Raw genomic sequence first — 136793 nt, 5'->3', positions numbered from 1 at the left:
ATATCAATTTTTTGCCTCTCCCACTAGGTTTCTTCATTAGAAATAAAACTGTGATGCCCAGAGATTCATGAAGCTCTTACAAGTGACACTTAAGGAAGAACGTGGCAAGTTCACCTAGTCTGCCGCACTCAAAACACCTCTGTCCCTCTTGTATTTGCGCAGTGACCTCAGCTACAATTGGCCAGGAACAGCTGCAGCTGAAGGCAGCAGTTAGGATGACGCACTGGGACACAGAACATTTGGCTACAGAATTAGCACTTTGGTCTGTAACAGAACTGACCAACTGACAGATCATCTTCCACATTCCCATGAATCAGACATGCCAGGAAGCCTCCAGAATGCAGACCCAGCCAGGCAACCAGCAATGCTCTCTGCCTTGCCATTGCACCGAGCTAGATACACGTAACATGCCTAACTGCCATGGCCACTTGCCCACGCACACCCTTCCTCCCAGTGACCTAGGCCTCATGCTGCAGCCCAGGGAGGAGATCCCAGCAAGAAGGGCAAAGAGTTTCATGTGCCCGCATGCCCAGTTAACTAGGGATGTCAGCCAGGCAGCTCAGCATGACTCAAGCTGCACAGAGACAGGGGCTGTTAGTCACTCTCCTGCCCACCACAGTGCTACAAACAGCCAGTGTACAGGATACGGGAAAAGAAAGGAAATGCTCTACCACACAGAAATACTCCTTTGCTGCTAGGAGTCAAAGCAAAACAAATCAGAGAGCGAGAGCATACCTCCCAGGGTGACCTCAACTAACCTCACAGGCTGTCTCGAAGACACCTTCCGCCCCCCAGAAAATTCCTACAGGCCAAGCCCTGCTCATCCCAGTGCAGATGGGAGGAAGCCCTGTCTCTTCCTGGCCCACGTTGTGACTTGCAGACTAGGTCAGAGCCTTTAAACTCCTTGCAGAATTTGCAGAGCACAGTGTTTCCCCTCCTGGGCCTCCAGCCAGCAGAGCTGCCCTTTTCAGTGTTATCTGGCTGACACTGGTCAGTTAAGTCCCTGGCAGATGGCTCAGCGGCAAGGCTGTGACGGGAGCACAATGCACAGGGCGCAGCAGCCGCTCTCGGCGCGGTGAGCACATCGGGCGGGAGCCGAACGCGCGTACCTCACTTCTGCTGATCAGGCTTTTGCAAGCTGAGCTGACCAGCCAGTTAGGTAGCTTTAAAACTGTCTGATTCAGGCTGTGGGCAGCAGTTTGCACCTCTGTTCACTTTCCATCAGAGGCCTAAGCACATTCAGGAGAAGCTCTAAAGCTTTATCGGCCATCCTTCCAGCACAGAGCAAAGAGGCAGCAAGACAGACAGGATAAAGAACAAGTGGAGAGAAAAGTGGTACATTCAGAAGAGGGAAAGAGTGAGCACCCAGAGAAGGACTGCGGAATAGATTAATAGCCCCAGACAGCAAATATTCGAAAATGACAGCCTGAAAAGAAACAAACAAGAACCCACGTGCACAGGCGCTGCAGAGCCTGCTCCTCTGCACGTAGAGCGCAGGGGGACTCGTGCAGAGTGGGACCCAGACATGCTGCCAGCAGTGCTCCAGTGGGGATACAGCCAACAGCTGGAAGCTTTAGTCCTTGCATGGCTTCGACCAGAACTAGCCACCGTTCCTCCTTATGCAGGCAGCTTTTTATACTTGGAGTGGTGAGCGGCTCCAAATGGGAGCAAAGCAGCACACATTTCCCTGGAGCTGTACTGAGCTGGGCCGTGGGATGACCCACCTTCCTGCACGGCAAACCGAGCTGACCACATTCCTCATACAGGGTAGAAGCAGGCTTGTGCGCAGCTGATGAAATCTCCCAGCCTCCCCAGCTCTGCTTGCTGAGATCCCAGCCCAGGGGATTATCTGAAACATCATCCACAACCACACACTACACAGCTCAGCACAGTGCTCGAATGACCAGCACAGCCCAGTCCTGTACAAGCACAGCCTCATGCCCCTCCAGAAGGGAACTCCACATCACCACCACCTTCCTCAAAGCTGCCACACAACAGCCAGGCCAGCCTGCGCTTCTGCATGTCAGCAGAATGGGGGCTTGCAGCAAAGCCTCTTAGAACGGACAGGAATCACCTGCTTGGAGATGGAAGGCAGCATTATTGCTTTACATAAAGTCAGTGGAGAGAAGTAAGTGGCATCCTTCTTTATGTCTTTAGTAGCACATCCTCGTAAATTCTTCGGAGGAAAAGGGTCACCACACTCTGGAGAACACCCCGTTCTTCTCAAAGGAGAGAACAGAGGCAAACTGCAACAGCAACAGCCTGGAAGCCAGACCTCACAGAAAAATGAGCCAGGCAGCACAAGATAAGACTTACAAACACCTTCAGGTGCAGCTACACAGGAGGTGACAGAGTGCCAGGCTACATAACAAGCAGGAGGCAGAACTGCAAGTTTAGGTTAAGAACAGACCCTCAGATTATTAGACAGTTGTAACTTGAAGGTTTCTCCAGGCTGAGCTAAAGCCAAAGCAACACCAAAAGCAGCCTGCAGCTCCAAGGCTCCAGGCACCTCAGCAGTGGGAGGCAACACACAGAAGCAGGAAACTGAGGCTTTGAACAGGGATGTGAGGGGGAGAGTTGGAATGATCCCAATGCACCAGAATCACAGGATCCTACTGGTTCAAAGCAGTACAAAAGGGATTAAATGAGATGTCCCAACCAGGGAACAGGAGATCCTAAATGTAACTGTTCTGCCTGCTCCTCCAGTAACCTCCAAGTGATGAGTGAGGATTTTGAAAGGTTCAACAGCAGCAGCTTTGCTGATTAGTTTGTAACTCAGGCTGTGAATTAAAACCTAATGTTCTGTCTCTTACAGAGATATGGAAACCCTGGTATCCAAAACAGAGAGGCAAATGGTACAGGCAGGAAGAGAAGTTTCCAATACGTACTAGCCAGCGTATGTTAACAAAACATAGAATAACCCCTGCAATAATAAGCAAACCTGATCTCTTCATCTGTGTCACGCCCTTCTAATGAAGGAGCAGAGCAGGTCTGTCTAACCACTCACAAGAGCATCCTACAGATGAAATTGAATAATATTTTGAAGATTCATTATAAAATTATAACACAAATGGAATTTTGTTTGGTAATGGACACTCCAAGTACACAGCTGGAAAATGGTGCATGGGTTCTACAGCCCTCAGCCTTGCTGAGGCCGAAGTACAAGGAACGTTGCCAAGGAGGTCAACCCGGCATGGCAAGCAATCCTAGAAGTTAAGATAACAAAACCAATGTGATTTTTGCTGATTCAGATTATTTAGCGACATCAATATTATATTGCATTGTTTGCAGTGGAGCTTAGATAACAAAAAGCTCATTTTAAATAAAGTGGAAAGAAATTTCTAATTGCCTGACAGTAGCTTGCTTCAAGAACCTTCTGCAGACCCAAGCAGACAGCTCTGCTGTGGTTAATGCTCAGCTCATATCAAAGCAGCCTTTTCTAACCCCAAATGCAGGAGCCACAGTTGTTCATCAAAGCGGAGACAGAAGCACATGGCAGCTGCTCCTCACGCCAATACCAGGATACCCAAAATGCTCAATCCCAACCCGACCTGCAGCTAAAAGGAAAGAAATGACATCACAAGAAACACTGATGTCTCTGTTCCTGGACGAGCATCTGCAGTGATAAAGGCCATTCGGGCAAAACAGACTTACAGACCAGATCTTACTTTTCCAGCTTACTTCAAAAGTTGTATTTGTTCAATTTTTCGGGTCTTTTCAGAAAAATTTCAATGCGCTGTCCCTAACAGGAAGGCTATATTTCCCACAGAGCTGTAACTCAGTGCTAGGAAAGTGTTCAAATACGTCAGCTTGAGAAAATATCTCTGTGCTCAAAAAGGCACTTTACTGCAGTAATTTTCTGCAAGGAAAATGCCATAATATGGTTTTATGCAGCGGTCCCTGCTGAACTGACTTATCAGCAAATAAAGGCTACAGTGTTTTGATAAGAATCCATGTACTGCTGGTTTGCAGAACAAGAGCAAAAGGAGCAACGCTGTGGATGGCTAATAGAGTTTGATCCCAAAATATTCACAAATGGACATTTTCTTAGCAGAGCATTGCATGCCGAGTTCTGCAAAGGTTAGGCACATTTAGAGAGTTTGCAGCTCATCTCCTAGAGGCTGCTACAGAGGAGAGAAGGCGAGCATGTGCAGCTGCTGACGTCAATAGGGTAAATAATACCATGTACTGAAATCACCTGGGTATGCATTACCCTTTCAGCAGAGCCTGCTGCGTGCTCTGGGCTGCAAAGCACTTTGGGAAGCCCAGGTGTCTGCTTGCATGGAAAATACCACATTGGACCCAATAAATACTATCCAGACTGGAAAAAAAGAAAAAAAAAAAGGCTTGAAAGAGCTGAGCAACTCAAGGCCTTTTACCTCCTCCTTTGAAAGCATGGCATGCAGCCCCACTACTCAGTTCATGTACCAAAAGCCAGGCACCAGGATATGCGGATGCCAAACTGCGAAACCTCTGAGAAAAGAGCAAAAGCAGCCTTTGCTCACAGCAGTCAAGAGGCCACTTTCCTGATTCCAGGACAGGATGTTCTATTTGTGATGAACAGATTGCATTTTAATCGCTTGGAAAGGCTTCTTTACTGCTGGCCCGGGGAAGCGAGGCAGAGCTGATGCAGCCACAGCGGCCCTGGAGCTCCTTTCTAGGGCTCTGCAGGACCTGAGGTCCTCTCCTCCAAGAGGCCAGAACACTGGGTCTGGTCTGAGTGAGGGACGCACAGGGCACTGGGTAGCAGTGCAGGTCACCCAACGAGGTCAAGGTCTCAAATCGCCGCACTTGGCTAAGGGTGCGCACAGGCACAGAAAACAGTTACTTACAGGAAAATAACTCTTTAAATGCCCATGGAAGCACAATCCTCCCCTTTCTCCACTCAGTAAAGCTAAGCCAGAGCTTGCGAGGGAACTCATAGCATCTCCCAAATGCCAGGCCAGCACCCTAGCCACTAGGCCACACTGTTTCTCCAGCAAGCAGGGTCTGCTGCCTTCAGAGCAAGCAGAAGGGGATCTGCAGCCACCAGTCCTGCCAGTCAGAGCACGCACACACACTCCCACCCCGTGTTGCCTGCACACTCTAAGCTTTGAGTCCCTCCATTGTCTGGTGCAGTGGGGTGGAGGGGAAAAGGAGCAACAGAATCACCAGAGAACCTGGCTTTAACCTCTGTCCTGGAAACATATTCTGTGAGCAAAAGCAGGAGGACATTGTTATGAATGCAGCAAATTAGTGCTTGGGTCCTGTCAGCGCTGCTCACGTCACTGCTGCTGCAATAAAGGCAGTTAGAGAGACATATGAATTATTCAGACTAATCAGAGCGCTGACAGCATGATCCAGGGGCACAGCCAGGGCAGTGGCTGCAGCCTCCTGCTTGAGGTACCTTGTCATGACTGCTGGCCAGCTGCTCCTCTTTCTCCACTAGCCTTTCCTTGGGGCGGTTGCCATACCAACACATCTGTCTGGGCCATGGCTACCTACTTGTTAAAAGTTTAAGGTAATTTAGCACTAACGGCCAGGGAAGGTTCTGAAGTGCTTTAACCCTTTTCAAGCACTGGGCAAGCTCTTCCTCAGGAAGGTGGCTTCAGCAGCTGCAAGACAGGCAGAATGTGTAGAGCTGCTGACGGGAATAGAAATGGCTGCCAAAACACCGCTCCCCAGGGACTCCTCTGGGAGACAGCCCCAGGGACACAGGGGCTGTGAAGGGAAGAAGAGAAAGCAAAACAAAACAAAAACAACAACAACAAAACCCCTTGCCATTTCCCCAGTAAGCCCCACAAGGGCAAGCAAGAAAAACGCAGCCAAGGTGTCAATAGGCCACAAGCTTATTTTTCCCCTTCATACCTCAGATTGCCACACACTCACTCTGATGCCAAGTTCCAGTTAAATAAGCAAGACCCTGACCTCCTCCCAGAACCACATGGCTTTAACCTTTGCCTTTCTGGTTTAACCCAGGTCCTTAACCTCTAACTCCAAAGACATCCCTGTGGTCCCAAGCACTTCACCTTGTTTTATTAATGTTTATTTAAAGTACTCACATATTTGAGGAGAGGCCAAAGCTCTGATTCAGCACTGCTTTTTTTTTTTTTTTTTTTTTTGTCAGATCTCCAGGACAATTTAGCCCAAACATGCATGAATGACAACTAACTAATGCATTTAATACTCCTTAAAGGGAGAAGAACATGGAAAGCAAGATCTTTGAGTGCCATTAACTTAGTTTCAGAAGAAGCACAAAGAAGCAGAAGTACAAAGATAACAGGACTTTGGGAAGGCTTTCTAAAAACACATGCTTTCCAAGAGCCTAGAAGGGCAGCTTGCCGCTTGAGCAAGCGCTTCCCAAGCTCTGAGAAGCCCTGATAGCTCCCTTCTGACCTGCCTGGATGTCATGATTTGAATAACATAAACATGTAGACAAACGTCACAACAGTAAAAACCTGTGTCCATAAGCTGCTCGTGCATATATTACCCCCGAGTCTGAATTGGAGGTTGAAACTTAGAGAAAAAAAAAAGTACAATGCAAGAAATAACCATGCACTTCTGCATTATTTTGAACGTGTTGCCTAGAGCCCTGCAATGACATATCCACATTTTTGTCCTCCCTTGGGGTATTCATCCCAGAATACCAGCCTTTAAAAGGGCTGATTTTTGTATCAACAGTTTCTTAGAAACCACAATGACTTTTTTATTTTTTTTTAAACTCCAAAAGAATTAATTGTGATTTGCCTAAAAATAAGTCTGGAGAAAACTCAGGCGAGGAAAGCAACGTCAGCTCCTGGCAACATTATTACAGTGCTCTTTTTGCCGTGTGGCCTCTATTGTTTCTAGCTGCAGTGCTGGGGGATGGGGACAACCTACTTTACTAGCCAAGGGACCTCCTGTAGTCCCCGCACAGCTTGCAGGCTTTCAGTTGTAAAGGAACACAGGGAACCAGCTACACATTTAACCCTGCAAGGTGATATTTGATTGATATTTACTGGCTACTTTTCAATGGCAACCCTCCTCTCGGAAATCAAAGCATGTGCATAAACAAGGCCATCCTATTTTCCCTGAACACAAAACAGTGGCCACTGCTATTTGACTGCAGGTTTCCAGGAACCACATGCTGGGGAAGACTGGAAGCTGCTCAGGGCAGGGACTCTGCAGTCTGCACAGTGCTTGACAAAGGCACTCTTATAAACAGGATGCAGGAGCATGGCAGCAGAGCTCCAGGCTGCGGTTGCAGGGTTGGCGTTAGGCAGTCACTATTCTTTTCCTAGCACAGCCTCACCTCAACCAGCATATACAGAAAATAAACAAGGGTCCCTGAAAAAAATAAAAAAAAAAAAAGTGGGATGTTGTTCCAACAGGTGCTGGTGCTAAGCAAAGGCCTTCCCATAACCAGTAGGTACGCCAGCAGCTGGATCATGCTGGGTTTTGATCAACAGCAGCACAGATTTTAAATACATTTTAAAAACAACAGTTTCTCAGGAGTGATACGCACAGCACTTGAGGGGTTAATGGGCTACCACACCAATTCAGGCCTGTATCTAAACAGAAAGAAAAATGGCCAAAACATTTCTTAAGAGGACAGGCAGCTGACGCCAGTAGCATCTGATCTCCTGCTGCCAACAGGCAGTTCAAGCACCCAGGGGGTTTGGAGCCAGATCAGCTGCTGCATTTTGTTTTCAGCAGTGCCCTTCTCCCTGTTTCTGAAGTAGATCTCAGTCACAAGGCAGGCAAGGCTACCATTTGCCGGGAGCAATGCGTTGTGTCAGAGGGGATTTTTGGCACAGTACTACCAAGTCTCCAATGTCAAAGGGTAGAAAGTCACAGTAAAGTGTTTTATTAAGACAGAAAGAAACACACCCTAAAACTCAGCACCAACTGTGAGTGTTTTTAAAATGTAAGTGGGAACAATCTGACAGTCTTTAACCAGTAATTCTAAGGCCTAAGTCACAAACAATAAGTCAACTTCCAGGCAACAAGGGTATTTCCAAGGTCACACAAAATTATACAAGTGAGACTGGGGTTTAACTTGGCAAAGGGTCACATACTCCCCCACTGTTCCATGGCACTTTAATCTGGTTTTGATTTCTCAGGGTTTCTCTGGAGAAAGCGCACCGATCCTCCCAGTTTACTCAAGAAGTGAGGTGGATGTCAGGCGAAGGCAGGGAGAAGCCCGTGCTCTTTCATACTGGCTTTGAATCAAGGATCAAGTTCTGCGGGCCTGCAGCTGAGGACTTGAAGGATGAGCTTGGCATTTCCCAACAGAAAGCAATTGCTGCTAGCTGAGGGGTAAACTGCTTTCTGGGAGTTTCTGGAAAGCTTTGGTACCCAGCTGAATGGCTAAACTTCAGAACTCTCCTGTGACTCCAACTTTGCATCTGAGTACAGGCAAGACCTTGAGCTTGCTGTTCCTCTATTTCCTCTCTACAGTTGCCTAAGAGTCCTGCCTGCTGGGAGTTGCAAGAATCAATACAGTCAAGCCTATGGTATCATTCCTTACACATCAGACAGAAGGACAAAGCACCGTTTGAAATGAGGAATGGCATCCCAAAAGGACAAATCCTCTAAGCCAGGTTTTCCAGACCTTGATCTATTCCAGTAGCTCTAGAAGGCCAGTTTCCTGCCTACTCTGCCCCCAGGCAGAGGGGAGATTAAATTTCTCAATCAGGAAAAATTTAATGAAAACGGTTGTTTATAAGAAATGTCAAGTCCCACCAGATAGTTGCTTTAACAGCAAATCCCTCGCCAAGCACTTGCTCTCCGAATAACATCAGTGCTCAGTAGAAGAGACAACTATATATATACAAGTCCCTGCACTTACAGGCAGCCTCGGTAACAAATATCTCGTGTTCTCCTTTAACCCTAGATGGCTTGCATCTGTTGTACATTCCAGGTAACAAATCAGCTAGTGACTATTAACAATGTTAATGTAAATCAAGTGATCCCAGCAGCATAAATGCACCCTGTTAGATTTCAGAATAAGAGCCCAAGCCGTCAGCAGTTGGGCAAAATGACTAGCTTCATTTCAGCCTTCAAGGACCTCACACTTGGTCTTCACGGAAGTGCGGATTTTGGAACTACAATACTTGCCATTTAGTCCTATTCGCAGAAAGGAAGGAATCTACACAAGAAATACGAAAAGCTCTTGTCTTTACTGTTGCTCAGTAAACTAATTACTAAAGAGATCAGCCTTTACTTAGCACCGGGAGATGGTTTGCTCTGCCTTCTTCCCTGGTAACGGCCTAACTGAAGCGTTGGTGTTCGATAATGGCTATTCTTACAGTAAAACAACAAAACTCCAACAACAACACCACAGCCTTGATCTCTGATGAGCTCAGAAGCTGGTCCCAACCATGTTAGGAAACATCTTCCTTGTAGGATTAAGCAATTCTCTGTTCCTGGAGACACAGGAAATTACATACATATTCCACAACCATTTTTGGGTCTGAGAAAACAGATCACAGCACATAGGAGTGTCTAATTCCAAAAAGATTTTGAGGATGCCAACTTTTGCAGTAAATCAGCAGTACAAAAATGTGGGGAAAAAAACATGGTTTTGTATGGGGACGCAGCAGCCTGAAGAACATACAAAGCACCATTCCAGAGCAGCAGGGAAAGTCTCCTGAAGTCCAGCTTCCTTGATCATGACAAACACCGCACGTCTTCTCCCAGTTGTAGGTAACCATTGATGATCTTGCTACCATTCCTTTGGAAGGCTGGATGTTGCACTTAAGGGAAGGTAGCATGACCCATGCAAGAGAACTCAGGCTGGGATTCAAGAAGCACATGCTTGATTTCTCAACTTTGCCACCAGACTTGCTGGAGACTATGGACGCATTCCCGTTCCATGCCTCATTCTTCTTCTCACAGATACCGTAACAACCTGTCTTCACACAGCTTCCCTGACCTGTTCTCCCCACTGCATTAGGCAATGACTTTTTTTTTTTATCAGTAAAGGTGACTTACCTTAATCAGTAAGAGGTTTTTACCAATAAGTACATACCAAGTCAACCCAGAATCACCTGAAAAATTCCACCGACACTTTGTAAATTATCATCAGTCAAGAGGAATGTAAGCCTCCAAAAGTCTGCTTAAAGAGAAATGTGCCACAGCTCTTCTTGAGTTACTGCCTTACATGGTACAGCTGTAAGAGCTGAAGAATTCATTTGCCTCCAGGCCAACTCATCTGCCCCATATTGCATGTGAAGCTGAAGGGAAACACGTTTGGGGGGCTGATTTTCTAGTTTGTGAAATGTTTCTTACTGCTGTGGTATACTGGCTCTCTGGAATAAAGCAGTCAAAGCAAGAGAAGTTGTGCAAGAGGAGAGCTGCGTTCTCCACAGCTGCACGAACAACGGCCCTTCCATTTTGCCCAACAGCTGCCGCAAATGTTCCTCATCCAGTTCTTAGAAGTCAGTCTGCCTTAACACTCTGACAGGTTTAGGAAACTTAACATTCGCAAAACTATGTTACACATGTCCTTGGGGATGGATGAGTTTTAATTCCCCCTCCCTGCCCCATAGGACATAAATAGCACCAAAAAGAGTTCCATGATTTCTGCACTGTTTCCAGAACTTCCTTCAAGCCTCGGCAACGGTTTATTCTTCCCACACTCTAGACAGAATGGCTGGAATTTTTGACTCCGTAAGTGTGTGTGTGTGTGCGTGCAAGAATTTATGAAACTATGATTTTGTATAAACTTCTCAAAAGAGATGAAAGCACCACAGAGAAAAAGCATAGTGGCAAAAAAAAAAAAAAAAGCCACTATACATCCAAAGGAAGCAGAAATTCCTAAGAGAGGTGATGGTATGGATTTACACTTGCAAGCGGTATCATGGGAGGAAAATCATACCTTGGGCTCTAGACCTGTAAGAGTTTATTGCCTTTAATCAGGAGCCAGGGACTTGTATCTAGTCATCAACATAAATCTGCTGCAGGCCAGAGACAGGCGTTTGGAGAACTGCCCAGAGCAGACACTTCCTCTCTCGCTAAACCTCTTTCCTGTCTTGTCTACCTGGACTTTTAAACCAAGATTAGCCAGTGCAAATCACCTTACAAACCAAGGTGGAGCTCTCCTACACACACAAACTTAACATCTTTTCCACAACGTAACTACCCCAGTGGTTACAAATCTCGAGAGAGAAAAGCACTTGGAAGCAGGCTCACTCAGTGAGGAGCTGCAAAGGACAAGGAAGAGAGGGGGAATCTTTTTGACTTCAGCTCTGAGGGCATAAAGATAGATTTCACTTGGCTAAGTTGCAGAATGCAATTAAGGGCCCTGCTGCCTTTCCATATTAGCCGAGGAGAAAAGTTTCTCATCAGAGCCAAATACTTTGACATATTAACTAACGTACAATGCAGCTCTTCAAACTTCTTGTTGGTCAACCAGAATGGCAACAACCAGTGTACTGAAAGAGGGGGCAGCGAAGTGTTTCTCTCAAAAAACAATGTTTGGAAGTTATAGGGAACTAATGATAATAATGAATCATGAATAATCAAAATAATAGGGAAATTAAGTGGAACCATAATTGAAAGTAGATAAAGAGGACCACTAGATCAAGGGCTTGCAGCTAATGCTTGATACAAGCTATATCCTACTGGTACACCCACCAAAAAATGCTTCAAGACAGAACTTTAGACAAGCTGTGATCCTGTCTATCAGGACTCCCAAACATGAAAGAGCACCTTTCATACATCTACACAGCAAATAACGCAAACAGGGAGGCTCATCACCTGAGCCTAACCTGGCATGGTTACAGTACACATCCAGAGGACTTGATGACGCAAAAAAAAGTAACCAGAACTGACCCCTTCCAGGGCATGCACTGAGCTGGTTATTCCAGAACCATACAACGCTCTCAGCAAACTCTATTAGCTCTGGTACAATGCTTAGCTGACTAGGTGCATGTTTTCTATAAGGGAGCTCACTTACATCCCAACTGCCAGGGACACGGTATTAAATTAAAAATCTGACTGTATCAGTCTGCAGACACGTCAAGAAGAAATTTTTCTCAAGACCACCCACGGTTATCTGAAAGTTGGAAGACCCTACCTCCCCTGCCCCTTCCCTTTCTCTAGGGAAGCCTAAAATACAAGCAGCTTTAGTAACTGTCACTTGACGACATTTGTGCCTGGTGTTTTGAAGAGGAATACTATGAATCTGCAAACTGTGAATCTCTAACACAATTGCAGGTTGAGATTTATCACCCTATGCAAGTTGTGCATGCTTTCAGTGACACAGCCAGCCAGCCTGACACAGGCTGACTCCTCAGTCCTAGCAGAGTGATGGTGTCGCACTTTTTACTGTGTTTAGTCTTTGCTTCATGGTGTTGCCCTGGAGGTGTAGAGGAATGCTAGGACTCCAGTGTCCTGGGGCTGCAGTGACACAGAACAAGAATACAGACAGGAAATTGCAGGGGGGGGGATATGCATGAAACCAAACTCTGTCTGCCTCTGTCCTGATAACACCGAGGACACAATTCAGGCTTCGCTGAAGTTAACAGGAGTTTTCTCAAGGATTTTAGCAAAACCAAGCTTTCATCCTGGGACTGAACAAATGATCGTGCAGCTTTCTTTTGCCAAATTCCATCCTCTCTTGGAGCAGATGGGCTGAAACACACTCCATACACAGAACGGAAAATGAAAACATGACCTGGCAATCATTGGAAGGCTCCCACAACCTTGTCTTCTACGAACGCCCACATGTCATTGCTACACAAACAAGAGCTGCCAATGCGGGAGACTTTGGGGCAATATTCCAGCAAGAGAGGAGAAACAAATAGCAAAATAAGAAAGCAACAGCATTTTAACAGCTTGCCTGGAAGAGCAAATATTGACTGGTTAACTGGGAAAAGCCAGCTCATCCTCCTTGTTGCTGGGGGTGGTTCTGGCACAGAGGATGTGCCCTCACAGTTTAGCAAGCACGCTGGGCTTACTGAACAGTAAAAGAACTTTCGTAGCAAAGAATATGGTCGGAAGGTGGTACTGGAGAGCTAGTCTGCATGAGGGGTCTGTTCACAAACACAGGCTCCGAAGAGCCTGCCTGCAGGCGCTAGGGAATAAGTTAAAAACATACAAGGAACTGGCAAGACGCTAAGGGCAAACTGGGCTCCGCACATCTCGCTGCTCTGAGTCAGATGGCCTTGGAGTTAGACTTGATGGCCAGAAATACAAAGTTCTCTTGCATATCAGGAAACTAAACTTTGCTCCTCATAGGGAGATGCTGGACACTGGACTACCCTCCTCTGTCAAGGAGTGCTCTCACGAGGTTGACTCTTGAAAGTTTGCCTCCACTGCATTCAGCTTCTTAAGGTACCAACTTTCCTTAGCAGTCTTCACTGTGCAAGCACCATCAGCATTTCAAACAGCTGACAGAGAACTGGTCAAAACTCTTTCGGGCATGGAGACCAGGCACAAAAGCACATCAGCAGATTTCATCAGCTAACTGCTAAGTCCAATGTCCTCAGAAATGCATTTGTGAGCTCACCAGCAAACCATGCTAAAATGCACAGTCCTCATGCACAGTCAGTCCTTGCCTAGTGTAAACAGAGCTCTTCACATTGTGACTATCAGAGAGTAGCAGTAAACAGAAGGCTGTTTGGGACTGTAACACAGATCTAGTGTCCTCCAGGTCTCAGACATCACAGCCATTCTCACATGAAAGCTCAGACACACACAAACTGCTACTCCTGTAAATCATTAGGCAGCAGGCATGTTAGACTGTGACATTTAAGAAGCAGTCCCATTAACCCCAAGTCTGTTGGCTAATGCTTGCAATCTCTTTTTTTTCCCCCCATTTTTTAATGAGAAAACCCTGCCTTCCTGAATAGCATGAAATATGCTCTGTGGCTAAAATTCCAGGTCATGATGTCAACAAACAAACAAACAAACAAAAATTCTGCTATGAGCAGTTCTGCCTTGTCCTCATACTTTTGCATACAATGCAGAAATCAGATCACCCATTTCTTCCCCAGCCTAAGGTACTACTGCTCCCTCTCACCTATGTGGCCAGAAAGAGGGATGGGAATTGAACCTCCTCATTCACAGCGAGTCCCATCTCTGGGCTGTTGCTAGGAAAGACAAGCACTGCCATGAATTCTGTACCAGCACCCTCATGAGGACAACTATTTATTTTGGGCTGCCAGAAACCTAACACATTTGTCAACAAATTATGGAAGTCAAATGACAGGGAGCCTCATTGAAGGAAGCAACTAACCATTATTTTTTCATCCAGACATTGATTGTCTGTCAATAAATGTCAATCCATTAAAGAAAATGAGATCCAGAAATAATCCATATTATGTTTTCTAGCTTGCTTTAAGAATGGAGGAACCTGCTTTGCTAGAAGGTCCTCGTTCTGGTTCCTTATTTGTCAAGTGCAGTAGCAAAGGGACCAGCAGCAATCCCTGGGCAAGAGAGAGGAAATCTTCCCATGTAGTAGGATGGCATCAAGAATTTCCCCGCTCTCTCTCTCTTCAGCAACTCTGTCTCCTGTCATGCCTGATTTCACTATCAATAGTGCGTAGGTTTGAAAGGCTGCAGCAATCTGGAGAATGCATCACAGACTCCTCAGGCTCTGCAGGGGGCTGTACCCCAGCAGGCAGCTGTCCAAGTTGAAAAAAGGAATTCAGCACATGCGCATATGCTCAAAACTTCTCCCCGGCTCCAGGATTCCTGGCAGGGCGCTAGGTTCACTTCCAGACCAGCACTCAGGATTCGAAGGTGAGAAGCTTGCAGCCACCATGCATGCAACACACAGGCTGCTTCCAGACTGCCCAGCCCAGCAGACAGCACGGTGTTTACTCTCCCTGACAAAGAAACCCCTACAGAAAACCCAATCCCTCCCCACGCGATCCGCAAGACACTCGGGCACTTTCGGCACAGCAGGCCGCTCTCACAAGTCTGTCCTTCACCCGCTTCCCATGGAGCACGATGCCCTCTCCTGGGCGGCTGAGGAAGTAGCCGAAGAAGGGTTTCCCAGTCAGAGTTGGATGAAACTCAGCAGAATTCCCACCAGGAAACCAGACCATTGCGGGCTGAAGGGAGGAAAGAAGGTCAGATTCCAAGGCTCTAAGCATCTCTTCGAAGAGACTACTCATCATCCTCTGCCTAGGATGCCCTTGATGCAGAGGAGAGAAGGCTGTGTGTACTCTGACCACTCCTCTGTGCAGTTGTTTGCGCGGAAAGCGGGTATGTAGAAAAGGCATGTGCACGGGCGGCCATCTGGAGACGCACAGCATCGTCTCCTTCCACTCACCTCCTTAGTGCACTAGGGATGTGGACACTGGTTCCAGCTGTCTGTGAAGCAGCTGCAGGGTGTGCAGAGCAAGGCAACGTCGGGAGCGCAGAGTTTGCAGTGCAGGGCCTACTGCCTGATCTGGTAGGCAGATCTGTTTTGCCAGGCCTAGCTGGAAGAAACAGGGATAACGCAGGGCTGCGAGGCAGCTACCTAGGGAGAGAATAAGAAATGCTGTTGAAATTTTAGCTTTCACCTCAGGCCAGCCCCACAACACTCCCAGCAATATCCACTGTAAGGGAGCTGGCCCTCTTTTAAATTATTTAAAAAATACCTCCTCCATCCCTCTCCGGACCTCCAGCCATATCCAAACTATTCTGTGCTGTCAGAGTTCACACAGAGAACACAGGGCACAGTCTGAGCAGCTTTCAGGTTTTTATGCACAGCAGAGCACCTACCTAACAAGTGTAGATAATAAGAGAGCTTAGGTTGAGACAGGAAACTATACCCAAATTCCTGGAGCAAATCCCGAGTGCATAAAATACAACATCAGCTTCAAGAAGAGATAAAGCATCCTATAGCAGAAAGCATTTGTTCCACACAACTGAAAGAGGCAGAGAGTGCAGCAGCACAGGCAGGCAGGAGGGATCTGTGCTGAGTATAGATTTGGCAGGAGGAAAAGACCACAGCTTCATTCGTACAGGAGTGCTGCCAGCCTTGAATGAGACAGCAGTCCTCTTAGGCAAGGGCTACTTGCATGGTACAAGACCACTTCTGCAGTCCAGAGGCCCACTGCAAAACCTGGAGAAATCGGCATTTCCACACACTTTGGGCAAACCTTCGCTCTGTCCCTCACCAAAGGCAGAGGAAGAGAGTGCCATCATCTCTGTTTGACAGGGCATTAGGACTTTCTCACAGTCATGCATGCTGGGGCTGAGTAGTGATCTTACAGCTAGCACTTGCACATTAGGCACTGCAGCTGAGCACTGCACTGATGACAGCAAGCGCTCAGTCCAGTAGCTTTTTGCTTGTGTTTTTCCACCGCCCTCCAAAATAGATGTCATTTGTCACACTCCTGATATTGGAATGGAAGCCACATTAGCCCAGCCGGAACCTGGGAAGCTGGAAGAGTGAGGAGGATGGCCTGGGTGGGAATGAAGCAACAACGGCAGATACAAGCAGATTCTGGAGATGTAAAGATCCCTTTTTCTTGCCAGACTCCCTAGTGAAGAGCCAGCAAACCTGTCTCTAAGGCAGCAGTTTCCAAAGGCTAATAATAGGGTTTGGACTTGTTTATAGTGTGGTTCAGACAGCAATGCATAAAGCTGCTGGAAATCTCCTGCCTGTCCCCAAAGCATATTCCCAGGAAGCCACTAGTTAGAGGAGGGCCTGTGTCCAGCTGCAGAGAGTTCACGCCAGCCAGGCACCAGCAGCGGTGCTGTCAAAGCCACCAGAGATGCTGGATCAAAGCAAAGCACGCAAAACAAGCCCAAAAGCCTCCTCCCAAGGAAAGGCAACAACCCACTCCCTGTTCTGGAAAGGCAAGGTAGAAAGGTGAAGAGCCTGTTAACGGCATCTCTTGCTTTGACCCTTTGGCTTCTCGTATCTGCAGCAGCACTGAGCTGAGTGTAGGGTATTACTGTGCAAGGCAGGCAGGGGCTGCACCTGCCTCCAAGACTTCACAGCTGTGCCAAGACCATCACAGATGTAGAAAGCTATCTGCACCAAAAATCAAAGTGAAAAGACAAGTTTCGAGATTGCCACTAATATGCCTTGACCACTGGGCTGGGTTCAGACCAGACCTGCTTCGAAGGGTAACTGCTTATGATTTCACCACGAAATCCACATTCAGTGACCCTGTTGTTATTTCTTGCTGACTCAGATAGAACATGTTGAAACTGAAGCTTCCCTGGCCAAGTAGGAGGGGAAGATTAAAAACAGGAAGGCCAAAACAGCCTCCTCTTTGTATGGGGGGGAAAACAGGGCAGGGTTCTGCAGTACAGGGCAGCACCTGGACAGCATGTTCCGAAGCTCAAAAACTGCAGTTATCAGATCTCCACCCTGCTCCTTGCCTAAGACGGAGAACTTTTCCTTCATCCAGAGAGACCCGAGCCTGGCAGGCAATTCTTGCAGTCTGTCCCACTCCCTTCCCACAGGCCCCAAAACACATACTCCTAGGACTGCACAGTCTATCAAGTCTGTTTATTTACCAGTAAGCATCTCATTATTGATTGCTATTTGCTTAAATGCCAGTATTGTGCAGAGTGCAACAGCCCTGACCTGTGAATTATGAACAGATGAGGGGAGTCTTAGCCTTTCCCATCAGAAATATCACCTAGAGCTCAATCTTTATGCCAAAAACAGCATTAGAAGCAACTTCTCATATTGGATGGCTTTAGCTGGGATTGATAGACTGTCTCTGCCCTACCTTCTGTCTTTCAGAGAACATCACCCTAGACGAGGTTTCTGTTCTAGCAGGGCCTAAAGGAGAAAAGACCCAAGCGATTTTGGAGGACTTGACTCGGTGTAACTCATCTCAGGTCGCCCATGGAACCTGTAACTAAAAGTTGCTTCTTGTCTAGTGTCTGGCATAGAAGCAACCTTCACAGCAACAGGTCAAGTCCTCCAAAGTCGCTTGGGTCTTTTCTCCTTTAGGCCCTGCTAGAACAGAAACCTCGTCTAGGGTGATGTTCTCTGAAAGACAGAGGTAGGGCACTCACCATCTCTAAAACAAGAACCACCACCTTTCCTCTCATTGCCTCATCTCTTTAGCCTCCAGATTCTCCAGGTGGCAACATTGACTCCACCTGACTCTCCTTCAGTCAGAAAGTCTGCAGTGCAAAAGTGGGCCAGTTCCTGTAACTGCACCTGCATTCACCTCCTGGAAGCAAACTTTTGATCACTTCTTTGGGAACAAGTTACTGTCAAGTTAGCAGTCTCCTACCATTCACCTCAATACACGAATCAAAATAGAGGGGAAGGTAGAGTAGCCACAGTCATAGTCCTTTAAAAACAGTATTTATTGTAATGTCTTTTCACAGTAAACATAAGGTTCAAGGCTAGGACAACACAGAACAGTCAAACAGCACCAGAGCGCGCTACAATTGCTTCTTTAACCCATTTATTCAGTTTATACTCATGGATGAACAAGGGGAGGGTCAGCACGGAGCACAAAAGTTTCGATTGTGATTCACCACTGTAGAGGCCTGTCCACACACACAAACTTTCAGAGCAGGGAGAGCCAGCTGCAGGGAAACAGGGCAAGACCAGGAACACGGACACCACAGAGCTCATCTGCAATGTGACTCTGACCTTCCTGGCCAACTCATGCAAGACACCAGTTGCTTGGCCAAAACCCTTTAAGTGTCGTGTTCGGCTGTCACGAGGGGTGATATTTACACATAGCAAAATCCATCTCTCTGCAGAGCATCAAGGCTTACATACCACAGATGGTCCTTTCAAAGTCTGAATTCAGAAGTCTCAGCTTTAAACTCAACTCTTCCATAGTGGGGTCAAAGGTAAGAAGACTACATTCCCAAGGACATAATCACCCAGAAAACAGAGGTGAACTGTTCGTTCTGACTTCGTTTTGCACTGTGTAAATATGCTATGAGCAGCGGACAAGTCCATTAAAAAGCCTCCTCCTCCTTAGTGAAATGCAAAGAAGAATCAGAGCACCTGGCCTCCATTAAGCACGGCTTGTCTCCAGCCATTTGCCAGTTCTGAGGTTCCACACGTTGCTTTTTGGCAGGTGGCAGGCATGTCCCCTACTCTACTGCAGACCACAACTGAGATACTGTCAACATTACTAGAGCAACATGATCAGGAAAATGAGGTTGTTGCAATGTGCAGAGTGCTGAGAGAAGCTGGGATGGAAACTGAGCCAACCCTGCATGCAGGGTGCCTTCTACCTACGCTAGCAAGTTCCGCAGGCAAGAAAGCATAAATAACAGGAAGAACAACACATTGGGTTAGTATTTATGGTTCACCCAAGGCTGAAAGTAGACCTTAAGGAGACTTCTATCAGCAAATCACAAAATCCACAAACAGGCTGATAACAGTATTTGCTCGTTTCAAGTACGTCACTCATTAGCACCTACTGACCTGTCTAGTAGAATCAACAGCAGAAATAAATTTCAGAAGTAGCAAGAGATCTGAGGTCAACTTCATGATACACTCATTCTTGCAAATCACTCTATGCACTGTGACAACTCTCCTTCCAAGAGGAGACAATGGAGTCAAAATGTGGGAACGCTGTAAGCAGTGGCTGTTCCTGGAGTCACCATCTGGGCTCAGGGGCTGAAGAGAACTCAAAATTATTTCAAAGCTGGAGGAAGCTATCTATCTCTCTGGTCTCCAAGTTCCATCTGGAAAATTGTTTTGAAGCTAATATCAAGGAAAACTTCTTCAGGACACTCCTAGATGGATATCTGGTTGATTTAGCAGAGAAAAAAAAAAGAAAAAGAAAAAATACTTTTAAGTCAGCAGCACAGCTCATCACTGGCATCCTTGCCTTTTTCTTACTTAGGGCTTACTTACTAAGTTTGTCTTACTTACGAACAGCAGGCACTGACCATAGAGTCCCGTTTGTTCCCCTTCTTTGGAATATTCCTAATGCTCCTCCTCTCTGTTCAGACCCCAAGGGGACTTAGCCCCTGCCTGCATTTCTAAGGCATCTCCTCTGAGTCAAGCCATGCCTTGCTCCTCGTCCACCTCCTCCTCCTCTGACCCAGTAGTGTCATGTTAATTCACAGACCTGTGGGTACAGCTTGCCCTTCCTATCTGGCTCAGCTGTCAACCTGCACACGGGCCAAGAGACTTGCCTATCCTAGGATTCTGCACCTGGACCAGCATACGTATCCCCAGGGGCACATTCTTGGCTGTTTGCATACAAACCTACCTGCTTTCTGATCCAACTGCTTGGCACTGTCACTGCACATGCAGACCAACATATTCACAGGTGTAAGGTGGGCACAGAGCCTGTGCAGCTTTTTTCAAAGAAGGGAACTTCCTCTCAGCTTCACCTCATGCCATGCCATTCCTGCATAGTTTTCAAAGAGGTAGATGGAAAAAAAGCCCTCTTCAGCTGGCTTGCAATACAACGTGCTTTAAAAATGGTGATATAATGAAACAGAGCAGTGCTTTGGAGCATATTAGACCAACGGAACACATACACTCTGTACCTTGTAGGTTTGGGAAACAAATGTTAAATACTCTTCCTATGGTTCTCTCCTTTTTGCATTATTTTTGGAAATTCTAGATACCGTAGACTAGAATTCAAAGGCTGTTATCAGCATCTATAAGGATTGCTTTTCCTTGAAAGTGTTTCGCAGGCAGAGCAACATGGCACAGACTGCCTCATTCCTAGAGATGCAGTTATTTCACAGTTCACTGTCTCACAGTTTTGGTCTTTTTCTGCCCTCTCCTTCTTTTCTTTCTTACATGCTGTTAGCTGAAAAAGTTCCTTAGGAGAAAGTGAGCGCTACTTACATAGATGAGGACTATAGAGAGACTTTACAGAAAGAGAGGTGGAGTCGGATTTTTCTGGAGCCAGACTGCAGCTTGGAGTAGAATCTCACACTGCCATTCCTTGTTATTTTTCACTTTCCTCTTCTCTAGTGTAATAGATAATAACAACGGGAGCAGCAGGGATAATACGGTTGTAGGTGGCTGCTGGATTTTCAAACTGTTTCTTACCAGTATTTTCTGAGTAGGCAGAGCAGAGACCTGACATCAAGAACTGAAAGCTTTTTACAGCTGGAAACTTGCAGAGTGAAATCACTTCATGGGAAATCTTTATTAGGGAATCTTACAAGCACAATCTTTCAAAGAGAACGGGAGAAGCCTTAGGCAGCTGTCCAGCAGTGTCAGTGGATGCTTGCGATTGTGTTCAGCAGGTACATTGCTAGCCTCCCATTTTTTTCCTGATTTGCTTCAACCTCCGGGATTTCAGAATAGTGTAGTTTGCATACCATGTGTGCTGCTCTGACAGGAGAGGGATGTAGAACGCACGCAGTAGCTTTGAGGACCTGAAACCAAAAAGGAAAAACTGATCATCCTTGAAGCAGTCCTTAGCCAACGTATTCAAAATAACAGAAATGAGGTTTTGAAAAAGGCCTGGTTGGTGGACAAGGGCACAGACATATCAAGCCAGTCCATCTTCTCCGAAGATGGTTTTTGCCAGTTTTACTAGCTTAAAAGCGTGAGCCTGCTCAGGTTTTCCAACACCATGTACTCCAGTAGGATTAAGGGGGAGAGAAAGAGGGAAGCCTGAAAGCAGCTTAGCTCCTAAGTATCACAGTCCAACAGCAAACAGTATAGACTATGGGCCTGACAGAGGACTTAATACCATGCAGGCACACACAGCTCCCTTTCCTCAGGACACACTGTGAAGCCGGAACAAGACTGCAGTTTGCTCCTGACATCTCCTGTTTTCTGTTCAATCTGTCTGGCCTCCTCCTTCACGGTGCCTGAAGTAGAGAAACTTTGGCAGGTTCCAAGACTTGAGGATTTTCCTCTTCTGCTAGGGGTACGGAATTAAAGAGGGATACACTGTTCTAAGACCTACAAGGCAAGCCCACAGCCTCCTGGTACTGTGAGCTGGTGCTTTACAGCATTTTGCTACAACTATGCCAGCAGAGTAGTCAAGCATGGAAGGCTTAATAGCTGTATCAAATTAGTATCCTTTGGCTGCTAATTGCTGAAGCTGTGGTGGCTGGGAATATTTTAAATACTTGCATTCTTCTACTCAGCAACATAATAGTAAAATCCAAGTTTAAATGTTAAGTGGAAAAGCAAGATAATTTCCTCCATCATCAACACTGAACCCTGCTAGAAGCTTAGAAATTTTGAGTGAATTCTGAGATCTGTGCTGGGGCAACAGTCTTGCCTTCTCAGCACTGAACCTTATCTCCTTGAGTTCATCTCATTTGTACAGTAGCTGGCTTGACAAACACGCTACTTAACTTCACCAGCACAGAGGCTGGAAAAGCAGCAGCACTCAAATCTGTGGTTTGGAGCTTGCCAAGTGGTCAGTAGCACATACTGGTACAGTGGTATACAGATCCAGCGTGTACCTGCCGGTCACTCTAAGTCATGCAGCTATCCTGGTAATACAGCCAAGGACTTCAAGCCTCTTTCAAGAAGAAAGATGAATTGTGTTTTGTTTGCTTTCTGCAAGGCAGTAGTGGATATTTTTCAAAGATATAGTTGAAAAAAAAAAAAAACCCACAATGTCCGGAACTGCCGCTGCAGACCACATCTCCCAGGAGGCTCCCAGGGTTCTCAGACAACCTCACTGTAGCACGACTGAGAGCAGCAAACTCCTGACCTCCTGCAGCTCCAAGAAAAGGTTGACGATTCCTACGGCACTACTCGGTGCTAGGGTCCTGTTACATGGGATTCCATACAAGCACAGAGCAAGACTTGCTTCACTTGAAGAGTTAGCACTCCAGAAAAACTGATGGGGAGGGAGTGTTATTCCCATACCAGAGAGAAGACGAAGCGGCAAGTACTGCCTACCCTTAGAGAGGTCAAAGGAACGTGAACTCCCACAGTTCCCACGTCCCACTCCTAACTGATGTTCCATACTCAGCATCCTGCAAGGCTGCTTTTTTGCCAAGCACTTTAGCATGTAAAATCGCTGATTGCTTTGCTTCTAAGAACAAAAGGCTCAGAAATAATGTTTAGGCCCTTTACAAATTACAAAGCTCCCACCAAAGTTCTTCAATAAAAGAGCCACAGGAAAGGCTAGTTCTTTGTGAATTCCTGGGGTATGGAAATTGGGAACATGTTTAAATCAAAATTTATTACCAGGGAATAACTAGGTGAAATATAGTAATTTTGGTGTGTTCTGAACAAGACACGATTTTTGCAATTGTCATTCCTTGTACCTGGAAATTAGAGGCCAAGTTCTCTCCAGTCTCTAGAAGAAAAAGCATCCCCTTGGGACAGGGTGCTTGCATTTCCTCCTCCGTCTCTTGCGGCCAATGAACATCATGTAATTGCTGGGCTTTTTCTGGTATGTCCTCGTCTGAGCCCGAGAGCCTACCGTTGCCTGAGCCCACAGTAATGATAGCTGACACAACTTTACAAGCATGTGTACGCACACACACCCCACATGCATACACTGACATCTCACAGTTCTCAAGCTTGCTGCTCTCTGTGAATGGTTCGGTATCATTTCATTTCCCTTGGTGGGAGGTGGGGGGGAAGATGTTCATGCTGCTTGTGATGCTGTTTAAAACAAGTAAAATGGAAAATAAGAGAGAGAATGCCAGCTTAATGTGAGACTGTAAAGAAGGGACAAAAATTAGCACAATACCCTGGAGTTTTGGGTTTGAGCAGATAAGAACAACCTGAGCGAAAAGTTAGTACATTGCTGACTTGCCTTGTGTAATTTAGCTCACAGACAGGGAGGAAGGCAGCACCTACGGCTGATGGCTGAGGTCCTGAGTATAGAGTCTGCCACACTGAAAATGCTTTCAGCTACCTGAGGCTTACAGGTGACTGCAGTGAGACAACTGGTTCACATCCTCCCTTGACCTAAATGCACCTACATAACGACAGCCCCCACCAAGTCAGCCCTGTATCAAGTGATGGCACCCCAGTAATAGTGGGTCTGACTGCTAGAGCAACAGAACTAAGCGCCTGGGGTTCCCATCAGCACTGGTGCCTCTCCTGTCTGCAGGAACACTACAAGCCTGTTCTCACTTCCTCTTCCTTGCGCCCTTTGCGAGGAGCACTCCCAATACCTTTCGCGTGCTGGGATCCCAACAGGTATCGAATGCTGCGCCCAGCGTTGCTGACAGCCTGCTGCTGGGGGCTGCGTGGCACATGTTCAGAATCTGCAGAGTTCTGCTCTGCATTATAGAACAGAAGGATATTGCATGATCTGACAGTAGCCAAAAAAAACCAGCTCAAGTCTCCCAGATCAGCTTACTCAGTATCACCACCCCGAGTTTGCAGGCAGCCTGAAACAGCAACTTTGAGCAATGGAAGCTCTCCACATGCTCTTAATCTCACTGGCAACTCAGCCCTTCTTAACAGCAGTCAGAATGTCAGTGCTCGCTGTTACATAGCTTTTATCATCAGTGGAATAGGAGGAGAAAAGTACTGTTGGCAGAAAGGAGATCACGAAGGAGGCAGGAATGACTGACAGAAAAAAAAAAAAGAAAAAAGAAAGAAAGAACTGAGGGCGGAAAATGATGTGAGATGCAGAGCAGAAAGATAAGCTGCTGTTCCCATCAGTGGATGTCATGTATGCTGCAAAGACACAAGGCTCATGACAAGTAATAACACAGTGTATCGGTGTATAAAGGACACAGTTCATCTACATTCCTGTTCTCTGGGCAGCATTTCCCCCTGGAACAAGGAGTATGCACTCCAGAAACAGAGATATAAATCTCCCTTAGCCAGGGGCGACCCCAAAAAAGAAGTTCAGCCTGCTTTTCAAGGTAACCTGATACTATTGCGTACACTATCAGGTCCGCAAGAAATCCTTGGTTTCTACAGGGTGTTAGCTAGCCAGGTCTCTGGTGCCATAGCAAAGCAGCTCCTTGTTGACGAGACTTACCAATTCCCTGGCCTAGCGACATCAGTTTAAAAAAGTGCAATAGTAAATAGAAGATGCATATTAAAAACAGCAACCCTGACATTTTCAGGAAAAGACACCTTTTTAGACCTGAGCTGTGAATACCTAAAAATGGCATGATAACCAAGGGCACCAGCATATGCGGTCAAGTGTTTCTTGAGCAGAAGCTTTCTCACCACAAAGGGACACGGCCTGGACATTAGCAAAACATTTTTCTCTCTCCTGCTAGTTACTACACAGCGACAAAGTCCTGGAGGCTTTACTTCCAACGACAGAATCCTAGCTGCTGGTGCCCTACAGCCTGTGGAAGCCATGAGAGAGCATTAAATTCAGACAGGAAATCGTTATCTCCTGCCACCTGGTTCCATCAGGCTCAGCAACCTCAGACAGCAGATGGCACATGGAAGGGGTTGGGATGACAGCAGACAGTGAATATATATAATGTTCTATTTGCATTTGTGTCTAAATTTGTACTCTGGAGACTGTGAGTGTGTGTGGCCTTAGGCTGCAGAGTTCCTATGGAGTACCTTGGTAGTAAGATCAAGGCCACAGGGGTTCCAAACTGGGAAGCCAAGGGTCCAGTGTGATGATGTTGCAGCACCGTGACAGCAAGGCTCCCTCAACAGCAGCCTCTGGAACACAGCTGGGCAACAGGCACATTCTGTCCAGTCCTTGCTGTGTCCCAGAGGTAGGAGGTCTCCCACATTCCCAAAGGAATTCTTGTCCTAATACTTTTCCTTTTTTTGGTCTGCACCTAGGGCAGTTCCCAGTCAGCACTGAGCTGCACAGCACCATGCTAGGTTCAGCAGACCTGCAACCAAAGCCCTGTTCTGTGTTAGGCATATTTCTATAAATTATCTATTGAACTTCAGGAGAAAACAACTGAATAGCCCTGTTCTATTAACTCCAATGGATGCTCTTCTGGAGGAAGAACAAGAAGTGGCAAGTGAAGGAATTGAAGTCCCCACTCCCAACCTCAAAGATGTACTTGGAATAGAAACAGATAGATACATGCAGGGTGATGGTGCCGAAAAAATGTTACTGCCAATTGTATCTTGTAGCCTGAACTTCTCACCCAATTTGGCAGAATTCAGAAAGACAGAAGAGGAGGAGGAAGAGAAAGGAAAGGTAGAAGAGGGGGCAGGATGAAGCTGGAGCTTTGCCACATGAGAAGGACCCAGTACCTTCTGGCTACTGGCACACACGGGAAGCCTGCAATGAAAGCTCTCTGAGAACCCATTAACATTTGCACTTCCTCTAAGTGTTAAATTTTATACCACCTGGGCACCTAACAAGTGACTTAACTACTTATAAAACAAAATCAAGAAAACTATTTCATGTAGCATGGAGGAAAGCACCACTAAAGGGAACGAGACAGAGTCTCTTATCAAACCAGGGTGGTGATATTCTAGCACAAGGTGACTGAATCATTAATCTTGCATTAAGAATACTTTTTTATGATGGAAAACCCAGGGGTGAGAGCACAAGCATTTGGAGCAAGCAGACGGTTCAGCCTAAAGAGCTGGAAAATATGTGCTCCTCAGCAGGGAGCTGTAATATATTTCCCCTTTTCTGTGCCAGATTTGGAGCGCTCAGCCAATATAGAATTAAATGGACCTGGACAAAGCAGCTTCCTGAGGAGCATAATTAGCTGGTGGCTTGGAGTGCTCTCTAATTCAATTAGCAGCACCATTTATCAGAGCCAGCTGAGATTTACATTTGCACTTGCTGACGTCAATGTGAGACTCGCAGTGAGTCCCAGAAGCCTCTAGTTCAGCAGGAGTGAATTGAACTGCTAGGGTCATTTATTTTCAAAGAACAAGAGCTGGAGGTTTTTTTTTTTTTTTTTTTCGTTCTTCCTGACCCTCCTCCCCACCTCCGCTTTTTTTTCCCCTCTAATGCTCTTTTCTCTACAGTGCTTGAGCTGTAGATCTGATTGAAAAAAAAAAAAAAAGGAGCAGGGGGAGAGAGAAAGCCACTCGTTCACAGTGCTTTTGCACTTACTTCATAGGCAGCAGAGGGCACTTCCAAATTATTGTGTGGAAGCAGGTGCGGGATTTCAGGGATGCGTCATTCTGCTGAGCTGGGAGGGGAGGCAGCACATGCTCAGAAATGCAAACAGCCTGGACTGTTATATAGGAAGATCCTGACACATCTTCCTTCACTCTACTCAGAGACCTGTATGTCTAACTCTGTGAAGAACTCTGCCCACGCATTCACTAGCTCTGAGAAGCTTTGACCTTACCAGTTTCTAGCACCTAACATGCTGCTACATCTATAACCGTGGGTTACTGCTTCTCTCTCCTAGCTCACACTTTGATCATCCCTCTGCCTCAGTGATATCCCCAGTTGAGCACATGTCCTTTTTGTCCTTCACCAGCACCAGGCACTTCAGCCACCCTACCTGCAAACGGCTGATCTGAACTGGAGATACTCACAGCAGGCATGTAAATCAGACACGCTGCTATGGCAACCTGGCCTCTTCCACTGTGGTGAAAGCACCGCATCTCCCTTCTGCTCCAGCTGTGACGCGTTGATAAGAAACAGCATGGAGAATTTCCATGCAGCACAAGAACAGGAGAGAAGGAAGGAGGCTGCCAAGGCACGCCAGTGAGGCCAAGGACCTGACTGCCTGACCTCCTCTCAACACATGCTCTGCAAACCCTCTTCTATTGCAGTCTCCCACAAACGCAACAGCATCCTTTATTAAAGAGGACACTGCAGCCAGGAGAGTCCCCTTCCTCCCTGCACCACTCAGATAACCTGTTTCTTTGTTCTAAGCACTCAGTGGTTGCTTAGCTATGGAAGACTTTGCCTTCCTCCCCAGTGTTCTGCTCTTTCAGCTGTCATTCCAGTTCCAGTGGTAGCAGCTACATACTCTCTTTCTTCATAAAGCCAGACACAAAAACACTAGACTCAGATATCTACACCCCCATACTAAGTGTGTTACCTGGAGTTTGGATCCAGGCCTTCAGAGATGCTTAGCCAACAGGAAATACAGCTCAGGGATCTAGCTGGAGTTTAGGCCATCTAAATGCAACATGCAGTATCACACATCAGATCCAGATGACTGGACAGGATTTCAATGCCAAGCTTGGGAAAAAGTTACTGTCCCCAAGTCAAAAGAAGTACCTTGACAGCATTTTCCCTAGAAGTGCAGAGCTGCCCACAATGCAAAAGCATCTCTGCCTCTGTGGTTCAGGAAGCAGAATTCCTGAGCAGCCAGCCCAATGTTTGCGCTTGCCAAGACACAGAGGCTTGGCAATAAACAGAGGAGTTCCTGAATCCCATCCATCTCCCCAAAAGAGAGGGGGAGAGGCAAATGAATTTCACAGAGCAACTCACAAAGGAAATAACATTCAAGCATCTAAAGCGAGGGGAGTGTGACAAGGACTCAGCCAAGTACTGAGCTCTGTCTTTGGCTCCAGCTTTAAATCCTTACATTGTTACCATGCAGCCCTGCAGAGTGGAGTGGGGTCAGAATTAAGGAGGAACACCTTGCAGGAAACATCTCCAGGCAAGTGAGAAAGGAACAAAGGAAACCCCGCGTCAGGGCAGAGGATTCCAAACTCTTTGTGCCCCTCCTGTGGCAAGGCCCACGCTCTCAGGCCAGGCGTAGCGCTCTGGCAGCAAAAGGAGCAGAAACACACTATCTTCCTGCTCCCTCACGCGCACTGCCTCGGATCCCGCAGGGCACGCCTTCTAATGGCATGTGAAAGGGCTTCAGAGGAAAGAAGTAGAGAGATGCATCTCTCAGGAGCTTTAACCCAAAGCTCAGAGGCTGAAAAAAGCACACTGCATTAATCCAAAAGCCCCATTAGACAGATGAACCCTTCTCTACCAAACGCCAGTTAAAGACGGGGTGGGGGAGGAGGGGGGGAAAGAAAACAAACAGAAATTGGCATGGAAAGTAGCTATGGAGAATCGGGGATGTTCTGTACAGCCTTTGCAGGGTAATTTGCTCTGCTTTCATTAGACAGGTTGATGTGACAGCCTGCTAACCCTGGAAGCACTCCTAATAAGTAATACCCCCTGATAGGAGCCAAGGTACCCTAAAAACTCACGTGCATCTGATCCAGAGCCTCTGACTTCAAAGGACATTAGATCAGGGCCAGCCGATCAAAGTTTGTCTTTTCAGTAGAGCACAACAAGACACACCAGCTTAGAAAATACCTGAACATGTATTTGAAGCAGAAATGCCCCTGAAAGTTTCCATTTTCTTTGCTCTGTACAAGAAGTCCTTTGCAAAACTGTTGCCCAGATGTTCCTATTGCCTCATTAATTAAACTCACTGGCCATTTCCTTCTCACTTCCTGAAGCCTTGCCTCTAACATAACAGCAGGTCCCTAGGCAAACACAGTTCATAAAAAATCTTGCCAAGGAAACTTGTGTCAGCAATCTGGCCATAATGAAAGCAGCCTCTGGGAAAAGCACGTTTTCATTCCTTCTCACTCTCTAACTACTTTCAGCAATCTGTCTTTGGGTGCAACTCAGACCTACTGCTAGGTCTCACACAAAACACAGGCCTTGGCTTGTGTGTTACTGTTTTATAGAGACTTTTCTCGACAGCCTCAATGTGCTGGCATGACAGCTACATGACCAAAGCTTTCAAGAAATAAATAACCATCTCTCTACAGCCTGAGAAATTGCTGTCCTTGCAAGGACATGTTAACATTCCAGTTAACTCCCAGTTTGATGATCCTGACTCCATTGTGTGTTAGCCTGGAGGGAGACAGTTTCACTCTAATATACGCTTCTCATAAAAGTTCTTGTTCAAATGCATAAGCAAGTTGTTTAGTGAGGAACAGAATTAACGAAGCCTAGACTGACAGTGATCTCTTACATGGGTTCTCTGATGCCTAATAAAGGAAGGACCTTGCTATCTTTTCACTCTTTGAAACTGTCTTCCCTACTGATCTGCCAGTTTTCATAAAACTTTTAAGAGTTCACTCTCCTTGAGGCTGACTTACATCTGTCTATTAAAATGACTGAAACAAGACAGGAGATTCAAGTCTGCTGAGAGGACATGACAACAAACTCTTTTTTTTTTTTTTTTGAAAACAAAACAAAAAACCATTATTTTAGTAAGAAGTGCACAGAGGGGATTCCTTTTAAATATAATCCTGTCTCTGCACTCTTCTCAGCTAGCTCATGCTTTAAAGCAACCTACATAACAAATATTGGAGGTACAAGTAAGACCAAGGTTGTACTGTGGCCAGTATTTACTGGAAACACCTTTTCAAGCTGGCTCATGCTGCCAGTATACAACCACTTTTGTAAGCGGACTGCCAAGGGCAATTAAGTTCACTGACCTGCCAGCCCTTCTCCCTCCCTTCCAAGTACGTAAAATATACCTGGAAGCATCTAGGAATGGCTTGTAGGCAATGGTGACCCACTCTTCTTTGTTGGAGGAATACCTTGGCTCCCTTGGGGCTTCAGCTGCTGTATCCAAGTCCACCAGATAATGGCATTTAGAAATGTCAATCTGCAAAAAGGAAGAGATTCTTTGAGTTTATTTCCTATAGGTTTACAGGTATATATGTTAACAGACACCACCTGTTTTTATGCATCCACAAAAAGGAGTTTACATTTCTAGCAGCAAGTGCTTTGTTTACAAAACTTGGTAAAACATTTTGAATATTTTCAAGTGAAAGTTTTATGGGGAATGTAAATAATCACCGCTGTTCGGATCAATGGAGAGGAGTCCTGGGGTCCCTTTCTGAGCAACCACCACTCTACTGTCAGCTTTTTATTGAGGAACTGTCAGGTCACAAAGGGGAATTGGAGTGGACAGAATCAATTCTTCTGGAGTCTTTCCTTGTGGATGCCTAACTAGCTCTTTAAGACTTCTAACGGTGCTGGCTCCACAGCTCCCCAAGCAAAAGACTTCACTATCATTAGTGTTAGAAAGCTCTTCCGATGCCTAAACTGACACAGATGTCCTGTACTCTGCTTGGTTTGTGCATGAATAGCAGGGCTGCAGCACTGCTGACTCCTCACTGTCTTGCCTTCAGCAGATGAACATCACATTGCACTCCTCAGACCATATGGATTTGGTATCAGCACAGTCATGCCTTTATCAGCTGCCTCTGACGCAAGTAACGGCCGCTCTGCCCTGACAGCAGTGTTTGGCAGCTCTCTGCCAAAATATGAAAATGTATTCGAGGAAGTAACATCACAGAAATCAATTTTATGTGCGACCTCCCAGATAAACCAACTGCAGGCAGTGTCCCCAAGAGACTTGCATTACGCAACCTTCTCCTTCCTGCTGACGAGAGCGCTCTTGGATGCAAGCAGACCATACTATTCATTTACATGCTGCTGGCAAATAGCCCCCTCCCCACTCCTCGCAGGTTCTCATACAGATGTGCACGCAAGCTGCTGCAGACAAAAAGCTTTGCGAGGACATATGTGAACTGTCAGATACAAAGAAGTCTTGAGCTGCTATCAGGATAAATTTCCTTTTAATAACAATCATAAGTTATGAGATAAGGTCCATACAAGGTAGTTCCATGAAAGGATACATTGTGCAGAAACCTTTGCATACAGAAAAAGAGCTCTAGAGGAGAAGACAAGTTAAGAATAAAGACCGTCCTCCAGCTGAAAAACTAGTCACCTGTAAGTGACATAAAAACATAAGTCTCTCGCTGGTGCCTGGATGGATGTTGGCACAGCAACACAGAGCATGGCAAGAGCTTGTCTGGTCTACCACAAATAAAGATAAAATATGGTGATTGCTACAGTTCAAAACAGAAATGAAGGGAATGGAAAAAGAAGTGAAAATAAAGTGGTTAAAAAAAAAAAAAACCCTGAAGTCAGGAATTTTAACACTGTATCTGCTTTTAGGTCTAATCTACTGTTCCTGCTTGGACTTCTCTTCACCCTGTATTCTCCTCGTCAGTAGTTTTGAAGAGAAATACATCTTCCTGGTAGGACAAGTACAAGTGCTGTTCAATACCATTAAGGAAGAAAGAATCGCAAAACAAAAAAGTTAAATTTCTCTTTTTGCCAGCACCCCATAGCAACAAAAAGAGTGAAATTTACTCCTCAGTTTTCAATGTAATGTGCTGTAATAGATACTTACACCGGAAACTGAGATCAGTCTCACTTCAGCCATTAACAGGTTTTGAGCTGTCCCTGGCTGAGATAATCCTTCCACAACATTTGCTTTCTCCTCTTTAAATGACCAACAGACTCATGCTATTTAGATTTATTTGCAATTATGGTCCTTTTTTTGTTCTCTCTCCCTCTCTTTTTTTTTCCCCTAAACCTGGGTGTGCTTTCACTCTTTGAGCTCACTAAATTCTAGAGAAGCTCCTGTTTTCATGGCATCATCATCAGCTCTGAACAAAACGCTTGTTTTAAAATCCCCTTTAAAATTTACATAAAGTAGTTAGTTTCTATTTGTACGAAAGAAACCTGTCTCAGGCCTTCTTTCTTGCATCAGAAATAACAAAATTGTATGGTGACATTAAGAAACAACCATGAAACAAAAGTATATGCTTGGTTCCATAGTCACAGACTGCGCACCAGCCAGATGTCTGTGCTAAAAATATGCCGCATTTAAAAGATTTTGTAAATTAAATGCATTGCAGCAGACGGCTTCTCTCAGGTGGGTACACGCCTACCTTCCATTTCTAATAGCTACAGAATGATGCTCGAAATGAGAGAGCTTCAATCCAGGCAGTTCATCCCTGCCTTTACTCAAGATCCCACCTCTGTTACCATATCACAAACTATGCATTTCTTAGAGTAGATCACAGCTGCTCTGTGCACCATGTAAAAGACCATGAGCCACATAAATGAGCACATGTCCACTCTCCGCAGTCAAGCTACACCGATGCATGCAAACCAGAAACCTGGTCTTATACATATGAGTGCTTCCTAAATACTGTTGAACGTACCAAAGTTATCCCCCAAGGTGTTAAGAGAGGACAAAAAAAGGATTGCACATTTCTTGGCAGTTCTTCTTATTCACCCCCCTAAAATAGAAAAGGAAGGATGACGAAATATCTGATATTTAGTGCCCCACTAAAATTTTAACTGCCAAGTAATTTCACAAGTAGCTAGCTGACAATACTTCAAAAAAAAATTCGTATGTGAATGCTATTTTTGGTTAGGTAACACAAGACAACCAAGAATAGTAACAAATGAATAAAACTGGTATACACTATCTTAACATCTTTCCATTGAAATCACTAATGTAATTGCTTCAATAAAGCTCCAAATTAAGCTCCTTCTCTTCTCTAGCAAATATGAAGAATAACTTTATATTTAAAGAAAAAGGACACAGGAAAATTTCAATCCCTGCTCAGTGACGAACACTTTCTGTGGGGGATTTCAAACTACGTATATGCATCACTTCCCTGTGTGCACAGTAATATGTTATGCTAAACCCAAAACTGCACAACTAGGAATTATTACTTCTTTTTTTGCCTGTTTTTCTTTTTCTAACCTCTTTAAATGAAAAACAGGGAGATGAAATGCAAACAAAAACCATGTTTGTATAAATGGGGAAATTTTTAAGTGCTGCAAAAAATCATTTTTGTTCTGTAGCTGTAAAGTCCCCAGACAAAAGATGGGGAGATCTGATCCATGATTCTAGGCACTATAGTAATATGAATGACAGAGTAAGGAAGGAAAACAGCAATGTAATTCTTACATAGCGAGATGGCTCTTCCCTGTTCTGGTTGTTCATGTCAGTAGGAATGATCCGCGTTGCCATTGGTCCCTTGGCAAATTGTTTCGGTAACTGGCCCCTGAATTCTGACAGGATGAACTGGAGCTGCCAACTATAGAGAAGGGTGTTAGAAAGCATAAGAGGAAACTGCAGAAGCTGGTAGAATTTTGCATGGAGTAAATTAAAAAAGTATAACACAGGGCACTTCCTTCTCGACAGTGGACAGCCTTGCTGGAAGAATGGTCACACGACAAATTTCAACATAATCTATTGACATCAGACCTCTGAATCTTGTGTTTCGGAAAGGCTGGTTTTCAGAGACACAATGTCCAGAAGGTTTCTCACATAAATACTTATGACAAGTGCCCAGCTTACAGATCTCACCAAATCAAACCTTACTTATCTGGCAAGAGAAAGCTGCTTGGAAATCTGTACCACTCCTTTCCCACACAGACGTTAACTGGTCTCCCCTCTGGCACAGTGTGAATAGTTGGGTCAGTGGCAATTCTGTGAAATTCTGGATATAAGTCCAGAGGCCCATGGTAGCCTATGGAAGAGATAATGTTGCAAACAAGGCTAAAACAGACAACATTTGTTTGACTTATCTCAAAAGACTAGAAACAAACGTTCATACCTATTTTCTAGTTGACAGCTTATTGAATAAGTTAAATGGCCACTAAAAAGTGGCCGGACTCCAAACCTTGCCATTCCTGCATTTTGGAGGTGCTGTTAGCAAGCACCTTTATTGACGTTCTCCAATCCTGACTGTCAACAAATATTCACCAGTAAAAAAATTCTGCTGCATGACTTTGCAGATATGGGAAGGCTCACTGCACGGCCCCAGTTCAAGAAAGCACATAAGTACCATGCTTAATCCATTTCCACAGAGGTCACATGCACCAAATTACAAATTTTACATGGGAAAAATGCTTTTCAAGTAGGACCTTATGTTTACACATTTAAGTATCTGCATAGACAGTAATCTGGATACAGATTTTGAATAAGTATAGCCTTCCAGGCTGAAATTGGAGGGCATCGGTGCTTTAGCTGATATAATTATACTAATATGCATCATACATCTAATCAATATTTAAATTGACCAATACAACTTATTCCTTCCAATGGAAGGTACAATGATATCTAAGCTCCTAAAACTGTCTTAGCTTCAGACCAATACCCCAAGAAGCATAAGACCATACCAACCTCTGAATAAGGCAACCGAGCGTGACAATGACAAGAGGCCAAAAAGAAAGACAGTCCCCAGAGCCAGCCAGTTGGAGGAGACTGTGTAGTGTTCTAAGCGGTAACGCTGGAATATGAAGTGGTAACACTTCTGATGAGAGGAAAAAGAAAAAAAAAGAAGAATTTGCCCAAACTCTGATACGGTTGAAAAACTAACACGAGAAACTGCATCAGATGCTTGGCTTGGTCCCTCTCTCCCGCTCTGCCTTTGTGTAGGAGGGATTACCACTTCCCGGCTTGTCAGCATACAACAAAATGCATTTACTACACACACCCCTGCCCTTTATAGCTGGCCCGACAGTCCAAGAATGCCCAGCACTATGGCAAGTTATTAATCCTTGTGACATGTCTTGGATGTTAATTTGTACTGGCATTGTAACGTCACAACTGCAATCAAAAACTCCCACTTGCAAGTGGGACAAGAAATCAAAGTCACCACGGAACAACAAGTGGCAAGGAAATACTCTCAGCCATTTATAATGTGACACAATCCCAGACAAGTTCCTAATGTGATCACATTATAAAGTCATGACATTTGATCTTTTTTGCTGGACTATTCAGAAGTTTGCACGAAAGTCCAAGATTATCGGATTACTTCATTCTGCATGCCACTCAGGTAGGGGAATTCCAAATACTTCTGCATCACTGCACAGAGCGAGCTAAGAGTTTTCCAGGCACTTTCCATTAACCTATACAGAAGGACTACATTTTTTCTCATAAAAGCAGCAATGTGCACACTCTTCAGCACTTTACATGATGTGCATTTTGCTTCCAGAGACTTAACATCTGCCCGTGAAAAACGGTATGAAAATGAAAGTGCACTAGCTAGCAGATTAGATATAGATGATGGCAAGTTACCCACAGGACAGGGAGCTACGTAAATGCTGCAGCCTGTGTAACAGACACAGACATTCTGCAGACATTCCCAAGCTTTGGAATTCAATATTACCAAAGCCAGCTAGCACTTTTTCTCCCTAAAGGTGTGAGCTCCTTAAAAATCAACACATCCTACCGGAGCTTACCTGAAGAGCAGAGAGCGCCACAGCACCACAAAGGCAGATGAGAGGATAGATGGGAAAGAGAAACCTCTCCTCTTTGTGGGGCTGACTGAAGAAAATCACGATCCAAATGTACATGGGAGCTAGTGTCAGCCAGTAAGGACGGCCCAGATTCTGAACTGAAAGAAAAAAAATACACTCAGCAAAGTAGTAATCGAAGAGTAAGAGATTTATCCTATTTTCCCCTCTTGCATCCACCTTTCACTTCAAGTCATTGTTTAGTCACTAATGTTTCCGCAACCTTCATAGCTTCATTACAAAAATGACAGCACGTGAGAGGTCTCTCAGGTACCTTCTGCCCAGTGCAGGAAATAACTGATTCAAAAATAACAACAATTACCCTGAATTTTAGTCATGCTGAGGGGAGCTGCACAGTGTCTGACAATTTTCATTCCCGTCTCTGCCCTCCTCCCTACTGCCAACAGCAGGGTTAAACAATTTAGCCAAAGGCATTTCACAGACAATAAGAACAAAGCACCCAGCAGAATGGCTCCTGCTGTTAAGCACAAAAACACTAAGTGAACAGCAAGAAGTCTTGCATTGACAGGATCTCCTACAGGGCTTTTACTGTTTTCTGACAGTATGTCAGTCATACGCAATAAACAGATATAAGCAAACACCCATTAGCATATATTTTCAGCAAGGTTTACGATGTTATTGCTTCATGTATCCAGTAAATATCAGAGAACAGATCCCTAACTGGACTGATGAACCTGGAGGCTGCTGCTGCCATTTAACATATGGCATGAATCTTCCTCAGGAAAAATGGCACAGAAGGACTGTAACTGAATGCTCGGTTCTCACAGCTATCTTTCACTCACCATGAAATTTCTGGAGCAGGCACTCCATGAGACAAGTCAATGGCAGGACAAGTAGAGCCAAAATAAATGCCACATTGAAATTCAAAAAGCCGTTGATGAAATAGAAGGACCAGTGTTCAGTACCTAAAGCACAGGAAACAAATCATGGGAACAAAGCATAGAAAACCGTCTAACAGTGACAATGGAACTAGCCAACAGGCTTACAAAGTACCCATATGTCTTACAATTATGTCTACCCTAGAGACTTTCTTTTCTCCCTTTTCATGAGGGATTTATTTCCTTTTTCACTGAGTCATAGTCAGTGTTAAATCCGCTGCTTATGATTCACAAGTTACTAGCACCAGTCTTGGCCAACAGAAAGCTGTGACACAAAACTCATCTTGGCCTTACGGAAGCCTATGCAGCAACAATGATAAAGTCAGGAAATTTTATCCATCAATCATTCTAGCTAACATCATTCTTGTTACAGAGGGATAATCTAAAAGCACACCACGCTAAGACATTATTATTACCCTACAGCACATCAGTGGTGTTATACTCCATGCTGTCACAACTAGAAAATGTACTAGAACCAAACAACAGAAAGTGCTGCCATTCACACTTCAACTAAGACACTGCTACTAAAGTGCATCCAGATGCTAGTTTTGATACTTTCCCATAATAGACACTATTTAAAAATTCCCTGCTCCATTTTTTCCTGCTGTGTGGCTTTAAACAGTAGCAATTCAACTCCACTGCCTGGCACACACAGACAGGTGTTGGTTGCAAGCTGGAAGGATGCAAATTGACAGAAATTCTAGTCCAACTGTCATTCATCTGGACTCTCATCTCAAGATGCTTAAAACCCTAAACAATGAGCAATGCCAGTTCCTCTCTGCACATTTGCCACTTTCTCTGTGTGATTAGCTCAATCAGTTGATAAATGACACGCGGGGGCTTTAATCACTGCACTGTTGTGACAGGTGTCACATGCCACGGCAATTTCCTGCAATCAGAGCCACTTAAAAAGGGTCCATGTTGAAATTAATCAGACAACTGAAAAGCAGCAGGGAAAACCCAACACCTCTGCAGCTCCTACAACTAAATACAGTTACGAGTGGAAGTAGTAATGCCAGAAACGTGCAACTGGAATGGCCGAGGCGCCGCCCAAGCAACATAAGTTCTTTTAGGATCTTTACCTATTAGCACTGAAAACGAGAAGCAGTTACAGGGTTCTGAACTGTATAGCTGTTTGCCTACTCTCAGTACAAAAACTAAAAAAATCACTTGCTTGCAGATGAACCCAGGAACAGACAAAAGTCTTCTTAAACTGACATAAATTGGCGATTAGTAATATAAATTGATTATTTATAGGGCTTAACAAGCCATGATGCTGCAGCTCAACCACAGCAATGGTGAGAGCAACTTGGCACAAAACAGAGATGTTGTAAAACAGGCTTAAACTGTCCAATATTTGCCACAGGTTAAAAGCCTGCAAACATACCAAAGCTGCAGCTCAGTTTTTAAGTAGTAATTAAACCACAATAATCTGATCATGAGTCACTGCTCATTCTAAACAATTTTGATGCAGTCCTAGTATAATCAACAGCCGGTTTTCTGCATTTGATTTATTTTCATTCTACTTAGTGACCAGGATTCAACAGAGCAAGGTGTCATATAAAGAGTTCCAATTCCAGTACTTTCAGTTATGGCCAGGCATGAGCTGAAGAAAGTTTCCTGAAATGCCACAGCATTGCAAATCATAGGCAAACCTCTCATCACAGGAAGCAGGGCACAAGCTGTGTCACCAATTGCGTGTTCTTAGCATGTACGCACACAAAAACACCACAAAGCCACAGAATCAGGCTCAGGAATGTCTTCTTAGAAGCTACTTTCTCTTGACTATAGAAAGCTAATAACCACAAGGGGAAATATTCTTTGCACAGATGGTGTTTATCCAGAAGGAGTATACTGCTAAAGGAAAAAAGAAGAAATCCAGCCTTGCCTTTAGGACTCCAACCTGAGGCAAAGAAAAGATAGTGTGGTGATTACAGTGAAGATACAGGTCGATGACTGCAATCTTCACCAGCTTCAGCTCCCATCACACGAAAGTTGGGAAATCCCTGTTCCAAAGCCAGAAGGGCTCTCTAAACACACAGTGTTGTCCTGACCACACTGCATAAAAGAGCAGTTTTGGTTAGGCTCTTTTATTAGCCCAAGGATGTTATACAAATGTCACTATGAATAAAACACTTCAGAATACATTCGTCCCTGGAGCATGCTGGAAACACTTCATGCACTAGTGTATAAAAAAGGTCATGGAAGAGCCCATGCCAAACCCCATGAGACAAAAAGCCTGGAGTCTCCATTACAGTGATTCACAGCAAGAGGCTTTGGTGCCTTCCTGCAGAGACGAAGAACCACAGCATGGCAGCCATCACTGTTGTGCCACAGCACAGTGAACAAGCCACCACTCAGCACCCCCCAAAACAGGCTTCAAGGGAGCTTCCAAATACAGCCTGCAGGACACTGCTGCAGAAAGCCTCCACCAATCACTGGCGAACCCCTCCCAGAAAACCTTGCTAGAGTTGAAACAGACTACAGAGATGGTGGAGACCCTGTTCCCTAGGACACCCTGAAGTCTCCTCCAGCAAAAAGTCCCTCTCAAACTCCGCTAGAAACATAATAAACTCTTCCTCTGACTCTAGCACTACAGGTATGAGCAACTTAGTGAAGCGGCAGCCCCCAAACAAAGGCTATGGCTTCACCAGAAGGATTCAGACCTAAGATCTGGGTCACCTAGTATCCTGAAAGGCTACCACCAGGAAATCGCATGATAGGCAGATGGTTTGCTTGCAGATTAGATATTATCCTGGTCTCCAACACTAGGAGATTATCCTAAACCCTAGAGCATGAGGTTTAATATCCATTCTGAATTTGACATTATTATTGACGATGACAACTCTGACTGCCCTTGATATCCATAAATATTTCTAACCCCTTTTTAAATTTTGTTGAGGCTATCGGCTTACTTATTTCTCATGGCACTTATTCCTACATGTAACTATATGTCTGAAATGATGTTGTATACATCAATCTGGAATTTTTGCTAACATAAAAACCATATGGAATGAAACGTTAATCCCGTACTTGCTACTGACTCACTTTGCAAGCTTAGGAAAGGCATTTCTTTCACTCTGTGTTCAGCTCTGGAAAGTAGAGATAACTTTTATATTGCCTAAGCCCAAAAAAGGGGAAAAGTTCATAAGCTTTATGAAGGGCTTATAGAGGAAGGAGCCTAAATATTATCTTTGCTTTTTCTGGACTCTGATGCTTGTCATTGTCAGAAGGTCATTTGATTTTTTTTTTCTCTTCCATTCTGTTGTCCAAAAGAAACAAGGAGATCCAGTGTAGCCTATGTGACTCAAATTTGATTTGCATCCATTAAGATCGCCAGAGAAGCATGTGGAATGAGTTAACCTTTCTTCCTTCTGTAGAGCCTGAAGGATACTTTTACAGTAACATTGGATGCTACTTGCCAGCAGAGCCCAGGCCACATACTGTCAAATAATCAAGACCATTCCCAAAGCACAGTGTGGAACTAGGGAGTCTGCAGAGACCTATGTGACCTGAAATAATGATGGGTCCTGCACTGCTGCACGTTTCCTCAAAGCTCTGCATCCTCACTGAGGGGTACAAGAAAAGCCAAGAACAGGATTAAAGCCAACACATACACACATGCACATACACATGCAGATCATGTCTCTCTTTCCTTGGCTTAATTAAATTGGCAATTGATCCAAGTGTGTAACCAGCATTTTTCAAATATATGATGAATGACTCAATTCTTTATTATAAATAACCACTCTGAAAGAAACACCCAGAAAGCAAAATGTAAAAGTGACTGCACACTGTGGCAAACCCAAACTGTATTAAACAACTTCATTTGTGCCTGTTGCATTCATGTTGCTACCAGACAGTTCTCTGTTGTGATGCAGGGTTGTTGAGACATCTCATGATGATTTACAGAACTTTGAAACTAAAACCAGCTTAACTTAAGGCACTTGAAACCCAGTGGGAAATGTGATAATGTTCCACAGATTCCCAACTCGAGAGAGACACCCCGTGGCAAAAAGTGAAAACTGACACTTTCTGGAGGTGGCAAGCTGTTCATCCTTTTGCCTATGTCCAAAATAAGACCAGCAAGCAATACCTGCTAGGTCTGTCCCTTGACAATAGCAAGAAAATCAACATTTTCCTTCCTGTGGCGTTATCTTAAACTCACCATACAGATCAGGTCCATGAGAGGTGAAGACATTGTATAAGACAATGTTGAGAGGCGCAACTACCAGCTTCCCATAGTAATAGCTGTCCACAATTACCAAGGGCACCTGCAAGAAAGTTTCTATAATGTATGCAGCGTCACAAGCTCTCAGCTGTATAGCCCAAAAACTTTATGTGATTTTGTTTACGAAACTACTCTTCCACTCATTGCAAGCCAAATCCGTTCTTTCTTTGACATATTACAGGGACTTACCAGAAACATGATCAATGACACCACACACCAATTTAGGAAGCTTTTCCACCTCTGCTTCATGATTAGCAAGTCAAAGGCAATAGGAAGGCTGAAAGAGAGAGCAGGCATTAAATGGAGCCTTTACCTTGCCCCACCACGAGATTTTCTATCTCTTTGAAGCAAGGGAGGCAGTAACTTGGCGAGAATCATCACTTCACTGGGGTCTACTAGTCCCAGTTTCACTCATTTGGCTCAGGTCTGTTCCACATATTAGGGTCAGGAAATCCTCCCAAACCTAAGCAGCCCAAAGGTGAAGAAATAAGGCTGTGGTTCCTCCAACCCTGTGCAACTACATTCCCCTCAGCCAGGCAACAAATATTTGAGAAAGTACAAAACTTCTTAGCATCCCTCTCTTACCCAAGGGCTGCACTGAAGGGCCAGGCCACAAGGGCTCCTGCAGCCACCGCCAACACAGCTACAGAGGTCTTATCCATATACCAGCCAGTCATAGCAATCATGGTGGTGTACATGCAGAAACTGCTTGGGAGGAAAGCTGCAACACAAAGAAAGAAAGGGGTTAACACACCTTCTCTACAGTTAGAGAATGCACAAGTCCAAGGTGAGGCTAAACATCTCTTACGGTTTCCATGGAGCCTGGGATGCTTCACTGGAAGCTCTTAAAACTCCTAAGCTCTGGAAAATCATAGCTAAGTTTACAAGAGTTTCAGCAGTTTACTTAGCAGAAAGGCACAGCTAGATAAAAGAGACAGGACACAAAGGCAAATTACTATCCAAAAAAAACATGGCTTTCCCTCCTCAGATTAAGCACTGTTTAAAGAAGGCAGGTCAATAATCTTGGCTCCACTGCATCCAGACTGGAAGCTGCAGTAAAAATAAATATGCCTGCAAGAGGAAAGATAAAAGAAAGGGATGCAGGAAACCATCTCAGTCAAGAGCTATTCTGTCTCCACACCTGCTGCAAGAAATACCTGCAATGCAGTACAGCAAACTATCTAGTACAAGGCACTGGCTGCTAGAGAGATTGTGCTGTGGATTTTCTTCTCTCTGGACCTGCACTTGGTTCCTCTGGACAAAATCATTATTAGTTAGGCTCACTGATTAAGAGACTTACCTGCAGATGAGCAGAACATTCCAGTGCTGAGGACTAAGAATGCCAACATCAGCCGACTCACATGTAGTCCAAATTTCTTGCACACAGCCCTAAGGAAGCAAGGGAGAATTAGAGACCACTGAAAAGTCTTCAATACAGAAAAGCACAATACTCAACGCATGCAGAGCCACAAGCAATTCCTGGAGCATCCCCAAAGCTTTAATCTGGATGGCTCCCATTTCTCAGCCCCAAAGGCAATCTGCAAACCAGCAAGGTCACCACTGGCCTGGGATTTCAGATAGTCATAGCTCAAGATATATCAGCTTCATTCAAGGTAAGGGCTCGAAAGGCACAAATAAAAGGACGTGCAGCATAAATAAATACCTAGCTTAAATAAAACAATTGCCTGTTCAGATTACTGCATTTAGTGGATGTAGACACTACTGGCAAATACACCACAGAGGGAAACCATAAATGCCTCCCACCAAAAATCACCACGATAAACATACACAGCACCAGTCTCCTTCCAGCAGAGCTCAGTTTACAAGACACCCACCCTACTTGCTGATATCAGTGAGAAGTGGGGTAGCCAAGCAAAACACTGCAGTGGAGAAGTGGGTGGTGAATCTCAGACTACAATTTTGTCCTAGCAGTGAAACTCCAAAAAATATTTCATTAAGTTGCCTTAATAGACATATATCTTTAAGCTTGATTGTGAAACAACCCAGTCTAGGAGACATATTCACATATGGGCGTAAGAATATGTTTTCTGTGGCAGGAATTGAATGTGTTATTCACAATGCTTGAAAAGACTCACAGCAGTCACCTTCCTATACTCACTTATAGAAATAGAGTTCACAAACGCAGCTCAGGAAGGCCAGGAAGCATCGGAGGAAATAGAAGATAAGAACCTAGGAGAGGCACCCAAGTCAGAACAAGGTTCACAATAAAGCTGATGTACCTGGTGGTATCAAACAGGTCCCAAGAACAAAAGGTCTGAACCAGATGGAGCAAATTTAACAGCAGTGACTGAGCCTATTCTTGTAGACCCAGACTGCAGACCAAGGGATGGCAAAAGCTCCCAACAGCTCAAGGGCTAGCCCTCTAATCCTGATGCCCTTTACAGCAAATAAAGTGAACACAGTGCACTGAACCGACTGGTGCTATCTCCCAATTCTGGAAGACTGTAAAGAAAAATATTTGCAAAAACAAATTCACTCCAGATATCCAAATAACATGTAACACCACAGATGCCTCTGGATACAGGTGAAGAAAAACTTTCACAGCATGACAAAAGCTCACCAGGTAGAATGCATTTTCAGTAGTTTTGTTATCACTTATTATCACTGACAACAGAGAAAGCAACTGTTTAACCGACACTAAAAGCATGTTAGTTTCTCACAAGAGAAGCCTTAATATGTCTCATTTACCTTATTAGTTTGTAGAACTCTAGCATGGAACAAGGCTGGTAACGCATGAAGCCACAAGTAACCATAGGAGCGGATGGCATAGGCTGGAGAGTATTCCCATGTCTGGAATCCCTTCCCATAAATGAGGTAGTGTGTCTACAGAGGTGATCAAAAACAAACAAACAAACCAAAGTGGATCAAATGAAGTCTGCAGCTTTGCACTTCCCAATATTGAATCCTCGAATATTTTTCTTTGAAAAACACAGATTGGAAACAGGTTTTAGAAAAAGCTACCTTTGTATGGACTGATTACAAACTCTCAGATTGCTCCAAGGAGAAACTGCCACTTACCGGTTCCCAGTAGTTAAATGTCTCATCGCAATCTGAGATGTTGCTTAAGAGAGCAGCACAGAACCTGGCTGAGATGAGACACTTGAAGGCTGTAGATCCTTCAGGGGCCCAGACTTGTCCTGTTTTGTTTCCAGATGGTCTAGCACAAAAGACATATATAAACATACATTAGGAAGTCTCAGTAACAGGACTAAGAGTAGTGAGGTGTCCCTCAACAAAGAATTAACCAGAAAGAGCCTTTATAGCTCTCCAAGTAACCAAGGAACAGCCTTTTTTTTTTTTTTTTTTTAAACTCTGAAAACACTGCCTTGGCCAACACTTGTGAATCATTCTCTTCCTTTCAGACCTTGCTGCTCTAAGCATGTTTGCACCTCCTTAATTCCCACCATGATGGAAAGCTCATTTAGAGCATTCGGTGGGTACAGATGGCACTTCTATTTACTGCTCTCTCTGTGGGCCCCACAGCTCCCTCCCCGTATCATCCCACAATGCCACAGAGCAGCAAAGTTCCTGCACCCAGCCCACCCCTAAAAGCCAACCTCACATGACCTCATCCAGCACAGACATGACATCCCTCCAGCACAGAGGCAGAGGGGCAGGCACTGCCTGCTGTGGTGCCATGAGGAGCAAAAGCTGCTTTGGACACGCCGAGGAAACCCACTTCCACCGAGTGTGCCAAGCTCCAGGATGCCCACTGCGGTACCTCACCACGCAAATCCGAGAAATCACCCGAGAAAAAACCGTCCGAAATAACACTCGTTCTCTGGACCGCCCCCGCCCCAGGAGACGGTTGCTGACCCCCGAAAGCAGTTATGCCCGCGGACGGCAGTGCCAGACCCCCGGGAGACCGTTACTCGCCCCTCGCGGCGGTTGCTGACCCCGCGCAACCGTTGCTGACCCCTGGGAGGCGGTTACCCCTCCTGCCGCGTGACGCCTGCGCACAGCCCGGGGAGCCGGCACGCGCCCCTCCCTTTCTGCCCGCCGCCGCTGCCGGCGCCCCCGCCGCCCGCCACCTACTCCCCCCGGGCCTCGTCGCCGCTCGCAGCCTCCGCCCGCGGCCGAGCCGCTTCACCGCCGCCCGCCCGCGGCCGCTGCCGGGCCCCCTTGGCCGCCATGCTGAGTCCGGGCAGCCGGGCGCCCGCGCCCTCCCCCGAGACAAGCCGAAGCCGGCGGCCGCCATGCCAGGTGTGGGCACGGGCGCTGCCGGCTGCGCGGGGCCGTCAGGGCGCCCCCCGCCGGCCGCAGCCCCGCGCCGCGGGGAAGGCGCTCGTCCGAAGGCAGCCCTCTAAGGGCACGCAGCGACAGCACCGTGGTAATTACTATTAGAGTGATCAGTAACCTTTCACAAGCCGCTAATTAAAAGACTGACAAGGATCCAGTGTAGCTCTTTATACACGTACCTCACAGAAACGAGTAGATTCCCTAATAAAATCTATGACTAGATTTACATCATCATGGCTATTCATTTCTATTGTAGCTATTACTATTTCTCTTGTAGCTATTAGACAGCATCTCAGAGAACAGCTTTTTAAATGCTACTATCTCCTGGAATCTAATCATAGAATTATCATTAATATTTACTGTCTATATTAGCCATTAATAAAACTATCACTATCCTATAACCTACCAGTGAATGGGGATGGAGCTGTATGGGGTCTATCCCACACTGGCCCTCCTTCTCCCGGAGAGAGCTGCACTGAGCAGACCTGGCAAACAGCGGGCACTGATATGACCTAGTACCTGCTGCAAGACTTGTTTAGTGCTCAAAGTCCCCTGTTTCTTGACAGTGAGGGTGACAGAGCATGGGAACAGGTTGCCAAGAGAGGTTGCGCAATCTCCTTCCCTGCAGATCTTCAAATCCCGCTTGGACACAATCCTGTGTAACATGCTCTAGCTGACCGTTCGGACTAGATGATCTCTAGAGGTCCCTTCTAACCTTAACGATTCAATGATTCTACGACAACCGCTTCGCACAACTTAAAAAGCTCAGGTTTGGTAGACTCGATACAGCAGCCATCACCGAAAGGCACGGGTGAACATAAGCAGCACTAGGAACAGTGATTTGGCATGAGTAAGTGAATGAATTCCAGTTATTCCTATTATAGAAACCTTGTAAAAGTTGCTACTTAAAAAAGAATAGATTGCATTACTGACACAGAAAATAAGTAAACACAGGGTCTTTGTTACTTCTAACAGGAATGTCCACATTTAAAATGCATGCAGATGCATGAAATCGGTCCACAGCACCTTTACAAAAGGCCTGGCAACAACACACAGTGTTAGGTCCAACAAATGCAGTCCACATTTTCAGACCAGCAATACTTGCGGGTGCTGCTGAAGAGGCTGCAGGCAGCCTGCAATACTTTACCGAAGAGTTACATGTAAGTATCGCTGTATCTCCTTCCGAAACAGTAGCTGCATCTCTGCTGCATCCTGGCAGCTCAGTGCCTTGTCGCAGGACTGATAGGTCAGTCTGTAGCAGAGGCTCTTCCGTGCAGTCTCTGAATGCTGGAAGCTGTCAATTAACTGGATGGATACGACTGTTTCACGTGACACCTGCCTGGCAATGGTGTGGAAAGCAACTTCATCAAACTGTTCACTCTCAGGAACCCAAAAGCTGACATCATGCACATAAGAAGGCGGATAGAGAGAAAAACTCTTAAAAAGCCTTAACTCTCCCCCGAGAAACTGACTGAGGAAGCGCTCATCCGATGTCCAGAGCATCCGCCAGTCAGCTATTCCACAGATCAGCATAGCTAAGAGGTCCAGATTCAATGACGCAAACACAACCACCAAACCACCGCTCTTTGCTCCACCACAAGCCATGCCCACAGTTCCCACACACCAACCCTTTTCACAGGAGCCTAAAGCATCCATTTCCACACAAACGGTGTGTTGAATTTTAGTAATCTGACTTTCAGAAGCAGCAAAGCCATTTAGTTCTGTTCTTTCAAAGTTTGTTGCTTCCTGCAGAGTAATGGTCAATTTACACCCAGAAGCAGTCTGGTGAAGCAAATATATGCCGCTTCTAATGGCATCCACCAGCATCTGCATAAAACCGCTCTCCATACCCCTATCAACTGCACCTACAAACACCGCCTCATGAAAAACAGGCAGAGAGTGGGGAGAGATAGGGCACTTCCTGAAGACAGGGCCACAAATAACATAAAGCGTCTCAGGCAGAAAGGTGGCTCTTTCTATTAGTGTCTGAACATAGGGCAGCAGGGAAGGCCTAAGGAAATACTGTTCTGAAATGAGGTTACCCTCTTGTACCTTCATGCAGCCATTTTCATCTGCATTCTTGCAAAAATCAGTGTGGAAAAATAACACTGCGTTTGCCAGTCCATGAGCCATTTGTTCAGTGCTTGCATTCTGCTCTGGCTTGGGAATGATCCAAAACACATTTGAGTGACAAACACCACCAATGTGACCTTTGTGTAGCAAAGAAAGGGAGCAGTCAATGCTTTGTATTGGAAAGGTTTGGCTGAGCACTGCAGTGAGCTGCTTCTTGACTGTTCTTACTGGATGCTCTGAATTGCGTTCTAGGAAACCCCTGTGGAAAACAACATGACAAATTATAGACTCCATTTGGTACATGGCTAAGTTGGTCATGTATGCTGAGAGTGCATGTTACTGCCAAACACTTGCTAATTATAATACTTACCTGTTAATCTTATCCACAAGCATTTGTGGTACTTGAAAAGAAACTCTTCTGCTTCCCAGTTCCATCTGGCAAACCATAGGTTTGAGATGTAGAAGTGGAGTGCTTCGTGTGAAAATGTGGTTTAAAGCTCCGTCCACACTGAAAGATTTATCTTGACTTCTGTCAATATATAAAACCATAACAAAGTCGTTGATATATTTGTATACTTAATCTGCCAGAAGTGCGCATGGTGACAGAGATAACCTGAAGAGACCTACTGACCACAACACTAAAAACACTATTTCTGAATGCCAGCTCACGTTAGGAGGTGAGCAAAATGCTACTCAATCTATTTTTACTGTGTGTGTGATCAAAAAACAGAAGAGCTTATCCAGAGAGGTCCTGGAATCTCCATCCTTGGAGATGCCCAAAATCCAATGGGATATAGCTCTAAGAAACGTGCTATACCCGATCATGCTTTGGGCTGCAGGATAGGAATATCTCCAGACATTCATACCAACATTGAGGCTATGATTCTGTGATCGTCTGCAATGCAGAAACACATACCACAGTCCCCCGCTTCTTGCCTGCGGGGCAAGGCTGACATTTGTTCTAACAGTGACCACTAGAACCTTTAATATCCTAAAATAACCTTATTTCTGAAGGATACTTTCTCAAGCTGCTTAAATTTTAATCTTAGCTATTCTCCTTAGAGACAAAAGAGACTGGTAGCTATTTTAAGGAATACAAATCCAGTTTCTCTCTCTTCAAGAAACAACAGACTGAAAGAAAATATGATGATACCAGCCTTCATGAAAGCATTAGTTTCAATATTTGAGTATTGTCACCTAACGGTTACCTGTAGCCTGTACATTTATATCCATGAATACTCTCTGCATTGAAGGGACGAACATCACTCAGGATAAATCTGGCTCCTGCCGCGACCGCCACTATTTGCCAGCTGTTGTGCCACTCTCTCCTTGGTCGATCAGCAGGTGTCCCACCCTGCCCACTGCAAAGCGCCACATGGACCTCACCTTCCTCTGCCAGCACTTCTGCACAGCTAGAAGGAAAACCAGGCAATAAGAAAAAAATGCTAATGCATTCAGAATTTGTGTAGTGCTAGTGAAACACCAGGAGAGGGGCTAGAAAGCCATTTCATAGCAATTTGAAAACAAAACAAAACAAAACAAACTCTACTCACCTGGAGAAGAACTGGGCAAGCAACTCTCTGTTCTTCACCACTCCAGCTTTTCTTCCACAGTGTGGGAAGTTGAAATAAACACATGAAAACAGTCTGTCGGATGGTAAAAAGTAGTCCTTCAATTTTGTGCAGTCCACAGAAAACAGAACTTCAGCTCCTCCAAGGCATGCAAAAAGAAGCATAAGAACTTTTAAGTTATGGCAGGTTTTCAAACCAAGTCAATGACTAAACTGCATTAAAGGGAGGCCTAAATCGGGCTGTTAAAACTGTCGACCTGCAGCACAATTTCGACTTCTGGGCATACATATTGTGAATGGAAACCAAAACTAAACCAAAGCAACTGCTGCTCAGCGCACCTCCAGGCGAGGAGACGGCCCCGCCGCGTCGCCTCACCTCTCTCCCGCAGCCGCCGGATGTTTCGGGCCGCCAACGCCCGGCCGGACACCGCCTCCTCGCTCTCGTAGCAGGTGGCCACGAAGCGGGCGGCGGGGTCGCTTTCGCAGAGGGCGGCCGCGAAAGAAAAGTTGCCCTCGCCGAGGAGCAGGACGCGCCGTGCCGGCCCCATGCCGGCACAGAGCCGCGGCCGCAGCCGCTTACGGCACAAGATGGCGCCGCGGCGCCGCCCCGAGGAGCGGGCGGCGGGTGACTGCAGCCGTTGGCCGTTGAGCGCGGCCCGTGCGCGAGGGACTACACGTCCCAGCTGCTCTGGGGGGATAAATGACCCCCTAGGTCCAGTCCGAGAAAAGTAGCGCTGCTCTCCACATCGGGAAGGAAAGGGTTGCCCTTTGGGCCCCTATCTGCCCCAGCACATGGCACAGGCAGGGCCATGGCTCCCCGGGCAGGGCTCGCTGCTGCGCGCCACTGGCCATGGAGAGGTGTGGGCAGACTGGAGCCCGACTGCCAAGTTTGCACAGTTCGGCTGGAGGTGCACCACCAACGAAAGCAGTTATTCGCACAAAACCCTCATGGGGAACTGGAACGAGGAGCGATTCAATATCCAGAAAGTCGTGCAGCCCAAGCCCCTTGCTTCCCAGGTGTGTGCTTCCTCTTCTGCCTTTAGAGAGCCGTAGTGAGCCCCAGCGCACTCAGTTGGATCCGGGGCTTTATCGCTCTATTCTTGGCACATCTGTGGCACAGAGATCTGCAGGGATAGCTGCCCTGCGCCTTTCTTTCTTACTGGGCCTTCAAAGTGAGGCAAGGAAACAGTTTGCTCCTTCAACCTTACCTTCAAGGGTCCTGCTCCAGAAGTGCAGACTTCAGAAATGGCTTTTCAGTTAATTGCTTTTATTCCTTCTGAAGATGGCCCCAATCCAACTGTATTCCCTTTGCCGTTCAGGGTTTTGCCCTTTTATGGTGAGTCAGATTAAGTCACCCAAGCTTTGCCATCCTACCTTAACCTGTCTTTAAAGAGGTACTGTAATTGCAGATACTTTGGTCTTCTCATAAGGTACAAAATGCTAGAGTTTACTTACATGTAGATAGCATTAGAATAATGCTAATGTTTACTTGTGTTTAGCCACACTAAATAAGAGATTTTCTTTTCAGTATTCTCACTGCTTTGAAACGACTTACTCTTCAGATTTCGACAAGGGAAAGCATCAAATAACGAGAAGTAGGTGCACAAAAACGTAATCTGGTTTGTAGAGGAGCTGACGAGAAGCTTCTAAGTGACGGTAGTGCTTAGAGATGGAAGAATTCAGATTTCCCTTCTTGTTGTTAAGTCGTGTTCCTACAGCACCATGTAACAGGTATTTCAAGTCATTTAGGGAGTGGTGTTTGCATTTCAAGTGTTCTCGTCCAGCTGACCTCATCACCTCTGTCCCTAAGGAGCTACCACTCAAAATTCCCATTTCTTGCTGCTGAGTTTGTAGCCTAAACACTACTGTGCAGCAAAAATATCTCTCAACTTCACTTTCTGGATATAATCTTATTATTTTGCACCTCAAGTTTTTGTTTGTTTTGATTTGTCTTGTTTTTCTTTTAGGATTTAAGCGAGAACCTCACTGGTTTCCAGGCCACCAGCCTGAGTTGGAACCGCCTCCTTTCAAACCAACTGAGCAGTCCTGCTACATGATCGACTACAGGCCTCCATATGAGAGCATTTCCTTTGCTGACGTCCCAGGCTCAGAGAAAGAGGAGGAGGATGCGGAAAAAATAACAGCAAAGCTACAGCCTGTGCCTCCAGAGTGACAGGAGGCCTGTCTGCCAGCTGTGCTGCAAGGATGGCCTTCAAGCAGAAAAAACTGTCAGACATTAAAACCAAATGTAGCACCACATGAAATATATTCTTCTTGCTTCCCAAGCTGTACTGTTTGTCACTTGGTTGTTTTTCTGTCACTTTTTTGTGTGCAGAGGTGATAACAGGGCATCTAGATCATGCTGTGCCTTGTCAGTGAGGTTCAAATAAGACTGTGAGCTGGAAGAGCGTATTACAACCAGCTAATAGAAAATGCTAGAACCTGGCATCTGGTGGGATTTGGGACATTTGACTATGATCCCATATCACTGATTGTTTATTTCTCTGACTTATGGCCTTGGAGGAAGTATGCGCTTTCAGTTCATTCGAAATTTAAACTGATGCCTTCTATAAGGTCTTTTTTTTGTCTTAGCTTGCATAACGGACAGAGAAAATAGCTTGAGCCATAACTGAGTGTCACCATCTAGGCATTGCTGGACATATTTGTGGCATTCTGTCCTTTTTAGACAAGAATTAGATTCAATTCCATTACTACAGATTTTCCTTTATGCTGGTATCTCTTTGAAACCGGAGATACTAAGCAGCTGGTAACACCTGAGAAGATCTTTTCAGCATTTTGTACCGCTCAACAATGTTAGCATAAATCAGATTAATATTTTAGACTTCAGATGCTATTTATTGTTTGAAGGGCACTGGTCACATAGTTTTGAAGTGATGTGATTTGCACCATGAGAGCAGGACATTTTTCTCTGCTCTGGGCGTATCTGTTTACAGCAGCTATGCAACCGTCATTTGCAAAGGGTCTGAATTGGTTGCAGCACTTGGACACTTCCCCATACCATGAGTCATTCTAGAGATTTAAGATACAATTGTCCCCCTTTCAGTTGTTATCTAATACCCTAATACCCATATTTAGAATGGGTTTCAACTGTCATGTAGTTGTCTTATCAGTCTCATCTCCAGTGGAGAGACTTTCCAATTGCTTGTGAAACATATTCTGAAATCCTCCAGAAAAACTGAGGGAAAGGGATCATGCAATTAAACATTTGCAAAACCTGGGCGTAATTATATGAAACCAGCAAAGTGGTTCTGACCCCCAGGACGAGCTCTCCTGGACACACCAGTGCTAAGGCTGTAAGTGGGAATGATGCCAGGTATGTTTCACTGCACAGGAAGCTGACGCAGCTTTCTTAAGACAACGCTTCACATATCCTGAGCATTCAGAAGCCGAAATACGAAGTGCTTATTCATGTTTTATTTGTTAGTAAATTTACTCAGCATAAATAAATAAGAGTGGCCATTCACTACAGCTGGCATCTGGCGTGAACTGTTCTTGAAAAGCCCAAGTCTGACTTTAAATAGCAGCCTACTTCCTTTGGGCTCCCGTAATGGCAGGCTTCTCCTCGTGGGTGATAGGGATCGTGCGCTCAGGCAGGTCACTTGGTTTCCTTGGTGCACTCACTGTCAGGACACCATCCAAAGAGAGTGACGAGGTTATGGTCAGGGGATCCACGTCAGCTGGAATCCTGTATTTCCTGTTGAACTCCCTGGCAATAAAGCCATGCTCATCCTTCAAAAGGAAAAGAAAAGGGACAGCCTTGATTAGAAGTATTCACTCAGTTCCAACCAAACCATGGGCCCTTTGCATACAGCCTGAGTTTGGGATGCTTGAGCCCTCAAAGGAAGATATTTCTGAATGTTTTAAGTCTACCATGAGATGTCTTTATAAAGTGCCAAGACTGGCTAAAGTCACCAGCCCTGACCGTGGGTGCCTGTGTTTGCAGGGGGAGGCTTTGTGTTGCTGCTCTTGTGCCAGCCATACTGCCTTTGTCACCCAGCACTATGAGGCCACTTCTAAGATGCTGGAGCTACATCCAGTACCACACCTATTCCCAAGGGTCTCTAGGGTTCTTGTAAAACACAGCTTCCCAAAGAACTAATCTCTGCTAAAGTACTTGATTATTTTCTTAGCCAGAAAACTTTGGAGGGGCAATGTCAGAATTACAGATTTGGCCCAGCTACATCAGACAATGCTGAGTTTCCTGACTGGCAAATCTGTGCTCCCAGAAGCTCTTAGTGCTGACAGTTACACTGGCATAGCTGCTTTGCCACCAGCATTTGTTTCCTTCTGCTGTGGCAGGGTGAGAGAACTGGAAAACCCTGTTTTGTACAGCTTTCTACATGGCTTTTGACCAGGCATTGCCTGGCTAGCACACAGGTCCCTAGGGCCAGCAGGCGGTAGGATGGCCAGCAGCAGAACACAACCCTTAAAGATTGCAAACTGGTAAATGGGCCTTTTTCAGGAAGAGATAACCTCCTACTAACAGAACAGGGTAATGGACTATTCATTATGTGGTTTAATTATTACAGTTCATTGTTAACTTATTGAATGCCTGCCTGCATTCCTGGCCTCTTTCCAGCCAGAGGAAGGCTCAGAAATGCACATTTCAATGTTGATTTTCCAGTTCAGTTCACAGTTCATATAATCAGCAATAAATCCCTATCCTGTTGCTGCCCAGTCTGGGATCAGTGAGGGCGATTACAAAGAGCATCTTCTTTTAGCATTAGTTGATAAAAAACACTATAAGTGCTTGCAGATGAGCACAGGAAAGGATGCATTTACAGTCTCCTCATTTTACCATAGGTGAGGAAGTTCGAACTGACTCTATCCACCATGTAGTGAAAGCAGAAGTACCTGGCGCTCCTCATGTTTCCCATGGATATCTATCATGTCCCCTAACACCTTCACTTTCAGCTCCTCAGGGGAAAAATGCTTCACATCAAGGTTTACAGTAAACTTGTCTTTCTCCAGTCGCATCTGCAAAACAAGGAGATGACTTCAGAAAAGAGCAAGTGAGGGTTTCGGCCTTAAAAGAAGCTCAGAATATGACAGTTCATGGTACCTTCACACACCCTCACCCAAAAAGCTGGGAAGGAGCAGCACCATCCAATCTCCTTCATCCAGTGCTGGGGTTCTGACCTGGCTGGATTTGTCTCTTTCTTGCCTGTTACATTAAAACAGAGCCCACTGCTAAAGTGTGATGCTTTTCTTTCTTTTGATTACATGGGATAAGTATTTTTCCAGGGTGGCAAAGAGACTCCTCCAACTTTAGTTTATTAAAACTGACTCACTAGTTGGCCTACAGGTTTTGTATCTGGTTCTTTTTACAGAATGTCTGGAGGTTTCAAGTCTCTCTAACTGGATTTTGCAAGGTCTTTAAAGAAACCTAACTGCAGCTGACTGCAGCTCATCTGTGCCACTTGCAGGCTTTCCTCTCTCTTATCACTCTTTAGTAACTGAAGTAACATGTCACTGGCAAACACTGCCACCTCACTGCCTGCCTCTCTTATCTGAGCAGCTGGATTCCTGATGAAACTGAGTCATATGCTGCTAATCTTGCCTCCTTCCTGTTCATTTTACACTTTATCACCTCTACTAAATTCTGCTTTTTGATTATTCCTGAGGTTGAATTCACCTGTGCTACCCATCACTTATCTCCCTGGTCTGGACAAACCCCTGAGACTTTGCTGTTTCCTGGGGCTTTTCCTCTGCTGCTCCTTTCTGTGCTGTGGGACCTGATGTGAGCTGGATGAAGGCTGGAAGGCCCAGAGCAAGAGCAGCCCTGAGCTTCCCAGGCGCTGCTAGCCACGGCAGACACTTGCTGGTGAGGTGTTGGGATCACAGTTAAGTGTGAGAGCTGACACGGCCAGGGCAAGACAAACCGGTGCAGAAACCACCAAAAAGCTGTGAACCACACTCCTGCTCAGAGGCGACATGATGTCTAGGGAAAAAGTAGTTCAGAGCCAGGGCTTTCCTGGCTCTTCTCTGCAGAAGTTGCTGGAGCTTGGAGGCCTCCAAGGGAGAGCCATTCTGTGCTAGATTTTCCTCTAGCCTGGCACTTTGGCTGGGATGAATATCTTCTTCACCTCTGGGATTGCCATGAACATGCAAGCAGGTCCAGGAACGGGAAGCAGCTCTCACTGTTGGCAGCACAAGGGAATGTGGGAGATGGGTAGGGTTGGAGGGCTGTTTCATGATCAGCTGGGTCCTGGGTGTTTCTCACAGGCCCCTTTTTCCCCAGCTGCCCTGGCCTTCCACACTGCCTGACACAAGGATTCCGCCACTCCTGCACTCTCTTTCCTTCTGGCAGGGAGCGGACTTGACAGCTTCGTAGGGAATTTAGGTCTTGTCCTTTCTCCCTCCGCTCTCAAAGTCATTTGCAGCACCGAGTCAGCTCAGCTCACCTCTGTTCCCAGGGCTCTGGCAGTTCTTGCTCAGAGTCCCGTGGCTGGCAGAGCAGGCAGAGCTCCACGCCCACTGCAGAGGAGCAGAGACACGAGCCCAGCACGTTTCCCCCAGGCGTTTCCCAGCAAGTGCCTGCAAGCAGCTTCCCAGCTCTCCGCTGCCACGGGACCCAGCTCCAGGCACATCAGGATGTGCATGCAGCAAGAGCAAAGAGCAGTAAGAAGTGAAGGTTACCTCAGAGAGCCCTGTCTCTATCCAGCTGGGCATCCGAAAGATGGGGGACCGCATCAGGAAGCTGCTGAGGCCAGGGGAGGTGGGGAGCAGCTCCGACTCCTGCAGAGGCTCCCCGAAAGTCTGGTCGAAGATGCGACTCGGCGCCAGCAAGGATAACAGAGGCCGGCGGATGAGGGGGTTGTGGATAGTGATATCCATTGGAGGGTGCAGGAGGAACAGGGCCAGCGACTGTGCTGCAAGGCTGTGTGGGGAGCAGGGCCGCTTTATAGCCGAGCGGCCAGCCCAGCCTCCCCCCGCTGAGCCCGCACGAACCGTGATGTCAGGGATTTTATTGTCCTGCTCGTGGGCCGGTGCCTTCGCTGTGCCTGGGAGCTGTCTGGGGGATTTGATCACGCTGCTGAGGAGGAGGGCGCAGGGGAGAAGAAAAGGAGCCTGACGGGACAGCAAGAAGCCAAGCTGCCCCGCCACCCGCTCTGCTCCCCACGTGCTGTTTATCCGCAGAGTTGCAGTCGGCTTGGCTGATGCTCCCAGCTGCTTCAGATGCCAGCAGGATCAATGCGGCTCCTATCTTTGGCTCACACGGAAAATGACAAGGGGCCGTTGTTTCTGCTGCCAGCCTCAGGGCTCTGGCTCCCAGCATCGCCCATGGTCCTGAGGAGAGCTCCATGCAAAGGAAGACGGGGCTGGTTTAACTGGGGGGAAGCCAGGAAAGATCCCATGAGGTGTGACTGCATGGCTCTCTGCAGCCCAGCACGCAGGGGCACGTGAGCCCAGCTGCCTTGGTGCAGGCCTGCCGGTGTGGGTGCAAATGAAGGATGTCTTCCTGCACAGTGCACCAAGCCACTTTGCCCTCTATAGAAACCCCTTCGCTGCAGAGAGCAGAAGAGCCTGTTGGGGAGCTCTATATGCCCCAGGTGCAAGCAGGAATAACCCTGCCTTGAGCCTTTCTCCAGGTCTCATCAGACAGTGCTGAAGTCCAGGACAGGCTAGATGGCCATCTCTCAGAAGCTCAGTCTGGGCTGTGGAGGTGACACTAGCAGGATCTGGATCCTGCCCAGCGCAGTTTAGGTACCTGGAGGACTTTAGCACTCACAGGAACAAAAGGCTCATGCTTCCACTTGGCTCCCAGGAAAACCAAGCTCCTTCATGGCGGGCATAGGAAGGGGAGGCAGCAGTGCCCCAAATCCAGCCATCTCTCTCCCAGAGCACCCCCCATGCCTGCGCATATCCACACATCCTGCTCAAGAAGGGATCCCAGGGAGTGCAGGGATTTTCCCAGATACCCCTTCCTGCAGCAATGCCTGGACTGCCTGCAGGAATGCAGCGAGGAGCTTCCCTCGTCACCCTGGCGAGGCGTCCCTGGGCCTGCGCACGCGGCTATTTTGGTCTGTCTTTTTATCACGCACTCCTCCCTGCGGAATTCACTCCGTTAAAGCCTTGCAATCTGCAGCCTTCACTCTCAGCAGCAGTGAGCACTCGGCAGGTTCCCGTCCCCGGCACACCATGACCACACGGACCGTTCCCCATGCCTACCCTATGAGTTCGGAGTACGAGTTTGCCAGTCCCAGCAAGATCTACGACCAGAACTTCGGGGAAGGTAAGGGGGAAGCCCTTGTGCCCTGTGCTAACCCCAGCAGGAAGGCCTGATGGTCGCAAGCCTGCACAGGACCTGCCCCCACGCTCCCGTTTGCTAATATAAGGAATGGCTGAGCAGGTCCCGCGCCTGCCCACCGCCCAGCTGCAGTGTACCCCACTGCCCTCTGCAGCAGGGTCCCTGCTGCGATGCCAGGGATAAGAATTAGGCCATCTTGGAAAGTGCTAGCACAGGGAGGAGTTTTTGCAGCGGGGGCAGTGGAGAAAAGCTGAGCTGGGGTGTTGAGCACAAAGGCAGCAGGGGCTGGCAGTAGGGGAGGAATGTGGGCAGCAGCAGAACCATTCAGAATGCAGGCAGCGTGAAAAGGCCGAAAGCCCCAAGGAAAGCCCCCTGGACAATGCTGCACAAAAGGGCTTTAGTTCCTCCACAGTTTCTTCACCGTCAGCGTTTTCCTGTGCCCAGCCCCAGGCCTGGCTCCGCAGAGTACTCCGTGCACCTAGCGGTGCCTCTTGCCCAACGGGCAGCAGTGAGAGGTGGTGGCCGGATGGTGGTGGCTCCGAGCGTGTGTTTTGGAGATGCAGAGGCAGGAACTCAGTTCCTGTGGTGTAGCTGGTGCAGCAGCAAAACCAAGGGATGCGCTTGCCACATCCCAGCCTCCTCCAGGCCCCATCAGCTCCACTGCCAGCCCTCCTCCTCCTCCTGGAAAGCCCATGCTCCTCACTGCATCTCCTTTTCAGGTGTGTCCCCCTGTGAGATTTTAGCCCCTGCCCTCTATCATGGCTACTACATCCGGCCACGGATCAACAAGCAGCTGGACCGAGGTACCTCCGAGATCAGCCTCAACAACCACAAATTCCAGGTGTTCCTGGACGTCTGCCACTTCTTGCCAGACGAGCTCACTGTCCGCACTGTGGACAACCTGCTGGAGGTGATGGGGCAGCACCCACAGAAGTCTGACCGCCACGGCTTCATCTCACGAGAGTTCACCAGGACCTACATCCTCCCGCTGGATGTCGACCCCTTGCTCGTGAGAGCCACCTTGTCTCACGACGGCATCTTAAGCATCGTGGCTCCCCGGACCGGGAAGGAGGTGCAGGCCAGAGTGAACGAGGTGAAGATAACCCAGCAGAAGCAGCCAGAGGCAAAGGAAGTGCAGCCTGAGGAAGGGAAGGCGAAAGAGGAGTCCTAAAGGCCCCAGAGCTGGGCTGGATCAGGGGGTGGGGGGACATCCTGGTGCCAGGCCCCTATTTCACACCACCAGTGCTTAGCAGAGTGTGAGAACACAGAGGGGCACGTAGATGGAAAAAGGGGCTGGGGACTGAGGCGGGGGTCTGAAGTGTTAGTATGAGGAACTGTAATGTAAGTTGTCTCCTGAGTGCTTACTGAGCACGGTGCAGGGTGCTCCCGGCCCATCCCGTCTTACAAGGGTTGCAACTGTGCTCCAGCCTGGAAGGAGCTGCTTTTCTGGTGTGCTGGGAAGGGAGGATCCTGGTGCCTCACTAATGAGCCAGTGGCTGACTGCTGCGGAGGGGGTTGCAGATGGAAAGGAATGGCTGATGTGTAAAAGTGCTGCAGCTGTTGGGATGAAAGAGGAATAAATCTGACAAACCTTCTCTCTTCTTGCCTTGGATTTATGTTGCTACTGGCCAAGTTCCTCTGCAGTGCACAGTTCCTCTGCACAGATGCACCTTGGTGAGCAGAGTGCTGGGGCATCCCCACTGAGCTTGGCATGGGGGACTCAGAGGGCAGCCGGGGTACCGCTGCCACCATCCCTCCTTGCTCCAGCGCAGACAGCGTCACTCACTCTGCAGGCAGACAGAAACCTCCAGGAGGGAAGCCTGAGGGCTAGGGGCTCTTGGCAGTCAACAGTGCGTGTCTGAGACCCTTGCGGGCACCCAGGCGCTCTGGGTTGAGTGGTGGAGCGGGCGCACGCAGCTCTGTTGCAGGCGCCATGATGCTTGGGGCACAGGAGGAATTTCTCCCTGGTCTTGTGATACCAGGCCAAGGATTGCGTGTGCGACGGTTGGCTGCAGCTGCTGCCCCGGCTGGCTGGGAGGGCTCAGCCCATGCCTGCCACTCTCCTCCTAGATGCCAATTAAAGCAGCTAAATTGCTGTGTCATTGACCAAATATGGGGGTCTTTTTTGGGGAGGGAGCAGGCTCCCTGGCCCCGGCGCTTGCGGGACCATCGCTCTCGCCCTGCTGGAAGCGGCTCTGCTGGCCCTAAGTGTTGTCCCAGTGAGCAAATAGGACCCTGAACAGCCCCAGGACCTGCCCCATGCAGCCAGCTCCAGGCGGCTCAAGCACCAGGGTAAAGCTGCTTTCTCACCAGGCACAGCAGGACCCAGAGCAGACCGAGCCGCTGTGCAGCTATTTTCTGCTCCCTGGGGCCCCTGCCAGCAGTGACGATGGGAGTGAAATTAAGCGCAGCCCTGAGGGCCTTGCCAGTTGCAGGAGAGAGGGAGAGGGAGTGAGGCAAAGCCTCTGTCCCCCACACCACCATCTGTACCCGGAGGGATGCCCTCCCTGGGGAAGTAGGACTGGATAAGCTGCTGCCAGCGAGTATGTCAGAAGATACTGTCAAAATAAAAGCCACCTGTGCAGCAGGATTTGCCTGGGTTGTTAATAATAATCTCAGAGATATTGACTTGCAAAGACCTGAAGAGGCTGCTTGTCAAAGCCGGAATTGCTCCTGCACATGCCATATTCGATGTGCATGCGTCCCATGCACAGCAGCCCCTGCCAAGGCCCTCAGCCTGGGCAGGGAGGATGCAATGGCATCTGGCCCTGCTCTGGCTGTGCAGCACAAGCACTATAGGTCACTAAGCTGCTAGAGGCTGCAAAAGGCTGCATGGACTGGTCTGGGGCTGCAAACAGTCAATTTGGAGGCAAATGACCTCAGAGGCAAAAGTGGCCAAAGGGGTTCAGAGCTCTCCTTTTTTTGAAATGCCCACTTGCCATGTGCCTGTACCACACCTACCCCACCATACACCTTTCTTGGTGTACGAGGTACCTCGCTGCTACTGCAATACGAGTTAATAGTCACTACTCTCCTCTCCCACAGGCTTCTTCAGCTCTGTCTTTGCTCTCCTGCTGGGCTGCTGCCGGCTCGCACAGTGCCAGCTGCGGGGCCTGTTACCCAGACGATGTCTCTGGGTGCCTTAAAGCAGCTGCTTGGCTGGGTGCTGCAGCAAGGGGGGCTGGCACTGCAGGGCGGGCTGTAGTGGGCTGTGCACAGGGCCCTTGCCGGCTTTGCACAAAGTAGCGTGATCGCTTTGTAAAGCGGGAGAGCTGGAAGCCAGGCTTGCTTTTATCCCTGCAGACGCAGACTGACAAGGGAATGCAGAATGGCAGCCAAATGTTTTTCAGCTCTGCCAATGTTTTCGATGCCTTTCTGTTTCTCTGATGGAGCTCAAACCAGCAGCTCCAGCATTTGTGTCGGGCTGATGGGAACCATCTCTCAGTCTCTTTTTTTTTCTCTCTTTCCACAAAGCAACAAAGCCCAAGTTATCCCTGAAATCAAAACACAGACTGGCTCACTAAACCAACAGCGTCTGTGGCAAATTCTGAGACACGCAGTCTGTGCTTCCTGAGGGGACACAGGCTCCTGAGACCAACTGTTTTTTGCAGGAGCTGGAGAACACGGTCCAGTTGGGGCTAGCTCATCTGGGATTTGGAGGACATCTGTGTCCTACGGTCCATCCCATGACAGTGCCTTTGGGCAGATAACAGAGCATATGGTGAACCCAGCTCAGAGTAGGGTCTAAGCTGGCCCCTTAGTTGTGCTGTGAGCTGCAGCCTGGGACCGGCAGAGCTGGAGGAGGCAAGAGCTATGCATGTTCAATCCAGCTAGCCAGGAGGGTGAATTAAAACCTCCCCACTTGCTAGCGCATCCCGTGAGGACTGACGGCTGAATCAAGGCTCTGCAGCACACAGCTTCAGCTGTATTAACATGATATCTTCTGGTGTTGGGTGTCAGCTCTTGTACAGCTGCTGGAGATTAGGGCCTTGCTGTGCAGTCCAGGAGCTGACAGCTGCTGTCTGAAGGGCTCTCGGCAAGAGCTACAAAAGGCAGGTGAAAGACAGATTAATGTCCCTATCTGACAGGCTAGGGACTGTGCCTAAGGGCAGCGTTGTAGGTCCTTAATGGAGTTATGTCCCTCGTGGGAGTCTCAAAAGCAAAAATCTGTACTTTCTGGTCTAGATAAAGACCCGGACTTTATAAAACCTGGATGGACAGTAATGTGCCTCAGGTTATGTGCACCTTCTGTCTGGACAGGTGCAGCAGCACTTAACCTCAGCCGAGCGCGGACCTGCAGGGCCAGCGCATGGCCTCCTCCCAGCAAGACTCGCTCACGTGCCAAGGTGCCGCCAGCCCCAGCGACACATTTCTCTGGCATCCCATGAGTGATGCAGCAGCAATTGGAGCATAAACGGGACTGACAGCTCCTTGCCCCCAGGGCCTCCCCTGGAGTATCTCCTCTCATTCAGGGACATCTGAAATCTCCAACCTCTTCCACAGCGCTGCTGGCATTAGCTGGACGACACTGGTAGGAGAGGGGGATAACAGAGACGGAGTCACATTGCAGATCAGAAAACAGCTTTTTAACCCCGGGGCTGAGGCCTGGAGGCATGGCGCTACCTGGGTGCTACCTGGCCCCCTCCTTGCAGGCAGCCAGAAGGCAGCGCAGAGCCTGGGGGCCGGGGAGCCCTGGGCAAACCCTCCGGTAGATGGCACGCTCGGGCCTGGAGAAGCGGCGCAGTGATGGAGAGAAATCCGACACTGCCAGACACTCCCTTAGAATAGCCAGAGGCCGAGCAGGGAACCAGGAAATACAAGCTCTCCCTGTCCAGAAAACACTGCTGCTTCATGAAGGAGGGAGCAACATGGGCAATCTCTGCAGTTGTGGGCGAGCATGGTGAGTACAGGGTGCACCGGAGACCAGGACAGCTGCAAGGGCTGGCGACAACGGGCAAAAAAAGTTTGGGTAGACTTTGCAAGCTTTGCTGGTCGGCACCGAGTCTCCCGGGGCTGCCGCTAGGTTCTCAGCCAGGCACTTTGCCCACGGCCACAGGCACCCGGCGCAGGTGAAGGCAGGCGGCAGGGCTCTGGCCACCAAAGCAGGGATGAGATCAGGTGCTTTGCCGAGCCAGTGGCACAGCCCAGACAGGCTGTGGCAGCTCTGGGACCAAGAGCCTTGTGCTCCCCAGTTGTGCTGGCTGCTGACTGCAGTTTAGCTAACGCCTGCGTGTGCCCCAGCGCTCCCCTGCCAGGTACGTGCCGAAGGGGTCCCCTTGGTGTTCCAGGGGCAGTGCTGGCACCAAGGGCTGTGGGGGAGCTTCCCCGTCTCTCTCACAGTGTCCCCAGTCAGCGTCTGCTTAGGTTTCATCTGGCTTGGGGAACCCTGCCCACATCTTTCAGATACTGTTGATTCTTCCCCCTGAGAGGGAGGGTGCGAGTTTAATTCCTCCAGGCTCGGGTGCTCGGGACTGAGCTCGGGACCGCCTTGCAGAGGAAGGGCACAACACAGCATCATTGGATGCCAAGGGGAATATTTGCTGCTTTGAGAGTGGTACAAGCAGGGAGTGCCACCACTATCAGCTGAGGCACAGAGGACGCTCTCTCCAGCACTGAGTTTGCTGAAGTATTAAAAAGCTATCATAGTTTCTTAATAACTGAGAGAGGTACAGCAGCACCTAGTGGCTGGAATAGAGGATGGGGTCGGGATGCCTGGATCCTCTGTCCAAGCCCCCAGTCGGAGGGCAGGATAGTCCGGGATCCAGGAACAAGAACTGGTTGCCTTGAAGGAACCTGCACATCCTGGCCCTGCTCTTCGGAGCCATTTCAGGAAGAGCTGCAGGCGCCAGGCATGGTATGGCTTGCAAAGCCAGGGATTCCTGAGTGCAAGCAAGCCCATTGCAGCACACGTTGCACTGCCAGGCCAAGGCGGTGCCAGACTGTGCACAAACACCTCTGCCAAGGAAGGAAGCACGAAGCAGAATTTGAAGGTGACTCGCCTGGGCAGGGCCATGCAGGAGCGCGGCTTTCCGCTGCCCTCAGGCAGCCGCACTGCCGCAGGTTCTCTGCTGCCTGCTCCCCAGGGCAGTGTCAAATGCTGCTCTCCCCAGGCTACTGGAGGGGGGGCTCCTGTGTACCGCTTGATCTTTTCCCCAGAGGTTCCATGGAAAGTAAGAAGTCAGAGCAGTATTTCTGCTGCAGGTGTTGCAACCCTATCACTGCCTTGTGGCAAATTCCTCCTACCAAGAGCAAAACTCTGGCCAAAGATGCAGAGCAAGTGCTCCCAGCACCCCTGCGGGCTCAGGCAGAGCCCTCTCCCCAGGACTATCATTCCCTGCCTTGCACAAGAAAACACATGGGCAAAGAAGGCCTGCAGCTCCGCACGCTGCACACACTGCTCCCTGCAGAGCAGGGAGGAAGCAAACAGGAACGTGCTGTTGGTAACATGGTCTTGAGAGCACCTACAAAGACCATGACTAAGAGCTGACTGTGGTGTGTTGAAGCCCCGCAGCAGAGGTTTGGATGATTCATAGCTTTTCCCTGGGGCTAGAGGGGGAAAAAATGGTGCTTAGTTTCAGTTCAGGTGTCTCCAGGCATCGATACTGCTTTATTTCTGGATATTTGCTGTCTCTCCAGCACCCCAGCTACGTCAGTGAGAGCTGAGCTTTCTAAATAAAGCTGAAACTTGCAACAGGGCTGAGGGGAGATAGGGACTCACCTCTTCCCACATGGAAGAGCCTCGTCATCATCACCACCAAAGTGCAGGCCCTGAGGGACACGCAGCAGATGGTGAGAGACTTAGAAGGTTTCTGAAGGCTTTGAAGGAAGGGAAATTTATTCGCAGTGGGAAGTTACTGATGAGGGGATGTGCTCCCAAGTCTGCGTACATCTCAGCATGCCACCCTGCAGCAGGAAGGCTTTCTCTCTCCCAGGGAGCACTCCCAGATGGATTATGCAATGGACATGGATACCAACCAGTGCTAACCCACTGGAAAGCAGACTTGCATAGGGCAGAAATCAGGAAGGCATTGATGTTTGCAAAGGGGAGGAAGCGATACGGGAGCAGGGATGTGCATGCTGTCGCGCAAAATGCAATGTGCCTCTAGCAGGCTGTGAGTTGGTGCAACATGTTTGACCTGGTTTCCAGCAGAAGGAGGGAGAGGTTTGCCCTGCTCTTCTCTCCCTTGCCACATCCGCTCTAATTACTGCAGATCCAAGGCTGGGAGATGCCGCCTCCTGCCTGGCTGTGACTAGCCTGCAGACAGCCTCAGAATAGCTCCAGCCTGGCAGCTAACACACTCTCTACAAAGGAGGGCAACTAAAACAAGCGAAGTCAGCCTGTAAAGCTGATACTGGAACCACTACCCCAGAAAAGAGGCCAGGGACCTGCTAACTGTATTTACAGTGAAGCTGTTTTAATTACACTGCATAACCTGCCTGAACGCTACAAAGCAGCAATGTATGGAGCCTCAGGAGCTGGCAGAGGTGGGAGAGAAGCAACCCAAGGCAGAGCCCTGCGGCCCTGAGCTGGGGCACTCCCCATGGGGAGTCTCCATGGCCCATGGGACCCTCACAGCGCAGCACGCGGCAGAGAGACAAGGAGCAGGGTTAGACCCTCTACTTGCGCAGTCCTTGGGCAAAGGGCTAGTGCTGGGGCAGCCCTTGTTTCGGCCTCCATGCAGCCAGCACAGCCTTCCTGCTGCAGCACCTCCCACCTCTGGCAAGGCTGGTTAATCATTACTGACCACTTCGAAGTTCTCCAAGTACCTTGCTCTCATTCATGCTTTTTTTTTTTTTTTTTTAAATTCAGTTTTTCTCTTAAAGCACCAAAGCCATCACTGCACATGCTCTGCCCTGCTCACCTGCCTACCCCAGCCCTGCAAAAAAAATCCAGCGCTGGATTTCCATGCATTCACAGGAGGAGCCACACAAGGCTGGCACCTGCTCTCCTCCGGCCCTCGGAACATGCCGCAATGATAATATTTGCTTCATGCCTCTGGCCCAGAATGTGACACGTCTCTGCTCGGGCAGCCTGCACTCCCCTTGGCAGCACCAGCCGGCGGGGGCTCTGGTCCCGCCTGTTTTTACAGCAGGAATGAATTTGGCTCCCGTTTGTAGCATGGCTGGAATATAGCTGTATTTGGCCTGTCTCTCTCTCGTTGCAGAGGTACAACTGAGGTTAAGTTTGGCTTGGCTTACACGAAGTGTACAGCTTGTTTGGTTTGGTTGTGTTTGGCTTGGTGGTGTTGAAGTGGAAAACTGAAAAGAGGAAAAACAACCTGAAAAAATAAATTAGCACAAGGTCTATGCACAGCTGCGCCTTGGTCAAGAAAGCCAAGGGTATGGGACTATCAGAGCAGATTGCTGAGAGAAATGTCTCTGCATCTGCACCTTTGGTTGCACGGCTGTGAAATGGGGCAACGTGGCTGCAAAACTGCAGAGCTGTCTGCCCTCATTCACTCTGATGCATGTGCATACTGGACAGCCAAATCGGGCTGAAAAGCAGGAGACTGGGGGGTGTCTCTCAGGTATAGTAGAAGTGCTGCAGAAACAGGAGAGACATCACCAGATCTTTCCTTTGGATTCTCTTCCCTCATCCCAGCTGGTAAGCTACCCACTGAGGGGACACCTTGTTATGCAATAGCAGAGTGGAGGCCAGGGCTGCCAGGGGCCAGGGCTGCTTGGGGCTAACATCTCTCTCTGATTTCAGGAAATGTCCTTCACCTTTTAAAAGAAAGAAGGAAAAGGAAGGTAAGGATTTGCAAAGCTGTTTTGGGGAACAAGACCAGGGGGAGCATCTTAAACCCTGGTACAGCTGATATCAGACAGTGCTGAGTGTGAGCTGGGGGGGCAGAGGTCCCCCCCACCTCTTTTGTGCCTAATATTCCCCAAGAGAAGTTTGGCCGAGACAAGAAGCAAAGTTCCTTTAAAACTTAGAAGAAAAAGGTATGATGTTCTGTTAGAATGGCAATGGGGAGGGAAAGGACTTCAACGTTTTCTATAAAATGCCTGATTCGCTCACCAAAAAGCATACAAATACCCTCAGGCGTCAGCAAGGCAGAAGCTGTGCCATGCTCCAGTGAGAGCCGGAAACACCCCCTGACATCATCTCCCTGGCCACCAAGTACATTCACTAAGTGGCCCACTTGTGCCTTGTGGCCTTTGGATCAAGCTTGGCAAAACATATTTGCCAGACAGCAAAGGAAATAGCAAAGTTAAAACTGGGTCTGACTTCTCCAAGGGCCTGACAAGGAAGCTGTCTGTGCTGTGTGCATCCTCCTGGGTTCTGCCAAGAACATTGCAGTCCACAGCATGTTGTCATCTTGGGAACCTTTTTTTTTTTCCCAAAGAAACAAGCCCAAGCTTTCTTCTCAGAGGCAAGCCGCAAAGACAGGATTAGGGTGAGGATGTCAGATGGGCCATAAATTTGATATGTTTCCAGTGGGGAGAGCCCATGTGCCAGACACTGCATTTCTGCATTTAAAGATGGACAATAAACGGTTTTGTTAACCTGATCTGCTGGTGTTTCTTTTTCAGGAACTACAGTGAGACAGGAGAGCCTACAGCACCAGCATGGCAGGAAGGTAAACAGCTTCTTAGAGATGTTTTGCTAATGAGGCAACACAAGGACGGGGCTGACCATTGCTTCCTAGTCTGGATGGGTTGGGAAGACACAGGACAGCCTATTTTAAGCCTGGGTGTGCCATCCTGTGTAGGCTGGGATAGTTGTGGGAACAACGTGCATTGCTGCACGGTGATATGGGCCATTCTTTCCCTCGCTGGAGCAGTAAAGTGCTGCTAGCAGAGCCTGAGCCATCAGGGAGCTGGATGCTGCTGGTGGCAGGGTGCAGAGTGTCTCTCCTGGGAGCAGGGGAAGCCAGCTGCAGTAGCAAGTGCGGGACCTGACCATCTAGAGTTCTTTTTCCCTAAAGGCTCCAATGTACGAAGATGTCCTGGAGTTTCCTGTCTACGCCACCGTGAATAAGCCCAAGAATGTCAAACAGGACGACAGCATTCATTATGCAGACATCCAGGTGTTCACCAAGGCCCGGGAGCGCTCTGCAGAGGAGGTGAAGAACTTGCAAATGCAAAATGCCACAGAGTACGCTACCCTCAACTTCCCCAGGCCCAGGCTGAAATATGACAGCAAGAATGGGACCCTAGTGTAAGAGGCTTGCTGGCTCCCTCATCCTTCAGCAGCAAAAGAATTTCACAGGTTTAGAGATGCTGTAGACCCAAGCCAAGCTCATGGATAGACCAAGTTTCCCTGAGAAGGTGTAGAGAGGCTGTCTTCCATCTGCATTTGGCTTTGGAGGACACAGACATACTTATCCTCTTGTGAGGAATACTCCTATCTGGTTGACAAAAGACATCTCTTCAGAAAACGTGGGTTGCTTCTAAGGCTAGCAACCCACCTGCTCTGGGCTCCGAGAGAAGGCAGAACTTCTCAGCAGTTGAGGAAGGCTAAAGCTGCAGCCCAGAGCTGCAAGGAGAAAGTTTCTGCTGTAGCTCAGCTCTTCCTGAGTGCTGCTGTGCAGGCACACTTGGGAACATAGCAAACAGGATTTGATCAGGGATAGGTTGCCACTGGATTTTATGTCAATACTATGAAGATTCTGCAACATGCTATAGAAAATGACATGCGGATGATACTGCAAGGAAATGGCACGAAACTTCTAACAGTGTTTGCCACAGTGTGTTCCTCCAACAACAGCCACAGCACACTGAAGGTCTAAAGCACTAGCTGCACTTCCTTTGTTCAAAATAATAGTGTTTTGTGACAATGCACAGGACTAGGACCAAGACCAGAAATGCTCAAATGGCTGAGGGGTGCAGAACAAGTATGTTTGCTGAAGGGTTGCACAGATGGGCATCCTCCCCTAGCACATGTAGTGGACTTTTGGCTCTGGTTGCAAATGAAACAATAGAAACTCACTATTTACCTGTAAGGCAGACATTTAAAAGCCATTGCCAATATTTAGAGGTAGTTATAGTGTACAGTAGCTGTTTGCATGCCTGCAATGCTAGGAATGAATCCCGGCCAACTCAGGCGAGGGCTTTTGAAACCTTTTTTCTTATTATTTTGTATTAGCAGCCCTACTTACAAAGCTCTGGAACGTAATGCTCATACGTGTTTTTTTTTTTCCTGCTAACTCCCCCACAGGTACATTTGGGAATCAATTTATGGGTTTAAAATAGTATTAGCACTAGTAGAGGAACTTCTGAAAGGCCTCTGCTGCTGAACTGAATTTGCTGCGTTGGCAACTGAGCAGGGCTCCCCCGTGGTATCTCCAGACACTAAATCAAAGCTTGGCATGTTCTGCTCCTCACTGACGGTCTGAACAGCTAAATGCAGAACGTGGGATGATTCATTTATTGCCAGTGTTTAAAAATGGGCATCCTGCTATAATTTTAAATATAAATCATTTTCCATATTACGGGTGAGCTGGATGTAAAGAGCCTGTAGCAGTTCCTACTCAGCACGAGCAGCAAAGCTGGCCCAGGCAGCGTTTGCGGAAGGGAGCTGTTCAGAGGACCAAGCCCAGCACTTTTCTACCTTAAAAGCTTGTTTCGCCACCCATCACACCTCAGAGGGGCTATCTCAAGGCCAGAGGGAGGCTTGCAAGGTAAGACCCTGTGTTTAGACACAGTACTAGGGTATTGGAAGGGCTCTTTTCCCCAAGTGCCTCCCACACCTCCAGACTCCTGCCCGTTCTCCTGCCTGTTGGGCCCAGCAACACTGGACGGCACAGACTGGCAGGGCATGTCCTGTTCTGGGCACCAGAGGGGAACCTGGGGACGTAGCCAGGTGCCTTCTTCCTGTGACTCATCGGTACGAAGACTAGAAACGCCAGCTTCGTGTCTAGCCCAGCCTTCCTTAGCACAGGAGTGATCTGATTTATCACACTGACTTTCTTAGATGTGATATTGAACACGGGTTATCATTTAGCAGTCAGGACGAGGGTGTTACAGAAGGTACAGGATCCTTTTTAAGGACAATTTCAGCCTGTTCCCAGCAACGGCCCTCTGTACAGGACCCACTTTTGCACTGAATAAATATTAAGAGATTCTGTGAACGTGGCCTCCTACATTCCCTGGGGTTGCAGCATCAGTGGGTTAAGCCAGTGCTAACCTAGCAAGTGTTCATTGAACATCGAAGGTTGAATTTTCTGTTGTAACTAATATATTTGCACTTTTTCGTGCCATCGCTGTGGGTGCGCGGGTACCCACGGGACCACTGCCCTGCTGGCTTTTACAATTCATTCTTTATGCTTTTCTTTTCTTTATAATAAATAAATAAATGTGTATGAAGGAAGTTCCTCCCTGCCTGCTGTGGGAAAAATGTGAAGCCAACGCTTGCACTGGAATGGGTTTTTATTTGGGAATCACCTGCACTTGGAAGAAGCCTGGGGGAATTCAGCTGTTTGCACGGAGGGGGCATGCAGGCTGGGGCTGGGGGTGGGTGAGGCATAAGGCAGGGGCAGCGGTCGAGCTTTTAACCGCTTTAACGTGTTTTTAACCGCGTCTAATGCGCTTTTGACCGCGGCCGGGCGGGCTGCGGCCTGCGGGGCCTGGCCGGGCCGCAGCGGGGCCGCCCCCGTCGCCGTGGCAACGGCAACGCGCCGGGCCCGGGCCTGCGGCCTCCCGTCCGCGCCCGCCTCAGGTAGGGCCCGAGCCGCCCCCCCCGACTCCCTTCCCTGTGTCCCAGTCCCCGGGGCGCCCCTTTCGAGGGATCCTAGTCCCTTTCCTGTGTCCCAGTCCCCTGGGCTACCCCTCTCCTGGGTTTCCAGGCCTTTCTCCCTGTCTCAGTCGCCTGGGCTGTCCCTTTCCTGGGATCCTGGCCCCCTTCCCCACATCCCGGTACTCGGTCTGCCCCTCTCCAAGGATTCAGGCGCCCCTTCCCCACACGCCGCCCCTCTGTACTGCCCCACTCACAGAGACATCCTGGCCCCGCAGCCCCTTGGTGTCCTGCCATCTGCAGCCCACTCCCCTGGCCTGGGTGACGCTCTAAGGATAACTGTAACCAGCCACCTCAGGCTTACATTCTGCCCACCTCTAAGTGATTTTTAGAAATAATTATTCCAGATTTTTTTTCTTTTTACCCTGAAGTGTCTTAGCATTTTGCATTCTGTGAGCTCTTGTAAATGCCCCCATTTTTCCTGTCACTGGACTTTTCTCCAGACCTCTAAAAGAAGACTACACAGATGTAAATTTACTAAAAATTCATAAATATGGATAAGTTGGTATGTGGAACTGGGTCCTAATATTATTTATGGATCTTTACTACTTGGGTTCTTTAATACTGAATTAAGTAATAGCCTGTTATTTGACAGTAGAGAACAGTGCAGCTTGGCTCTTGCAGACAAACTTCCTCTTGCCTGACATATTTGGATTCCTCCTCTACACATCTTCATGCAGTTAGAGCCGATGTGACCAGGAATCCTGATGTTATGTAAGTTTCAAGGGAATTCTGGCTATAATTCGTATATGAAAGAGGATGACAGATATACAGAAATGTATAACTTTCTCTAAGTCCTAAGACAGTAGCCCTTGAATATATTCACTAAAGGCAGTGAAAAAAAGGTGGCAACCTTCTTCCTTTGTTCTGGTTAAATTAAGGAGTTGCCTTCGTAAGCCCCCCCACACCCCCACCCTGCCGGCTTCTTTTCCCTAAAAAGTTTCTTCCCCTTGTGTTCAATACATTTGCCTCTTCTCCTCAGGTTTCAAGGCCCGAGTGCTGGTATATTCACCGTAGCATTGACTTAAGCTGTGGCAACCAACAGCATGGGAACTCTGGTGGATGTGGTTCACTTTGGCACATCACAGCCTCCTGCATCTTCTGTAAGTTTTCTGGAGTCCTTGTTGGGCCTGCCCAGTTTTAGATTCTGGCAGGGGAAAGCAGCTCAGTGACATGAAGGCATTAGTTGCAGTAGGCAATTCTTTGTGCTGTTCCTGCAGCTGTGGCCTCACATACTTTGCTTCAGAATCAAACTCTCTTGTCTTTACTGTCAAATTCTTATGAGCGAGATTTGAAGTACAGCCAAGATCCTAGTCTCTTTCCCAAGACTGTAGAAAGAAACAGTTGGTTAATGGTCATTAAAAAAAAAAAAAATCCATGGAGGGGAGGCTTGAAAGAAAGCATTGGTGTTTGTACTGACAGTACTTCTGTGACACCATGAAAGTCACACCATGAAAACATGAAATGGAGAAGTGACAGGGCTTTGTAAAATGCCTGGCCTATGCTTGGACTGTGGGAAAGTACAAGGGTTATGCTGAAACTGGCCGGGAGAGGGCAATGCCACCAACCAATCTGGCATCTATGTGTTTGTTTTGATGGTCACTCACAGGTATCACTGCAATTTGTTGCTGCAAAAATTAAGTCTCTTTAATTTTGGATTCACCTTCAGGCAGTTTTAAAAGTCACTTTTGAAAAGGAATATTGAGAAGCACTAGTTTTTACATAGAAACTCTTTTGTTTGTTTTTTTCACAAAGTTAGCATTCAAAAGCCTCTTGTATGATGCTATAGGACTGAAAGAAAAATACGGTTCCTGCTGCAAGAGTAAAAGAGTGAAACACAAAGATGAGAGAGCCGAGTTATGATAGAAAAAAAAAGAAAACAAAAAAAAGCTATTTCAGAACATACACCCTCTCAGCTGCATTTGTGCAACTGTTAACAAACAAAGGGAGAGCCCAGCATGCTCTGCCACTCATGCTAGCCAACAGAAGTGGCCTAGTTTCTATTCTCTGACATTCGTATTGCCAAAATGAGGCAGTTTTCTTTCAGAGATAAGAAGCACATATAGAAGCAAATCTTCGATGACAGAATCTCTGATGGGAAACACACAGTGAGCAGGCCTGTACCTGAGACTGGCACTTATGACAACCCTTTGCCCTTTGCTGTGTTGGTGTTCAAGCAAGTGGAAGGTCCACAACAGGGATACAGGGCTGAAGGGAAGCCCCTGAAGTTCATGTCTCACTCCCGGCTTCTCTCAGTGTTCCAAAAAGGAAGGCAGCGGAGGGCTTCTAACCTGAATAGTCTCTCCAATTCGAAGAAGCTTCTTCACAGCTTCACTAGTGTGTTCACCTGAGATAGTCTTTCTGCATTTCTCCAGAATGGAACTACTGTATTATAGGTGACACATCTGGCTTTACATCCTCTCACTGGTGCCAGGAAATAGCACCAGGGGTGGAGGGCCTGAGGTATAAAAGAGCATGCTCTGACTGACAGATACGTAAAATATTGTGTGATTGCCTCTTCACTGAGGCTCAAACAGGGGCTAGTGCCACTCAGAGTTTGTACTGTGAGCTTGGAGTTGTTTTGTGTTTAAGTGATCAAATAGCTGTGTCTAACTTCTGAACACAACTGCTCTGCACCCCTGCCAAACTAGAGATGCCTGTCAAAACCTCACATAAAACTTGTATAATCAAATACAGGTTGCACAGCAAGCAGTGGCTAAATGGCAGTTCCTATATCCTGCTGTTGCCCAAATGCTTTATAGTCTTTATACGATACAGTGCAAGCGCCAGTAGTAAATGCTTCATTCTTGCTCATTGCTAATGCAACAAGACACCTGCTAAACGCCACTGAGGATAATGATAAATGAACCATTTTTCTCAGTGTATCAGCTTATCATGATTTACAAATTAAATCCTGTGTGTACTTCGTATTTCTATACTGTTTGAACAGATTATTTATTTTTATTTTTATTTATCTTTTAATTCCTGTGAATTTGTGTCATGTCTCCTGTGTAAAATCTACGGCTCCTGCCAATGGCTTCTCTCCTCTTCAAAGGATATCTGGAGCTTGTGAGGATTATGAGCATACAGTATTTAATCTGCTATCAAATTCATACAATAAATTGGAAAAACAGGGAACATCTAACAGCCATCTGCCAGCTTTCTGTGCAGACAGAGTACATTTGATTTTATTTCAGTATACCTTAAGTTTATTTTTCTTTATTCCATAAATTCAAGCGGTATAGAGAAGGATGGACTTTAGCCTTTTCACCTTTTAATCTCCTAAATCTGTTATGAATGTGTATTTACTATGTAGCATTGAAAAACAGATAGTAAATATGATGTTTATTTGAGAATATGAGTCAACAATGTCACTATAAAGTCCATAGAAAAAGCTCAAATGAGGTCACTTTCTGGCTGATGGAGAAACCATTTATTCAGATTATGTATGAAAATTGCTTGAAACTTCAAAGGCACAATCTACTTGATTACATTGTTGATGTTTCTTGTGTAGATGTTATCGAGGATAAATATTTATTGCAGTATAATTAAGCATTTGGACTGTTACATGCAGCCTGCATCATGGTGCTAACCATCAGCAGTGCAAGCTCTCAAGAATTTTATATGAAGTCTCACAATATTTATTATTTTGCTTAATAGCGGTGATACTACAATCAATGGTAATATGAAAATCTTAGTTGACACTGAATTATTAGAAGTATGTAAGGAAAACAAACATGAGTAAATAATTTAAAACTCATATCTTATTATGCAGGAGGCGGCTAGCTCTCTTTTGAATGAATTGGATTGGTAATTAGTGAATGATGTATTGCTTGTCTTTCTCAATTTTAGCTGCACGTTTCCAGATGTGGTGGAGAAAATATTAGCATGACAAAATTCTGCTATTGCTTTCTCCTCCAGATCCTTCCAATGCTCTGGCTGAAAAACATATTTGCTTTTAAGTGTGTCTTCTCACTTGGAAATGCTTGGTCAAAACCAAATATTATGAAATCTGAAGGCAAGCCTGAATGTCACTGGACAGTGCCTATACTGTTGCTCCCTGGATTGGCAGTGAGAGCCTCTGGCGAAAGGTGGCTTTTGGTCTTAGAGGTTTTTCATGTTTTTTTTTTTTTTTCTGTCATTTCCTCTAAGATGAAGAGAAGTCTAAGGGACTGCCTGGAGGTAGTTGGTAGATGTTTTCTGGAATGAATGCAGTTATTACTGATTTAGAAACTTTGCTTGCAGTTGTATTTAAATCTATTTGGAAAGTTTTCTGTCTTTTGTTTTTAATTCCTCAACTTCTTTGCACAGCACCTAGAGTGAAGCCTGGTACTGCGTAAAGGTTACTTGCTATGCTGCAGCCTGGCTGCTGTTTCCTGCCTCTCCAGGGTTTGCTGAAAACCCGGGGCTCGCTCTTTGGGGCTGCTGAGCCTTTGCTGAAAGTTGAAGGTGAAGGATGTTGCCAGTCTTCTCCGAACCCTTTTAACCAAGCAAGACATCTGCTCTTTGCGTTCTCCTTCCTGCCATCTCCCTGCCCCCACAGCGGCCAGGGCTTGCTGTGTTTGGTGGGTTTGAAAATCTCTTGCGCGCAGCAGGTTCCGCGTGAGAACGATTGCTGGAAATAGGTTTCAGATGTTTCCCCAACTCAGTCCCAGGCTTGCATCTTGTAAGCTGAAGCGTTTCTATAGGAACCGTATGACATCCAGCTTGCAACTCCCCCAGCAGCTCCCTCCCGAGCATGCCCAGTGCAAGCCCCGACTTTGGCTCAACTATCCTGCGTGCAGGAACGGGCTGCACACATGGGACTATGAATGCGCTTCCTGATGAGCTCCAACTCTTTGTCTTTGGCAAGAGGAGAAGGAGGTCGTGCCCTGAGCTGGAGGAGCTGCCCTGCTTCCGCTGAGACCCCCGCCCATCGGTGGGCTCCTGGAGAATGCTCGCCTGTTTGGCCAGAGGGAATGTCCTGGATATCCTGCAGGAGGGCTTCACGGAGGTAAATGCATGTCCTAAGTCTCATGCAGACTTTTCCAGGGCAAGGTAGCCTGCTTTTGTGCAGCCTCTCGCAGGAATTGGTATGTCTGCCAGTGCTCTGAGAAGCGGGAAAGGAGAAAAATGAGCAAGATTTCCGGGAGGGAGAGATGCTTGGTAACAGAAAAGCATACGGAGCAGCTCAGCCAGGGGTCTGCAAAACAGCAGTAGTTTTGGAGAGTTTGTAGCTGTTTTACAGCTGATGTTTTTAGCTCCGTTTCTTTTTTTTTTTTAAGGTCTTGTATCAGAAATACTATAAGCTGCAGTAAGGTTGTGGAGAAAGGTTATTTTGTAGTACTGACTCCTCTCTTATGTATGTGAGATCTTTATGCCTGAGAGCTGTTGGAAAGGCTGTAAATCTGCTGTGTGGATGCACATGGTTTTTGAGAGGGGCTGACACAGAGCAGTCTCTCTGGTTTATTCTTCCATCCTGTTCTGTAGGGGGACTGAAATCCATCTTGGTTAGGAAACTTCATTTTTGAAGTGCTCTTTATTTGCTTATTCTGCTGTCAGGGAGCCAGGTAAATCATAAAATAAGGAATGGGAACTGCCATTCATTTCCAGAGATGGGAATGCTGAGACTGCAAGGGCAGGGCAGGTTGTTTGCTTCCCTCTTCAGGGTGCACAAGAAGTCAGTTGAGCTGGATTCTCTGTGGACTTGGTATGAAACACCAGGATAGCCCCGGCACTTCATCGTGTAAACCATGCTGGAACACCATTTCCTGCCTGTAAGCTGAGAAGGAAGAAAAAATGTGGGGGCTTGTGCTGGAAGCAAAGTGGCTGCTGTCTCCTTTCTCACCTGGAGGCGGGGATGCTCTTTTGCTGTATTTTATTCTTTCTTACAGCGCATATCCTGTTTAGGTTTAGTGATTCTTTATCCATGCAAGGCCCTGACCCGTCTGACTGTGCCGCCCCTAGTACTCCATTCTTTAGAGCAAACGCACACCCCTTCTGAGCGTAGCAGCGCCAGTCAGCAAAGGCAAAACAAAAGAGGTATGAAACTGGAGCCTACACTTTCATGCCAACCACAGGTCTCCTCTTAATGTTCCGTTTAACTGTGTAAATACTCCATGCCCTTCTCCACAGACAGCCTCAGTCTCAATTTTAGCTAGCAAAGGTATCACTTGAGTTCAAGTTGCAGAGGGTTACACTTCCTGTTCTCAGAGGCGGCAATTTCTTCCCTGGCGAAAGTTAATAGTAACCATTATATTAAGTCCTCAGATGTGACAGTGTGTCGTAAGGTGTCTGATCTCAACACACAACTCCAAAGTTAAACGACTAGAAGTGAGTGGCTACTAAGCGTAATATTTGAGTGTAAAAACAGATTCAAGATAGAGAGTTCGGCACAGTTTTACAGAAGCAGCAAATTGCAAGAATTGCCTTGCTGACTCAATGACTGTTATATGCTTTTGGTGTAGCATCTGTTGTGGCCAGGTGGCTCTTTCTGTGACTGGCTACCTTGGAATATAAGGCCGTACTTTCCAGATCTGTGTGCGTACACAAACAGGTCAGTGTACACAGTTAAGTAAGCAGCTCGGTATATGTGCTGAGAACAGGCACAACCTGGGACGTCCTCAGGGCCTCGAAGCTAGATACAGTTCTGTTTCTTTAGGGATGCTGCTTTTGCATCTTTGTTTTGCACCTTTGGCCTATAATCCATGCCTGGAATGTTACCCAGCACAGCAAGGGGCCACAGACAAGTTTCTTTTGTTTCTCTCCATCCTCCCTTTCTGCCCGTCCTGCTGGCTGAAGGCCACCCGGACAGCCTCATTAGCTCTGGAGCATCCTTGTCCCATCTGTAGCTCATTCAGTTCTGCTGCACAGATAACCTGTTAGATGGGTGCGTTCTCCATGATTAACGTAATCACAGATTGCTAAAGCAGCCCTGTAAATTGCAAGTTCAAGGCTATGTATTTCCTTTTCTTTTCAGAGTCCCTGGGCCAAAATAGGTTGCAGTGTGTGTCATCTGCAGACATCTAAAGTAGGGTAACTTTTGTTTAATGTTGCAATGGAGTGAACTCCCCTGGGGGCATCATGGTGCTCCTGTCCCTCTTTCATTAATGGAATATTCTGCCTTGAAGGTGCCTCCCTGCTGCTTAGAGAGGCTTATGTTGGCTGCTCTGAGACAGCTAAATAATTCAGTCCCACAGCTGGATGGTGCCATGGGAATGTGTGGCTGCTGTAAATGGCAGCTTATAACATATGGAAAACTAGAGTGCAGGGTCTCTGCTGTGGTGGCTCTGTCCATATGGCCTCAGGTCACTCTCCTTCTTTGAGGAAATGCAGTTTATTTAAGGCATGCTTAGACTTCTGTCAGTTGTTTAAGACAGATGGGTCTCACCACCCCCGCCCCCCAAAAAAAAAGGTGTCAGAAATGGCCCTGACAGCTCCAAGCCATTAATGTGGCTCTGTTTAACAATTAGCTCCCTCTCCGCCTTCTCTTTTCAAGTAGGAGGCTCATTTCCTCTGGTAGACTCAATATGTAGCGTCTCACACACAGTGCGTCATTTGAAATGGCAGCTTGCTCCCTCCAAGATTATGTTGAACAACAAGCCTGGGATTTGGATTGGGTGCTCCCTGCAGATGGAAATGGCGGGGAATTTTCAAGAGCTCAAGCAGAGTTGCTTTTGAATGAGAGTCTGCAGCTGCAGCAAAGTGCAGTGCAACATCGGTGCTTGCAGGGAGATGCGCACACGCAGGAAGGGCTGTGCTGCAGGTAGGACTCCCTGCTCTCACCCTCGTGGGCTGCCACTCACTCACGGCCTGGCTGAGCGCAGTGTTCAGTAATTTCCCCCGAATGGGGAGGTCGCAGCCGAGTGAGTGGCAGCTGAGACAGGAATTTCTTTCCCACACGCAGTGTCTCTCTGCTTGTTTTCGCTATTGGAGGTTTGCCGTATCTGTCAGTTCACTCGAGGTGATTAGAAAGCATCCTGCCTGCGAGTTTTGAATCCTTGCTGTGAGAAATGGCCTGTGTTTGGTTTCAGTTTGCTTTTCTGGTTGAAGCAATTTTCTGGCAGTATATTTCTGGCATTGCTATGTCTTGTACTTGCAGCTGTCCTGCCTTCCATGATCTATTGTGTGATCTGTGACGAAAATGTCTGTGCTACTGGGATCTTAGTAAGAGAAGCCTGCACTCACTCTCCCCTTGCAATGAGTGCTATTTATAGCTAATAGGATTCACTATGAAGAGAACTGTTTTGACTGCAGTCTCTTCATCCAGGTCAGGCCACTGGGGCTAGCACATCCCTGCAACAGTCCCTGTCATATAGCGACTCCTCAGAGCCTGCTTTTCACTATTTGAAGCTCTGTAAAGGTGCTACTATTTTGCATTTAGAGTGGCCGAAGCTCATTCTGCATCACCTTTACTTTGGTATGTTTCTCTTAGCATTTTACTTATGGTTACTTGCGCATCCTTACCAGGTAACCTCACTGAATGTCCTTTCCCCTTCTCTTTACATTGGAGGTCCTTGTCTGCAAAAGACACTGCTCCGTTGAACTGTGTGCCTCGCTTCTTCGCAAAGCTTCTCTCATCTCTCTGTGCTGGGCTAGTGACTGCATGCTCCTAAATAAGGAACAGTGCTCCTTTTCTTTCCTGAAGCAGCAGCAGATGATGACGCTGCGGTGCAGTTTGTTTTGACAGACCTGAAACTTTATTTGGGTGTAGTTGACCATCTGACGATCAGGGCAAATGAACTGCTCCAAAGTACTGGCAATTTACAGTCAGACATCTATGGTTCAGCTTTTTGCATGTCTGCTTGGGTGGAAACACTGTCTCTTCAAAGAGAGAAGAGCCTCAAAGCTCAAAATCGTTTCTTCCCTCAGACTGGGGAGCTCTGGTACTGAAACATACTGCAAAAGTGCCAGAAATGGTCCCTAAGATACCACTTTCACACTTGTGAATGGAAGAGTGCATTGGACTGTCACTGTGCGTGTGGAAGGTATAGTGAGTAATCCCTGGACCTTTACAAACAGATGGAAGTTAAAAGAAGTATGGGTCGGAAAATAGATTAATCCCAAGGAAATCGCTTGCTTGTGGTGTTAGAAAGAGTCAGGCAAAATTACTATTTGAAGAAAGCTTGCTCAATTACCACTCACAAAACTCCTCCCATCTGGAAGATGGGTGGCACAGGTGAGATCGTAGTGTGGCAGCAAGGATATGCCTTGGCAAAGTATCAGCAGAAGGAAAAGGTAGCTTACGTGAAGACGAAAACTGGAATTACTGGGCTTTCGTTCTGCACCAATAAAATAACTCTGGTTATATGGAGATAAAAAGCTCTTAGAGTCATACATTTCCTGCCATCTGCTCACCTAGGTTTAGTTTCCTGAGAGGAGACTCAAGGTTAGTTATTATTAGATGGTAGCAAACTGCAAAGCAAAACTGTCTTTCAGATGCGAGTGGCCATGCTGACTTCATGAGCTACATAAAGAGATCTTGTATTTGCATCTATTAAACTCTTTCAGAATATAGTCTAAAATGTCCTACTAAATGGGAAAAACAGCAGCATTTGTAGGCACACCTAAGAATTACTCCATCCTTTACTGAAAGTCAAATGTCTCTGGAATGCAGCATGACAGCTGTTCAAAACGTGTCTCTGCGACATGAAAAGAATAAAAAGTGGCAGTAGGAATTTAGGGGGGTTGAATATTCTCACTGGTGCTGGAGGTGAATCTTGCCCTGTAACACTGCAGCCGTTGCTGGTTGTGGGTAGAGGAGAGTGAGAGACGTTTGGGAAACATTTAAGTCAATAACCATATATCCTGAAAGATAGCTGAGTGCTCTGGAAATTCCTGCTGTTGCTTGTACTTGGACAACACATGAAATGCACCTTCAGCTCTAAACTTCATCCTTCGCTGACCTCCAGCACTTGAGCTGGCATCTGAGAGCCTGCCAGCAAGCTGCTCCTGTCAGAGACCAAACAGGAACCACAGACCAGTCATTTATTCCCCTCCCAGTAACAAGCGGTTAGCCAAGATGCCAAAGGCAGCTCTCATTTCAGCCCTGCTAAACTGCCGGCCTTTGAACAAAAATCCCTGCTCTTCCCCCTCTGGGCACGAGGACAGTGTTCTGCTGATCCCAGTCTTCTAAATGTCCGTGCCTGCGTTGAGACAGGGGATAGGAGTTAAGGAGGTTTTGAGTTAGAAGTTTTCTCTTTTTTCAGCTCACACAATATTTCTGTCTTCTGGTGTGCATGAAACTGTGTAGATGCCTCGTTTTCCAAACAGCACTGCTGTACTGAGGTATCTTCTCTGCTCGAGGTGAGCCAAAATTTATTTTCAAAAAATTGCATGCTCTGCTTTAAAGTAAGGGTTATGTGAAAGAGGAGCCTTCTCCGTATGTGTTGTCATCTGGCATCACCCTGCTCATAAGTGGCTGTGTGTCAGTGTTGGATACATCTGAGCCTATCTCCCTGCCTTTAAAAACCTTGAATTTAAGTTGTGATTTTCAGGAAAAAAAATCTGCAGAAGAGAAACATCATTCTCTTTGCTTGTGCATTTTATTTTCTGCTTCTGCAAAAGCCTCATCAAACAAAAACATAAGACTGCAAACTGGAGGAGCACTGGATAGCAGATTACAGAGATCATCTAATTAAGATGTCGGAGAGCTTAGAAGTCATGCAAGGTCTTAAACATTACATCCTGATGCAATTAGACCACCCTTTGAGCTTTGTTTCTGCAGACATTTGCTTCTGTGCTCTGAATACACAGGACACCAAATGCCTTGCACACTGGGACCGACCTCATAGCACGAGGGCTGTTACTATTGACCCTCTTAGACTTGGTCTGTGAGCAGCATCTAAAGGGTATATAAAGGAAAAGCAGAGTTAAGATTGTGAACACTGTTACTCTTCCAAATGGAGTCTCTAAATCCAATAGTCAGGAAAGATTCAGGTTCATCAAACGAATACTGAAAAAAAAAATTCTTAGAAGCACAGAGTGTCATGAGAATCTCCTGTAACACGGGACAAGGAGGTTAGGCCGACTGCGGGAATCACCCTGTTAAGAAACAGTTTTGTCCAAAAATGGAGTTGATGGCCCTCTTCAAAATGTGCAATTCCCTAATCTCAGAGGAGATGAAAATTAACCATCCGGCAGACGGGGCAGATCGATGGCAGAGAGGAGAGAAATATGAGCCCTAAGCAGCAGGTGGTGAGTTATGCTAGCTGAAAGAGAACAGAAAGGACAGCTAGGGCTAACAGGAGATCTGCAATAGAGCTACTGCTTTTCTCCATCTGTGGAAAATAGTTGATAATGACACTTCCTTATGAAGATCAGTAAGGGCTAGCAGCTGCTGAGAAAAGGTGCTGCCTCTAGGAGATCGAGTTCTTCCTGAAGACAGTCTGGGACCAGGGAAAAGCATGAATGCATGTGTCCCTGATACGTGTAGCTATCATCCTGCGACTGCTGAGCCTAAGGCATTTGGGGAGCTTACGTGTGATCATCAGTAAAGTGGAGTCTTGCCCTTACAAATGCTCTGCTCGTTAAGGAGCACTGCCATGGTAGCCTGTAATATGTTAGCAGAAGTACCTGTAGGTTGTCAAATGCTTTACCCTTGCAGGTGGCCTTAGTATCTAGCTTTATAGTCTTTCTAACCCCTACAAGTCTTGTAGGGTTTTTGAAGAGCCTCGGATATAAGAATATTGCAATGATTTGCATAGGAGTTAAAGCAATCTGGGCTCCAAGTTTCTTGACATGGGGGAGTTACTTTCCTAGTTGCAGCATGCAGGTAAACCTGGCCTGTTTTTGGAACACAAAGCTGTGTTAATATAAATAGGATTAAACGTAACTCCATCACAATCCTAATAATCTGTGCTCTGTCTAGTAAATATTAGACTAGGCTCATATATTTTTTCTTTTGAACATTCCATTAAAAAAAAAAAGGCAATATGAGTGCAGGAGGTGCAGAACTGGGCCTGAGGTCTGCCCTGTTAAGTCCAGAATGTGGCTGAACTGAAGCTTGGAGCAAAGTGCAGAGGAGTAGCAGAAAGCTGCCAAGTAACTGGTGATGGAAGGATGAATTATTTGGGTAAAGGAAAGGGGTGAGCTAGATAGAAAAATAGATGTTCTCTGTCTGAGTGCTCTTAGATGTAGTTGTGAGCCAGACCGGATTACAAACTGGCAAGGGGAAGCTGCAGGGATCTGGTAAAGCCTGGGCAGTCTGGAAGTTGGGTCGCAGGCTGAAATTAGTGGAGCTAGAACATGGCAAGAGCTGGTGTAATAGGTTGTGCAGGACTGTCCGCTTCTACTGAAGGGCAAAGGCTCAACAGGAGGATGGCAAAGGATTTGAGCAGCTGCCAAGCTACCTGAGCAGGTCTGGGGTGCTACGGACTCCTGTCTTCCAGACCTAAAGGGATAGATTAGGATTTCTGCTTAGCAGCTTGGGGGCTTTGTCCCTCTATACGTTTAACATCACATTTTACTTTTTCAGGTCTTTTGCCTTTTTTCTATCTGCTATTTTCTTGGTAAGTTCAGTTACCTACTCATGTCAGCTGCCAGAAGTGATCGTTTGCTCCGTGAGTTTTAGTTTTGCAGGAATCTAAGTCTCTTGGTAAAGTCATTACCTTCTCAAGTGTTTTTTTTTTTTTTTTTTTTTGGATACAAAATCGGAAATGATGAACAAACCAAATGTCTGAACAGCTACAGGAAAAAAATCTTATGCTTTAGTGGAAAAAGTAATACTAAGTCTGCTAATTAAGTCAGTCGGCAGTACTGCAGCAGCTACACTGTGAAATTTTCCTTTTTGTAATGGTGGCATACATATGCCGTTGTCTCAAAATCCTCCTTTTAACCAGGATTATTTAAAGTGTAAATGTATTGGGATTTAGAAATGTGGCTTCTTTTTTCTAATAAGATTTTCAGTCTTCTCATGATTTGAAGAGATAGTAGAGATTAATAGTGTGCCAAAAATATGTTTTTGTAAGTGCACAAAGAATGCTGAGAGAAGAAACGGAATCAACTGTTTAGTGAAAGGCTTTACTTTTGTATATTTTTTTTTCCTTTGAGGGGAGGAAAAAAAAAGTTTCTGAATGGAGGAACTCCATAGACCCTCATAGAATTGCAGGCTTCTGCAGGCTGGAAGGGGTTCTGCCCTTTACAGAATTAGTACAATATAGCAGTCTCATTTAGCATTTTGTAAAATGATTTTTAAAATGAGTACAAAGCAGTAAACACAATCTCTGAAAAGGAGATTATTTTCTTAAATTACATAGACTTCAGATGCAGTTTTCATGCAACCCTATTCAGAAAGCCTTTATTGTATCCAGATATTTCCGTAATGGTGCTGAAACTATATTACTCAGTAACAGATGGCTCTGTAAACAAACCTACTTCTCTTCCACTGATAATTATTTGAATAAATTAAAGCTTAACCGAATGCCTGTGTAATAGAAGGCCTGTGGTGTGTCTGGCTCTGGAATTAGGTTGTGCGGCGGGACTGGATCTCAGTGCCCACAGGCTTGGTTGAAGTGTACTTGCTAGAGGCTGGGATGCTTCTTGGAGGCTGGCAAGAACAGTCATCACTGTTGATCTGAAAATCAGTGCATGGTCATCATTTTGACCAAGAAGGATAGAAGTCATGGCAATGCTTGTTAATACAACGGCGGATATGCAGGAATAAGCTGAAATTGGACAACCCAAACTGATGTGTATTGTTGCCGTCGCAGCCGAAGAAGATGGCACAGCCCATGTAAAGGGCTGTGTCTGCTCCAGCAAGCGTGCGCTGCTTCTGCTTCCTCCTCCTAAAAACAAGGGGGTGCTCCCCCAGGCTCGAGCCCTCTGTTCTGCTCGACAGCTCTCTGCTGAGTGCGCAGAACTGATTGAACACAAGTGTCTGGGCACCTTCCTGAACCAGCAGACTGAGCCATGGGCTGGTTCAAGTTGGATTTCCCGTGTCAGGATAATTAAAGTGAGGCTGTGATCAGAATGTGATTTTAGTCGTGAGCAATAAAAGCATAAACTCTGACTGACATGGCTGAGGTAATATGAAATGGAGACTTAAAACCTGCTGCACTGGTGGAATAACAGGAAGCTTAGTGAAAGAGAGGTAATTCCATAAATGGATCAATCTGTTTACACTCCACATGCCCCACAAACCTTGCCCAAAGACATTTTGGTTTCAGCAGGGCTCCCACTAGCCACGGAAGTGCTAGTGGGAGGGAGACAGAAAGGAGAAGGCCACGTGAAGTGACTGTGCGCCTTCCAGTCAGTGGCGGCAGAGGGGTCCTCGCGTGGACCAGGAGCTGGGGCCTCCCTGCTCTTTCCTCGTGTGAATGTGCCCTGCTGGGCGAAGCAGCACACAGGATGCACTCGCTGCCCTTTGCTCTCGGGTGTTGCGGCTCTAACTGCTGTGAGGAGCCAGCCTCCATGTGTTCAGGCTCAGGAGAGAAACAAAACCGGTCTGTTAGAAATGCTGCTGCAGCTCCAGGGAAACCGAGGAGCCGTACCTGCAGTGGTATGGAGGAGGGGGGCTGTGGTCCCTTCTAGGAAGCCTGCTCTGATGGTTTCTTTTGGTAATTGGCACAGTTTCATGTGCCTCTTGGACAAGTTTTTCTGCCTCTGCACTGTGCCTTTTTTACTTTTCAGGTATCTGGAAGGAAATAATAGGGAGTGGGGCTGAAAGGGGTTAGCTACTGCGAGCAAACTAATTTTGGCGCCAACAATGAGGGGCTGACAGCGTTGTTTTGGCACCTGCATGTGTTAGATATTATGTAAAGCAAGTTCTCTCCTCGGTTGTGCTTAGCATGAGTTCTGCCCTGCTGCCTAGCTTGCTCTTCCCATCCTGGCATGGGCTAGCGGCACCGCAGTGTGCGATGATATCAGTCAGTGCTCGGCAGGCTTTGGGACGAGACCCATTTGTGTTTGTTTTCAAAGGCAGAAGACAGTGAAATCTGTGGAGAAAACTGAGAGCTGTTCAGCTTCCCCCCTAAAAAAAGCGCTGATTTGCTAACAGTTTGCACTTATTTATTTATTTATTTCAAGCAACAGCTACAGGCATATGTGGCCTGGGTGAATTCCCAGCTGAAGAAGAAGCCAACAATCAAGCCGGTCCAAGACCTGAGAAAAGATCTCCGAGATGGAGTTATCCTTTCATCGCTTATTGAGATTGTAGGTCAGTAATGCCGCATGGCACTGTCTTTCTTCTGAGAGTTTTGGATGCTCTGTGCAAGAGGCTGGCCTTGGCTCAGACTGCTGAGGCTGACCTGTGGGCATTAGGGACAGCATCAAAGCTGGAGAGAGTGGGCCGTCCTAAAGGGAAGCAAAATCACAAATCGTACAGGCAATTCTGCTGGAGTACAAATGTCTTGGCAGATCGTCCTTTGTAACGTTGGGCGCTGGCCAAATTGGGCCCCTTCCTGAGCACATATGTGCTCTTGAATGTATCATGCGACACAGGTGCTGAAGCCTGTCAGAGGCCGTGTTAATTCCCATGAGGCTGTGGTGCAGCCATGGAAGGATTTTATTGATGGAGGAATGTTGCTAGGTTCTCACTGTGGTGGGAGACTTCAGCTGCCTCTGTGTGTATATCACTGTGAGCCAGTCCAGAATCCCTAGTGCTAAAGGCAGGGCTGGGAGGCATGCAGCAGGTGTTGATGCGAGACATTCTCAGAAGAGTGAGCTCTCTGTAATTAAGGTGTTCATTTTTGTAGCTGGCGAGAAGCTGAATGGAGTTCAGGTCAATCCCACCAGTCAGCAGGAAATGAGGGAAAATGTGGAGAAGGTCTTGCAGTTTGTGGCATCAAAGAAGATCCGCATGCATCAGACATCAGCCAAAGGTACGTGCTCTGGAGGTTGCCTCAGCTCTTTCTATTTGTTGAAGGCCTAGTTCTGCTTTTGTTTCATATTAAACTGATAGTGTACTGCTTGGTTTGTAGTGGGGTTTTTGAGTGGGGTTTTTTGTTTGTTTGTTTACTTTGTTTTTTTCCCCTCTCTGTGGGCTGGGAATAGCTTTTGGGTTGAATGGCACCATATTCTCATCTGCTTTTGGTAGCAAAAATCAATGAAGAGAAACAGGAGTGCCTCTGCTGCTGCTATTAAACGGACAGAGGATCAGGTAGTGGTGCAAAGCAGTGTAATATAGACTTACACTGTCTCATGGGAAAGCTATAGAAGTTATTGTAAAATGAGCCTTGGGAAAAAAAATTCTGGAATCCTGGAAACCTATGATCATGCTTTGTGTGCCATACAACCTCTGCTGTATTTCCTGTGCAGAAAAGAACAGTGCATGCAAGGGGAAGGAATCCCAGTACACAAAATCATATGGCTAAGGCATGATTTAGTCACATATCACAAGGACTGGGGGAAAATATTTGTGTGGCAAAAGCCAGGTCCTCATCCTTGTGGTTTGCTGACTGTATTGGAAGGGGGACTGTTCCCGTTGGCTGTGGCCCTGCAGATGAGGGGCAGGGTAGAGGTGCTGAGACTGACTGTGCACAGCACCTGACCCTTCTTGGCTCTGACAGAAGAGCACATGATTTTTAGGCATCAGCGTGAGAAGTTCAGTATTTGCATGTCAAGGCAAATACTTTGCATTTTCCATTTACCAACTGGAGCAGTTGCTGCGACTAGGGTAGTAGTTTTCACCGACTGCTGTACTCTTCAAGAGAACCTTTAGTAATTACAGTATGCTGTCATGTTACCCTCTGGATTGTTGGCTGAAATGCCCACAGCGAGAAGGCTCAGGCCTGTTGAAAGCACTTAAACTTGTGATCTGTAGGTGGCGGTCAGCGTGCTGCTTTGTACAGAAGAAGCAAAACCAAGCGTCCATGCTGTAATGTAATGTAGTCCTAGCTCCTAGCTGCACAGGACTTCTTTCTTTCTTTTTTTTTTTTTTTTAACCTGGCATGATCCCTTGGGTTTCATTGCACTTACACTTGTTGGTCAAATGTTGCTTCTTATTACTTCATATTAATGGCCCTATTTTTGGCATTAATTGTATTTTGCAGATATTGTGGATGGGAACTTGAAGTCTATCATGAGGCTGATTCTGGCCCTAGCAGCTCATTTCAAACCAGGCTCGGGGAGAGCGGTGAATCATGGCTCACCAGCTGGCACTGGGGGGAAGAGCACGTCGGCACTGGCATCGTCTGCTAGTCACAGGCCTCGTTCAGCTGCCGCGGTGGCCCAGGGAGCGGCGGCTGCTCTGGCAGATGTTCGTCAAGATGTCTCACAACTGGGCCGGGATGTTTTTCGGCACTGGCAGAGGTAAGGGCTGCTTCCTGATTACCTGAAGTCACGCTGTGCTAGCAAAATGTTGGGCATTAAAAATGTTGGGCCTTAAAAACCAAACCCCAGAATTAGGTCTCTTTATCCTAATGCTTTCTTAGGCAAGGGATCTCCCATTGCACAAATGAATGGAGACAAACTAAGTAAAACCAATGGTGGCCTGACAAAAGGGAGTACTGATCTAGCCTGGCTGCCTCATGATGAAAACAACAGATATTTTAGCTTCTTTTCAGGTGTAACAGTGAAATAGCTGCTGGATTCCTGTTACCTTGCTTCTTTGTGTTTAAGGCTGCTTCCTTTTCTCCTTCGTGCACTGCATACAATTGGTCTTAGTGCTGCAGGCTATCATTTCAAGTGTAAGAGAAAACTAAGGTCTTAACTATGGGTCCAGGATTGCAGACCTAGGAGCGTGTTTTTTTTTTTCTTTTTTTTTCCAGACTTACAGTTTTGCTTCTGTTGTCCAAGTCCCTTCTATTTTTTATGTTGCTGTTCATTGCACTGTTACATTTCCTGGCAAAAACGGATACAAAATGTTGCTGTGTGCTGGTAATCAGCTGTAAGCAGAGGAGTTCTGGTGATAACGAAGGGAAATGATCCATTTATAGGAGGAATGTGTAACTATAAATAAAATAAAAATAAAAAAATAACACTTGCAAAAGGTGCAATGTGGATTGTAATAATAATAGTAATGACATTTAAATGGCAGCCAGATGGCTGCATATCAAGGGTTTCATTTACACAGTTAAAGGTCATTTGCCCATATTATACTGGCTCAAGGGAGTACCCATGAAGCAATTTGGAAATGAGGCTGAAAAGATATGTTTTATTGAAAAAAATAAATGTTAAAGGTTTTTCTTGCAAAGACTTTAGGCCAGGAGTTCTTCAGGAAAACCAGTCATTGTTTTTATTTGTGTATATTCTTCTTTTTCTTGCCTTCCTAGAACTCCTGCTTTTTTCTAGTCACAGAATGGGGATGGGCTTAAAAGGTAAGATCCTGTCTGTTTCTGTTTCCTGACATCAAGAATACAGAATGAAGCTCCCTGATAATAGATTTATTTTTTTAATAGCAGCTTTCTAGCTGCCTCCTCCTCCTTACGGTCCTTTCTTCAGCTCTCCTGCCATCCTCCTTGGAGACCAGGGTAATTTCTGCCCCCTCCCAGGTAAGACTTCCTTCATTCTCTGATTTTTACTTCTAGAAACAGCAGCATGGATGAGGAGATTGGAAATCCCTATTGGAGTGTCCGGGCATTGGTACAGCAGTATGAAGGGCAGCAGAATCTACCCTCAGAGTCCCGTTCCTCCGGGTAAGAAACTTGTTGCCAAGATATGTCCCCTCATGGTCCTGTGCATGGCAGAGTCTGTACACTGTATTCCCTTCAGCGTGCCCTTCCTTATCGCTGGAGTCTGGCCCTTTTTGACAGAAAAGAGGCTTCCCAAACTACAGTCTCCTGGCTGATCTGCAGAGTAACATCACAGGAACCATGTCTTTCCCTTTTTAAGAAACTAGCTTGAAAATGAAGGACCGCCTGTCTGAACATATCAGATCTCCCTTAGGGCATGATGCTTTTCTCTGTTTGAGCTCTTTGGGAACAGACTAAGAGGGCAGAGCTGCATGGGCATCACTGCAGCTACCTTGATTCTCTTGGCCCCAGGGTAAGCCCCAGCTCTGCTGTGTCGTCCCCTTGTCCAGCCTGAGACCTGCTTTATAAACATTGTAAGGTGTGGAAACTCCCTTGGAGCCACTTATCAGACCACTGTGTCCACATGATGTCAGCAGAGAGTATATTTTTGAAGCAGTCATTTCCAAGGGAGATTAAAAAAATTCTGCCCCTGGCAATAAGATTTCATGACTAATTTCACAGGACTTCAGTGTAGACTTTTTAACTGTGATCCTAGCAGGACAATGAGTGAAATTTGTTGCCTCCCTCTTCTCATTCTTCAGTTTGAAATGGCTGTAAGATTTTTATGGATACTCTCCAATTGTATCAGGCATCATCAGACAGTTGCTGTTTGACTGGTTTCATTAGTGAGGGAATATTTCCATGTATGCATATGGTAAATTGATTTTTTTTTTGGTCTTTCTGTTTGTCTTTACAATTCCATGAGTTTTGTTAGTATATGGTAAATTATCTAGCCTTTCAGTGAGAATCCTTTCCCTTTAAATCTCCTTCTGGAACTTTTAAAACTGTCTTGTTTTCAAGAGTAAACAAATCACATTGGAGCATGGCAACTACTGTGGAAATTCCACATGTCAGTAGATGTGGGTGGATAGAGGCCTAGGGCTGGAATAGCAGAGTGGTGGATTTGGCAAAGCTTTAGGGGGATCTCATTCTGCAAAAGCAGAGGATGCTAGAGTCAGTGAAAAGAAATATGCAAACAACTATACCTTCGAGAGAAATACTCTTCACATTGGCTAGTGCCAGTAGTAGTAGGAAGTGCTTCCTCTGCACTTTGTTCCCTGTGCACACGGATCAGGAGCCGGAGGGACCGCGAGGCCCTTGTAGCTGCAGAGTGTGTGTGTGGGTTCCGTCCCTGCGCTCTGCTCATCCCGTGTCGTGGAGGTGCTGGGAGAGGAGCTGACAGCTCACCAGGAAATGATCAGAGATTGCATCAAGATGGAGCCAGAACACTTTCTAAATTAAAACTGGGAATACGCTGTGATGTGTAACTAGATTTCAGTCATAATTTCTTGAGAAAGGAATTTTCCCTATTGAGTGTGCAGACTTGTTCCCTGAAAAACAGAGGTAAGAGTCAAAAATTGCATTGTGTTTGTAAACAGCAAGGCCCAAGAGGCAGGCAGAAAGTGATGTTTAAGGTTCTGGATTCAGTCCGTGTTATCAAAGGGCAAGAGCGAAGCTTTGAGGGCTGGATGTATTTTTTTCCAAGGCTCCAGCTGGGGAACAGATCTTGGAGTGCCAGGCAGAAGACTGCTTTTTATTGTAGCCTCCAGCACTGCCAGATATAGAACTTGTTTTGTGTGAGCAAGGAGAGAGCAGATTGAGGCTCTCGTGGTAAAAAGGCATCTGATGCCATTAGCCAGAGGCGCAGCAATTACCAACACAGAGGTTGGCTGTTTAATTGCAGGAGGAGCTGCCAAGTGGGGAAAGATCTATTCATATGAGGTTTTATCATGAAATCAGGAGTAGCTGCCCTGTGGTACGGCACCAGTCAGTGCCTGGTGTCTCGGAAATTGGACTCAACAGTAGCCATGCTCTGTATGCTTTGATTTGAGCTGACGGATGAAAAGGCATTGTGTCTGGATGCAGGGAATGCATAGATACCTGTGGATGTTTGGGGGATATCAAAGCTAACTCATGATATACCTCCAGATAAATGAGGTCCTGGCACATAAGGCCATTGCATATAGATACTGCTTGTTGTGGCCCAGTCCTTTATTCTTAGTGTCTTTTTTTCTGCCCATGCAAAATGCAGAGGGCACCTGTGTTGTTTTCAGAAATTTCATAAATTCATCTTCCCGTTCCCCACCAGCCTTGTTTCAAACTCTGTCTCCAAGCAGTTGCCCTGACTTCCAATGGACTTTGTTTAGAGGTCTCTTCCCCCTTGCATAGTCAAAAGATTCATTCTATGAGAAATTTCCCGCATCCTTTCCCCAACAAATCTGCCTCATGCTGGCTATTTTCCAAGCTTCCAAGGACTGTGCTTGCTTTTACCTCTGGTAGAATGGATCACTTGGCGATGTACCTAAGGAAATGGAGCAGTGTGAGCCTCTGGCTCCTGGTGAGATCTTCTACTGACACGAGGCTTCACAGTGAAAACAAGGTGCTTGTTTCTCTTGCCCTCCAAAGAGAGAAATAAAGTAGCTAAGTTATGACAACTGGTTGGTGAGAGAGGAGAAAAGAAGAAGAAGAAGAAAAAGCCATTCTTTTTGTATTAGCAAGAGAAATGTGGTTAGGAATGGCAGCCTCTATGTAACTGTGCTGCTGCCGAGCCTCTCCCAGAGCACCCCTCTAATTCAGGCCAGTTCTGCGTTAACCCGCTGGTAAGAGCTTGCAGCGTTGCTATCAATTCCCAGGAGGAAAAGCTCTCGTAAGCAAAGGCAGTAGAAATGATTTGTGGAAAACTTGGCAAAATCAAACTGATTCCCAGGCCACTGAGCCCATCACCCATCCGTCCTCCCTTTCCCCTCCCCTTTCCACCAGTCTTCCCACCCCCACAGCGAGCCAGGCATCTCGGAGAAAAGGCTCTGCCTTGCACAGCCTGTGTGACAGCGGGAGAGAGGGAGCTAGAGCTAGCGAGGAAGCTGCGTGCCGGCTGGGAAGTGCTGCATGCCGTGTTTTGAGACCACAGCTGAGGCAGGAAGAGCGAGGAACCCACTGCTTTCAGGAGCACCTTCCCTCGGCTGTGCATCGGCATCTGCAGTAGGTGCTGGGAATCGGGACTGGGCAGAATGGGATGAGAAATGCAACTCGTCATGCAGACCACAGTCTGTGTGATGCAAACAGCAAGGGCGTGCAGCTGACCAAAATGCAGCAGCAAGAGACGAAGAAGCCGAGCGGAAAACCAGCAAAACCCAAAGCCAGGCTGCTGAATTCCCTGACTCGGGAGTCAAATCCGTGTGTGAGGGCTGCTGATCTGCCATCAGATGGTTTCTCGCAAGGACCCTGCACATTTTCTGCCGTGAATCTTTCAGCTCATGTGAAGCAATCCAGCTCGCAAACGTTTCTCCAGTAGATTGACGCGAGCTGGCGCCTTCTGCACTGATTTTGGAGCGCGTGAAGGGACAAGGCATGCTTGTAGCCCGAATCCGGAGGCTCCCCAGGAAGCAGGCTCCGTGAGGCGAGAGGTTAAAGTGGGATCATGGGAGGGAAGCAGGTCAAATGGTGAGCGATTGTTGCCATTGTCTGTTTGAAGCAGCAGGGGTGGAGTGTTTACTAAAATTATGAGAGATTTCAGACTGATCGCTGTCTCCCTATAGCTTTGACTGCGTGCACCACTGGCAGCGCGGGGACTCAACAGAGCAAGGATATTAGCTAAGACACCAAGCAGTGGTAAAGAAAATAAAGCAGGACCACTGTCTGCATCGAAAATCGTAGTTAAAATGCTTTAATTTCCCAGCCCTTTATTTCCAGCCCGTTATTCCCACTGCATGCTTTAATTGTGAATTATTATGCACTTTAAAGAGGAAAGCATATATTTTTTTTTGTACTCTAGCAGGCTTTGTGAGCCTGCAGGCACTACCAAAAAAAAAAAAAAAAAAAAAAAGACTGAAATGTTTTTGGCAGAATGATAAATAGGGCCACCTTTGGCCTGTACCACTGCTTCATCAGTGCATCTTAGGGGCTGTTTTCCTGTTTGGTATGGTTTGAGAGGTAGTCACTATTGCCATGTGAACCTCCTGGCTTCTTGAAATAGGGAAGCTGCCTGGAAAGTTAGCTCTGGACACAGGAGTGAAACTTATTTTCATGTGCTGTGGGATACCAAAGCTCTAGTGACTGCACTGCCTCCTGCAGTTGAGACTTGTTGTGGATTTGCTTTGGTCTGTGGATCCAATTCTGAAAAGATCTGACCTGGGGAGAGGGAGGTGCTACTTTCAGGTGGTAACCCCTCATTTCCTACAACTTGTTCCTGCCTAGGATGCTCGCTCTCTCCACAGTACCGTTTCCAGCTCCCTCCTCTTGCCCATGCCTCAGTTTCACCCTTAAATCCTAGGTAAGCTTTTCACCCAGCAATTGCTAATGTTGTTTTTCCTGGAGAGCTCTTGTCTATTTACCTCTTGGCTGGGTGAGAGCCTCCACTGCACTTCGCAGTGCCATTTGGCACTGTGATGTCTGAGGTTCAGTCTCGGTTAGGGATGTGCTGGGGGCACATCAAAATCTCTTCCCTAAAAGAAGGCAAATAGCCCTCAGCATTAATTGAGTGTTCGATCAGGTGAGCTGGTTCTCTGTGCTGGTGCTTTTGGAAAGTGTCATCCTTAATCTTTGGATGGCATAAACCTAATAGTACTTACTGGGCTGCTGAAAAAAAAAAACCTTGATTTTTTTAATATAAATTTTTAATTTGTGCTGTACGTCCATGTGCTACTGGTTGCAAGTACAGAATACAGAATGCCCCTAATTGGGAGGTGCTGTGATGGGATTAGCCTTCCTGAAGGTAAATCTTTGAGCAAAGCCAGGTGGCTTGGACTGCTTTAACAAACACACCCCTCTGAGCAGCAGGGTAAGAACAGGTACTGTAGCTGTCAGATCCCTATTAGAAGATGGTTATTCTTTCAGTTAGTGACCTGCATTAATCTTTCCTGTGGTGGAAGTCCATTAAGTTTGGATCACTTAAGCTATACTGCTGAAAGCTCTGGAATATAAATGAGAATTGGGCCAGCACTGGCTGTGGGAGTGGACCAGACAGAAGCTGCTAGCAAGTCATTTCCATCTCTGCTGCAAGGCTTTCCTGAGTCGGTTTGTTGTAGAATATGTAACAGCAGTGCTGTCAATATGGGGAGGGTGAGCTGCAGAAACCTTTTATGTTTCTAAACCTATTCTATTATTTCTACTTTTTCTTTTCTCTGGCTTTTGTTTCTGTCTTGAGGAGAATGAAAAATTAACTCCAGCTCACGCTTGCAAGGATTAGTTCCTGAGACTTTGGAGGCCCATTAAATGGGTCAGTGAGCTTCAGACACCTGTGATGTTGTCCGGGTGATGCATTTAGGAAGAATCCCTGAAGAAAAGATTGAGAGTTTGGACCTCACAGTTAGCTGAGATGGCTGCACTGGACTGAGAAATTTTAATATAAGGGCATGAGTCAGTGGTATTTGCCTTCTTTAAAAGTGTTTTCCCCTGGAGTTTTAAGTCAATTCCCCTAGATTGCAGTCATGCTTTTGAAACACAGAGGTAACATTGGAAGAAAGTTGGGTTGGCTTTTGGTTCAGTTTGCAGTACGCATCTAAGACTGACAGTAAAAAGAGTTTCTGAGAAGAGCTGCAGGAGACAATGGGTTTATCCTTGTCTGAGAGTGTATGTTAAGTCTGTGGTAGTGGTCTCGAATTCACAGTCTCAAAGAAGATGAAAAGATTAATCATTCCACAAATCAGCCCCTTGCGGTCACCACTAGAAATAACTGTTTCTTCTTTCCTCTGCAGCCTCACATCACCCAGTCCTATCCATAGCACAAAGAGTGAATCCACTGTAACCCACTCGGAGGAGAAAGTGGAATTTATCATCCACGCTGAAGAAGCAGAGGCTAAAAGAGGTATCTTGCAGATAATGCTTTACAGCTCTCGCTTTCCTTGTGATTTTGTTATAACACAGACTTGCTGGCAAGCTCTACAAAGACCTGGAATGAACATAAAATATTGGGTGCTGGGTATCTGTCCACACAAAATGTAAATCCCAAGACATAAGACTACAGTTATACCGTAATATGGTGAAGTCTGGGAGGCTGAAAAAATAATGTTTAGAAAAGCCCCGGAGAAAGACTGTCATATATTATTTACACTGTAGGGAGAATGCTTTCATTTTACATTAGGGTCTTTTGAAGAAATATTCAAAGTTCCTTTAAAAAAAGACTGAATCCACGTGATCTTGTAACGCATACAAGGCAGAACTTAGCCTGTGTAAACAGCGGTTTGTTACAATGCATCTGTGCATAGGTTGAGTGGCTCTTTGTGAGGAATGGAAGTGTTGCAGTATTGTTGTGGTGTTTGCATTGAGAAGTCAACGCTGTATTGCTGCAAATGCCCCGTGATGTGATCAGTTTACCCTTTAGATGTTCAGGCAGAATGACAGAAGTGTTTTCAAATAAGTGTCTGCTGGGACTTCTCTCACCAGGGCAGCCTAGTAATACGTACTTCTGGTTAGCTTCCATCGCAAAAGTGAATGCCAGAAGCTCTCCTAGGAAATATTGTGGTGTCTCAGCTGGTAGAGCCTTTCTGCAGTGCTCCTTCCAAAGTATTTGACTGAGTATGTCAGTAGCTAAAGTAGCTGGCTGGCTGTAACTCTTCCCGTGCCCCCTTGCTGCCCATGCAGGGAGGTCTTTTAGCTGCATGTCTGTAAAAGTACCACCTCCTGCAATAGTCAGTCTTCTCTTTGGTTAATGAGGTATGTGGATAGCTGTGTCAGGCAGGTGTAGCAAACTGGCTCACTCTGTGTCTGTGCAGGAAAAGCTTTTACATGGTAATTGCAGGCAATTGCTGTGTGCGGTGCGAGTGTCTGCTGGGCTCCTCAGTTCTCTCATGACCATACTCGCCTCTTCTCTCATGCAGAAGAGACAGAATCTCAATTTCAGCCAGAGTGGAAGGCAGGAAGCCCTGGGTCATATCTGGAGAATTCATGGGAGGAACAGCTTTTGGAACAGCAAGACCATTTGGAAAAGGAAATGGAGGAAGCAAAGAAGATGATTTCGGGCTTGCAGGTAAGTGACTTCTTTTCAGCCAGCCTTTCTTTTCTATATTCTTATGGAACTCTCCATCCCCAATATGTTTACCAGAAAAGATTCTAACACCATTCCATGCAGTCCAGACAAGATCTTTTTTTCTTTTTATTTTATATATAATTAAGGATTCTCTGAAACTGAATGTTGACATGATTTCTGGGGCTTTTATTCTGTGGGGATGGAGGGAAGGATGGGAAGGAAGAAGAAAAGATTCCTGTGAAGACTGAAGATCAGTGATATCCAGTAATAGTAATTTAGGGGGTTGTAAGATGGCAAAGGATATGCTGAATGCAGGTACGTAATGATTTCCCTTTGGAGACTCCAGAACAAAGTGTGTACTTAGAAACTGATTATTTCCGTGTTATCTTTTGTTTGGAGTCCCGCTCCTAGTTAGGTTCACTGACTGAGTGAACCATTCTGCAATGCCATGCTAACTCCTGAATGTGCTGTCGCTGTGCAGAGCATGTATGTTACTGTGCAAAGTGGAAAATATAGAGCAATGTTTTCCTGTGTGCTGGCACTTTCATTCTTCAGCCTGTTCGGCAGCTCACAGGTGTTTTTTAGCAGCCTGGGAGAATGGAGCAGCCTTTCTGGGATTTGTGTTTGCAAGTAATGCAGAGAGACAAGGAATGTCGGGAAATCAATAGAGATTCACAGAGCTGATCAGGGGGTCACACAGACTTGCACCAGTCTTTGAGTGAGCTGGTCTGAACCATAAGACTTGGCACATTCCCTGCATGATTTATTTATCTGTGGGACCTTTTATTCGCTGCCCTGTTCCAGTCCCTCTGTGACCAAATGACCCTCCGCCCCGTGTGTTTGTGTGACTCCACATGGGAAGTAGAGCCCCTGATCCATATGGTAAAGACCCTGAACTCTCTCAGGCATATTCCTTTCTGTTTGTGCTGGGAACCATACTGGCTTTGAATTGTAAATATTTATGTGCCAGTAAACAAAGCAGAGATTGTGTGAGAAGCACAGGCAGCTGGGAGGGTGCTCTCCGTGTGGACAATGCACGGGAGACACAAAAGACTGCAGAAGAAAATAGGTGCTTGGTGCACTGGTGAAATCTGGTTGCATTATGTGCCCAAGGGGAGCCAGGAGAGGCAGCACTGGAGGAAAGACTGGCCCGTCTCACTCCCCCCAGCCCCATGTTTCAGGAATGAGGGCAAGCAGCTGGCATTGCTGCCCCCACTCATCCTCTGGGAGTAGGAAGAGGCAGCTGATCTTGCTTGCCAAGAAATTGGGTTTGATTAATTGATTTTTCCTATCTTGCTTGATATTTCAAAGCCTCCAGTTCATGAAGATTGCATTGAAATATCGGGGACCAGTATGTTCCTTAAGAAGCTGTGGCATTGGCAGCTTTTTATGTTTTTGTGTGATTCTTCCTTGAGTGTCCTGCTGGGCTGAATTTGGGATGTGCTCAGAGAGCCTTTGCATTAGCTGAATACAGATTGCTGACAGTTTGCTATTTGACAGCAGTTAGGGCTCTGCCTGCCGACAGAATTTTCCACCAAAGAACTTGGCCTTCCAGCCTTGATATCTTGTGGGGCTGAACTGTACACAGGGTATTTTGCTTATAGCCATAGAGTTCAAGTAGAAATAAAAACTATCTGAAAACAAGGAACATGATGATAGTCTAAATAACTGACTTGTGCACATGTATGTGACATCATAGCAAATACCAAGAGTTCTGGAAGTTGGAGGCAAAAAGGTCTGCCTCTCATGTAGGGAGAACCAGCATGGCATCTCCTAACCATTCAGCCTCCTGGAGATCTGGTTGCCTCCTGCCAGTTGCCCTTACTGCAGGTAAGGTGCAGGTTCTTCCCTCCTTCAGGCTGGGCTCAGTCTAATGTGGAAATTAAGGCATCTTCCTGCAGGCATGTGGGGGTTCTTCCCTTACGTAGGCAGCAGTCCTGGAGGTGCCTGTTTTGCCTGAGGTAGGACAGAATTATGCTTCCCTGAATATCCTGTGATTTAGATCTGTGATTAGGAGAATGGCTTTTTTTCAGGAAAGGGGAAGTTGCGGGAGAAGGGCAGCAGCCAATGTGTGGATCTTTAAAGGCTCTTAAACCCCTACTGATATTGGTGGGAATTAAGACCTACACAGAAATTGGAGTAGCTGAGCCTACTGATCGTAGTGATAAGTATTAAGAACTCAAGTGTCTGCATTCCTGCGGCTTTTTGTCTGAGCCAGTCTACCCTAGTTCTGATTTCTAGTGCAGTCTGATAATAGGACCTTGTGGTTTGGGCTACAAGCTTCTGGATTTTCCTCTTCCGTTGCTCATTTACTGAGCCCCTGGAAGGCTTCAGTCTTCGTTCTGGAAGAGGAGCTTCATGATGCAACCCTTGTTCAGACTCTGCTTTCAGTGTAAAGTCTGTTATTGTAGCAAAGACTTTGTATCATTGAACTGAAGCCTAAGATGAACTTTGCTTCCTGAAAGTCTCCGAAGATATCTATTTTTTTTCACCTTTATCTTTCTAGGCTCTACTGCTAAATGGGTCTTTGCCTGAGGATGAGCAGGAAGGTTCCTTTGTACTTTGTGAACATGGAGCCTGCCCTGAAGAGCAGCTGGTGAGCACAGTCTTGTACCTAGATCTCTCTGATCCAGCAGCTCTGTGTGTTGTGTTCTGCTATGGGCCTGTGCCTTATGCAGGCAATAATTACGGCATTTTATATTTAGATCATAATTCGAAGTCGTCTGGACCAGAGCATGGAGGAAAACCAAGACCTAAAGGTTAGAGGGGGATAGGTGAAGTGGAAAAGAGATGTTCTGGGGGCACGGGATCTTTGGAGGCTATGTCCCTGCTTCATTTAGTTTTGCTGTGAGTATATTCTGGGTGTAATGTGTAGGGTGGTCCAGCTGTGTTCCTGCCTCCCACTGCATGGCAGCTGCATCCCTCCAGTAGTGTGGAGCTACCTGCTTCCTTGATATGGCATTTAATCAAAATGTTTTGGATTTGCAGAAGGAGCTACTGAAGTACAAACAAGAAGCTCGAAACCTCCAGGGAATAAAAGTAAGCAAAAACCATTTCATCAAACATTTAACTGGAGTCCGCCACAGCCAAAGAGTGGGGCCAGCACTAACAAGGCATCTCTGAGGATCACGGGGAAAGGAGGCAGATGGATGAGGGGAGTGAGAGGTGCGGGATCTTGTACTCTGATTCTGGCACTGGGAATAGGCTGCTCTTCAGGGAGGCAAAGGAGCTGCTTCTGCTCCTGTGTGTAGGACTGTGGTCAGCTATCACCTCTTGTTTCAGCTGTCTCCTCCTGTTTCAACAAGATACAGCAAAAAGCAGATATGTGGCGCAGGATGCCTTGGTTTGTTTGCCTTCATTTTTGCCCTTCTTGGGTAAGCACAGCAGGACTAGCCTGGTGAACTTGTTAGTCTTGCTGGCCTAGGCAGAAGAGCATTGGGGTATGCTTGTCCTCTTTAGTCGCAGCATTTTTTCGCCATTTTGTCTCCTCTTTGCTCAGTATTTCCTCCTGGAACAAGCAGTTCAATCTGCTCCTGAAGAGAGGTATTTTTAGAACTGCCCATCTGGCTGGCATGGGAAGGAAGTGAGCAGCAGCAGCTGCCCAAGGTGGAGCTCGCAGCTTCTGGGTAGGGTAGCACAAAGTGAAAGGTGCAGAGGTAGCCCCGAGAGGAGTGTTTGCCAAGAGGGTTTCACTGCACAGTTAGGTCAGGCTGAGGGCTTAAGGTTCCTCGTGTCTTTGGCTGACGTTGGCTGCTTTCTGTTGTGTGGGTGGTGCAGATACATGGCTGGAGGTGCTAACTGCAGGCCACTGAAAAGTCCCTCCAAACACACAGCTTTTCTTCCATAAAGGCAAATGGCCTGGGCTGGAGTGGGAAGTTGACGCAGACGCTCAGAAATCTGTCACAGGTGGCTAAAATATTGGCAGAGGATTCATGAGCAGGAAAGAGCAAGAAGCAAGACAGAGTCCTGGGCAAAGGTCTGCATGTCTCTGGGTGGCCCCACTGGGTAACTGCCATGGATCTCGATCAGTGGCTGCCCAAGGAAGGGTGTTTGCTTCCATCTTGCACCTTCCTTCAGACAATGTATCATTTTCCAGGACGCTTTGCAGCAAAGGCTAGCTCAACAGGATGCTTCAGTTCTTCAGCTAAAGCAGGAATTGCTCAGAGCAAACATGGACAAGGAGGAGTTGCACAACCGGAATGTAAGTCGCTGTACTGCCGGCTGCAGGATTTTTTTGGAAAGAGGACAGGGGCCCTGAGGGTTCCAGCAGCCACAAGATGGAGTTAGTGGTTGTTTGCAATAGTTCCTGAGGTCGTGGGATAACGAACCACAAGTCAAAGGTCTCTGCACAGTAAACAGTACACAGAGTCCACTAAACAGCTGAGATGCTGGAGCTTCCTCTAATCATTCCCACTTCCCATCCTCTAAGGACTTCTGAAAAAGGGAGGGGCTTTCCTTGATGTTTACAGTACAGTTGCATTGCTCCTTTCTTACTACGCATCCTGCATTAGCAGGTGGCACACAACAGGAGAAGGCAAGGCCAGGAAGCAATCGCTCTAAGCAACAGGCTGCCATCCTTAGACAACAGCTCCCCCGAACCCTGCTTCCCTGCAAATACTTGTTGTGTGGTCACCCTTTAGCACAGGAGCTGAGGTTTGCATTGTATCTTGAGGGATACCTACTTCACACTGGTGTTGTTTCTGCAGATTGACCTTCAGAGGAAGGTTGAAGAGAGAAACCGGCTACTGGCAGAATACAAGGTAAAAAAGCTCTGCTTTTCTTTGAGGGCTTTGGTGGGGCAGCATCTAGTTCTTCCTTTCTGTCTTAATGAATGGGGCTGATGCCTGTCGGGTGGCACTCCCTCGCTGCTGGGAAAAGTAAGATAGGCAGTGAATTAAGTCACAATAGCCACGAATGTTTGTAGTGAGAGGGGGGGATCAGATGGTCCTTGTGTTCTGCCTCAGTAGCTTCATAGTGGATCTTTTGCTGTGACACTTTTCCTCTGATGTCCTGCTAAGTGCCTAGCACTCTTGCAGAAAGTCAGCCTCTGTCGTTGAATTACCCCAGGAATCTGTTTTCTTTGGGTCAATCACTTGCCTGGCCACAGTGCTTGACCAGAGGCTACAGGATATAGGAATCTGACTCTGTGATGTGGTGATGTGTGTGTGTGTGTTTATTTTTTGTAAGTTTTTTGATGTGTGTTTTGTTTTGTCTGAGGGAAAAAAAAAAAAAAAAAGCTTGGAGACTCTTGTGTAAGTCAAGTTGTGGGGGAACCTGGTTCTAACGGGGTCAGTAAAGACCTTTACTTGCCCTGAGGAATGTGCTTGTGAGCCTTACTGCCTTGCTGTAATTTCCTTGATTCCTTTGTTGCAGAAGGAACTGGGCCAGAAGGATCGCCATTTACAGCAGCATCAGACCAAACTGGATGAAATGCTTAGGCAGCTTTCAGAAGCCAGCTACCAGCAGGTATGGAGCAGGTGGGCTACCCTGGTTCCCTGAGAGCTGCTCTTTCCCTTGCTGACTCTGTTTGTGCTGAATTTTCTGGTCCCTTCACAGGTGGATTTGGAGCGGGAGCTGGAGCATAAGGAAGCCCTGCTGGCCCAGTGTATGAAGAGAGAAGCTGAGGAGGTATGTGATGCTTTCATCCACATATTACGCTGCTGGAGCAACGTTTCTGTCCAGCACTCTCTCGCTACCTATCTCCGTGAGTCATTCCCTTCATCCCAGAGTGGCTAGGCTCTATGCAGTCACCTTGTGCTCTAAACAAATCAGTTAGGCTCCACGAAGTGTCTGATGTACCAAAGTTCTCAGCGATGAACTCCCTGGCTTAGTCTCTAAAATCATGAGGGATGAAACAGTGAAAGGAGTTGCAGGAGTGAATGGAAGCCAGGTACTCTTGGGTTTTTGTTCAAGCTCTGACACAGGCTGATGATTTGATCAAGGCTTCTTATCGCCTCTTCCTGTTGACCCATAAGCTGACAGCCTGTATTTGCCTGGCCAGATGCCAGCCTCAGCATCTGTCCTTAAACAGTGCTGCTTGCACACTGACTCTACTCACTAGGGCTTACAGTACCTGCTGTCACCCAGTGGCAAACCCCTTCCTCTGCCCCTATTTCTGCCCCATATATAGGGAGTCATGTCTGTGCCCTGGGCCTGCCTACATACTCTTTTATGAGTATGTAGTATTTACTTGGTAGAAAGCGCCAGTTTTATCACTGATATTGGAAAGTGCTCTTCCCCTTGAGGCTGGCAAATTGAAATCTTCTGCAAGGAAGTCTTCCTATTGTGCTCCTTGTGGCATGCATATCTCCCCCCGAATAGGCGATGGGCTACAGCAGTCACAGTGCTCAGAGCAATGGCTTGCTCCAGACGGCAGGAAAAGGAGCTGCTCCCACAGCCCACCGAGGGGTAAGTGCACCTAAGAGATGTTTTCCCAGCCAGGGGTTCCAGGTAGCACTCATCTTCCTGAAGCTGCTGCTTATAAGGGAGATTTGGCCTTTGTAAGGCCTAGAGCTTAGATGGGAAGAAGACAGCCTGGAGCTAGTCTGATTTGCTTGTGGTCTCTTGGGCAGACAAATGACTTGCAGCTGGTCCGTGATGCACTTCGCAGCTTAAGGAACAGTTTTAGTGGGCATGACCCACAGCACCACACCATTGACAGCCTGGAGCAGGGCATCTCCAGCCTGATGGAACGGCTGCACCGTATGGAGACACAGAAGAGGCAAGAGAGAAGGGTAAAGGCTTCTGAGTGTGCTTGGCATTTTACTTACACCCCTCATGCACAGCTGCGAGCTGAGCTACAAGGGGAGCTCCAACATGCAAAGTGACCCTTGGTTCTCACTCTTTTTGGTTTTGCCCTTAGATTCGAGCGAAGTCACCGGCAAATAGAGCAGCAAATGAGTACAGAGATTCCTGGCCTCCCAACTCCAGTAAGTGCTTTTCAGCTCCTTTGCTGCCATTGCCAGCTTCATTGCTGAAATTTCCTGGCCAGAGTCCAGGACACAGCAGCTCCTTGGGTATCTGCCATCCCCAGCCTCTCGCTCCACTTCATTTACTTGAGCTCACTTCCTTCCCTTCAATAATTTGCTGCACAGACGAGACTTCACTGCAAAAGAATGGGGGCAAGGACCATCTCTAGCTGCTCGTTAGTACAGCACCGTCTCGGCGGGAGCCTGTCTGAGCCCCCTGGGTAGTGCTGCAGAATAAATAACTATAACAAATAATTACCCTTGGGATTAGTGAGAAATGTGATGTTATTTCAGGTATCCTGCTGGCTTGCACCATCTAGTGGATACAGATAAGGGTACAACTGCCTCCTCCCCTGCTCCCCATTCATTTAGCTCTTTCTGTCTATTCCCAGCAGCACAGTTTTTTTTCTGACACCATATTTCCTGGCTGCAGCAGCTTCTCATCATGAAAGCTGCTTTTCTGTTGTCAGCTGTAAATGTCACCTAGAAAATCTGTGAGGTTGAAGGGGAAATGCCTGGCAGGAGGGGGACCCTGTAGGTACTGGGGAAAGATGGAGACACCTTTTAGTTGCATTGCAGTGGAGGTACAGCATGAGAAGAAATACTGGAGAGGAGCTTGGGAACCAGAGGAAGGATCTGAGGCTTTGCAGGGTTCTCCGTCCTGTCCTGTAGTCAGCAGTTCTGGCAGCAACCTCTATGTCATGTATGTTCTGCATGCAGATTGCAACACTCTGTTTCTGCTCACATCTTGGCAGGCTCCATCCCCTTCCCTGCAGCAGAGGATTCATACAGAGTCTTGCAGCCATCAACCTGGAATTACCTGGGACTAGGTGCCTCCAAAGACTTCTTCGACCAGAAAGCCTTTGTGATTTGTCATCTTTCCTGCTTTCTTTCCACTAGGAGGGCCAAATCCCCACCAAATCACTTAGTGTGAAACTTTCCCTGCTTCAGCTTTTGGGACAGGCACAGTGCATTGTAGGGACAGAGAAAGCGAGGCAGCAGCCAGAGGGAGAAAAGCACAAATGGGAAATGCCTGTGCAAACCCTCACTCTGGCCAAACAGAGTGGGCAGATGGGAAGGAGACATGCCTTTGCCTTAATACCCATGAGCAGCCAGTTCATCCTGCTCCCCCCATGTGTGAGTGATAATGCCATTGTGAGGCCAGCCAGCAGGATGGGGCATTTTTCAGCCAGCTGCTCTTCCAGAAACGTTCTGCTATCACTACCAAGTTGGTCTGCAAAGCACCTCTGGGGTATGCACCTTTGTGGGTGAGACAGCAATCCTACAAGCTAAATGCCCAGTCAAGTGGTAGTTCTACTCTAAAACGTAAAGCTTCCCAGTAAGCATGGTAATTCCTAACCCTTCCCAAGAACATGGCCTGCCTTTTAAGAGAGTCTTCCGACCTCCTGGTTCTCTACTGTGTTGTTGAGTTTGATGCTGAGAGCATACCTGTTGCACTGTGATAGCAGACAGGCCAAGTTCACCGGTGACGGTTGTCTTTGCTCTTCTCTTTGCAGAACTGCCTCACTCACACAGCACACCCGCAATGAGCACCAGTGCCTGCACCAAAGTGTTGTACTTTACTGACCGTTCCCTCACACCTTTTATGGTCAACATACCAAAGAGGTGAGGCCTGACTTTGCCTCATGTAGCGCAGGGTCCCCCTGCAAAAATACTTCTGGCTGTCAGTGCAAAAGGGAGAAGGGTACAGGAGGTGGGGGGGCCCTGCACAATTCCTGAGCTCGAACTTTGACAGTATACCATGCAATAGTGCAAAACCCTTCCCTTGCAGGTTAGGGGAAGTGACGCTGAAGGATTTTAAGGCAGCCATTGATCGTGAAGGAACCCACCGGTACCACTTCAAAGCTCTGGATCCAGAGTTTGGCACAGTTAAGGAGGAGGTAGGTATGGAATTTAGCTATCAGCCAGCATGACGCGCACTGCTACCACTTCGCCCTGGAGACATTGGTCTTACCTACTTCTGAATGAATGAAATCTTTGAACTTGCCTCATAACAGTGCTGTATTTCACAACTGGAGATCAAGCTCCTCTTGTAAGGTGCTAAAATGGGATGTTTTCATTCCCTGCCAGGCCAATGACATGATTGTGATTGCAGCTGACTGTGGTTTGCAAAGAGTTTTCCATTTGTAAGGGCAATCTCTGGCACAGCATTGCTCAGGGATACTGGGAAAGAAGCTGAACTACGCTTGTAGCTCTGCAGGGCCCCTGCGAAATCTGTTGCACTGCAACGCTCTGTAAGCAAATGAGGTTTTTTTTTTTTTTTTCCCTTTTAACAGGTATTCCATGATGATGACATCATTCCTGGTTGGGAAGGGAAAATTGTGGCCTGGGTAGAAGAAGACCATGGGGAGAATTAACCGTTAGGCCTTTCACTGTGGGGAACTGTAAGTGGCTGATGAGCTCAAAGAATGACCAAAAAGTGTGTGTCCCAGGAGTGCAATTCAAGCTGCCAAAAGAGGAGATTGCTCTGCAAGCAACGGGTAACACTTGCTGTTGTGTGCATGGACACCTGGCATCTAACTTTCCATGGCTAAATGCAGACATGTTATGAGACCAAATTGACTGGTGTGTGGGAAGGAAACACCTTGGTTTGTCCTGTCAACTAAGCCGTGAAGGCCTTAATGATACATTTCTCCCTTCCCCTGCCTCTCTGTTCCAGCCACGTCTGCACAGCGGTCAGTGATCTGAGCATTTCAACATTGTTCTTTTGTACATAGTATTACACAAATCTGCACTGATGGCAAAAATGTCAAGCTTTGTCTTCATGAGGCAGAAGATGCTGCTAGATTCTGCAAGCAGAACGTCTGACTGACACCAGTCCTGGCCTTGCATGTGCTACAGGAGCAGGGTGAACATTGTGGATGGTTCAGACCGACAGATGGACTTCCGAAGCCTTCGTGCACCGTCTAAAGCAAAGATCATCTGCTTGGCAAAGCTCCCCTGTCCAAATTCAGGCTACTGATTCTTACCTCTGCTCCTTCCACCCGCCTTCCAAACCTGTGCTTACTTGTTGAGGCCCATTGTGGGTTTGCTTTGTTGCTGTGGGAACTCTGATAACCTGGTGCTTGCTTATCTGCTGAGAGGTTTCATGTTGGGGAGGCAGCTGGGGTGCCCCCCTACTTCTCTGGGGTGCTTTTAACTCCCTTCCTTGATAAGCCCCTTTCCCTGCAGGCAGATGGATTCTCATCTCTTGAACAACCAGCAAACACCTCTGGAGCGTTAGAGCACTGGCATGAGTCTGCGTGCTGCATCTCCCTCCTTTTCCCTGGCATTCTGTGTATACTGCTGTCCACTGATTGCCAGGGCCACTAAACACATAAGCACAGGGGCAGGATAAGCACTATCAGCACAGCTCCCATTCCTGCTCCTTGGGGTGCCTAAAGGAGCAGAAGTTCAATTGCTTGTTGGGAAGGTAAAAGCCCTGAAGTCTGTGAGCGTGGGTGTTTCATTTGTTTTGTTTTCCTCTTGCTGGATTGCCTCTCTGCCCTTCAGCTGCCATGCAGCTGGACTTCTGCAATGCTGGCTGTGATTCGCAGCAGACACTGTTGACTTAAAAGGTCAAATGGCGAGTCCAGGCAGTGCTCATCCCTGGTGCGCGTGGCTCTGGCATGAGCTACGTGCATGTCAGCGCTGTGCAGGAGGCTGGGGGAGGGTGGGTTGGTTTTATTGTTTCATATTAACGTGTCCTTTTGTAAACCTGTTCCTGTTTTTGGAATGGTTTTATATACCAGTTTACATTGTTGTCTGAGGACTGTGGATATTTTTATACCTGTGCAAGTGCTTTCTGTATATTTCTGCACGCATTATACTGTATTTTACTCCTTTTTCGAGTGGATGCTGAGATGTTTTGTATGGTTTCTTCTCAACACAAGACAGACTCATAGCTTTATTTATTTTTGGTATGAGTTCCTACTGGGTTTTATATTTTGGCAGCCTGCATAAATAGTAATGTTATCACCTCTCTTCCCTCGTTTACTGCCCAGAAAAGAGCGCAAGGCTGTGTTGTAGCCTACGCTGCACTGGTTCACTATCCAGTGCCTTCTGTTTTCTACAGCTCATTGTGCTGATTTCCTCATAAACAGCATCATGGATAGCAATGGGGAAGTTGATTGGAGTGCATATGTGGGAATGTATCTATCTTGGATTGGAAACAAAGATGATCTTCCTCATTGGAATGGTTTCTCTGTTGCATGATGTTTAGTGGTTTTGCTGTAAGAGAGCATGGGCTTATCATACTGGATTGCAGGTTTTGCTGAAATATCTCTTACTTCAGATTTCACTTGCTGGTTTTATTTCAGCTGTAACTGCACACTGATGCTAGAGTTCTACGGGGATAATTAAGGTGATTTCCAGGTCTGTGCTTGAATTTCTCTAGGGCCTCCCCCACCGGAGCAGCCTCCTTTGGAGGTTAATATGAGTAGAGGGTTTCAGTACAGCCTTGCCCACACCGCTGCAGCCTGTCCCTGAAGGAAATACGTTTAGCTGACCCTGGAGCCAGGTACTGGATGGCTTCAGCTGCCTCTAACCATAGTTGTATCTAATATCCTCCCTTCACACGCAGGGGACAGTTGAGGACTACCCCAGCCCTGGAAAGCTTTCTGCCCCATGCTCCCTGGAACAGGAGGCAGATAGAGGACCGGGGAGGAAACGGCACTGTGCTTAGTGCCTGCTTTCCCCAGTCTGAACATCACCCCCATGCAAGGAGCAAAAAGGCCGTACCCTGAGCAGGGGGCAGAGTTTGGGGTGTGAAGGTGGGATGGGCTGGTTCCCTGTGCCTGGGCCCTCTGTGCAGCTGGGGTTCAGCTCCCTTTCTGCACCCGCTCGGTGAAGGCTGCAGCACGTGGGAACACGAGACACGGCGGCGGGTGCTGCTTGTGCCTTTGCAGCTCTGACGCTGTAGTGCCAGCCGGCCCGCGGGTTCACACGGGCGCCGGCCCCTGCGGCTCTTGGCTTGAGCCGCTTTGTGCCTCGCGGGGTCCCTGCTCCCCCGCTCCGCCCTTGCCCGGCCCTGCAGCCGCCGCTCGGCCGCCCCGCGCCGCCATCACAGCGCGGCGCCGCCCCCGGCGCGCTTTACGGCGCTTCACGGCGCGGCAGCGTCGCGCGGCGCCGTGCCCGGACGGCGGAGGTCACCGAGCGGCGGCGGTGGCGCCGCGGCCCCGGCTCGCACTCCGGCTGCACCATGTGGCGGCTCGTGGCGCGGCGCGTGGCCCGGGCGGCGCCGGCCGCGGCGCGGGGCTGCCGGGCGCTGGGCGGCGCGGGGGCGGCGCGGGGCCCGGCGCGGGGCGGCGGAGGCGGCGCGGGGCGCGCGGCGCGGCCCGGGGGGCTCCTGCTGCCTCCCGCCTGGGCCCGCCTCGTGCCCCGCCGCTGCTGCAGCCTCCCGGCGCACCAGAAGGTGAGGGGGCCCCGGGCGGCCCGGCCCCGTCCCCCGGCCCGCGCCCCCGCGCCCCTGCGCTAACGGGCGTCCCGTCCCTGGCAGGTGGCGCTGCCGGCCTTGTCCCCCACCATGCAGATGGGCACCATCGCCCGCTGGGAGAAGAAGGAGGGCGAGCACATCGGCGAAGGGGAGCTCATCGCAGAGGTGCGTGTGGGGCGCGCGGCCCGGTGCTCGAGGAGGTGCCGCCGGGGGCCAGCGAAGGGCCTCCCGGCTCGGGCTGCCTCCTCTCTGCAGCAAAGAGCGGGAGTGGGGGCCCTTAGGAGCGTGTTTCCTGGAGTGGCTGGGATGGGAGGTTTTGCTGGAGCTGCGGCCGCTGGGACCCTTGGCTCTCGGGGAAGGGCTCCGAACTTGCCACTCTCCTGTGCCCTAACGACCTCCTGCGCTTCCTCAAAGGTGGAGACGGACAAGGCGACGGTTGGCTTTGAGAGCGTGGACGATTGTTACTTAGCCAAGATCCTGGTGCCAGAAGGAACAAGGGATGTTCCCATTGGGGCCATAATATGTATCACAGTTGAAAAGTATGTATTTGGACAACAGTGAATTGAATTCTCTTGAATTTTGTCTCTTGGGGTTGCCTCGGTGGTCTGAAAGGCTTAGAGACTGCGGTCTCTAAGGGCTAAGGACTGCTTTCATGGTGCTGTGTCCTCTTTTAGGCCTGAATACATTGATGCCTTTAAAAATTATACCCTGGATTCTGCAGCATCTGCTCCCCCTGCAGCCACAGTGCCTCCCCCTCCCGCTGCAGCGCCCTCACCACCATCTCAGCCTCCTCCTCAGCCTCCTGGCAGCTCTTACCCGCCTCATATGCAGGTAAGAGAGCACTGCTGATGAAGTCATGTTTGCTGGCTCCAGGGCCTCATGTCGTAAATGCTGCTCACAGTGGGAGGTTGCTAGCTCCAGCTGCAGGAGTGCAAGCCACTCGCATGGTTGCATGCTTAAATTTGCTGTCACTGGAGCTGTTTTCTGAAAGTTATTTTAGCTTCTCTGCTGCCAGTGGAGGAGAGACTTGTCTTTCTAGGATTCTTCTGCAGGCCAGAAAAAAATGATACATTTGTATGATTTGGACATTTCTGACAAAGACAGACCCCTGTGAAGTGTGAATAAGCTCTGACAGCCTTCAAGGCTGCGTCTCAGAGCAAGAGCGAGAGTGGTATTGCAACAAACGGCCAAACATGTTTGTGGGTGGCTAATAACAAATTGTATTTGTGGGTCATCTTTTCATTCACCTTAGATGTGGAAGCATACCCCTATTCCTACTGCATCCGAGTGCTTTGGAGTGGGTCCGTTTCTGCAATACTTCTTTGAAATAGGAAACTGCTCCTAATTTCATTTCGTAGATGACTTATATGGAAACTGGTTCATCCGATATGTTGTGGGAAATCAGTGAGTGAATAGAGAGTTAATTCAAAACTCCTTAATCTGTCTTGCTTTCTTAAACCTTGATAAAAGAAGCCGCACTAGAGATGTCCCTCAGCTTTACATGTGCTTCAATGGAACACCATATAAGAGTGCAGCAAAGACCAGCAACTATTTTTCTTTGACGGTGCTTAGCTGGGAGTTAGAACTCTATTTCTGTTTCTTTATGGGTATCAAAGTCTGATTTCCTTGTGTTTGCCGCCTTCACAGATCACTCTCCCGGCACTTTCACCTACAATGACGATGGGTACAGTGCAGAGGTGGGAGAAGAAGGTTGGGGAGAAACTGAATGAAGGAGATTTACTGGCAGAAATTGAAACAGATAAAGCTACAATAGGTGAGTGAACTCCAGAGCAAAGGCAGGGCATTATGGCCGTAAAAGAGGAGGATCTAGAGTAGCTTTTATGCAAGCTGTTCTCCTCCAGCTACCCAGGACAGTGTGGTGGGCAATCAAAAATGGTTTAGTTACTTCTCTTTTCAGTGTAGAGCCTAAACGCTGGAGCTCCAGAAAACACTATTGTTTCCTCCTCTGTGGTTGCACACAGAAATGTCTGCCTGCCAGTTGCATGAAGAGGGATTCTCTTGCCTGCTGAAAAATGCCAGGGTTTAAGCTACCAAAGTCTTGAGAAGCATCATTTAGAGGAACTCTTTAGCTGCAGCAGGTACCAGAACAGTTTTGTTTCTTTCCCTTCCAGGTTTTGAAGTGCAGGAAGAAGGCTACTTGGCAAAAATCTTGGTGCCTGAAGGAACAAGGGACGTGCCACTTGGAACAGCACTCTGCATCATTGTGGAGAAAGAGTCTGATATTCCAGCCTTTGCTGACTACCGAGAGACAGGAGTAGTTGACATGAAGCCACAAGCTGCTGCTGCTCCTCTTCCTCCTCCGGTAAGGACCAACCCTTAGCAGGGGAGAGAAGTTATGAGGACCACTGAGAATTGCTGGTCTGATCTGAACAGTTCTGCTGGTTTGACCCTGTGAAGCCTTAGTGCCAGTAGTAACATTTATGATCTTGTGAGTGCCAGGCTAACGCATTCATTGGTGTTGTGTATCCCTTGTTAGGTCGTCCAGTTTGCCTTGCAAGAACTGGAGCAGATCATTTATGATCTCTTCTCCAGCCTTTTGCTCGAACCTATTCTCATGTCTTCTGCCTGCCAAATTAGGACAAATTACTTCTTTCCCCTGTAATCAGCCAGTTTCTTGAGAAACTTCTTAGTTGACTTTGGTAGTGGGAAACTTCTCTGAGTCTGAAAATCCATCCAGATCAATGACTCTTTGCTGTTCCCCTGACTGATAATTAGATGGTCATGCTCTCTTACTGTACTGTAGCAATACTTTCAAGGCTTTTGCTGAAGCTCATGGTTTTAAATCTTATATTAAGGTGATGGCAACTCCTGCTGCTGCCACTCCTCCACAGCCTGCTGCCCCTCCTGCTCCAGCGGTCGCAGCAACTGTGCCACTTTCCCAGAAAGGAAGGATCCTAGTTAGTCCCCTGGCAAAGAAACTGGCAGCAGAAAAAGGAATTGACCTCGCTCAGGTGAAAGGTAAGTTGCCTTTTCCCTTCCATACTCTCAGTGTCAGGTATCTTTCCCCTGGCTGTATACTTACCTATTCTTTCCTTCCTGTCAGGAATATTTTCAGCTCTCCCTCACGCTTAGGGGCTGGATGAAATAATTTACCTCTGTCAATGAAAACTTCTATCCTTATAAGCAATACCCAGTGGCAAGTAGTTGATACCCTCTTACCTTTTTTCTTTGATTACCTTAGGGACTGGACCAGATGGTAGAATCACGAAGAAAGATGTAGAGTCATTTGTACCACCAAAAGTTGCCCCAGTAAGTAGGCCTGACGTCTCGGGGAATGGCTATATTGTCACAGTGATGGAAAAGCTCTGTAAGCATGCAGCTATTACGAGCCAAGAGCCCATCGTTGTTCTTGTCGAAACTCTGTTCCTACATCATCCTCTGTCACAAAAAACAAGTTATGGAAGTGCTTTGTGTGCCGTGGGAAGGCATGTGGCTGAGTGCAGTTTGAAAGTGCCCTGTAGCCAGCATCTCTGCTGAGTCCCTGAAACAAAATCATTTAGCAGGACTTAACAGTCCTGGAGCTCTCTGGCAGTGTGTATTAGTTTCATATTTCAAAATCCAGTGCTGCATTTAATAATCACATACTGGGTTTGTAAATGTCTGAGGAATCTAGTGGAGACTAGGGGAGGGGAGAGAGTAGAAGTACCTGCTGTGCACAAGCAGCAGAGAGCTTAGCCCCGGCCCTTGCTCTGCGTACTGACCCTCTCTGTCCTTGGATAGTGCAGTGAACTATGTGCTTTCTTTAACTGCAGGCCCCGGCGGTTGAGGCAGTACCTGCGGCCGCTGCAGTTGCAGCAGCGCCTGTGGGGACCTTCACAGATATCCCTGTCAGCAACATTCGGAGGGTGAGAAGATTGTCTCGCTTTGAGATCATTATTTGCAGCCTTGAGTTTTCTGACTCAATTTGCTATTTTATTTGCTTCCATTGCTTGCCTTCAGGTCATTGCTCAGCGGCTGATGCAGTCCAAACAAACAGTACCTCACTACTACCTGTCTATCGATGTAAACATGGGAGAAGTTCTGGTGCTAAGAAAAGAACTCAATCAGGTAAAGCAGCTGGGGAGTCATCGTGTGAGTGTGGTGGGACAAAAAGCTGGGTTCTCTCACGGGTTTCCCCACTTGGCTTTTTGGTTGCACACCCCTTTGGCATAGGAGAAAAATCATCTTTGCGTTGCCATTCCACTGGAAATTGGGGGAAAGGAGAAAAGAGCACCTCTTTTTTTAAAGAGAGATACTAATTCTGAGCCGCGATTTTCTCCAAGTGGGGCTGCAGGGCAGTGACTAAATTGAGTGAGTTCCTGTGTGAGAGAGAAACTGATGCCTCAAATCTCTTTATTTACAGGTGGTCTCAGATAACATTAAGCTGTCTGTCAATGACTTCATAATTAAAGCTTCTGCTCTGGCATGCTTGAAGGTGCCCGAGGCTAATTCTTCATGGATGGACACAGTTATTAGGCAGTAAGTTTATGGTACGGTCGAAGCCAGAAACTTTCTTTGTTCAGTAGAGAGTTCATGGCATAATAGCAGACCTTTTGGTGGGAATTTGAGGTGGGAGGGCAACAGGTATAATGCAGAGGCTGAGGGGTTTTACTTAGGGGCTTTGTGTTTGAGGCCAATGTGCACAGTAAATAGTTATTGCAGGATGAATGATAACTTGAAATAGGCTGAATGCTTGTGAATCTTTTTTCATTGTATCTTGCTAGAATAGCTTGCATTGTGTCTTGCAGAAACCATGTAGTGGATGTGAGCGTTGCAGTGAGTACCCCTGCAGGGCTTATAACCCCTATAGTGTTTAACGCACATATAAAAGGTCTGGCTTCCATTAGCAAGGATGTTGTCTCTTTGGCAACCAAAGCCCGAGAAGGTAAACTTCAGCCACACGAATTCCAGGTGAGGGCCTTTGATTGCTCATAGTTACTGCTGCTCGTGACTTTCGTCCGTCTTCTAAACGAGCAGAGTGTGTTCTGTGATGTGCTTTGGCCACGTTGATTAAGACGCCGCATAAAAGGGCTTCTGTGAATTTTTCTATTAATGTGCTTTTCTTGCAGGGTGGCACTTTCACAGTTTCCAATTTAGGAATGTATGGGATTAAGAATTTCTCTGCCATAATCAATCCACCTCAAGCCTGCATCCTTGCGGTTGGTTCCTCAGAGAAAAAGCTGGTGCCAGCAGATAATGAGAAAGGGTATGTTCATTCTGCATATACTTATCTTCTGGATTAAAACTTTGAAATAATGGCTGGTTTTCTAACCCTCCCACAGGGAGATTTTGTGTTTTAATGGCTATGTGACACTGTTCCAGTGAATGACAACTGATTTGCCATACAGTGATCCCCACAACTTCTTTGCCAGTAAACCAAGAGCTTTATTTTCCCTTTGAGGGGAGGGATAAGCGTGGAAAAGTGGTGGACTCGCAGTACTTGAGGCACTAGTCCCTCTTCAGTAACATGCTGAAATGTTCATCCTTAAGGAAAGCCTAGCTGGTGGTTAATGACTCTAGTGTCACGCGTGCAATGAATTTGTCTTCTCTTTCAGGTTTGACGTGGCCAGTGTGATGTCCGTTACGCTTAGCTGTGACCATCGTGTTGTGGATGGAGCAGTTGGAGCTCAGTGGCTTGTTGAGTTCAAGAATTTCCTTGAAAAGCCAGTAACGATGCTGCTATAATCAAACTATGTAAGCAAAATCTTCCTGGGTCACACTGTTTTGTTCTAAACAAGCTATTAGACTTTAGTGTTCAGACTTAAAGTTTCTTTTTTATTATTATTATTTTAAATATGTATTATATTATCTGGTAATCTTTTTACCAGTCTGTACAGGTAAAATAGTTTGCAAAAAGGCTTTTCAGCAATATGGAGCTGTACTGTATTTTCGTACAGTTAACCTGCAAACTTTCCCAAAACAGAGTTAAGCCCCCAGATTTAAAAATTAAACTAGCAGGACGCATACTTCAGCAGTCTCTAAATTAGGGTGAACACAGGGGTGCATACCAAGTAATTTCATGATCTCTACATTCTTAAATTTAAACGATAAATATCTCTTCGCAGGAGTTCAGATGAGCTGGTAAATGAAATCTGCAAGTTAGTGGAAGGTGAATTCTCTTGTTAGCATGTGCTCCTGCTGGGGTGGGCAAGAAGGACATGCACTAAGGGATGGAAGCCCTGGGGAATAGTTTCTCAAAGGCCAAGTGTTAGCGTTCCAAGCTTCTTTGGGAATTTGGCACTGGTTCTGACTTTCCCAGCGACGTGATCCCTCTTGAGCACTTTAACGTAAGGTGAAAGACCACTGACATCTCGCCACAGGGAACACGCTGTCTTATCGTGGACTTTCACTTACATGTGCTTTTATACAAAACCTTTTTTGCTTTTTTCTTTGCTAACTTAATATCAGAGTATGATGTCATGGAAATAGCTGTTTTGCAGAATGTTCAAGAGAATCTGTGTGTTACAACCCATGTAGGCAATCACACATGCTAATAATCCCATCAGTGGGAAATAATCATGTGATGACTTGAATGCTTGGAAAATTCTTTTTCAGGCATTCTTACATAGGAAGCTCTGAGTCAGTCACTGGTACCGCAGTCCTTTCATGAATTGTCTTATGTTGTCCCAGCCTCAGTAAACTGCAGAATGTGCTATCCATGTATATACTGTATGTAAAATGCTTGAATAGTTCATTGAACTTGTGTCCACTTACCCCAGTCACTGTATCCTGAAAGGGGTACAGCGGTGAACATTCTTAAATTCCACTTTCCAAATGGAAATATTAATGTAAAAAGGAGGATTGTGTAATAATTATGAAGTGGCCAGGAGCATTAAAGAGAGAAGTTCAAAAAAGTCTGACCTGTTATTCTGTATAGTGCATTAAGTACCGTCTCCTGTAAAGTTGTGATACAAAATTCGCTAAAGATGTTGAAAGAAAATACTGTGGAAATCAAATATTTCTTGTGGGGACTATTTAATGTCTGGTTGGAATGATACCTGGTTTTCATGTCTGGCTAAAGCAAAAAAAAAAAAAAAAAAAGTTTTCTTTTTTAAATTATTTTAAAGGATCTAAAGTACCTTGGTTCCGGACTTGCTCTGGTGAACCTGTGTGTTCTATTAAATATTTGTGACTGACAAACTACTGAAATAGTTCCAGTGCTTTTCTCTTCTGTAATACACGTGGCATATTGTACTGCTGCAGCACAGGAGAGCTGTTTACCATTTGGAAGTGCAACTCACCCTATTAACCTTACGTCATAACCACAAATGTGTAAGAAATAACACTGGAGCCAAAGGCAGCGCGGGGAGCGCGACTGCTCTGCACGATGCTCTAGCTCCAACTCCCAGCTGCCAGCACGAGGTCAGTGCTGCAACTTTCAAATCAAGCGAGCCTCAAGAGCGTCACGGAGTTCCTGCACCCACAAGACTGCTGCCGAGGAGTTAGTACTCTTTTGTAAGCTCCCATTTTCAAATTGCAGCACCCCAGGAAGAGACAGCTCTTTAGCACAGAGACAAAAAAATAAAAGAAAGGCCTTCCTGCTGAGCTATTAAAAATGGTAACGTTATGCTACTTGAAAAAAAGCTGAAGTCTGGTCTGAAAACTAGACTGCTACTCTAAAGTTGTTTGAGGTGTCTGGCATAGGGATAAGGGAAGGATTTGGGTAAGAAAGACTAGGGTTGAGGAAGAAAACTGAGGGCAGGAGCCCCAAATAGCTGCTTAGGTTCTGGCTGAGCAGGGCTGCTGCTCTGTTCTCCTCTCAGGCTTCACTGCAGCTGGAACCTTTCAAGGGTGAGGAGGGAGAAAGAGTAAGGTCGCATTGCTCCTCAATGACTTGAAGTGTCAGGCATAGCAAGTACTCCATTTCTTTGCTCTCTTGTTCTACTCTCTGAAGAGCATCGCGATTGCACGTGACATGTATAACGCTGTAACGCTCTAAAAAACAAAATCAGTAACGTGTGAGCAGTGCAAAAGCCTCTTTGCAGGGGCGGGCCGGCAGTCTTGTGCGTGCAGGAACTCCGTGACGCTCTTGAGGCTCGCTTGATTTGAAAGTTGCGGCACTGACCTCGTGCTGGCGGCAGGGAGCTGGGGCTGCGCGGCCGCCCGCCCGCGGCGGCGGGATCCTGCTCCACGCGCCCGCCTGGACGAGGAGGGGCGCGGAGGCGCAGGCCTCGCGCCAGCGCCATGGCCCCGCGCGCCGGAAGGGCGCCGCGCTGTGCGGCCTGGCCGCCTTTCCCCCGCCCCGCGCGTTCCGGCGCCGCGCCGCCCGCCCGCCCCTGCGCTGCCGCGCCGCGCTGCCGGGGGGCGCCGTGCGGCACGGACCCGCTTCCGGCGGGCGGCTCGGGCCGCCTCGGGCCGGGCCTCGCCTGCCGGGCGCGGGGAGGAGGAGGAGGATGTCGCGGGTGCCGGTGGGGAAGGTGCTGCTGCGCAACGTCATCCGCCACACGGGCGCGCACAACAAGGTACGGGGCTGCCCGGGCCGGGGAGCGGAGGCCTCGGCGGGGGAAAGGCCGCGGGCCGCGCCGGGCGTTCGTGCCGCGGCAGCTGCGCCCGCGTTCCCGGCAGCGCCGCTTCCCCCGGGCTCTCACCGCTCCGCGCGCCTCCGAGATCCCGAGCTGTGCGCCGAGGCACGCGGGAGCGGCAGCCGCATCGCAGGCTCTTCAAGTAATCCCCGCTGTAATTTGGCGTGTCCAACGCAGTAACCTCGTGCACTCACGAAGTGACTCGCTCACCGTGCCTGTACATGCCCGTAAATGCATGGCACCTCCTCAGGGTTGGCAAGCCACGGGCAAGGAGGTCAGTTCCTCGTGTGAGTTCTTCCTTTGGCCTTGTCACCCCAGAAGATCAGGGTTGTATCCTGATCCCCCGCCTGCCGCAGGCTCAGCCGTGCCCGGAACGGTGATGTGAGGTGGCCAGCACGGCTGAGATGGCAAGATCAGGCAATCAGAGCTCCATGTGCAGGAGCAAACCTGCTGTTTATCCATCCTGCTGCTGTGCTGGATGGTTTTGCTAGAACGTTGCCACTGAGAGGTGTCCTCTTTTGTGTCGCTTGGTTCTGACTTGGTGGCAGGAGTGATGGCATAGCTGCAGATGCTACACGTTACCTGTCTGTAACGTTCCCCTAGTGTGGAAGAATAAAGCTTATTTCCTTATTATGATTTACAGATCCAGGAAGAGTCTGAAATGTGGAAGATACGAGAGTGGGAGAAGCAGGCAGAAGAGACTTACTGGAGAAGGCAAAGCAGAATGCTGTCTGACACCTCCACGTAGGTTTTAGCTGTGGTGGGGAAAAAGCTGCCTTGGTTTAACGGTATTCATAATACTAAGTAATGTTTTTAAAGTATTTTAAGTGCACTATCTCATGACTGTGTAATATAAGGAAACCATGGTCAGTTTGGTTTGCTGCATTGGATTTTTCAGTAGTATCTCTGCAGCAGGAAGTGGGCCTAGTTTCTTAGGAGAGAACACCTTCACACCTGTGCTGATTCCACTGGTGTGACTTGGCTCAAGAAATGCGTCGTTTTAAGTGAGAACCCGAACGACGACAACGGGCGTGTGAGAGCACTGAAAACTGATGATGGCTTTTGTTGGATTTGGAGTCTCAGTCCTGATACCTGCTGAGGTTCAGTTTCCTGTAGGTCATTTCTGCTCCCTGAGTTCACCGTCTACTGTTTTTCACAGCCTAAGTCATACTGCATTTTGTTAGTCTGCTCCTGCAGTGTCCTGGGGAAGAGGACTGCAGTTTTGGTGGCAGGCAAGGTAAAGAGGGAGCACTTTAAAGTGCTGTGAGCATTGCTGTTTGCCGGGAATGTTGTGCATAGACAGCAGCAGTAAATATGAAAACCAGTGCCAGGTTCTGAGCTGGCTTTGTAAGAGCTCATGCTGACGCCTGCCTGTGGAAATGGTGTCCCGTCTGCTGCCACAGATGGACATCCGAGACGTGCTGGACTTTCGCTCCCCTTGCTGGACGGAGCCCTTGTTCAGAAAGTTTCTCCCTCAGATCTGACCATTGAAGGACAACTGTTGTCTCTCTGCAGCAGTCGGATGCGCAGTGACGGCTTCGACGAGGACAGCCACCGGCCCGACTGGAGGACAAGGAACTCCCAGTTCCTCGACCCCATCGAAGATGATCTGCTCCGGGCCCGGTCCTGGAATAAAAAGCTCTACGAATGTGAAGCCAACTTGCCAGACAGGTCTGTGGGGGAATTAATGCTCTGAAATTATCACAGGAACACCGACCTGGAAAACTTGGTACAGTTCTCTTTCCAATACGTACATCTATAAAATAGTGGTTGATTTGGGGCTGAATAAGTAAGATGCCCAAACTCATGCATTGCCATAGAATGCCTAGATTTTAGTTAATCCTTAGAGTTCCTAAGCTTGTGTTTATTACTTTGCCCAAGGAATCCAAAAAAAAAAAAAAAGGTGTTGATAAATGCAGATTAGTGCTTTTGGGTATTTTAAAGGAATGTGAGTTGTGCCATTTCCCTACTCTGAAATGTGAAACTCATGCTCACCTTGTGGCTCTGTCTTTTCAGAGCTTTGTTAATTTATTTTTCTTAAAAGTCTCATCTGTTCCTAAGAGATGTTTATGCTCCCTTACAGATGGGGTCACAGTGGCTACAAAGAATTATACCCGGAAGAATTTGATACAGATAGGTAAGGCGAACAGGCTCACTGAGCTATTCTGAATCTTACTCTGTCAGGTTGTGCAGGGCATTTTATAAATTGAACTTTCAGTGTTGACTTTAGATAAGCCTTTGCTGCCATAACAGAACTGTTCGGATCCAGATCCCCCTGGAGAATTCTAGTCCTTTAATGTGGGCTTATTTTTCAGTTCAGAACAAATGTAATTATTTTGTAAGGATGCTGGCATTATCTGCTAAGGCAGAAACTACTGAGTTAAGCTGTCTGTCTGCTTCCTTCTGGTCACGCTTGCTCTTCTTACAGTGACCAGCGAGAAGGAGAGGAGCAAAATGCTGTGAATGGGAAGAAGAAATCTCACCCGGGAAAGCAACCTGCCCGAGAGTCGCACAAACGGAAAAAAACAAAGAAATCACACAAGAAGAAACAAAAAAAAAGGTCACACAAAAAGCGGAAGAAAAAGAAAAAGGATCAGGCGAGAGCATCATCAGACTCTTCCCAGGAGAGCGAGTGCTCCGAAGAGACTTCGAGCACCCGGAAAGGGAAACACAAGCGCAAGAAAAAGACCAGGAAAGTGCCTGCCAGCAAACCTGCCTCTTCCTCAGGGCAGGAAAGTGACTTTTCCCATGCAAGCAGCTCAACCACCAGCAGCTCTGAGGACAGCGAGTCCGAGGAGAGAAAAGAGAAATGCCCCCCAAAGAAGAGAAAGAAACATCACAGCTCTGTGTCCGAGAGGATCAGCGAAGTACCAGAGAAGAAGAGCAAGAGGAAGAACTGGAAAGTGGCGGCCGACGAGAAATCGGAGGAGAGCTCCGACGAGGACTGACGAGCGTGGAGGCGCTGCAGTGCCCGCCACACGGTAGAGGACAGACAGCTCTTTCCCTGCGGGCGCTGCCGTCGGGACAGCTTGTGAGGGGCGCCGTGGCTTAGGGGGAAGCTGCGTGCGGGCACCCGCGGAGCAGCCTCTCAGCCCCCTGCTTTCCCCGACTGCACACGGGAAAGGCTGGAGAGCTGCCGCTGCCGCCTGGCAGCCTCACGACCGTGCGTGCGCGGAGCCCTCATGGGCTGCCCGCACGGGTGCGCGGTGGGAAACGGGCGCCTTGGCACTGTTCTTATTTTTTTAATGACGTTTTAACAGATGCTTTTTTCCCCGTTGCCGCGGCAATGACCAAGACGCGCAATAAACGAGCAGAGAGACGGTGCTGCGCTGCGGAACAGCCTTCGCGCGCGGCTCGGGCCTCCGCCGCCCCCCGCAGGACGGACGCGCGCGCGGCCGCCGCCAGCAGCGGCGGCTACAACCGCCCGGGGACGCGGCGCCGCGGGCCGGTTCCGGGGCGGGCGGCGGAAGCGGAAGGGTGACGGCCGCTTCCCTTTCCGGTCGCGTTGCCCTTGGGCTGAGGAAGATGGCGGCGCTGGCGCTGCTGCTGCGGCCCCGCGGCGCCGCCGCTGTCAGCAGGGGTGAGGCCGCGGCCCCGCGCCCCCCGCCCCTGTCCTGCCCTTGTCCTGCCCCTGTCCCTGCTGCTGTCCCTGCCGCGCCTCACGTCGCCTTTCTCCGCAGCTCTGCTCTTCGGCAGGACGCCGCTCCGCCCGCCCGCGCCGCTCGCCGCGCTCGCCGCCGCCCGCCAGAGCCACGGCGCCCCGCGGCCCGCGCACGGTACGTCCCGCGCTGCCCCCGCGGGGCCTCCCCGGGCCGGCCTGCCGCAGCCCTCCACTTCCCTGCCACAAACCGCCGCAGGGCAGGACCGCAGAGACGGATGTGCGCGTGCCCTAGGGCCCTGGGCGACCGTACCGTGAAAAAGCAGCCCTCGCGGCCCCTCCTCGACCGCTGGCCCCGCAGCACTCAGTTTACTCTGACCCGCGGGCAGAGCCGGTGCTTCACGCTGTTTTCTCCACCCCCGAGATGGCACGAGCGCACGGAGGCGGTGGAAGACACAGTGCCCACCCCGTGCGGCCCTGCCGTGGGGAAGTTTCCTGAGAAAAGGTCAAGAGTGTTTTGTAGCTGTCACGCTGTGACTTAGAGGTAGAAAGTACAGGGCAGGGCTTGTAAATAAGCTGCCTGACCGCAGCTAAGCCATTTCCAGCCATTTTTTTGCTGGCCTTTTTAATAAAAATCGGTGAAAGGGAATCACAGGCTGCATTAACCAAGCTTTCCATAGGCAGCATAGTGTAGTGTTCCAGCACCCTGAAGCCAAAGAGATTCCAGTTCCCAAAGGTTAGAGCGACAGCAGATTTCACGCATGTGCTGCATAGCACAGGGAGAGGTTGTTAGTGCCCAGCTTCAGTCTCTCATGTTTCACTGCAAATCTTTAGCTTTTCTTATGGTCACCTTATGAAATCTGGCTCTTCTTGTAGTGAGAAAGAAATGCTTCCCGGTATTTAAAATTCCCTTAGCTTTTGCTTTGAGATAGCTGCCTGTCATCTGTGTGTCAGGCAGGCATTTCGTGGGGTGTGTTCTGAGGGTAATGGCACCAGCCGTTGATATTTAGGTTCAAAATGCCACTTAGAATATCGTGGGTTTTAGTATCTTCCAGAATCTTCTGAGACTTTCTGTTTTCACCACTAATACCTGCAAACTTGCATTAAGCACAGGTTGATGTCAAAGTTTGTGAACTACATGTAGGGGAATCTCTTCTGTGGGCTGTGTTGCACACCTTTGGATGCCTAGGAGGGACTGAAATCCCTGTGCTTTCAGACTACTACTGGGCCATTTATTCATCACCGTGATGGTCCCAATAGGAGAATTCACTAGTTGCAGTTAAAAATAACAATGCTGGCCAGGCAGAACCATGCACCGAGTTATTGTAGAGGTGCATTTGCTGGCATCTCTAGTTGTGTCTATGCAGAGGTGAAGCCCTTTGAGTCCCATAGGAGTAATAAGTGTTGGTAACGCTCAGGAAGTTCACCAGACAAGGAAAGGTTTTGGTTTTAGAGATTTCTGTTTCCTGTGGTGCTTGACCTTGACCTTGTTCTTGAACTGTGCACTGTCAGCTTAGCCTTGCTGTTTCTTTTGACTTCGCCTATTGATATTTTCTTGACTAGGGCTTTCCTAGGTTTCCTAAACCTTCTCTTTCTGAAGAGCAGCAGAGAGAGGAATACTTGAAATGAACCTTTGAGAACCTTTGTCAGATAGCTACATGCACTCCAGCAGTAATTCGAAGGCACTTGCATTTTACTCGGCTAACAGCCTGGCAGTCGGGTTGGGGAAAACGGCGCCGTGGTGATGAGCACGAGGCAGCTCTTGCTGAGACTGCGGCACCGAGACCAGGACCTTTGTGCTGAAACGTGCTCTCCTTGCAGGCGCTTCCAAGGCCGCGTCCTTGCACTGGACGGGTGAGCGAGCCGTCAGCGTCCTGCTGCTGGGCCTCCTTCCTGCAGCCTATCTGTGTCCGGGACCGGCCGTGGACTATTCCCTGGCTGCAGCCCTCACTCTCCATGGTCACTGGTAAGCACAGCAGGGCCCTCAAAAGCGAAAAGCGAGTCTCACAGCCGCGATGGGCCCGAGCCTTAGGCTAAAGCCCTGGATTGGCTCCCTATAGGGCAGTTAAGTCTTATGTATTACATCATTACTGTGAAACCCCTAGAGAGCAACACCTTCCGAATCCTCACTCTGCAAGTTCTGGTTACTGTCATCATCTTGAACAAGGCTAGCTCTACCTGGGGTCTCTGTCACACTGCTCTTCCCGCGGCAGGCGGGATGGATACTGCTGTTAAACTGAAGTGGTGAGCTTACCACACTGTAGTGTTCTCCAGTCGGTATCCTGTGCCTTGCAGGGAATACAGTATCTTGCATTGGGAGCCTTCCTTGCTAGTGACTGCCTTTTGTTGGTTTTGTTTTACTCTCCACATTCTACTTCAAGACATAAGATCTGTCCGTCAGTGTAGAGTCTAGCAGTATTTTACTCGTGGAGAAGCAGCGGTGTGCTGTGAACAGAGGAGAAGAGAACCAGACCAAGTTTTTCAAAGCTTCTCTCTCTTGTTGGGTGACGTCTGTCCCTGCCAAAGGCAAATGTCACTGTGTTTTTCAGGAATAGAACTATCTCATCACTGTAGTCATGGCCCTTGTCTTTCTATGGCAGGATAGATTAAATGTGGAAAAAAGAGTGCATTTCCAGTGTGACAGTGTGTAGCGAAATCCCTGAGTGTGCTTTGTTGTTGTTGCTGCTGTTTTCTACTCTAAGCATGCCTCCTGGCATGTTTTGTGCAAGGGGCTGCCCACCCGCCACATGTTGCAGCTCAAGAGAGAAGTGTTTTCCCTTAGTTACTTGTGTCCGTGGAAGCCAGATTAGCCAGCTGCCCACGGTTTGTCGGAGGCACATTATCTGTTTTCAAGAGTTGGGCTCAACATCTTAGTTATCAATATCATTAAGAAAACTGAAGTAGAATGAGTCCTGGAGTGACTCTTCTGAAATGCCTTTGTTGTTTTTTTTCTTTACTGGGAATTGTTTTTGTCTGTAGGAAAGGGTGATAGGGGGTGAGAGAAATGATGCGACTGAACTAGTTTACACGAGTAGCACAGAGAAGAGAAATGGTATCGGTTAGAGCAGAGTGCTCGCGGAAGTCGGGAGGATTTCGGTGAGGAATGCTCTTTGCCGTTCTCAGCTTGTTTCCTTGTCTCTCTGTTACTCCCTAGGGGTCTCGGACAGGTTATAACTGACTACGTCCATGGAGAGATGCCCATTAAAGTGGCCAATGCAGGTCTGTATGTGCTCTCAGCCGTTACCTTCGCTGGCCTCTGCTACTTTAACTACCACGATGTCGGTATCTGCAAGGCTGTGGCCATGCTCTGGAGTCTCTGAGGTGTGACCAGGTCCCTGACAAACATGATTGTTCACTGCTGCCTCTGCTTTATTGTGTTTTTACAGAGATGTTTAATGCAGGAGAAATGACTGACAAGGGGTCCGTAGCATGTACAAACCACGAGAGTAATTGCAGAGCTAGTCATTCAGAGATCAGTATTCATCATTTTTTGGTTTATTACAACAGCAGTAAAAATGTTGGAAGACAAGTAGATTTAAAGTGAATTCTGCCCAGGCAAGAACAAGTTGATTTAAAGTTTATTATAAATTGGGAGGAAGCAGTTAATAACAGACTCAAACAGCTGAAGATTACTGACTTTTAGTATCATTTTGATCTTCTTTTTTCCCCTTCTTTTTCTAAAATAATACTGTTTTGTTTTCTTATTATGTAAAACAAATCTGACTTGAGGAAAGTTGAACTGTTGTTCCAACATCCTAACAGCTGAACTGTATGTAAGGCACTCCTTGTAACTGTTTGGGCCCTCAGAGTTGATGTAAAAAATGATTCTTTTTTTCTGAATCCATCCAATAAAGAATTTACAGAAACTGTGTGTGTGTGGTTTTGAACCATTTTTTTTTTCCCTAGATTGGGGTTTGTTAAAATGTTTTCAATGCATTTTCACTGTGTTTTTTTTTTAATCAAGCTGTGTTGTTATCAGTTTTCTATCAAAAAAATCCTACAGGTTCCCCCTACAACAAAACCTTCTACAAAAAGCTGTTTCAGCAGAAGACACTAAAGATTTTTTTACTGACTTACGGTAGCAAGTTAAAAATATAAAACTAGCTGACCTTGGACAAAAAAAGTGCAAGACATTTATTTATTTATTTATTTATTTATTAAGTCAGAGAATACATTGCAAGATGATCAAATTATGTCACTAGTTATAACTTTCATTCTGATTTAAGTTAAACTTCATGGTTTCATCCACTTCGTCTTCACTTGACATTTTCTTTAAAATTAATTTTCTCAAGCAGCCTTCATTTTCAAAGGCCAAGAACATGCCTTGTTTTAGTGCATACTCAAACTTGAAAGCTTGGTTGCTACAAGAAGTAAATGTCTTTTTGAAGAAAATGAAGTTACTTTCTTGAGGAATGTCTGTGGGAACTTTTCCTTCCTGAGGAAGGAAAAGGGAATCGGTTATTGCCAACATAAAACTTCTGAAGTTTCATTTCAACTCACCCATGTCTGCATGTTTAATTTTAGATGCATAGTATACATATTGGTGGTATGGAAAGCACATGCAAGATATTTACCTTAAAATGAACTATCGGTTTCCCAATCTCTTTTTCCTCACAGCACATGTAGTAATTCTTGTCCTGTATTTGAATGCTGAATGCAACAGGCATCCCTGTTGAAGGTGTGGTAGTTTTGTAACAGTGAATGTTGAAGTGCATTCCACTGCCTAAATATAAATTATTTATCCTTTAGAGTTTGCAGAGTGAAGGAGAGCTGCAACAACTTAACCCGCGTTTCTGTATTTTACCATTCCATGGGTAACTGCTGTCTTGCCAGGCCACTTTTTCTGACCAAGCAGCCAGGCTTTCTAATTTGTGTGACCATTAGTAACAGGTATGTGACATTCTGCCAACACTCTGCAACTGAAAGTTTGAATTTGTAGGAAGATCGATGACTTACCTATTGGTGTGGGATGGATGTTCAAATCCTTCTGTGTGCATGCACAAAGTGAGAATTGGATTTGTAAATAGTGATTGGTAAATCAGATCACATCTGTGATCTGCAAATAAATGTGGTCTGTAAATATGGTCCTGAATTAATTGCTGCCCCCCCCCGAAAAAAACAAACAAACCATAAATACAATGTTAACTACAGCTGTTAGAAAACAAAAGAGCAAGCTTTTGCTGTTAAATGCATTACGCTTGTTTAAACCTGTAACACAAAAATCTTAGCGCCCCTTTCCTCTGGGGAGATATCAGAACTGTTTGAAGTGCAGGGAACCCGTTAAGTAGAACTTTTAATTTTGGCTCCTGCTGCAAAAGGCATTTGCATTTTCTTATCAATGCACGCAGCAGGCAAAGCTTTAGCTGTTTTAGCTTAGCTTTATGCTTAAGCTAGGGTAGGAGCAAGCTACAGCTGAAGCTTTACGCCTTTACTGTCAGTCATGCCCTTTAGGCTGAGAGATTGCAAAGAACAAAAGCACATCTGGAATAAAAGGACATCACAATAGTTATAGGAGGGAATTGAAAAATGCTGTACCACACTTCATCTCCTGATCTGTCACGTTTTCAAACGCGGCCAGCTGCAGATCTGGTCGAAACACAAGCAACTGTCTATTTACATTTCGGAAGACTCGGTGTTGGAATATTTTTTCCTCAGACAAGGCATCGCATTCCAGCTCTGAATAAATATTAAGCAAAGAGGATCAAATATTTTAGCTGTAATGTCCCCTGCTCTTAGAAGATCACCACAGCCTTCGTTGTGCCATTAAAGATATCAGGCAAAATAATTTCTTCAAAAGTCAGTCTCAAACAAAATGGAGCCCGCTTCATCCTGCCCTTCTCCCTCCCACTAGCTTTTAGCAACCCAATAAAGACATAAGGATTTTCCAGGGCATGAGCAACTCGGAGAACAAGCAAGAGAGGCTACTGAGTGTGTTACAGGAAGTACAGCCGCCAGAAATTCTCTCTCCTGCCCAGCAATTACACTTGCACCATGAGGTTACCCCTTGTACTGGGGGAAGCTACTACCCGATACAGGAGGAAAGAAGGCAGCATCAGGTGAGCTGTGAGTCTTCCGTACCAGCCATCAAACTCTTTGAAACTTTACTGGCCAAGCTATGCAAAGCACTTGTGGGTTAGTAAGGCTGAGCAGCTTAGTTCAGGCCGTGACAGAGTTTCAGCTTACCATCATCATCTTCGTTCCAATGAAGAATGAGGGCAGGGTGGGAAAAAGAGAATGGAAAAAAAAAATCAGTTTTGCCCTCACAGAAGACATCGTTTTCCAGCTACTTCTGTTCCAGGCACCTAGCCAGGTACCACTAACCCCAACTGAGCTGCTCTGTTTTAATTACGAGCACAACAATCTCAACAAGGACATATGAAAACTTGAGGTGCCTCGAAATGGAGAGACATACAAATGTCCTTGGGTTACTTATGGGTGAATGGCTCAGTTCAGGTTACGTCTACAATAAAGTAATTTTGTCATGGCTTTGAGGATTGTTCAGATACTTTGGGGAAAAAAAAAAAAACTTGCCACAAAAATGCATCTGCCAAAACAAGTACAGATTGAATTGTGTAGCAGCTTTTGCTCTTCTAAGAGGAGTTCAGACATGGTTTGTCTCTTTCAGCAAGAGGTCGTAATTACCTGCAAAATAGAGGCAGAAGTTTTCTCCAAGTTGCACTGCGCACACAGGAATAATATCCTCACCACTCATCTTCACTCTGCCAAAAATAGACGGAGAGGATTCAGCGACAAGAACAGCACTTCTTACCCTGCAAGGCCAGGGAGCTCTTGGGCTTCTCTTCTAGCTCTACCGTCCCATGACAGGGCTGGCATGTTTAGCCACATATTGAGAAGCTACCTGTGTAAATGCTTCTTAGTCTGTTTTTCTGTTGCCATTCATTATTATTTATAACAAGATTCAGGGCTGCTGTCTGGTTTTGGCTTTGCTTGCATGCTCAGCCTTCCGCACCTAACACCCAGACAAGTGGGCTTGCCCTTTGTTAACATCCTAACACAGTGACTGAGAGCTGTTAATGTACAGAGCAGGAGAACCGTGATGGTCAAAAACTTCCTGTACCCCTTCCAGTTCCCTGTAACTGCACCCGTCTGTTTATGCTTACAGCAAAAATAATACATTTAAGTGGACTGTTTTACAGTCTTCTTCTCTAGAGTCTTACATGTTCTTCTCTAGGTGACTTTGATTGCTTTAAAAATAAATAAGTAACTTATTTTTAAAGTCAAGTAGTGTAGGGCAACTGTGCTAAGGAAAAGAAACCCCACACACGTTGGCTTGGAAGGTTTCTGCACTGTTATACCAGTATACAATTCACATGCAACAACAGACAACAGCTACACGTTTCCTGACAAAGCCTCTAAAAGAGATCACATTGTTAGGTGTAGACCAAACTTCTCACAACTGTACAGCAGTTGTTCAAATATTAAGATCACGACTTGGAAGTACTCTAGAATAGAAAGCACCTCATTCAAACCTACTAACCACTGTCAAAGCATTCATTCCTGTGCACTAGCTCCAGGAATAATGTTAATAGATGTGTCAAACCAAGGTAAACAAAGGGTAGAGCTGTCTCGTGCACTGGCATTTTGAGGCTTTTTTGCCACTTGGAAAAGAATTATTATAGGAAACATAAATGAGCAAGATAAATAAGCAACTAAAGCCTGCTTTATTTGCTGTTTTTAGAAGAGCAACTAAATAGGTGTGCACATCAAGCATAGGGATTAGGGTGGGTGAGTCACAGCAACCGTTCCTTCTCCCTCTAGTCCAGTACTTGGAAGAAATTATCTCTGAGCAAATTCCAGTCACCATAGCTTCTACACGGCTTGTACATCTGGTGGGGAGGGGACAGCCAGAGCACAGCAGAGGGGCTGTGTCCTCCCTTCCAAGCAAGAGCACCCAGCAGCAGTGTGGGCCTCCTCTGCAGCTACAGCGAGCTCACCATGCCAAGAGAAGTCCCAGATGGAGAGGACGGCACATGGATTAGACTAGGTTAGATTACAAAACGTGCCACTCCCAGTGAGGACTGCAGTTCCTTTGTTCTTGCCTAATCTTTATCGGGAGTTTTTTCCTGGCATACACTGCCCGATTTCTCTTTTTCTTTAAAGCAGAAAAACTGAAATGACCCCCCCACACACCTCCTCGAGCGGAAAAGCTGTTAAAGGAGCCCCCATTTCCGAGCTGCTGCGCGGTAAAACATGGCCAGAGCTGCAGGAGCCGCCGCCGCCGGCTCGCGCAGCATCTCCCGGGGGCAGCGCCCGGTCCTACCTCGCTCCTGGGCTGCGGCGCCGAGCAGAAGGAGCGGCCCCACCGTCCGAGCCGGGACAGACTCGATGCTGGTCCCGGTCGCGGTCCCCGCCCGCCGCCGTCCTCGGCAGAAACAGCCGCCCGCGCGGGAGCGTCGCAGATGCGATCTCGCGCCCACGACGGCGGCTTTTATACGGGCGTCACTTCCCGCTCCGCGGCAGGCGTCGGAAAAAACCGCAGGCGCTGCAAACCTGAGGTCAGCGCAGCGGCGCGCGCCGCGGGGATGGGCACCCGGCTGCCCGCCGGCGGCTCGGAGCGCCCAGCAAGCCGCCCCGCGCGCCCGCCCGCCGCGCCCGCGTGCCGCCGGTGCCAGCGCGGGCCCGCAGCGTGCTGTACGTACCCGCCTCCGCCTCCCCCTGCCCCCGCTCCGGCAGCGCCGCGGGCGCGCCCGTCCCGCTCGGGCCGCTGCCTCCCCCGGGAGCGGCTGCGCGGCACGAGCCGGCGTCGGCTCCGCGCGGGAAGGCGCCGCCAGCCGAGCGCGCCGCGGGGCGGGGGGCGGCACCGGCTCCGGGCTCTGAGGCGCCGAAGCGGCGGCACCCGCCCGCTCGCGCCCTCGCCGCCGCGGCTCCGAGCCGCGCAGGGGACAAGCTCCGATTTTCCTGCCTCGCTCCGCGCAGCGAGCGCTGCTGCGCGCACCTGCCTGCGCGGCGCTGCCCTGCGAGAGCGAAGCTCAGCAACCCGCGGAGACAGAGGCAAGCCAACAAGCACACCCGCCACGCCGGTGTGACAGAAATGTGTCGCGTTTCTTCACAGTCGTCGATAATAGTTTTTTTTCCATTTTTTTCTTTTTTTTTCTTTTTTTTTATCCCTGTCAAAACGATTTAAGAAAACCGTGATTTGGCCGTTACTATTTCTTGTGAGGCAAGATTTCATTTGACTTAGTCAGTAGAATACACCCTCAATGGAGTGAACCTCTCTCCTGCTGAAAACAAAGGAAAAATCCTTTTTTATTTTATTTTTAGTTTTTTAATTTTTGGCAGTTACTGCTGTCTGGTATTAAGTACATACATCTATTTGCAGGCAGTCACGTCAAGTGAATTCAAACTAAAGAGCAGTATTTTATCGTCCCCCTTCGACTTCCTGTTTTCTTACATAGCATTTGCTACTTCTCTGTGGAGAGAGACCCAGATTTGACTTAAACATGTCCGTCTCTAGGCGTCCATATACACAGAAGGCATAGGCTTTTGCCACTCCTCTTGGTACTTTATTTGAATGCTTAGTTCGTAGGGTTAGGAAAAAAAAAATCCCTTTTACATGCAATAGGCTTCTGCTTCTGGTCACTGGTTCCTGAGCATTTTCCCGATAGCCATTTCACAACCAGCGCTTCCCTCCTGTGAAGCTATAACGTCTGATTAAATTACCTCATGCTCTTCTTTTGACTGAACTAAACAACTGCAAGGTTCTACCCCTAAGTGTTTTGCACTAGCTCCAAAATAATATTCACACCTCTTTTCTTCACTCTGTCTGCTTTTTAGTATTTATTTTCTCCAAATTTGGGCAAGAGACCTTTACACACGAGATAGTCCCCCATTCTTCCAATGTTGTTGGCATTCTCCGTTGATATCTCATTTTGCATAGAACTACATTTAAATATTTTTTTAAAAATTAGTATCATAATCATTATTTCTCCTTTACCTTATTTTTTATCATGAACTCTAGATTTATTTCAGCTCTCTGATAGGACTGCACTTGGTATCAAACTTTGAGCAAAACCACCAGAACAGTACCAGTCAGTCAGCACTGTAGCATATTGACCGCGGATGCTAGTGGCCACTCAGAACATGTTAGAAACTAACTATAAGGAGGAACTCGTCTTTCTTCAGACTGAGATCCTAAAAATTCACTTAGGACATTCAGCATATTGCCTAAAGGGTTTTTCTCTTTTGCTATTTCTATATTTGCATTTTTAAGGAACTGGTTCCAACTCTTACATGAATGTCTTTTATTGCAAGTTTTCAGCTTTCGTTTCTCCTGGAATTTTAGTATTTCCATTTTTTTTTAAAAGGAACTGGAACTACTTACTGGAGTAATGGCTTGCGTGATTTTCAGGGGTCTTAACTCTTGCCATAGACTGGCACACCCATAAGATACTGAAGTGGTCAAACAATTCATATGTTTAATTTAATTCAGATGATTTATTAATAAAAATATATTAACATTTCAATGGTACTCCTTAACATGCTATGTTTATTAACATATTGCTTTCATATCTGTTTCTTAATGTTAGATAGGACTGCTAGTAACATAACATTTTCTAGCATATTTTGAGCTTTTCATAAAGTGGTCCATGCAGTGTATCAAATATTGGTCCTATTTTGGGGAAGTCTTTAGTTTTTGTTCTTTCAGCAGTTTCATTTCTTGTCCTGAGTTTTGTCTTTCAATATACCATCAGTTATATACAGTTAAGATCCTTTCTCTTTAATAATAATAAAAAAATACAATAAAATAAATAAAAGGCAAGAACACAGGAGAAAAGTCCCATAAGGTTCAACATAACTTTATCTCTTGTGATGGTTTTCCTCGCTGTAGCTAGTCAAGCTACATTTAGGAAAGTCAAAGCTTTCTATGCTGTTTAATATTTTTAACTAACAGCATAAAGCATAGTTCTGAAAGAGATCTCTTGAATCATTGCATCCAAATCTCTTGTTGTTCCTAGTAAGCCACCTCATCATATGTCATTGCTTAATAAAAGCAATATAATTTACCTATGGAAGTGAAGCAATAGTGCAACCCAAAGGAAAAGTGCATCCTAAAAATAAATAGTAATAGTAGTAATTAAAGAAGTAAAGAGCTGTGCTGGAAGCTCTGCGGTTGCAGTGGCACGACGCAGTCCCTCAGATTTCGCGGCTCAGGGCTGCCCTGTCCGTACGATGGCCGGCCCGGCCCCGACGGCGCCCGCTGTGCCGGCTCCGCGGCGCTGCTCGTCCCGCGGCGGCGCGGGCCGCTCCGCGAGCGCTGCGGCGCGGACGGGAACGGCGCCCGCGGCCGCGGGAGCGTCTGAGCGGGAAGTCTTGGGCAACGCGTCCCCGCCGCCACTTCTCCTTCGTCAGCCTCGCAGCCCGCGCGTGAGGCCGGGGCGGCCCCGGGGCTCCCAGCCCGCCGCGGCTCCCGGCTCCCCCTCCCCAGCGCCAGCGCCAGCGGCCGCCAGAGCCGTTAACGGCCGCCGCGCGCGCCAACGGTCGCGAAGACCGTTAACGGCCGCCGCGCGCGCGAGCACCGCTAACGGCCGCCGCGAGGACGGTTAGCTCCCAGCGCTCCCCACACGCTGCCCGCCTTGGCTCCGCCGAGGGGGCTGCCCGTGGCGCGGGCGGCCGGCGCAGCACCGGCAGGCCTGGGGGGAGCAGCCGCTTGCCGGGAAGGGCAGAGGGGGCCGCGGCGGCCCGAGGCGGCCCCGGGGCGCTCCGCGGCCGTGCCGGGTGCCCCGGCGCGCTCCGCTCCCTCGGGGCCGCGGGGCCCTCGTTGCTTCGCCCGTGGGCCGCTGTGCAGCCTCTCACGTAGCTTATTTTTTTAGTCACACGGGAAAGCCAGTCATTAAACACAGCGTTGTACTTTTTATCAGGTAACAATGACAAGCAACACACAAAAATCGGATGAGAGCAGAAGCAAACGTAAAAAAGAGGCCGAGGTGAGCAGCTTTGTGCAAGGAGCGGGGAAGGCCTGCACCCAGCCTGAGGCCCGGGGCAGGCAGGCAGCACCCCCAGCCCTGTGCTGCACAGACAGGGTTCGGGGCTGTAGCTCAGCTCGTGGAGGCTAACAGGCTTGTGTGGCTTTTCTCAGATGAGGATTGCATTATTTCTGTTTAGATAATTGGGCATGCTCTGCAACACAGTTATGTAGGGCTTCTTGAGAGCAAGGGACTGAATTACAGCAGCTCTTACGAGCAAAAGTCTCAAACTGGTTATTTCCCTCTCACTCACCTACCACCCAGGTGTTGTGCCTGCTTGGGATGGAGAATGTTGAATCTGTGGAGCCAACAATACTTGCGCTTTCTCTGAATCATAGAATCATAGAATTGTTAAACACTCTAGATCCTTTTAAAAATATGTACTTGAGGTCTGTCTGTGCTAAGAGTGTTTTAAGTCCTCAAGCCTGTGTTTTCTTATGTGTTTTGTTACTCCATTAGAGTGAAGCTTTAGAAAATCCACAGTTGTCCTCCCTTGAAACATCAGATCTGGAATTTTCTGAGGGCTCGCAGTCCCTTTACAAATCTGAACCTCTGGAAAAGGTTTTAAATGGTGATGTATTAAATACACTTCAGAGTAACTGCTACATTATTTGAATAATTGAATGTTGAGAATCACCGAATCATTCAAACTCTTCAATAAAATGCCTTTTTTTTTTATTAACAGAGATGAACAAAGAAATTAAGAACTTGCTATCAAAATATGCCCAGATTTTAAGGCAAGTTAACTTTGCACTATTTGTACAGCACTTTTCTAAATAAGATAGGTTACTGTAGCTGATGTCTGAAGAAACTGGCACTGAAAACTCTCATAGACCTTGAAAAAAAACCTCCTTTGTTTTCTGTTGCAACATAGCACTACTTTCTCCATAAACCGTGTTTTTACAGAGAACACATTTCGAGGTAGAGCATCAAAGCAGTTCTAAGAAGTAGTGAGAAAGTTAATGGCTTTGGTACTGATTTTAACTTCAGACTTTTTTCAATTAAGTGACCGAGCAGCGATGGATGCTTCTTATGTCCAGGAGCTTGATGAAATCTTGAGAGAGGCGAAAGCCATAGAAAACCACTTGCTACAGAAAAGGGAGAGTTTGAAGCAGAGATTCACAGTGATCACAAATACTCTGCAAAGCTAAATGGAGTTTGTTAGATCGAAATCTGTTGTACATATAAAACTGTGCAGCAAAACTGTTGTACATACATTTTATGTACTGTAATATAAACTACAATAAATGCTACAATAAATAACTTCTTTAAATATTTCTAGCACTTCAAGAAACTGACTACAACATAAGTACCAGTCTGCTTTTGAAATAAATAAATAAATATAAAAAATAGGGTAGTGCTAGTAACAAAAAATACTAAATTTCCGTCTTAAATCTGCGATTGCATGCGATTTTATACTTCAAATCATCTTTTCTTACTTTTCGACTCACTGCTTGGGCTGTATGTATGCTTCCATCCATAGAAAATACTGCAAGCAATTAAAAAGAAAGTAATAGCAATTTAGCATTCAAGGTTTTGGAAGTATAATACATCTGAATTCAGAAGCAGTCATGGTATTTCTAATGTGAATACAAGGAGGGTGTTTTGTTTGTTTGTTTGTTTTTTCTACTTTTACAACCAAACCTTCTCCTTATAAAAATATAAAAACGCTTACATGAAATATAAGAAATGGCTAACTAAGTGAAGACTTCTGATTATTTTGTATTAACCATTTTCCATTATTTTTCCTACTCTAGAAAATATTTTGGTGCTAAAATTCTAGTAGAATACACTTGGAATCTTATTTCCATTTTTGTCTCAGAACATAAATAGCCTGAAGAGATCAGACTGAAGAGTTTAGAAATAAGAGAGTTCTATCAAGAATATTACTTTGGGAAATGTACAAAGAGATATAAAGTCTTATTTTGAAAATAAAATTTCATACTTGTATAGTTTTTCTAATAACATTAAGGCAATTTTTATATAATCATAAAAGTGCGTATTAAAAACGTTGCTGGTAATGTCAAGAAATGACCAGGTTAACACTAGTTAGAATATTACTGTGCTGTTTTGCTACATCATTTTTATATATCAGTACTGTTTGCTGAATACACAGTTTGTTTAATGATGTTATGGAGTTCTTCACTCAGATTTTCTTTTTTGTCGCTTGACTGTGTTAAAAAGATGAAATATAAAATATAGAAAGCTTTATTTGTACAAATTGTCAGATTACTGTAATAAAGCGCTAGGCAGTCCTGCTGCTAGCATAAGCAACATTTTTGTCTCTGACCCAGTATTGGGAATTACTTTTCTCTTTACATCTTTTCAGACTTAATCAATCCTACCTTTCCTGGTTAGCAGATAAAAGTCACACCAATCAAACTGGTACTATTTAAAACAAATAATTAGAAAAACTTGACATCTAGGGTGAGATTTTCCAGGGTATTTAGGTATCTAAAGATGCAGACTTGTACTTAGTAGGATTTTCAAAGTTCTTTAAGCACGTAAGCACCTTACATGCTTAGGAAGTTTTGAAAATCCCGTAAGATGCCTATCTGCATCTTTAGCATCTAAAGACCTTTAAATATCTGGTCAGCAGTCTAAATCATATTGTACAGATTTTACTTGTTCCTAGTAATTATATCTGCTTTGGTAATCAGTCTTGAAAATGCCATTAAAGTGTGTGAGTAAGAAAAGATTTTGGAAGATACATTTTCTAGAATATTGCACAGTTTCTAGAATAATATGCTATGGTCATTTATAGTGATCAGAAAAAGTAGAAGTCAGAATCATCATATACAGATTTTAAAATCCATGCAACTTACCTATAGTTATTTATATAAGCATTTTAATAAAAAAAAACAACATGGCTTTCATTAGTGTTAAATATCCACCTGTTTTCCCAAACTCGAAAGGGATTTGCCTCTTTATATCTGCTCATGCTTAGCAAAATTATGCAACTCTTTAGGTCATATAGATTTAGCTCATCTATGTGGAGGCTTGTTCAAAGACAATAGTACCTTGTTAGCAGATAGTTAACCACAAGGGTGTCAGTCTTTGCAGCAGATGGGGGACAGAGCCGAGAAAGACGAGGACTGAGGAACACCTCCCCCTGCCTTGTGTGCGACGTGTCTTGCCAGAAGAAAAGAAACAAAGCCAGACAACCGCGCAGGTGGCCAGATGCTGATTGGTTGTGCGCTTTGCAACACTTGTGTTAAGAAAGTATAAAAAGAAGTCGGTTTGGAAATAAAGTTGTCTCACTCTGCACCCCAGACTGAGTCCGTTTCTTCACAAGGTGCAACAAATGGCGCCCAACGTGGGGCTCGAAGACTAGCTGTCTCTCCGGTTGCACCGCCCAGCTGAACTCCCGGGAATCACGCTGAAAGGAAGCGTAAGGATCAAGCTGAAAGGAAGCTTACTTTGTGTGCACACTAAAAGCCTCTTGAAAGGAAAGAGGTAAGCGGCTGGGAACTATGGGTTCATACCTAATGAAGGAACAAAAGGACGATTTAGAAGCTTCTCCTAAAAACTTGAAACCGCAAAGAAAAAAATTAGGTGAAGAAGAGCTGCAAAAGGTTCTTGCATGGGCTTCTAAAGACGATCCTTCGGTGAATAGTAAGAATGTTTTTAATCTGGAAAGATGGGACCAAATTGGGGTCCGACTGTGGGATAGTGCCACGCGCGGTGATAAGGCTGCTGCTAACCTGTTGCCACAATGGCGAGTTGTACTCGAAATATTGAAATCTCATAGTGGGTTGCAGTCGAACATAAATGACGGGATCGGGGCCCCTGCCATCCCCTCCGCGCCTCCTTTACCTCAATCGTGTCCTGATGAGAATCAGAAAAGAAAACGTGCTGCAAAAGCCTTTGCGGTACTGCCACCTGATGAACAGGACGATGATCCTTTTGGTCCGGGTCCTATTGACCCTGGAAAGGAGCCAGACCTATACCCCCCGGATCCTCACGATAAATGGGCCTCAGTAAAACGAGGAGCAAAACAGGCGGGGGATGTGGGCATGCTGAAAGCCTTTCCCGTTATCTGTGCACCAGACCAGAATCCGCGTTGGGAAGGTTTGTCGTATAATCTTATTAAGGACGTGCGACGTACGGTGACAGATCATGGCCTTGGCGCACCATATACCACCCACCTTATACAATCTCTTTGTGATTCTTCGGTTTTTACTCCCCATGATTTTAAAACTTTGTTTCGCCTCATTATGACTGATATGCAATACACGATGTGGGAATCGAAAATGAGAGAGCTTGCTCGAGCTCAGGGGGAGGAAAACCAGCGGCTGTCGAAAAAAGGTCCTTTACGGGCTGTTACTGTGGACGTGCTAATGGGGGAGGGCGATCACAGTGCTACAACAGCACAAGCAGAAATCCCCCCTGAGGGCTTGCAACAAGTTAAGGCACTTGCTCTCCGCGCCCTTAAGGCCGTTCCGGAGAGTGGTAAACAAAGACAACCTTTTGTTAGCATAAGACAAGATGCGAATGAGCCATATATGAAGTTTTTGGATCGGCTTAATGAGGCTCTGGAGAAACAAATTGATAATGAACAAGCACGAAGCTACATTTTTAAGCAACTAGCAGTTGAGAATGCTAACCCTGATTGCCAGAGAGTTTTGCGGCCACTAAAGGATCCTACTATTGATGACATGCTAAAAGCATGTATTAATGTCGGTACCAAACAGTATGAATATTCACTGATGGCCGAAACATTTGCAACAATGTCTATGAAAAGGCCATGTTTTGCTTGTGGCCAATTTGGGCATATTCGTAAATACTGTCCGAAAACACAAGCAAACAAAGGAGCGCC

The 136793-nt window shown here is 47.0% G+C and overlaps 11 protein-coding genes across 16 annotated transcripts; 8 read left to right on the top strand and 3 right to left on the bottom strand.

Moving 5' to 3' along the window:
* Positions 1-21001: 21001 nt before the first annotated feature.
* Positions 21002-49394, bottom strand: LOC104572272 (alpha-1,2-mannosyltransferase ALG9). 3 transcript variants are annotated; one of them, XM_088527379.1, is made up of 18 exons: positions 49223-49394; positions 48830-48986; positions 48485-48688; positions 47647-47805; positions 43983-44121; positions 43653-43787; positions 43063-43133; positions 42244-42332; positions 41529-41664; positions 41133-41220; positions 40881-40986; positions 36617-36739; positions 35760-35914; positions 34699-34828; positions 33895-34042; positions 33478-33607; positions 30170-30300; positions 21002-21252 (listed from the first exon to the last, which is right to left on the bottom strand). In XM_088527379.1, exons 1-18 carry the CDS (start codon positions 49392-49394, stop codon positions 21129-21131), a joined length of 2397 nt encoding a protein of 798 aa, XP_088383505.1. In that variant the 3' UTR covers positions 21002-21128. The 3 variants fall into 3 exon arrangements, with proteins under 3 accessions (XP_088383505.1, XP_088383504.1, XP_010217743.2); XM_088527378.1 differs by lacking the exons at positions 47647-47805; positions 48485-48688; positions 48830-48986; positions 49223-49394 and adding an exon at positions 45000-45097; XM_010219441.2 differs by lacking the exons at positions 21002-21252; positions 30170-30300; positions 33478-33607; ... (9 more) ...; positions 43653-43787; positions 43983-44121 and adding an exon at positions 46156-47535.
* Positions 49395-49638: 244 nt separating this feature from the next.
* On the top strand, positions 49639-51137 carry CFAP68 (cilia and flagella associated protein 68). Its single transcript, XM_010219440.2, has 3 exons — positions 49639-49863; positions 50375-50441; positions 50814-51137. The coding sequence occupies exons 1-3, from the start codon at positions 49639-49641 to the stop codon at positions 51017-51019; spliced, it is 498 nt and encodes a 165-aa protein (XP_010217742.1). The 3' UTR covers positions 51020-51137.
* A 544-nt stretch (positions 51138-51681) lies between these two features.
* CRYAB (crystallin alpha B) lies at positions 51682-55848 on the bottom strand. The gene is made up of 3 exons (XM_010219425.2): positions 55507-55848; positions 53722-53844; positions 51682-52596 (listed from the first exon to the last, which is right to left on the bottom strand). Exons 1-3 carry the CDS (start codon positions 55702-55704, stop codon positions 52393-52395), a joined length of 525 nt encoding a protein of 174 aa, XP_010217727.2. The 5' UTR covers positions 55705-55848; the 3' UTR covers positions 51682-52392.
* Positions 55849-56888: 1040 nt separating this feature from the next.
* On the top strand, positions 56889-58375 carry HSPB2 (heat shock protein family B (small) member 2). The gene is made up of 2 exons (XM_010219424.2): positions 56889-57103; positions 57838-58375. The coding sequence occupies exons 1-2, from the start codon at positions 57010-57012 to the stop codon at positions 58287-58289; spliced, it is 546 nt and encodes a 181-aa protein (XP_010217726.1). The 5' UTR covers positions 56889-57009; the 3' UTR covers positions 58290-58375.
* Positions 58376-61936: 3561 nt separating this feature from the next.
* CUNH11orf52 (chromosome unknown C11orf52 homolog) lies at positions 61937-67400 on the top strand. Its single transcript, XM_010219423.2, has 4 exons — positions 61937-62018; positions 65829-65869; positions 66656-66702; positions 67051-67400. Exons 1-4 carry the CDS (start codon positions 61987-61989, stop codon positions 67285-67287), a joined length of 357 nt encoding a protein of 118 aa, XP_010217725.1. The 5' UTR covers positions 61937-61986; the 3' UTR covers positions 67288-67400.
* Positions 67401-74590: 7190 nt separating this feature from the next.
* Positions 74591-105278, top strand: DIXDC1 (DIX domain containing 1). Of its 3 annotated transcripts, none has more exons than XM_088527373.1 (20): positions 74591-74850; positions 84867-84990; positions 85529-85654; positions 86825-87083; positions 88301-88408; positions 94198-94307; positions 95323-95468; positions 97975-98064; positions 98174-98227; positions 98457-98507; positions 99565-99669; positions 100175-100228; positions 100842-100934; positions 101025-101096; positions 101790-101876; positions 102041-102202; positions 102331-102397; positions 103954-104062; positions 104229-104337; positions 104734-105278. In XM_088527373.1, the coding sequence occupies exons 1-20, from the start codon at positions 74791-74793 to the stop codon at positions 104812-104814; spliced, it is 2067 nt and encodes a 688-aa protein (XP_088383499.1). In that variant the 5' UTR covers positions 74591-74790; the 3' UTR covers positions 104815-105278. The 3 variants fall into 3 exon arrangements, with proteins under 3 accessions (XP_088383499.1, XP_088383498.1, XP_010217724.1); XM_088527372.1 differs by having other exon boundaries at positions 84861-84990; XM_010219422.2 differs by lacking the exons at positions 74591-74850; positions 84867-84990; positions 85529-85654; positions 86825-87083; positions 88301-88408 and adding an exon at positions 91325-91945.
* A 2358-nt stretch (positions 105279-107636) lies between these two features.
* Positions 107637-114571, top strand: DLAT (dihydrolipoamide S-acetyltransferase). The gene is made up of 14 exons (XM_088527371.1): positions 107637-107849; positions 107934-108035; positions 108285-108409; positions 108545-108701; positions 109518-109644; positions 110003-110193; positions 110687-110849; positions 111073-111140; positions 111644-111736; positions 111831-111938; positions 112234-112349; positions 112619-112781; positions 112940-113076; positions 113426-114571. Exons 1-14 carry the CDS (start codon positions 107637-107639, stop codon positions 113553-113555), a joined length of 1893 nt encoding a protein of 630 aa, XP_088383497.1. The 3' UTR covers positions 113556-114571.
* A 1634-nt stretch (positions 114572-116205) lies between these two features.
* NKAPD1 (NKAP domain containing 1) lies at positions 116206-119379 on the top strand. The gene is made up of 5 exons (XM_088527370.1): positions 116206-116332; positions 117036-117136; positions 117908-118063; positions 118476-118529; positions 118821-119379. The coding sequence occupies exons 1-5, from the start codon at positions 116264-116266 to the stop codon at positions 119338-119340; spliced, it is 900 nt and encodes a 299-aa protein (XP_088383496.1). The 5' UTR covers positions 116206-116263; the 3' UTR covers positions 119341-119379.
* Positions 119380-119678: 299 nt separating this feature from the next.
* Positions 119679-123459, top strand: SDHD (succinate dehydrogenase complex subunit D). Its single transcript, XM_088527394.1, has 4 exons — positions 119679-119869; positions 119918-120168; positions 121812-121956; positions 123145-123459. Exons 1-4 carry the CDS (start codon positions 119679-119681, stop codon positions 123308-123310), a joined length of 753 nt encoding a protein of 250 aa, XP_088383520.1. The 3' UTR covers positions 123311-123459.
* Positions 123460-124174: 715 nt separating this feature from the next.
* On the bottom strand, positions 124175-128319 carry IL18 (interleukin 18). 2 transcript variants are annotated; one of them, XM_088527374.1, is made up of 5 exons: positions 128272-128319; positions 126633-126709; positions 125526-125666; positions 124565-124713; positions 124175-124425 (listed from the first exon to the last, which is right to left on the bottom strand). In XM_088527374.1, exons 2-5 carry the CDS (start codon positions 126700-126702, stop codon positions 124189-124191), a joined length of 597 nt encoding a protein of 198 aa, XP_088383500.1. In that variant the 5' UTR covers positions 126703-126709; positions 128272-128319; the 3' UTR covers positions 124175-124188. The 2 variants fall into 2 exon arrangements, with proteins under 2 accessions (XP_088383500.1, XP_088383502.1); XM_088527376.1 differs by lacking the exon at positions 128272-128319 and adding an exon at positions 127322-127345.
* A 3556-nt stretch (positions 128320-131875) lies between these two features.
* Positions 131876-133189, top strand: TEX12 (testis expressed 12). Its single transcript, XM_010219417.2, has 4 exons — positions 131876-131935; positions 132434-132545; positions 132660-132711; positions 132981-133189. The coding sequence occupies exons 1-4, from the start codon at positions 131876-131878 to the stop codon at positions 133123-133125; spliced, it is 369 nt and encodes a 122-aa protein (XP_010217719.2). The 3' UTR covers positions 133126-133189.
* Positions 133190-136793: the final 3604 nt, after the last annotated feature.

Source organism: Tinamus guttatus, unplaced genomic scaffold, assembly GCF_059628265.1.
Source record: "Tinamus guttatus ecotype Peru unplaced genomic scaffold, ASM5962826v1 Tinamus_guttatus_pri_ptg000284l, whole genome shotgun sequence".
In the NCBI taxonomy this organism is placed as follows: Eukaryota; Metazoa; Chordata; class Aves; order Tinamiformes; family Tinamidae; genus Tinamus; species Tinamus guttatus.
This window is presented reverse-complemented; position numbering and strand designations above follow the sequence as displayed.

Excerpts from the sequence above, each read along its gene's own strand:
- NKAPD1 (XM_088527370.1), top strand. The coding sequence starts at position 116,264 with ATGTCGCGGGTGCCGGTGGGGAAGGTGCTGCTGCGCAACGTCATCCGC. Across the intron at positions 116,333-117,035 it reads ACACGGGCGCGCACAACAAG|ATCCAGGAAGAGTCTGAAAT; the intron begins GTACGGGGCTGC and ends TATGATTTACAG. Across the intron at positions 117,137-117,907 it reads ATGCTGTCTGACACCTCCAC|CAGTCGGATGCGCAGTGACG; the intron begins GTAGGTTTTAGC and ends GTCTCTCTGCAG.
- CUNH11orf52 (XM_010219423.2), top strand. The coding sequence starts at position 61,987 with ATGGGCAATCTCTGCAGTTGTGGGCGAGCATG. Across the intron at positions 62,019-65,828 it reads TGCAGTTGTGGGCGAGCATG|GAAATGTCCTTCACCTTTTA; the intron begins GTGAGTACAGGG and ends CTCTGATTTCAG. Across the intron at positions 65,870-66,655 it reads AAGAAAGAAGGAAAAGGAAG|GAACTACAGTGAGACAGGAG; the intron begins GTAAGGATTTGC and ends TTTCTTTTTCAG.
- IL18 (XM_088527374.1), bottom strand. The coding sequence starts at position 126,702 with ATGAGTGGTGAGGATATTATTCCTGTGTGCGCAGTGCAACTTGGAGAA. Across the intron at positions 125,667-126,632 it reads CTTCTGCCTCTATTTTGCAG|AGCTGGAATGCGATGCCTTG; the intron begins GTAATTACGACC and ends ATATTTATTCAG. Across the intron at positions 124,714-125,525 it reads AGATCAGGAGATGAAGTGTG|GCAGTGGAATGCACTTCAAC; the intron begins GTACAGCATTTT and ends ATTTATATTTAG.
- CRYAB (XM_010219425.2), bottom strand. The coding sequence starts at position 55,704 with ATGGATATCACTATCCACAACCCCCTCATCCGCCGGCCTCTGTTATCC. Across the intron at positions 53,845-55,506 it reads TAGAGACAGGGCTCTCTGAG|ATGCGACTGGAGAAAGACAA; the intron begins GTAACCTTCACT and ends CTTGTTTTGCAG. Across the intron at positions 52,597-53,721 it reads GGAAACATGAGGAGCGCCAG|GATGAGCATGGCTTTATTGC; the intron begins GTACTTCTGCTT and ends TTCCTTTTGAAG.
- DLAT (XM_088527371.1), top strand. The coding sequence starts at position 107,637 with ATGTGGCGGCTCGTGGCGCGGCGCGTGGCCCGGGCGGCGCCGGCCGCG. Across the intron at positions 108,702-109,517 it reads CTTACCCGCCTCATATGCAG|ATCACTCTCCCGGCACTTTC; the intron begins GTAAGAGAGCAC and ends CCGCCTTCACAG. Across the intron at positions 111,141-111,643 it reads TACCACCAAAAGTTGCCCCA|GCCCCGGCGGTTGAGGCAGT; the intron begins GTAAGTAGGCCT and ends CTTTAACTGCAG.
- TEX12 (XM_010219417.2), top strand. The coding sequence starts at position 131,876 with ATGACAAGCAACACACAAAAATCGGATGAGAGCAGAAGCAAACGTAAA. Across the intron at positions 131,936-132,433 it reads AACGTAAAAAAGAGGCCGAG|AGTGAAGCTTTAGAAAATCC; the intron begins GTGAGCAGCTTT and ends TTACTCCATTAG. Across the intron at positions 132,712-132,980 it reads AAATATGCCCAGATTTTAAG|TGACCGAGCAGCGATGGATG; the intron begins GCAAGTTAACTT and ends TTTTCAATTAAG.
- HSPB2 (XM_010219424.2), top strand. The coding sequence starts at position 57,010 with ATGACCACACGGACCGTTCCCCATGCCTACCCTATGAGTTCGGAGTAC. Across the intron at positions 57,104-57,837 it reads CGACCAGAACTTCGGGGAAG|GTGTGTCCCCCTGTGAGATT; the intron begins GTAAGGGGGAAG and ends TCTCCTTTTCAG.
- LOC104572272 (XM_088527379.1), bottom strand. The coding sequence starts at position 49,394 with ATGGGGCCGGCACGGCGCGTCCTGCTCCTCGGCGAGGGCAACTTTTCT. Across the intron at positions 48,987-49,222 it reads CCGGCGGCTGCGGGAGAGAG|GAGCTGAAGTTCTGTTTTCT; the intron begins GTGAGGCGACGC and ends CATGCCTTGGAG. Across the intron at positions 41,665-42,243 it reads AATGTTCTGCTCATCTGCAG|CTTTCCTCCCAAGCAGTTTC; the intron begins GTAAGTCTCTTA and ends TTTGTGTTGCAG.
- SDHD (XM_088527394.1), top strand. The coding sequence starts at position 119,679 with ATGACCAAGACGCGCAATAAACGAGCAGAGAGACGGTGCTGCGCTGCG. Across the intron at positions 119,870-119,917 it reads CGGGCGGCGGAAGCGGAAGG|ATGGCGGCGCTGGCGCTGCT; the intron begins GTGACGGCCGCT and ends GGGCTGAGGAAG. Across the intron at positions 121,957-123,144 it reads CTCACTCTCCATGGTCACTG|GGGTCTCGGACAGGTTATAA; the intron begins GTAAGCACAGCA and ends GTTACTCCCTAG.
- CFAP68 (XM_010219440.2), top strand. The coding sequence starts at position 49,639 with ATGGCACAGGCAGGGCCATGGCTCCCCGGGCAGGGCTCGCTGCTGCGC. Across the intron at positions 49,864-50,374 it reads CCAAGCCCCTTGCTTCCCAG|TATTCTCACTGCTTTGAAAC; the intron begins GTGTGTGCTTCC and ends TTTTCTTTTCAG. Across the intron at positions 50,442-50,813 it reads AAAGCATCAAATAACGAGAA|GATTTAAGCGAGAACCTCAC; the intron begins GTAGGTGCACAA and ends TTTTTCTTTTAG.
- DIXDC1 (XM_088527372.1), top strand. The coding sequence starts at position 74,791 with ATGCTCGCCTGTTTGGCCAGAGGGAATGTCCTGGATATCCTGCAGGAG. Across the intron at positions 99,670-100,174 it reads AGGAGTTGCACAACCGGAAT|ATTGACCTTCAGAGGAAGGT; the intron begins GTAAGTCGCTGT and ends TTGTTTCTGCAG. Across the intron at positions 102,203-102,330 it reads AGAAGAGGCAAGAGAGAAGG|ATTCGAGCGAAGTCACCGGC; the intron begins GTAAAGGCTTCT and ends TTTTGCCCTTAG.